The sequence below is a fragment of the Heptranchias perlo genome, chromosome 15 (assembly GCF_035084215.1).
Source record: "Heptranchias perlo isolate sHepPer1 chromosome 15, sHepPer1.hap1, whole genome shotgun sequence".
Lineage (NCBI taxonomy): Eukaryota > Metazoa > Chordata > Chondrichthyes > Hexanchiformes > Hexanchidae > Heptranchias > Heptranchias perlo.
Window position 1 is genome coordinate 7,293,234 of NC_090339.1, and position 121,896 is coordinate 7,415,129.

The 121,896-nt window shown below is 45.3% G+C and overlaps 1 protein-coding gene and 1 long non-coding RNA gene across 2 annotated transcripts; one reads left to right on the forward strand and one right to left on the reverse strand.

Moving 5' to 3' along the window:
- Window positions 1-8,301: 8,301 nt before the first annotated feature.
- LOC137333188 (sodium- and chloride-dependent neutral and basic amino acid transporter B(0+)-like) lies at window positions 8,302-81,891 on the reverse strand. Its single transcript, XM_067997371.1, has 18 exons — window positions 81,667-81,891; window positions 81,231-81,432; window positions 79,570-79,661; window positions 77,313-77,615; window positions 76,823-76,980; window positions 69,452-69,593; window positions 67,259-67,385; window positions 61,153-61,291; window positions 60,196-60,328; window positions 59,369-59,509; window positions 46,117-46,270; window positions 27,037-27,162; window positions 20,106-20,224; window positions 18,545-18,644; window positions 17,619-17,727; window positions 17,347-17,511; window positions 14,701-14,707; window positions 8,302-8,439 (listed from the first exon to the last, which is right to left on the reverse strand). Exons 1-18 carry the CDS (start codon window positions 81,736-81,738, stop codon window positions 8,302-8,304), a joined length of 2,427 nt encoding a protein of 808 aa, XP_067853472.1. The 5' UTR covers window positions 81,739-81,891.
- Window positions 81,892-98,126: 16,235 nt separating this feature from the next.
- LOC137332677 (uncharacterized) lies at window positions 98,127-121,353 on the forward strand. Its single transcript, XR_010965711.1, has 4 exons — window positions 98,127-98,339; window positions 103,380-103,474; window positions 120,874-121,052; window positions 121,232-121,353. It is a non-coding gene; the product is annotated as an uncharacterized lncRNA (long non-coding RNA).
- Window positions 121,354-121,896: the final 543 nt, after the last annotated feature.

Consider the following 121,896-nt stretch of genomic DNA (forward strand, 5'->3'; position numbering starts at 1 on the left):
TTTTATTTATATTTAATTTCTGATCAACTCACATCACATATTATATTGCCACAACTACTGCCACGTCTTTGCGAATCTTGTCTGGTTTGTGCAATAATGCCCTTTCCTGAGGATCACAATGAAGACCCACAACTGATGACACCCATTGTGTCACTGCAGAGTGGGTGTCGGTGTATTTGCAGGGCTCTTTTGTGCAGACGACTGAGAGACGTCGCCGATGTCCCCGGTGACACCCTGGAAGGATGCGGAGGAGAAGTTGTTGAGGGCAGTGGTGACTTTGACAGCGACAGGTAAGAAGATGGTGCTTGGGCCAGTCAGGAGCAGCTCGGCATGAAGGAGGCTGCAGATGTCCACGACTACATGTCGAGTGACTCTGAGCCTCCGTGTGCACTGCTGCTCAGAGAGGTCCAGGAAGCTGAGCCTCGGTCTGTGGACCCTGTGACGAGGGTGGTGCCCTCTGCGACACATCTCTCTCTGCGTCTGCCCTCCCTCCTGCTGTGCAGGTGGATGTGTCACAGCACTCTGTTGTGGAGCTCCACGTGTCAGAGGTAGACGGCGTGGCCGGTGACGCTGGTGATGCTGTTCGCCCTCCGAGGAGGTCATGACTGCAGCTACGGCGGCCCCCATCCGGAAGATGTACATCTGAGGGGGTCCACAAGATAGGTACATGTGTCTGGACACAGGGGTAAGTGTGCAAGTTGGTGAATTTTGTTGTTAGGAGGAGGGTGGTGGAGGCCAAACTTTGTCCAAAGTGACAGAGTGGCCTCCTGCAATGAGTGAGGGTCTCCCCCCCCCCCAACCTGTCAAATGGACCTTTGCAGCTGCCACAGGCTGATGGCTGCAACACGTCCATTTGAACTAGGAGTGTTTCCCCCAGTATGGGAAACAGTCCCAGTTGTTTGTAAAATCCCAACCCTCCGAAAATATCATGTTAATCAGGTCTGTAAACAACCTGAAATACCAAAATAAATACCTTAAGTGGCACCCTGCCGGCTTTAATTGCCAGCGGGAGTCCCACATGCGGGGGCTGCGCGCGCATATCAGCGCGTCAGTGGGAAACCCGGAAGTGGGCGGGTTGGAGCCGGGCTCCCGACCCGCCCTGGGAATCCCCGATTTTCGTAGCCCCCCCCGCCGGGAACGCACCCGATCGCAGGTGCTAAAATAGAGCCCATTGTTTCTCTACATTGCAGCTGGTTGTGAATTCCTGGCTTTACCACAAGTTCAGAAAACCAGGAGGAAATAATTGGCTCTCTTTTTGTCTTTAAATGTTATATTTATCTCAATTGTTTAGCCAATATTATAAAAATGTGACTTCTGAAGTAAGATTGACTGAAAACTTATAGATATATTTATATAAAAAATTATAAGCTTGACAATTTGCATTAAACTCGTTGGGAATAAAGTATAACTGAATCCATGTGAAAGAATTTATTTCAAATGAATAGTTTCTAATCTAAGCTCCTGTTCCTTGTTCCATTTTAAGGTGTGGGGATCACTATGGTCATTGTGATTACAATTGGCAACATTTCCTACTCCTGCATCCTCGCCTACAGCCTGTATTACCTGTTTGCTTCCTTCCAATCCCCCCTGCCGTGGACAGACTGCTTCAGTTGGTGGGGTGCAGATGAAACATGCAGCAGGACTCCCAAAGGTAGTGTGATAATTTCTATCTGGTAAATTATAGACACCGACTATTCATTTTTCATTCTGTTGGTCTGAATGAGTGAGCAAAATAAACAATACTTTCAGTGGCCGTTGATCGTGTTGATCTGCCATGGAGTTGCTTGTTGGCAAAATTAAAAACAGAAACACTGTAGCTCTTTCTTCCTGTAACTATCTCTCTGCTGGCAATATAATCTCTAATTCTTTCTCTTTTGCTCTCAGTCTTTCTGTTTTTCTTCCATTATTTTTATCTGCTTGGGTTAAATTCAGGAGCACCGATTTTTTGAGCTCCCCCTCCCCTCCGGCCCCCATCTCCTTCAGTGTTAACACCAGCGCACAAATATTAGGCCTTGGACCTGATCATCATGAAGCCGGCCCACAGGATAAGTGCTTACGCTGTGCGTCTGTGATCATCGTGAGCCTGAAGTGTGCAGTGGGTGTTGAGTGGCCTGGAGGAAGGGATCAAAGTTCATTGGGGTCTGGGTCTGGGTCCGGGAGGAAGTTCAGAGGTCGGGTCCAGGGCCTGGATGTCGGAGATCGGAGACCTTGGGACCAGGAGCAGCAGCAATTGTGGGAATAAGTACATTTTTTTATATACGCCATGTTTAGAATTGGTTTTCTCTGAGGCAGCCTCAGGGCAAACCAAGGACCTGAAGCAGGTGTTAGGCCCTTTATTTGCATATATAGTTGGCCTAACGGTCGCCTCCTGTTGGTCCTCACCCAATATGGTGGAAGGCGCACTTCCGGTCAGAAGTGTGCACATGCTTCCTGCCCACCATTTTGGGGCCTTTGGGGGCCTTGCAGCCAATACACAGCCCAATTTAATCCCCAGCAAGTTTTTATCTCCATGTTTCTACATTTGTGTCTCACATATTTCCTCTTGTCTGTGTTTGTCCAGGAATCTTTTCTCATTCTTTCTTTACTACAAGGCCTGATGTGATGCTTTCCCCTTTCTGAAGCCTGGAGGGAGGTTTAATGGAGGCAATGGACATGTGCAGTGATCAGAAGGGCTTCCTGTTCACTTCCTGGATCCATGACTGAAAGTGGACTGGGACTGGGCTCATGATTGGAGGGAGCAGGGAGGCAGGGGATTGGCCCCAGAGTGATAGTTGGGCTGGGAGCTTAATGATTGGTTCCTGTTTACTGTGTGTGCAATAATTTATTAATAATCACATGGTTGGCACAGACCAATCAGATCTGTAGGATACAATGTGGGAAAATCTGTAGGATACAATGTGGGAAAATTCTTTATTTTTTTGCCTGATTTGTTTGTGCTCCACAGTGCTGAATATTTGTAAACTCCAAACTTGTCCTGTGAGGCATGTTTCCTTCAAGTGCTAATTCCTGCTGTTATCAGTGCCGCCTGGGAAAGCCTGATGTGGAGTATGAGGGGGAGAGTTTGTGTACCCAGAATCCAGGATGTGCAGAGGCCTGATGGGTCAGGCTGTTTGCAGGCACCTGGATGGCTCTTCAGCACCCAATGGTCCACCTTCCAAATTTAATGAACTCCCCAGCCCTGTGGAATAGGGTGTTAGTCACCTGTCGAATGCTGTCCCTCACTGCCCCTTGACTGATCGGGTACAGGTCTCCCATGGATGCCTGGAAGGATCCAGACCCGTAAATGTTGAGGGCTGTGGTCAGCTTCACTTCCACTGTGAGGGCTCTAGAGCACATGGACCGAGGCTTCAAGTCATCTCGAAGGATGGCCGACGGCCTCCTTGGTGAAGCACCGACATCTCCTGGAATGTCAGTTGAGCCCTGTCTCCTCTCTGAGTGCGGTATCGGCGAATGTGATGCAGTCTCCTCCTGTGTCTGGTTCTCTCCCTCCTCGTCATCCAATATAACAGAAAGCAGGGGTGTAGCCATAAAATGAGCCGCCTCTTAATTTACTCAAGAATAGACTGAAAAATGGCTTCCTGCAGCAACAGGACATGATGATGACTTCAATTCTCTTCCTGGTTTGCTGATCTGTGCTTGCTTCAGGTGTTTGATGGACAGACATAAAAGATCGAGAAGCCTTGGGCGTATTGTACCTTTGCGAGTATCTCACTTATACACAAAATTCCGTGATCTTTTAAGCCACATAATTTGTACGTTCCCAGATTACACGTCTCTCTGTGGCCGAATGTGGAGAAACTCCAGGCCAAGAAGTGTAAAGTTAGATCTGTGAAACAGTTAACACTGTAACCCATGCTGCACATGGATGGGAAAAAAGGTAGGCAGTAGGGTCGCGTGTTACAGTGGGGATCATATGTTACATCATCACTCCTCAGGATTGCGAGGGTGTTTCTCCCCCACCGAGTCACTGTCAGTCCCCAGGATTAGGATATTGGGCTCGATATTAGGAGGGCGGCGCGGGGGCGATTGGGCGCGTGGGTAACGTGCCCAGTGAAATCAGTCTGTCCCGCGCGATCACAGCCTAATTGGATCCACTTACCTGGTCTTCCGGATTCCCCGCTGCTCATCGGGCGGACTGCGCGGTGCGCAGTAAGGTCTGTCAGCTGGAGGAGCTCTATTTAAAGGGGCAGTCCTCCACTGACTGATGCTGCTAGAAACAGGAAAAATTACAGCATGGAGCAGCCCAGGGGGAAGGCTGCTCCCAGGTTAATGATGCCTCACTCCAGGTATCATTGGATGGGGTGAGGAGGAGGGGGAGGACAGAGATCTTCCCTCCAGCGGGCGGGAGGAAGAGGCCTGCCTCTGCCGCCAAGAAGGCCTGGCTCGAGGTGGCAGAGGAGGTCACCTGCAACAACAACATATCGCCCACCTGCATACTGTGCAGGAGGCGCTGCAATGACCTCAGTAGGTCAGCCAAAGTGAGAACACTTACTCATTCCCCTACACTCCGTCTGCCACATCACCGCCCCCACCCCACACCTCCTTCTGCACTGCCAACACTACTCTGTCACATCACCCCTCACACCCACTCAAAGCTCATCCTCATCTTACCTGCACTTACTCACCTTGCCAGTACTCATCCCGCCACTACCACTCAACCCAATCTTCATACAATCTCATGGCTCCATCACATACTCACCCTCTCATGCATCCCTTTCACGGTCAGCCTCACTCAACCTGCCACTACCTGTGCTGCAGCCACAGGGCATGCATCACATATGTGCAGTAGGCAGCATAAGGCAAACGTGTTGTGAGCATGAAGGGGATGCACAATGGTGTTTGAGGGTTTGTCATGGTTTTTACTTATATTTAATTTCTGATCAACTCACATCACATATTATATTGGCACCACTACTGCCACGTCTTTGCGAATCTTGTCTGGTTTGTGCAATAATGCCCTTTCCTGAGGATCACAATGAAGACCCACAACTGATGACACCCATTGTGTCACTGCAGAGTGGGTGTCGGTGTATTTGCAGGGCTCTTTTGTGCAGACGACTGAGAGACGTCGCCGATGTCCCCGGTGACACCCTGAAAGGATGCGGAGGAGAAGTTGTTGAGGGCAGTGGTGACTTTGAGAGCTACAGGTAAGAAGATTGTGCTCGGGCCAGCCAGGAGCAGCTCAGCATCAAGGAGGCTGCAGATGTCCACGACAGTGTGCACTGCTGCTCAGAGAGGTCCAGGAAGCTGAGCCTCGGTCTGTGGACCCTGTGGCGAGGTTAGTGGAGAGGGTAGTGCCCTCTGCGACGCATCTCTCTCTGCCTTTGCCCTCCCTCCTGCAGTGCAGGTGGATGTGTCACAGCATTGTGTTGTGGAGCTCCACGTGTCAGAGGTGGACGGCGTGGCCGGTGACGCTGGTGATGCTGTTCGCCCTCCGAGGAGGTCATGACTGCAGCTACGGCGGCCCCCATCCGGAAGATGTACATCTGAGGGGGTCTGCAAGGTAGGTACATGTCTCTGGACCCCGGGGTAAGTGTGCAAGTTGGTGAATTTGATTGTTAGGAGGAGGGTGGTGGAGGCCAATCTTTGTCCAAAGAGACAGAGTGGCCTCCTGCAATGGGTGGGGATCTCCCCCCACCGCCGCCCCCCCCCACCACCTGTCAAATGGACCTTTGCAGCTGCCACAGGCTGATGGCTGCAACACGTCCATTTCAACTGGGAGTGTTTCCCCCAGTATCGGAAACAGTCCCAGTTGTTTGTAAAATCCCACCCCTCCTGAAATATCTCCTTAATCAGGTCTGATAACGACCTGAAATACCAGAATAAATACTGTTAAGTGGCACCCCGCCGGCTTTAATTGCCTGCGGGAGTCCCACATGCGGAGGCTGCGCACGCACGTCGGCGCGTCTGTGGGGAACCCGGAAGTGGTTCCCCGATTTTCGGAGCCCCCCCCCACCAGGAATGCACCCGATTGCAGGTGCTAATATCGAGCCCATTGTGTCTTCCTAACTGATTCACTGCACTCCCCAGGATGTTGCTTCTTGTCAGGTTATTGGAACCTGTCAAAACCTTTTTAATATTAAATTGTTTGGTCTCTTATGTTTCCAGCCATTCCATGACTGAGTCCTGAGTCCCGAGTCCCCAAAGTTCCAACAATCTGGGTTGGATTCTTCTCCGTGATTCTGCCACAATCAGGCGGGATAGTGGCACAGAATAAGGGAAACTCAGACGGTGAGGCCTCAAAACCCCAACCTCAATTTCCCTCCCCCAGTCCTGCAGGGACCACAGCCGGCTGCCCCTTCCCCTTCCACCATGTGGAAATGATGCTGGAGCACAGGGCCTGAATCCCAGGCTCATTTTCCTCCACTCTGCCCCAGGTACCACTGCTTCTGAGGACTGCCGTCTGAAGATGATTGTAGACCTGGGGTAGCAGCAGTAAAGGCCCTGAGGTTATACAGTGGAAGCAAAAGGTCCAGGAAAGGTTACTCTCTCTCCAGTTCAGGCCCAGCACTTACCTGCTGAAGGCCTCGGACTCATCCAGGGCCTTCAGTGGGATCTTTGTTGCATTCTTCAGAGATCTTTGACTCGTCTCAAAGGTGCTCTCAACCCTGCTGGTGCTGCAGCAGTTTCCCTGCTCATCAGAATTCTCCTCTTCACACTGGTGGGCTCCCACTTGGTGGTGGGAATCCCACCAGGTCCTGCTGTGCGTGGAAAATCACCCCCAACTCACGGAAATAATCCAGGGCAGATTCAGAGGGGGAGATCCTGTCCCACCAGAACTACACCTCAAAGAGGAGAATGTACCCCTGTGTTATCTTTACCTGGATCTATAGGAAAGGTTTTGGTAACATCCCCAGGTAACCAACACCAAACCCTATTATGTAATGGTTAGTCACCAGACTATCTTAAGTTGCCATAAATTTCCTTTCAGTCTTCGAAAGTAAGTAAAGGTTCAAAGTGAACTTTGCTTAAAGTATAAAACATGAAGCAACCTTATTAATTAAACAATGAAGAAGTGACTAATCCAACAGTGATTTAATACAGTGATAATTTTATGGAAAGACCAGCACTTAAACTCATCATAATAGTGAAACAACAAATAAATCCCAACTCCAAGAACTCTTGTACTTGACTCAAGGTCTGTACAGGATTCCTCTCGTCTACCTCTAATTCGAAAGTATCATAAATTCAATCACCTGAAATCTTTTAAGGCAACTGCCAAACCCGAGAGAATTCTTTTCATCTGGGAGGAATTTTAACTTTTCCCCAATCATCGGGAAAAGAGCAAGGGAGCAGTGAAATGGAGAGGTTCCATTTCCTGCACTATTCCCACTAGTTCCCCATTTTAGCGCCATTGGTTTTACCTGTGGATGATGCTCCCACTCCCGGGTATGTGGGATTTTAACCGGCTTCTGAGTGAGGTACCTGCCGTGGTTGTTTGGAGAGCCTATTGGGAATTTGGGCCCACGCTCGATATGATTTTTCCTGGGGAACACAGGCCTTTATTCCTGTTATGTGTTTCAGGCCGTCAAAGCTCTGCATAGGGGAGGAATTTGTAAAGTTAACAATCTGGTCTTTGAAATAGTTGTTAGAAACCCAACTGTTTCTGTACAACACCCAAACTCCTCGACTTTAAAAGGATTGGCCCTGAAAATCAGCAGGAGGGCAGTGCACACCCCAGCATAAGTATCATCATATGCCCAACTGGGACCTCTAACGTTGAACCCACCAATGCCAAGGCAGGCACCCATGCCCCTGGGGCACATCTAGGGCACCTGGCATAGGCATCAGGTTGGAAAGCCTGGCGGAGGTGGTGAAGATGATTGCACGTTGCTCCCTGGAAACAACCAAATGGGCCCCCAGCAGCTCCCTTACAGGGGTCTGTATTGAAAGTTTATATTTTTAAAATTCTGCTCTTCTATGGGGTCCAGGCCTCCGTCCTGCCCGAGGCCCCAGGTGGGCCAAACTAAAGCTGTTTGTCAGTGAACATACCACTGCCAAACATACGCTGGGTCCCACTGAAGGCCCAAGATGCAGCAACATTGATGCTCAGAGTCCTCGCTGCCAATCCCACCCCCTCCTATGTTGCTGGCCGTGTTTGGGACAGGTGGAGGCTATGCTCCCGACAGGCCACAGGGGAGACATCAATAAAAGGCCGGGAGCCGGCGTATCTGGGTCTTGGGGTACTTGCTGGATGTTCTGGAGAACTCCCACTGAAGGTAAGGTGGGAATACACCAGAAAGGCTGTGGATTTTCAGGGTCATTGTTTATAAATTGTACAGGAAGTTTTTCCTTAAACTTTCACATCTCAGTTGTAGTAAGAAGTTGCACACGCTTAGGGGCTTCTGTAGAATCAGGCCTGTTTCTGTATCTTTCCCCTCTGTGTTGTTCCAAGTATGGACCCCAATCAGGAGCTGATGTGCACGCAGTAGAAATTTTCTGTGAAAAGAAAATTTAAATATTTAATCATTTCTGCTTGATTTTTACCCACCATTAACATCCAACAAGAAAAAAACCCTGATCAGATTATCGTGCAGTTTGTTCCAACAAAGAGTTGAACTTGTGGAGGGAGTTTCAGGTGGTCCAAATATTTAAGAAGGAGAAGATATTACACTCAGGGTATTAGACTGTTAGTTTAATGACAGTTGTAAGGAAAATACTGGAAGGCGTTATAAGGGATGTGAGTTATGATCACCTGGAGAGATTGAAAATTAATGGAGAATCCCAGAATTACTTTCGGAAATAGTTGATTTGAGAAAGTATTTCTTTTCACAGAGAGTCAGTGTCCTCAAAACAGATCAGTGACGTGTGCAGAGAATGTGGATTCCCTGCAGTCCACCAAAAGTTCCAGAGAGAGGAGGATATTTCCCGTTCAAGGCGGTGGGTTGTCGGACAGCTGACAATAGTAGGATTTATGGGTCATTGCAATCTCATAGAGCTTTTCTTCACCGTCTAATGGGGTCAGAGAGGAATTACACAGTGTTTTACGGTTTGCCTCAAGTTTTTTCCCCTGTATTTATTGCCTCCACAGGAGATTGTGGGACTGAGGGTGGGGGAGGCGGAGGAGATTGCATGACTGAGGGGTGGGTGAGGGGGAGGAGATTGTGGGACTGAGGGTGGGGGAGGGGGAGGAAATTGCGTGACTGAGGGGTGGGGGAGGGGGAGGAGATTGTGGGACTGAGGGTGGGGGAGGGGGAGGAAATTGCGTGAGTGAACGTGGGGGAGGGGGAGGAGATTGTGTGACTGAGGGTGGGGGAGGGGGAGGGGATTGTGTGACTGAGGGTGGGGGAGGGGGAGGAAATTGCATGACTAAGAGTGGGGGAGGGCGAGGGGATTGTGTGACTAAGAGTGGGGGAGGGGGAGGAGATTGTGTGACTGAGGGTGGGGGAGGGGGAGGTGTGACTGAGGGTGGGGGAGGGGAGGAGATTGTGGGACTAAGGGTGGGGAGGGGGAGGAGATTGTGTGACTAAGAGTGGAGGAGGGGGAGGAGATTGTGTGACTGAGGGTCGGGGAGGGGGAGGAGATTGTGTGACTGAGGGTGGGGGAGGGCGAGGGGATTGTGTGACTAAGAGTGGGGGAGGGGGAGGAGATTGTGTGACTAAGGGGTGGGGGAGGGGGAGGAGATTGTGGGACTGAGGGTGGGGGAGGGGGAGGAGATTGTGTGACTGAGGGTGGGGGAGGGGGAGGTGTGACTGAGGGTGGGGGAGGGGAGGAGATTGTGGGACTAAGGGTGGGGAGGGGGAGGAGATTGTGTGACTGAGGGTCGGGGAGGGGGAGGAGATTGTGTGACTGAGGGTGGGGGAGGGCGAGGGGATTGTGTGACTAAGAGTGGGGGAGGGGGAGGAGATTGTGGGACTGAGGGTGGGGGAGGGGAGGAGATTGTGGGACTGAGGGTGGGGGAGGGGGAGGAGATTGTGTAACTAAGAGTGGGGGAGGGGGAGGAGATTGTGGGACTGAGGGTGGGGGAGGGGGAGGAGATTGTGGGACTGAGGGTGGGGGAGGGGGAGGAGATTGTGTGAATGAGGGTGGAGAGGGGAAGGAGATTGTGGGACTGAGGGTGGGGGAGGGGGAGGAGATTGTGGGACTGAGGGTGGGGGAGGGGGAGGAGATTGTGTGACTAAGAGTGGGGGAGGGGGAGGAGATTGTGGGACTGAGGGTGGGGGAGGGGGAGGAGATTGTGTAACTAAGAGTGGGGGAGGGGAAGGAGATGGTGTGACGGAGGGTGGTTAGGGGTCTGGGTCAATGGTGTACGTGGCTGCACCGTGCCTGGATGTTGTGGGCTTGATGGACCAGATGGTCTTTCCTATCCTTTCCCTATTGAAGGTTGTAAGTATGAAACCTCATCGAAAGGCACAATGGTGCACTCACTGAGCTCACTTTGTGTGGTTGTAATATTTCTGGCTAAATTGTACAATTGGAACAAGTATTAATGTTTCGACTATTAATGTTACAATCACCAGCTCTTCAGCATTCGGCACAGACTGTCATTTCCTGAAGGTAGGAATCAATATTTTATCACTGCATCCTTCGAACAGTCATTACTTGTGTGTCTGTCTATCTCGCTGTGCTACTCTAGTTGTCTTCATCCATTCACACACAGAAATTTATGAAATCTTTAGCGAGATTATTCCAAGTCATTCCTCCAAACCTATCCGAACCACCCAATGAATATCAGGATAAATGACCATGATTTTAACATGACAGCGGGAGTTATGTCATTTAAATGATGGTAGATTGGGAACAGTTGCTGTACAAAGGGACCTGGGTGTCCTTGTACACCAGTCAATGAAAGCAAACATGCAGGTGCAGCAAACAGTTCGGAAGCAAATGGTATGTTGGCCTTCATTGCAGGAGGATTTGAGTACAGGAGCAAGGATGTCTTACTGCAGTTATACAGGACCTTGGTGAGACCACACCTGGAGTATTGTTGCAGTTCTGGTCTCCTTACCTAAGAAAGGATATACTTGCCACATAGGGAGTGCAGCGAAGGTTCACCAGACTGATTCCTGGGATGGCAGGACTGTCGTATGAGGAGAGATTGGGTCAACTTGGCCTGTATTCACTCGAGTGCAGAAGAATGAGAGGGAATCTGATTGAAACATAAAATTCTGACAGGGCTAGACAGACTGGATGCAGGGAGGATGTTTCCCCTGGCTGGGGGGGTCCAGAACGAGGGGTCACAGACTCAGGATACGGGGTAGGATATTTAGAACTGAGATGAGGAGAAATTTCTTCACTCAGAGGGTGGTGAACCTGTGAAATTCTCTACCACAGAAGGCTGTGGAGGCCAATCACTGAATATATTTAAGTAGGAGCTAGATAGATTTCCAGACACAAAAGGCATCAAGGGGTATGGGGAGAGCGCGGAAATCTGTAATTGAAATAGATGATCAACCATGATCATATTGAATGTTGGAGCAGACTCGAAGGGCCGAATGGCCTACGCCTGCTCCTATTTTCGATGTAGGTCAGCGGGTGGGTAGATTTGCGAGCGGCGAACCCGGAAGCAAAGTGAACACGTTTAAATTTGCGATTGTATTTCAATTGCAGTCAATTATCTTTGCTTCAGGGTTTTGCGTCTCCAAGCTGTGCAACGGGCCTACTGCACACACGAATGACGTGTTTTAGGTCCACTATTTAAAGGGTCAGTCCAGTCTAAGAATGGATTTTGAAGGAGAAATGGACTCCAGGAGAGCAAAGGCAGTGTCTGGATTTACTGATTCCTCCCTGGATGTACTACTGGCTGCGGTGAGAAGCAGGAGGATGGTAATTTATCCCAGTGATTGGAGGAAGAAGCCCGGTTCTGTCACTGAGTAGACGTGGCTGGAGGTGGCAGAAGAGGTGAGCAGCAGGAGTACGGTGCCCAGGTCTTGGGTTCAGTGCCGGAAGCGGTTTAATGAGCTAACTAGGTCAGGGAAAGTGATATATTTGCTGATTCACCCACATCCTGTGAAATGACTCCTCCCCCCACCCCACCTCCACTGTGTCTTGGCAAGTCTCCGCCATCACATCACTCCTCACACCCACTTAAGTTTCAGCATGAACTATCCTTCACTTTCTATGCACTTCCTCCCCTCCCCATTTGTGAACCCACCACTCCCACTCACCCCAATCCTGATGCAATGTGAAGAATCTGTCTGATATTCACCCTCTGATGAATCTGTTTCATTGTCAGCCTCACCCAAAGCAATGCATCCATCGGGTGAACACATCACCTTCATTCACTCACAGGTCTGAACTGTCTCCCCTCGTAGGAGAAGAAAGTGCAAAATGCAAGGGAGAGGAGCTGAACTGGAGGTGGCCCACCACAAATAGTCCAGCTGACAGATGCACAGGAGGAGGCCACGGACATCAGTCGGACGGTTGCAGGCCGATCCATTGGAGATGGAGAGTCTGGCAACCTGCAGATGGCTGGTGACAGAACGTGAACATCCTTCACACACACACGATGAATTGATTTTATCAATGAATGAACTGCCCCAGACCGCAGTATGGTCAGTGGAAAGATTGTCACTTTTCCGATGAATAATTAAGATCAGCTTCTGTTGTCTTCCAGGGCCTTCACATCTTCAAAAGGAAGGAGCCGCGATGGAAGAAAGTAATTCCTCAGAGGATCTCATTCCGACTGAGGGCGCACCGTCACATGACACACAGCCACGCACCAGCGCAGATACAGGAACTTCAGTGGGCCATGTTAGACATTTAGTTGGGTTGTCATCTGGTGAATCACCACTCACAAGTGAGCACGAGCAGACAGTGGTGGCAGGGGCAGCTGTGGAGAGTCCGTGTCGGGGGGTGCCCTCCTCTCCAAGCTCTACTCAGCTGGACACAGATGCTGAACCTCATTGTTGAGATTGAGAATGATCAACGTACAGCTCCACCGTTGCGAGGTACTGGAAAATGTGCGACACACACACTCTACAATAGCGGAGAGGATGGAGGAGTCCCACTCGATCGCTAGTGGATTGGTGGCACAAGTAAGTGCGGGAATGGAGAGAGTGGCAGCCTAATCGAGCTTCAAGCACGGCTCTCAGATAAGTCCATTCAGGCCGTGACAACAGCCTTGTGGACTCTGGATGCCAACATGTCTGCCGCCTTAAACAGGCAGACATATACGTCGGCCATGGCCTTAAACATGACACATCTGCTGGCCAGCAGGGTAGTGGGAGTGATGTTGCGCTGGTCCGGGAGAGGGTTGATGGCAATAGGTGACATGGAAGTGGAATCTTCACTCAAAACGCTCCCACCTCTCACCTGTTGCCCCCCCCACGCCCCCACCCCCGTCAACCAGTGCCCAATATGCTGCCTTCTCTCCTGATGGTCGAGTCTGCCCCTGCACAGGTGCAGGTGGAGCAGTCTTTGTCGGGGCCCTCACAGGCTCTAAAACCCAGAGGTTGTAGTCTGAGAGCATCTCATCAGTCAGGGCAGGGATCTGAGCAACCTGCCACTACCTCTGCTGAAGCCACAGGGGATGCACCACGCAGAAGCGATAGGAAGAGGAAGGCTACGGTTTTGTAATCACCAAGGGTTTGCACAAGGGTGTCTGACTAAATGTCATGTTTTTCATTGATATTTGTTTCTTGTTAAATGCGCGTTGTTCTAATTCTCACCATCACTGCCACGTCTTGCCCATTCTCGTGACTTGGCCCTTTCGTGTGCCTCATCATGAATAACATGAACTCCAAGACTTTATGCCACCCATTGGGCACGTGTGCAATGGGTGTATGCTTGGTTGAAGGACTGTTTTGTGCAAAGGTTGGGGTGGGGGTGGGGGAGGGTGAGGGGGGATCAATGGTTGTTCCAAGCGGCCTGAGTATTTCAAAGTCTTCAGTTTGCAGATCTAATTATGAGAACCTGTTGGAGACGAGGGAATCCTGGAATCACGGGCAGCAATGTGCGCTGCTGCTCTGGCGAAGGTTTCCCATCTTAATATTCCTCATCATCCTTATCATCTTCTTCTTCAATATTGCCAGCCAATGAGGATGTTTCTTGAGCACGTTCAACATCTTCCACCTGTAACCCCCTCTGTCGAGCGATGTTGTTCAGGACGTAGCGCACGACTATTATTCTGCACACCCTCACTGATGAGTGCTGAAGGGCTCCCCCAGATCGATCCAGGCACCTGAAGGACATCTCCAATATCCCTGTGACTTTTTCAATGACAGACCTGGTGGTGATGTGACTGGCTTCCGTGTGGAAGAGGTCGGTGATGTTGGACTCGCGCAAAATAAAGGAATCATGGCAGCTGCCAGGGAATCTGGCATACACCTTCAGAAACCTCCTCCAGAGTTCGCACACCAGCTGAGCATTGGTGGAGTGATATCCCTTTCGGTTTATGAACAGTCCTGACTTGTGTGGAGGTCCTCGGATTGCTACGTGTGTGCAATCAATTGCGTCCTGCACCCGTGGGAAGCCAGCCAAAGGGTTGAAACCCACTGTCCTCTCAGTCCGGCTGATATTGACGTGGGGGATGTTGATATAGTTGGGTGCCCTGGCAAACAAGCCATCTGTTACCTGTCATATACACTTATGTGCAGACGACAAACAAACCCTGGAGATGTCACTGGTGGCGCCCTGGAAGGATCCGGAGGCGAAGAAATTGAGAGCAGTGGTGACTTTAACTGCGACGGGCAATGCGTGCCCACCAGGTCCAGTCGGGAGCAACTATTCCTGAAGGAGCCTGCAGATGTCTGCAACTACCTGCTGACTCAATCTGAGACTTCGTAGGCACTGCTCCTCAGTGAGGTCCAGGAAGCTCAACCTCTCCTATAGAGCCCCTCACGTGGGTAGTGCCTCCTACGCCCTACGCCCCTCCATTCATCCTCTCTGCTCTTCTCCAGATCCTTGTTGTGTACCTCTGTCTTGTACAACACAGCACGACATGCCTGCCACGGATGGTGATGTGCCTCCTCCTAAGATGTACTGTGGATTAGATCCATTGCACTCCCCCCACCCCCATCCTGATCTTGTCAGTTTGAGCGGCTCCAAAATGGAGGTAAATTTGTCTAAACACAAAGAATTCTTAGCCAAAGGTCTGTCTGGGAGAACTGAGTTCGAGCTGCTTTGCCTGACCTTTTACTGAGATGTGTCAATCACTGGTTTAAAGGGCCAAATGAGCTTGGGCTGCAACTCGCCTCTGTTTCTATGGCACGTTTCAGAAGCCACAGGAGACACATTCAGAAGTTAAATCCGTTTCTGTTGCAAAATCCACTAAAAGTAAACTACCTCAAGCATTTCAACAACCAAAATGGCCCTTTAACTATCGGCCTGCTGACTTTAAGTGGCGATGGGACTTATGGGTTTCTGTTGTGCGCGCACATCCAAATTCGCCAGGGTTAAACCTGGAAGTGGGTGTGTTGGAGCGGGATGCCATGGGGTAAATTTTAACCCCCAAGAAACGGTGGGTTGGGGGTGGGTGGGCAGTGAAAATGCTAAGATTTCGGAGCGAGACTGCATCCCAGCTCCAACAAGCCCACTTCCAGGTTTGACCCAGATGTGTTTGGATGGCATTGCTGACACCCAGAAATCCCACCAGCACATAAAGCTGGCGGGCTGATATTTAAAGGGCCAATTTAGGCATATAAACCACTTAAGGAGATTAACTTTTTGTGTATGGAGTTATACAAACCACTTTAACTTCTGAACGAGTCTCATGTGGCCTCTGAAACACATTGTGGAAACAGAGGTGAGTTAGAGCCGGCCCTCATCTGGACCTTTAAACCAGCGAACGACACATTTCAATAAAAGGTGGGATTTTGCGGCAGAGCAGTCAGACTTAAGGGCTGGCTGCTTAGAGACAAAGGATACTCCCTGCAGACGTGGCTCATGGCACCTCTGAGAAACCCAACCAACGAGGTACAGCAGCAGTACAATGACAGTCATATCACCACCAGGCCCATCATTGAACACGTCATAGGAATGCTGAAGATGAGCTTCAGGTGCCTGTGTCGATCAGGGGGAGCCCTTCAGTACTTACCAGTGAGGGTATACTGAATAATAGTTATGTGTTGTGTCCTGCACAACATCGTTCACCAGAGAGGTTTACAGGTGGAGGAGTTCGATTGAGCTCATGAAACATCTTCATCGGCCAGCAACATTGAAGAAGACGATGAGGAAGAGGAAGAAGAGGAGGAAGATGGACAACCCATCGCCAGTGCGGCGGTGCACATGGCTGCTCGTCATGCCAGGGATTCACACATATCTATCAGGTCCTCATAATGAGATCTGCAAACTGAAGACACTGAACTACTCAGACCGCCTGGAACAACCACCAGCAACAACCCTGCCCCCGTCCCTATTTGCACAGAACAGTCCTTCAACCACAGATACACTGATTGTAAATGCGCCCAATGGGTGGCATCAAATCTTGGCGTTCATGATGAAGCACATGAAAGGACACTTTCACAAAAGGGACTCAAGAATGGGCAAGACGTGGCAGTGGTGGTGACAATTAGAACATTTAATCTGCATTTAACGAAAACCAAATATAAATGAAAAACATGACATTTAGTCAGACACCCTCGTGCCTACCGTTGGTGATTACAAAACCTCTTCCCAGCACCTCTACATGGTGCATTCCCTGTGGCTTCAGCAGAGATAGGGGCAGGTTGCTCAAATCCCTGCCATGACTGCTGAGATGCTCTCGGCCTACGACCTCTGGGTTTTGGAGCCTTTGAGGGCTCTGCCAAAGACTGCAACTGTACATGGGCAGATTTGGCTATCAGGAGAGGAGGCAGCATTGCGGGCATTGGCTGAGCTGGGGATAACGGGTGAGGCATAGGAGCGCTTTGAGTGGCGTCCCCACCTCCACTTCCACTTTTGCCATCATCCCTCTTCTGGGCCAGGGCCACATCACTCCTACCACTCTGCTGGGCAGCAGCTTGGAGCAGATCTATGATGTGTTCCATGGCCAAGGCTAAAGTACCTGTCTGCCTGTTTAAGGCGGCCGACATGCTGGCATCCAGAGTCCGCACGGCCGTTGTCATTGCCTGAGTGGACTCATTTGAGAGCCATGCTTGAAGCTCAGTGGAGGCTGCCATTCTCTCCATCGCAGACATTCCCACACTTACCTGTGCCACCAATCCACTGATGCTGGAGTTGGACTCCTCCATCTCTCCGCTATTGTGGAGAGTGTGTGTGGCTCATTTTCCATTACCTCACAAAAGTGCAGCTGTTCGTCTATCATTATCATTCTGAACAATGGCTTCCAGGGTTCAGCATCTGTGTCCAACTGCTGCTGCTGCTGACGATGATCTTCCACTGAAGGTACGGTGAGAGATTGGGAGACTTTCAGAAATTCTGTTGCTTCCTCTTTAAGTGATATCCAGGTGTGTCCTTTCCTGGCACAAGGTGGAGCCCTCAGTTTGGGCAATTCTCACAATGGCGACAATGGGGATCCACATAATACAGAAGATTATCATACACCAGCCAAGCGCTGTTGCCCAGATAGGGTACTCAACAGGTCCATATGTTGGTGTGGCAAATGTTGCTAAGGACCAGATTAAGATTACCCATATGAAATGATTGCACAAAACAAGTTCAGAAAAAGAATGAGATAGACTATCTACAGCTTGATTATTTTCAGTTTAAATCACTAAAAGATGTAACATCTCCTTACTGCCAGCAAGCACGGAGAGATGAAAAACCAACACACTCTCCACCACAGCCAGAAGAGACAACTCCTTTCCCCAATCATCATCTCAATGTCCTTGATGAATCTGTTGATCCCTGTGAACAACAAGAAAGCAGGATTCACAATCACTTGGTTTGTCTTGCCTTTGGGGCAGCTTGTCTGCTGTGGAAGTTCACCTCATACTGGGTGTCACTAATGAACAGGTTTAATCAGATAAGGGATCACTCAGGATTACAAACAGGATGAGTAAATTGTCTCCTGTCATCAACCAGATTCCCCATGAAGGTAAAATATTTGTACAAAATCCTGGAGAACAGGTTCTCACTCTTGGAAAGGCTCCTGTATCAAATCTGTGCTGAGATGGACAGGCCCCCTTCTATCAGAATGGGGGAGGGCGGACTACCAAAGGAGTCCTCTGTCCTGAGTTGAAGAATAGCAAGTGGATCCCAGGAGATCAGAAGAAACATCACAAACTCACTGAAGCAGAACCTGTCCTGTTTTTCCATCTGCCTTGATAGTTGGGAGAAACTGGTAACTGATTGTGTCAAGTGGCAAACAGCTGTTCAACTCGGAGTGAAGATGTTTGGACAACATCCCCATCAGCAATTAGCAGGAAAATGGCTGCAGCAAAATTTACCCCAACAACAACCAGCTGTAACCCAGCAAGAACAAGGGGATCACGGGTGAATGATGCAGAAAGCACTGCCTGTCTCATATTGGCCTCTGGAACTAAATGGGAAATGATCTTTGACAACTAAGGGGAGCAGTTGAATTCCCATCATCATTGAAGATGAAGGACTATCAACATCACATCACCCTATTCATTTTTTAAAATTTCTTCTGAAGATCCACACAAGTACCTTTTAAATTAATTATTTCATTTTGTTTCAGTGCTTTCCCTGTTGTACTTACCATAGATCCAGCTTAGACCGATGAGTTCCAGCAAAGCTGCTGCAATGAGGCCCCATCCATTACAGAAATGATCAATTAAATTTATCCAGTAAATCCCAGCCTAAAATTAAAGGGAAAATTGGAAAATATGATGCATGAGAAAAGCACAACACTCGAATATTCAAAATAAGAGATTACTGGGACATGAAAAATGAATGTTTTGCTCAACGAGAAACCAGTCAATCCTAACTTGATTATGTTGTCATATTCCTATCCCTCTACTCTGTCATAGCTACAGTTAAAAACACCTCACAAATCATCAGAAACTCCCTGGTAGCTTGTAAATTCTGGAATATTTACATAACCAGTAACTGATCCATCTCTGGCATCTTACCCAGCATTTTGGAATTGGCCCAGATGAATTTCATTGTATAGTTACCATGGTTACGTGGGTAAATGCAGCAGCCACTTTAAAAGATCACAACATAATTATAGATAAGGAAGGCCATTCGGCCCATCTGAATTTATCCATCCAGCGAGATGCTAACATTCCATTGCGGTATCTGATTGATTCTTTAATGATATCAGGGTTTCCTGCAACCACTGCTGTATCTGGGTGTTTATTCCACATGCAGTTCACACTTTGGGGTAGATTGTGACTTTGTGCAATATTGTAAAACGGGTGATAGTAAATCAGCTAAAAACAAATCAGTTAGAACTGCCCAAGTTACTTGTCCGTCCTGGATCTGCCGAGAGCGGACAAGTTTGTATTTTAACCTGCTCTCCTGAACACGTGGCAAGGACACCCGCCCAAAGCCGGTGGGGTCCTTTTTAACAAATGTATGTTGGGTCCCGATAACGCCATTGGCCTGCGCAGGAAATGGTAGCAAGTTTCCCACCAAGCCAATCCAGCGCGGGAGTGGATCAGGGCCAGAAGAGGTCCGAAAAGGACATTTCAATTTAATTATTTCTTTGTGAAGCGAGGACAATCAGGAGTACACTTTCTGGCCCCACAAGGAAATCTTAGGCCTCCCCTGCAGCGGTCTCACCTCATCAATCATTGGGACCCCACGAGACAGCCCGGCAGCCGACCCCGTGCACTTAACTTTACGGCAGGTTGAATCCTTGCCGCCTGCATTTGTGCAGCGTTCTGCAGACTTACTGCCTAGAACAGGTGGAAGGACGGCCTGTGGTGTTTAAAGGAGGTTCATGAGTTAAAAGACCCCGAGGTGCTTTACGCTGCAACGGGTGAATTTTGATCGGTCATCAAAACTCACCCGCCAAAAAATGGTCCCCAGCTAAAATCAGGGCCAAGATTTCAAACAATATCCTGTGATTGAAAACAAACACAACTTAAATCTGATTCACTGGGTGATAACGAAGATGAGTTTCATCTCTTTAACCAGTCTCTGTATTTAGTATCAGCAGATGGGGAAGGGTCAGTCAGTCCCGCACCATCACTGCACAATGTTAAATAAACAAGCTCCTTCTTTATTGCTTATTCCTGTGAAATTCCTGACTTCACAGGGATACAACCAGCACAACATGTGGAAATGTAGCAAACTATTCAAGGGCAGCATACCTGTGTTACAGATACAAGGCCGAGGAAACAAAATAACAAGCAAATGCCAATTGTCAGATGAAGGCGTTTTGATCGTAGAAACTTCGGAAACTGGTCCAGCAGGGTTGTTACAACTGTTTCTGATGAAAAAAAAAGTTAAATGTGAGATCAGTAATTAATTAATAATTTACACAGTCCCAGAGAAACCCACCAGTGGAGATACCAAAGATGAAAGGAGCAGCTGAGAACAACTTCCTCTATGCTTGGCCTACAGTGCCCGTTTTTCAGTCACTAAATGGTCTCCTAAGCCTCCAATATGGCGGGCAGAAAGCGTCAACTCATCACGAGCCGGAAGTGTGCCACCTCCCTTAATGGTAATGGCCAAAAAAAAAATCAGTATTCAGAGTCAACGCCTGAAACAGGTGTTAGACCCTTTGCATATGCGAATAAAGGGCTATAACACCTGTTTCAGGCCCCCACTGCAAGATTAGCTTGCCCTGAAGCAGCCGACACCGTTCCTTGTAGGCCACAACCACCAAGGTCAGTGTTTAAAATATACTTCCCTGTATGCGGAGACGGGAGGAACAGGAGTGTTTCTTCCAACGCCAGATTTAAAGAATGCAGGCAACAAATGCTCCAGTTACCAATTCCACTCCCTCCCTCCAGCTACAGATCCCCCCTCCCACCCACCCCGGCCACTGTTGCCCCTCTTCCTCACTCAGCGTTGCAGCAGCCTGATCATCAAACACACTTCGCCAGCCAAGCTGCCTCTTACACTCTGCAGCTTACCCGCTTCATGGAAATGAGACACGAGGCCCAATATCGAGGATATAACCCTGCATCCACCGCACACCCAATGGCCCAAATTTCTATGGACTTGAGGCCACTCTCTGATGTGGTCAGACTGTCAGCACTTTACAAGATTATCAGCAGAATATCACCACAAGGCTTGCTCGAACTAAAAGAAAAAAAAGAAAGTACTTGCATTTATTTAGCACCTTTCACAACCTCTGGATGTCCCAAAGCACTTTCAGCCAATTAAGTACTTTTTGAAGTGAAGTCACTGTTGTAATGTAGGGGGACGTGGCAGCCAATTTGCACACAGCAAGTTCCCACAGAGAGCAACGAGATAAAGGACCAGATAATCTGTCTCAGTGATGTTGGTTTAAGCCATGTTTGCACCAGGATCATAGGAATTTGGTGATCTGAACCTGGTTGGTAACTTCATAGAACCATAGAAAAGATACAGCACAGAAGGGGGCCATTCGGCCCAACGTGTCTGCGTCGGCTCAAAGATCAACCAGGTGCACATTCTAATCCCACCTTCCAGCACCTGATCCGTAGCCCTGCAGCTTACAGCACTTTAGGTGCAGGTCCAGGTACTTTTTAAAAGAGTTGAGGGTCCCTGCCTCTACCACCAATTCGGGCAGCGAATTCCATACACCCACCACCCTCTGGGTAAAAAAGTTTTTCCTCATGTCCCCTCTAATCCTTCTGCCAATCAACTTAAATCTATGTCCTCTTGTTCTTGAACTCTCCGCTTGGGGAAACAGGTACTTCCTACTCTATCTCGGCCCCTCATATTTTTGTACACCTCAATCAAGTCTCCCCTCAGCCTCCTCTGCTCCAAGAAAAACAACCCCAGCCGATCCAATCTCTCCTCGTAGCTGCAATTTTCAAGCCCTGGCAACATTCTTGTAAATCTTCTCTGCACTCTCTCCAGACCAATTTCGTCCTTCCTGTAATGTGGTGATCAGAACTGCCCACAATACTCCAGCTGTGGCCTTACCAGCGTTTTATACAGTTCCGCCATTACATCCCTGCTTTTGTATTCTATACCTCGGCTAATAACGGAGAGCATTCTGTATGCCTTCTTTACAACTTTATCTACCTGTACTGCCACCTTCAGTGAACTGTGCACATGCACTCCAAGGTCTCTCACTTCCTCTCCCCCTCTCAATATATTCCCATTTACTGCGTATTCCCTTTTACTGTTTGCCCTGCCGAAGTGCATTACCTCACACCTTTCCGGGTTGAACTCCATTTGCCACTTTTCCGCCCACTCCACCAACCCATTGATATTTTCTTGGAGTCTACAGCTATTCCTCTTCACTGTCAACTACACGGCCAATTTTTTTGCAATCTACAAATTTGCCAATCATGCCCCCGACATTCAAGTCCAAATCATTAATATATAGCACAAACAGCAAGGGACCCAACACTGAGCCCTGTGGCACACCACTGGAAATGGATTTCCATTCGCAAAGACATCCATCGACTTTTACTCTTTGTTTCCTGTTACTGAGCCGATTTGGATCCAATTCGCCATATTTCCCGGTCTCCCATGGGCTTTTACCTTTCTGACCGGTCTGCCATGTGGGACCTTGTCAAATGCCTTACTAAAATCCATGTACGCAACATCCACTGCACTACCCTCATCAATCCTCCTTGTCACTTCCTCAAAGAATTCAATCAGATTTGTGAGGCATGACCTTCCCTGAACAAATCCATGCTGACTATCCATGATTAAACCATGTCTTTCCAAGTGACAGTTTATCCTATCTCTCAGTATTGATTCTAATAGTTTGCCCACCACCGAGGTAAGACTGATTGGCCTATAATTGTTCGGCCTTTCCGTCGTACCCTTTTTAAACAACGGTACGACATTTGCAGTCTTCCAGTCCTCCGGTACCTCCCCTGTATCTAGTGAGGATTGGAAAATGATCCTCAGAGCATCCGTTATTTCCTCCCTGGTTTCCTTCAATAGCCTCGGAAACAATCCATCCGGCCCTGGTGACTTATCAACTTTCAAGGATTCCAGTCCCTCCAGTACTTCCTCTCTCATGTTTAACTGATCCAATATTTCACACCTCTCCTCTTTAACCAGTACGTCCGGATCATCCCTTTCCTTTGTGAATACGGAGACAAAATATTCATTTAAAACCCTACCCACATCCTCTGCTTTTACACACAAGTTACCCTTATCATCCCTGATAGGTCCCACCTTTCCTTAGCTATCCTCTTGTTCTTAATGTACTGATTAAACATCTTTGGGTTTTCTTTAATCTTACTTGGTAATATTTTTTCATGCCCTCTCTTTGCTTTCCTTATTTCTTTTTTTACGTCATCCCTGTACTTTCTATACTCCTCTAGGCTTTCTGCAGTATGTAGTTTTCTGTGACAGTCATAAGCTTTCTTATTCTGCTTTATCTTGCCCTGCATACTTCGAGACAACCAGGGGGCTCTAAATTTGGCAGTGCCACCTTTTTCTTTGAGGGGACATGTCTGCATTGTACCCATAGAATTTCAATTTTTAGTGCCTCCCACTGGCTTGCCACTGATTTCTCCTTGAGTAGTTGTGTCCAGTCCACTTCTGCCGAATCACCTCTTACTTCTGTAAAATTTGCCTTCCCCCAATTTAAAATATTTACTCCTGATTTAACTCTGTCCTTTTCCATAATAATGCTAAAACTAACTGAATTGTGGTCACTATCCTGAATATGGTCACTCACTGTCACTTCACCCACTTGCCCATCTTCATTTCCCAGGACTAAATCTAGAATTGCAATCTAGAACTTCAGAGCTCCCTTTCTTAGGCCGTGCCTTGAAGTCATTTGCAGCGAGCTCCTCCGAGAGGTTGCTGTTGCTGTACCATTGTGGAGAGAAGGCCAAAAGCTCAAGGGTATCCTCAGTGTAGGACATTGCAGCCTTCTATCCAAGGCACCAGTGTCAATGAGACTATTGGAGGTTTTCAGTATGCTGATGGTCTTTTCTATGAGCTGTAATAAGGAGGATGAGGAGGGGAATGGAAAGGACAATCTTGTCTCCATGCCCAGCAAGAGGTTTCAGGGAGAGTCAATGTTCCAATCAATGATCCCATAGAGGGGCATTGCCCCACAGTAGTGAATGGGAGGCTAAGACTGTCTTCTCTCTTGGGGAGTTAAAGCTATTGCAGGTCCGTCCATGGGTGGCCTCTGTACAGAGGAAGCTGAAGATGTTCTATCAGTCTTGGAATGGGGAGCTGGAAAGGAATGGACAACATCCATCCAGATGAATTGGGGCCGTACACTTACCTTTATTGTGCTCATTGTCCCAAGCATTGAGATGGGAATTTCTGATCTTTGAAACCATTTACATTTGTAGAACGAAGTCACAATCAAACCAGGATTCATTACCAAAACCAGAATGAATACAATGCTTCCAGCCATTCACTAAATGTCTTTGCTGCAGCAGCAGCCACTGCTCCCTCTGGTGTGGATTTCACACAATCCATAGTCAGGCACCTTGAGAGTGATGTAGTTAAGTCCAAAGCTAGGGTCCTAAATTTAAACAAAGCCAATTACATAGGTATGAGGGGTAAGTTGGCTAAGGTAGATCGGAAATTCGATTACAAGTTATGACGGTAGATAAGCAATGGCGAACATTTGAAGAAATAATTCAGAATTCTCAACCAATATACATTCCCTTGAGGAATAAAACTCCAGGAAAAATGATCCAACCGTAGCTAACTACAGAAGTTAAGGATAGTATTAGATTAAAAGAAGAAGCTTACAATGTTGCCAAAAAGAATAGTAATCCTGAGGATTGGGAGAGTTTCAGAAATCAGCAAAGGATGACCAAGAAATTGATGAAGAGGAAGAAAATTTAAAATGAGAGTAAACTAGCAAGAAATATAAAAGCAGATTGTAAGAGCTTCTACAAGTATGTAAAAAGGAAGAGATTAGCAAAAGTAAACATGTGTCCCTTAGAGGCAGAGACAGGGGAAATTATAATGGGGAATAAGGAAATGACAGAGATGTTAAACAAATATTTTGTATCTGTCTTCATAGTAGAAGACACGAAAAACATACCAGAAATAGTGGGAAACCAAGGGTCCAATGAGAGTGAGGAACTTAAAGTAATTAATATTAGTAAAGAAAAAGTACAGGTGAAATTAATGGGACTAAAAGCCGACAAATCCCCTGGACCTGATGGCCTATATCCTTGGGTTTTAAAAGAGATGGCTGCCGAGATAGTGGATGCATTGGTTTTGATCGTTCAGAATTCCCGAGATTCTAGAATGGTCCCTGCAGATTGGAAGGTAGCAAAAGTAAACCTGCTATTCAAGAAAGGAGGGAAAGAGAAAACAGGGAAATACAGGCCCGTTAGCCTGACATCAGAGTAGGTGAAATGCTAGAATCTATTATTAAGGAAGTGGTAACAGGGCACTTAGAAAATCATAGTATGATTAGGCAGAGTCAACATGGTTTTATGAAAGGATGAAAAGATGAAAAATCTATTAGAGTTTTTTGATGGTGTAACTGGCAGGGTAGATAAGGGGGAACCAGTGGATGTAGTATATTTGGATTTTAAAAAGCATTCAATAAGGTGCCACACAAGAGGTGGTTACACAAGATTAGGGCTCATGGGATTGGGGGTAATATATTAGAATGGAATGAGGATTGATTAACGGACAGAAAACAGAGTGTAGGAATAAACAGGTCATTCTCAGGTTGGCAGGTTGTAACGAGTGGGGTGCCACAAGGATCAGTGCTTGGGTCTCAGCTATTTACAATCTATATTAATGACTTAGAAGAAGGGATTTAGTGTAATGTATCCAAATTTGCTGACGTCACAAAGCTAGGTGGGAAATTAAGCTGTGAGGACACAAACAGTCTGCAAAGGGATATAGACAGGTTAAGTGAGTGGGCAAGAAGATGGCAAATGCAGTACAACATGGGGAAATGTAATTATCCACTTTGGTAGGAAGAATAGAAAAGCAAAATATTTTATAAAAGGTGAGAGACTAAGTAATGTTGGTATTCAGAGGGATTTGGGTGTCCTTGTACACGAATCACAGAAAGTTAACATGCAGGTACAGCAAGCAATTAGGAAAGCAAATGCGATATCAGCCTTTATTGCAAGGGGGTTGGAGTATAAGAGTAAGGAGGTCTTGCTACAATTACATAGGGCTCTGGTGAGACCACATCTGGAGTACTGTGTACAGTTTTGGTCTCCTTAACTAAGAGGTGGTGCAACAAAGGTTCACTAGATTGATTCCTGGGATGTAAGAGTTGTCCTGTGAGGAGAGATTGACTAAAATGGGCCGATATCCTCTGGAGTTTAGAAGAATGAGAGGTGATCTCATTGAAATATATAAAATTCAATTCACAGAGGGCTTGACAGGGTAGATGCTGAGAGGCTGTTTCTCCTGGCTGGAGAGTCTAGAACTAGGGGGCATAGTCTCAAGATAAGAAGTCGGCCATTTAGGACCGAGATCAGGAAAAATGTCTTCACCCAGTCGATTGTGCATCTTTGGAATTCTCTACCCCAGAAGGTTGTGGATGCTCAGTTGTTGAGCATATTCAAGATTGAGATCAATAGTTTTTTGGACAATAATCAAGTGAAGTGGGATAGGGCAGGAAAGTGGAGTTAAGGTAGAAGATCAGCCATGACCTTATTGAATGGTGGAGCAGGCTCGAGGGGTCGTATGGCCTACTCCTGCTTCTATTTTGTATGTTCTTATATCCCTATATCCTTATGTCCTTACGGTAATGAATCTCAGGGATCGAAGCCTCCCACTCTGGGTCGCTCCCCTCCCAATCGCTTTCCCTTTAACGAGTTACCTGAGGGCCACTGCTGACGATGCAACGGCCCTAAATTCAAAGTGTGTTCGCCTTTGAACAGCCTCAGGACGCCCAGCAGGTGACCGCGGCTCATCGTTATCATTTAAATGAGGCCCAATATCTGGTGTATCTCGGGCCTTCCCGTTCAGGCACAGGGATCATTCCTGACACAGGTTCATGCTCCATTAAGACAGCGAGCAGAAGATTAACACACAAACACATTGAGCATTCATTCACTCACATCACCAATGGTAATTGCTCACCACATATTATAAACCCGAAACTTTATCTAACTTCCTTTTATAAAGTGGAAAGAAATAATTTAAATGAAGCAATGTCATGCTTACCTGCAGTTGCAAACAGACTGTCAAGTCCCAGAGTGACCAGCATGAAGAAAAATAAAATGGACCATAAAGGTGCCCACGGCAACTGTGCAAGAGCCTCTGGGTAGGCAATGAAAGCCAAACCGAAACCTAAACAGTGGATAAAATTGATACGGTGCAATTAATGGTGCTTAAAATAGACAGAGTGTAAACTGTTGTTATTTATTAAAAACTCATCAATTAATTTAGAATCCAGATTGTCAAAATGTATCACATCTTGCTCAGTACTTGTTTATTCGGTCTGAGATTTTGGGCTCAATTTTACGGGCAAATTGCGGGTGTGTTGGGGACGGGGTGGCTCCGAAAATCGGGGAAATCCCGTTCGAGTTCGGAGCTCGGCTCCAACCCGCAGACTTTCATGTTCCCCATTGATGCACCTGTGTGCTCATGCCTCCCGATTGCGGAAGTCCCACTGGCAATTAAAGCCAGCGGGATAGGAACATAGGAACAGGAGTAGGCCATTCAGCCCCTCGTGCCTGCTCCGCCATTTGATAAGATCATGGCTGATCTTTGATCTAACTCCATATACCCGCCTTTGGCCCATATCCCTTAATACCTTTGATTGCCAAAAAACTATCTATCTCAGATTTAAATTTGGCAATTGAGCCAGTATCAATTGCCGTTTGCGGAAGAGAATTCCAAACTTCTACCACTCTTTGTGTGAAGAAATGTTTTCTACTCTCGCTCCTGAAAAGTCTGGCTCTAATTTTTAGACTGTGCCCCCTACTCCTAGAATCCCCAACCAGCGGAAATAGTTTCTCTCTATCCACCCTATCTGTTCCCCTTAATATCTTATAAACTTCGATCTGATCACCCCTTAACCTTCAAAACTCCAGAGGATACAAGCCCAATTTGTGTAATCTCTCCTCGTAACTTAACCCTTGAAGTCCGGGTATCATTCTAGTAAACCTACGCTGCACTCCCTCCAAGGCCAATATGTCCTTCCGAAGGTGCGGTGCCCAGAACTGCTCACAGTACTCCAGGTGCGGTCTAACCAGGGTTTTGTATAGCTGCAGCATGACTTCTGCCTCCTTTGTACTCTAGTCCTCTAGATATAAAGGCCAGCATTCCGTTAGCCTTATTGATTATTTTCTGCACCTGTTCATGACACTTCAATGATCTATGTACCTGAACCCCTAAGTCCCTTTGGACATCCACTGTTTTTAACTTTTTTACCATTTAGAAAGTACCCTGTTCTATCCTTTTTTGATCCAAAGTGGATGACCTCACATTTGTCTACATTGAATTCCATTTGCCACAGTTTTGCCCATCCACCTAATCTATCAATATCGCTTTGTAATTTTATGTTTTCATCTACACTGCTTACAATGCCACCAATCTTGGTGTCATCGGCAAACTTAGATATGAGACTTTCAATGCCTTCATCTAAGTCTTAAATAAATCTTTTGAATAATTGAGGCCCCAAGACAGATCCCTGCTGGACTCCACTAGTCACATCCTGTCAATGTGAGTACCTACCCATTATCCCTACTCTCTGTCGCCTTTCGCTCAGCCAACTTCCTAACCAAGTCCATACTTTTCCCTCAATTCCATGGGCTTCTATCTTAGCTCACAGTCTCTTATGTGGGACCTTATCAAATGCCTTCTGGAAGTCCATATAAATAACATCCATTGACATTCCCCTATCCACTACTTTAGTCACCTCTTCAAAAAATTCAATCAGGTTTGTCAGGCACGACCTACCTTTCACAAATCCATGCTGGCTTTCTCTGATTAACTGAAAATTCTCGAGGTGTTCAGTCACCCTATCCTTAATTATAGACTCCAGCATTTTCCCCACAACAGATGTTAGGCTAACTGGTCTATAATTCCCTGATTTCCCTCTCTCTCCTTTCTTAAAAAGTCGAGTGATATGTGCAATTTTCCAATCTAGAGGGACAGTTCCTGAATCTAGAGAACTTTGAAAGATTATAGTTCGGGCATCTGCAATGTGCTCACCTACTTCCTTTAAAACCCTGGGATGGAAACCATCTGGTCCTGGGGATTTGTCACTCTTTAGTGCTATTATTTTCTTCATTACTGTTGCTTTAATTATGTGGGATGATACTTTACACAGTTGTTCAGGTACATTAAATACTTGAGGTACTAAATTTTCTCCAGATTTTGGCAGGGGTGCGATTGTAAAGCATCGTCAGCGTGTTTCCTGTGCTGTGGGAAACACTCCATGTTGCACCAGATGTGTTTCAGCCAGCAGCCAGAGGGAGATTCAAATGCTTAATTGACAGCTGGGGATAAAAGGTCACTTATTGCAGCAGGACACACAGTTATTTCAGGCAAAGTCTTGGCTGCAAGATCTTTGTGTTTGGACTGAAAATTCTCACCAACCACTCAAAATTCTGCTGTTCAAACATATTTAACTATTTTGCGGACCATCTCAAACTCACACCGTCAGGATGGGGGGCACCTTGGCTGCATTCACCATTACATCTGAGGACGAGCATCATCACCAGCCTCACCAGGGATGGCATCCACCTCCGCCACGTGAAGCTCCCCAACACAGTGCTGTGCCACAGGCACCTGCACAAGAGCCCGGAGGGCAACAACAGAGAGAGCGACATCACAGGAGGCACTACCCTCTCCACAGGATCTGCAGAGCAAGGCTCAGCTTCCTGGACCTCTCTGAGGAGCAGTGCATACAGAGGCTCAGAGTCAGTCACCAGGTGGTCGCAGACATCTGCAGCCTCCTTCATGCCGAGCTGCTCCCAGCTGGGCCGAGCAGCGTCTCCTTACCTGTCACTGTCAAAGTCACCACTGCCCTCAACTTCTTCACCTCCAGATCATTCCAGGGTGTCACCGGGGACATCGCTGGGGTCCCTCAATCATCTGCCCACAAGTGCATAAGGCAGGTCACCGACGGCTTGTTTCGCAGGGCCTCGCACTACGTCAATTTCTCCATGAACAACCTCAGCCAGACGGAGAGGGCAGTGGGATTCCACGCTGTGGCTGGCTTCCCAATGGAACAGGGTGTAATCGATTGCACCCATATAGCAATACGAGCACCTCCACACAAGCCAGCACTATTCATCAACAGGAAGGTGTATCACTCCATCAACACTCAGCTCGTTTGTGACCACCGCAATAGATTCCTTCACGTGTGCACCAGATTCCCTGGCAGCTGCCACGATTCCTTCATTCTCAGAGAATCCAACATCCCATGCCTCTTCCACGTATCAAAAACCTTTAAGGGCTGATTCCTTGGGGACAAGGGATACCCCCATGGCTCATGACACCTCTGAGGAACCCAGTCACCGAGCAACAGCATCGATACAACAACAGCCACATTGGCACCAGGTGTTCAGTTGAGCATGCTATAGGGCTGCTCAAGATGCGCTTTAGGTGCCTTGATCGTTCTGGGGGAGCGCTTCAATACGCACCAGACAGAGTGGGATGCATTATAGTCGTTTGTTTGGCCTGGACAACATGGTACAACAGAGAGGGGTGCTGCTTGAGGAGGCCCCATCCACATCTGCCACCCACATTGAGGAGGAGGAGGAGGAGGAGGAGGAGCAACCCATGGGCAGAGCAGTGGCTCACTTGGCTGCTTGTGAGGCCAGGGAGTCACTGATATGTGAACGGTTCTCCTAACATCAGACACTGTGAAGAGTCCATTCCTCACACCACCGGATAGAGCAGCGCCCACACCAGCACCCCCACCCCCCACCCCTCCCTGGACAAAACAGGCCTGTAACCACACCTAAATCTATTGCAGAGTGACCCAAGTACATCAAGTGTCGCCGCTCATGGTGAACCTCATGAAAGGGCCCTATTACAGAAGCCAGTCAAGAATGGCCAAGACATGGCAGTAGTGGTGACAATAATAATATTTAATGAGAGTTTAACAAAAAGCAAATATAAATCAACAAACATGACCAACCATCAAACACCCTTGTGCATCCCCTTCGTGTTTATAAAACCTATGCCTTTCTCTTCCGACTACTTCTGCGTGGTGCATCCCCTGTAGCTGCAGCAGAGGTAGTGGCAGGTTGCTCTTCTTCATGCCCTGACCTATTAGATGCTTTGGGCCTACACCTTCTGGGTTTTGGTGCCCATGAGGGCCCCTCCAAAGACTGCTCTACCTACACCTGTACAGGGGCAGACTCGGCCACCTGGAGAGGAGGCAGCTTTGCGGGTACTGGTTGAGAGGAGGGCAACGGATGAGACATGGGAGCGCTTTCAGTGGCGTCCCCAAATCCATGTCCCCATTCGTCATCATCCCTCCCCTGGGCCAGGCCCACACCACTCTTACCACTCTGCTGGACAACATATTGGAGGACATGTGTGAAGCCTTGTAAGGCCAGTGCTAGTGTATCTGCCTGCCTGTTAAAGGCGGCAGAAAGTTGTTCACTGTGAGTCCAAATAGCCGTTGTCAGGGTCTGAATGGATTCATTTGTGAGCCGTGCTTAAAGCTCAATGGAGGCTCGCCTTCTCTCCATCGCAGACATTCCCGCACTTACCCGTGATCAGAGATGCCTCATGTCCCTGCGACAGTATCTCAGGGATTTGTTCACGTCCCTGTGACACTATCGCAGAGATTCCCTCCCATACCTGTGCCACCATTCCACTCGTGCAGGATTTGGACTCCTTCATCCTCTGCACTATTGTGGAGAGTGCGCGTGGCACCTGTTCCAGCACCTCGCAAATGCCCCTCGATCATTCTCCTTTTAAAGGATGGTCCCCAGTGTTCAGCATCTGTGTCCAGCTGAGCAGAGCCTGGAGAGGAGTGCTTCCACCGACGCGGACTCTCCACAGCTGCCCCTGCCACCAGTGTCTGCTCGTGCTCACAACTGTGTGGTAACTCACCAGGTGCCAACCCAACTAACTGAGGACTAGGACCCACCGAGGTGTGAGTATCTGCGCTGGTGGATGGCTCGCTCAGATGTGATGGTGCCCCCTCAGATGCCGGCAGGTCCTCTGAGGAATCGCCCTCTGCCGCCACAGCGGTCGCTGAAGGCCCTGTAAGAGAACAGAAGGCAATACTAAGCATGATCACAGATGTGTCATGTTGCGATGAGCATACTGAGGTGCTGAAGAGGGCAAGGCATGTTAACATCAATTCATATTGTGTGTGCTGAATGCTAAAGTTCTGTCAGCAGACGTTTTTCGGGTGCCAGTCTTGGCGTCCCCAACGGACAGGCACTCGAGGGTTCTGCTGAGCTCCAGCGCCTCCTGTTCCGTGTCTGTGAGGAGGACGATTTATTGCAGCCCCCCTCCGCTCCTCGCCCTCTCCCGTGCATTCTGGGCTCTCTTCTAAAAGGTGAGAAAGTACTGACGCATGAGTGAGTGACGGTGACGTGGCCAACCGATGAATGCATTGGCTTGCGTGTGGCTGACCACGAAAGAGACCCATCAGAGAGTGAGTATGAGACAGAGCCATGACATTGGATGAGGATTGGGTTGAATGGTAGTGGTCGGGTGATTAATGGGGAGATGAGGAATTGCTGAGGAAGTGTAGGTAAGTTGAGGATGAGTCTTAAGTGAGTGTGGGGAGTGATGTGATAGAGTAGTGTGGGCAGTGCAGAATGAGTTGGAGGGTGGGAGCGGTGATGTGGAAGACAGAATGCAGGAGAATCAGTAAGTGTACTCACTTTTGCTGACCTAGTTAGGTCATTGAAGCACTTCTTGCACTGGACCCAGGTGCGGGAGATGTTGCTGCCGCTGGTGACCTCCTCTGCCACCATGAGCAAGGCCTTCTTGGTGGCAGAGGCAGGACACTTCCTCCCAACCTCCAGGTAGAACACATCACTCCTCCTCCTCACCCCATCCAGTAGCACCTGGAGTGAGGCATCGCTGAATCTTGGAGCAGACTTTCCCCTGTGCTGCTCCATTATGGTGTGTGGGTGTTTGCTCCAGGAGCAGCCATTGTAGGACTGCCCCTTTAAATGGAGCTCCTCCAGCTGACAGCCTGTGATGCGAGTGCGCAGTCCGCCCGCTGCGCAGCTTTCAGACGGCAAACCCGGAAGACACATTAAGTTGCTCCAATTGACTCGCGATCACTTGGAAAACAGACATTTTTTTTGGCCAGTTTACCCACGCGCCCATATGAAACACAATCCTTTTCCAAAACACAGGTAGGCAAGGGTGGACCAGCCATATGGAGACCCGATAGATTTCCCCAGTTCCCCTTATTATGTATTTATAATATAAAACACTGACTATATTATATATTTATAATATAAAACAATGACTGTATTATGTATTTATAATATAAAACACTGACTATATATTAGTATTTATAATGTAAATCACAGACTCTATATCATGTATTTATAATGTAAATCACTGACTATATTATGTATTTATAATATAAAACACTGACTATATTATATATTTATAATATAAATCACAGACTATATTATGCATTTATAAGATAAATCACTGACTACATTATGTATTTATAATATAAAACAATGACTATATTATGTATTTATAAGATAAATCACTGACTATATTATGTATTTATAATATAAAACAATCAATATATTATGTATTTATAATATAAATCACAGACTATATTATGCATTTATAAGATAAATCACTGACTACATTATGTATTTATAATATAAAACAATGACTATATTATGTATTTATAAGATGAATTACTGACTATATTATGTATTTCTAATATAAAACACTGACTATATTATGTATTTATAATGTAAATTACAGACTCTATATCATGTATTTAAAATATCAATCACTAACTCTATATTATGCCTTTCAGATGAGACGTTAATCCGAGGACCCTTCTGTCCTCTCGGGTTGATGTAAAAGATCCCATGGCACTTTTTCGAAGAAGAGCAGGATTGTTCCCCCGGTGTCCTGCCAATATTTATCCCTTAATTAACATTATCACATTGCTGTTTGTGGGATCTTGCTGTGTGCAAATTGGCTGCTGCGCTTCCTACATTACAACAGTGACTACAATACAAAAATACTTCATTGGCTGTAAAGCACTTTGGGACATCCTAAGGTCATGAAAGCTGTGATATAAATGCAAGTCTTTCTTTCTTTCTCTATATTATGTACTTATAATAGAAATCACTAATTCTGGATGCTAATAACCTCCCCACAACAGATGTTAGGCTAACAATTCTATAATTTCCTGGTTTCTGCCTCTTACCGTTCTTGAATAATGGAGTTACATTTGCATTTTTCCAATCTAAAGGGATAATTCCTCAATCGAGACCGCTTTGAAAGATTGAGAGCATAAGAACCTAAGAAATAGGAGCAGGAGTAGGCCATATGGCCCCTTGAGCCTGCTCCACCATTCAGTAAGATCATGGCTGATCTTTGAACATACATAACTCCACTTTCCCGCCTGCTCCCCTTGATATCCTTAGAGTCCAAATATCTATCAGTCTCAGTCTTGAATATACTCAACGAATCAGCATCCACAGCATGCTAGGGTAGAGAATTCCAAATTTTCACGACCCTCTGAGTGAAGAAATTCCTCTTCATCTCTGTCCTAAATGTCCGACCCCTTATCATGAGACCATGTCGCCGAGTTCTAGATTCTCCAGCCAGGGGAAACATCCGCTCAGCATCTACCCTGTCAAGCCCTCTTAGAATCTCCTATGTTTCAATGAGATCGCCTCTCATTCTTCTAAACTCCAGAGAGTACAGGCCCATTTAGCTCAATTTTTCCTCATAGGACAACCCTCTCATCCCAGGAATCAACTAGTGAACCTATGTTACACTGCCTCTAAGGCAAGTATATCCTTCCTTAAGTAAGGAGACCAAAACTGTACACAGTACTCCAGGTGTGGTCTCACCAAAGCCCTGTGGAATTGCAGCAAGACTTCCTTACTCTTGTACTCCAATCCCCTTGCAATTAAGGCCAACATACCATTTGCCTTTCTAATTGCTTGCTGGACATGCATGTTAACTTTCTGCATTTCGTGTACAAGGACACCCAAATCACTCTGAACACTAACATTTAAAAGTTTCTCAACATTTAAAAAATATTCTGTTTTTCTATTCTTCATATCAAAGTGAATAACCTCACATCTCATAGAAAATAGGAGCAGGAGAAGGCCATTCGGCCCTTCGAGCCTGCTCCGACATTCAATATGATCATGGCTGATCCTTTATCTCAATACCATATTCCTGCTCTCTCCCATACCCCTTCTATGCTTTTTGTGTCTAGAAATCTATCTAGCTCCATCTTAAATATGATGGAGTGACTTGGCCTTCTGTGGTGGAGAATTTCACAGGTTCACCATCCTCTGAGTGAAGAAATTTATCCTCATCTCAGTCCTGGGTGTCCTTGTATACCAGTCGCTGAAAGCAAAGATGCAGATGCAGCATGCAGTTAGGAAGGCAAATGGTATGTTGGCCTTCATTGCAAGAGGATTTGAGTACAGAAGCAAGGATGTCTTACTGCAGTTATGCAGGGCCTTGGTGAGACCACACCCGGAGTATTGTGTGCCGTTTTGGTCGCCTTACCTAAGAAAGGATATACTTGCCATAGAGGGAGTGCAGAGAAGGTTCACCAGACTGTTTCCTGGGATGGCAGGACTGTCGTATGAGGAGAGATTGGGTCGACTCAGCCTGTATTCACTCGAGTTTAGAAGAATGAGTGGGGATCTCATTGAAACATATAAAATTCTGACAGGGCTAGACAGACTGGATGCAGGGAGGAAGTTTCCCCTGTTTGGGGGGTCCAGAACGAGGGGCCACAGTCTCAGGATACGGGATAGGACATTTAGGACTGAGATGAGGAGAAATTTCTTCACTCAGAGGGTGGTGAACCTGTGAAATTCTCTACCACAGAAGGCTGTGGAGGCCAAGTCACTGAATATATTTACGACGGAGCTAGATAGATTTCTAGACACAAAAAGCATCAAGGGGTATAGGGAGTGAGCAGGAATATGGTATTGAGATAGAGGATCAGCCATGATCATATTGAATGGCGGAGCAGGCTCGAAGGGCCGAATGGCGTACTCCTGCTCCTATTTTTTATGTTTCTATGTTACTACGTCCTTAATAATAGATTGTAGCATTTTCCCCACGACTGATATCAGGCTAACTGGCCTATAGTTCACTGTTTTCTCTCTCCCTCCTTTCTTGAATAATGGGGTTACATTTGCTACCTTCCTTTTTGTCTAAAGCATCTGAAATTTCCTCACCTACTTCCTTTAAAATTCTGGGATGGAAACCATTAGGTTCTAGAGATTTGTCAGTCTTTATTGGCATTATTTTTTCTAATATTGTTTTCATGCTTACTTTATCTTTAGTGAGCTCCAGTCCTTGATTCATTATTAATTTCCCGAGAATGTGATGTATATGATTCTCTTCTTCCACTGCGAAGACTGACACAAAGTAATTATTCAACAAATCTGCAAATTCCTTATTTTCATTTACAATATTACCCACATCTGTTTTTAAAGGGCCCACATTACCCTTTTTCTTCCAAAATAATTGTAAAAACTTTTTGTGTAAATCTTGATATCCCTCACAAGTTTCTTTTCGTATTCCCTTCCTGCAGCTCTCACTATCTTTTTTATCTTCCTTTAATGTTCTTTATATCTCTCCCCTTCCCCTGGATCTACACAATTCTTTGCACTTTTATATGATCGTTCCTTGAGTTTTATGTTGTCTCTCACTTCTTCTGTTGATCATGGCTGCTTTATTTGGTAAGTAGAGCTCTTGTCCCTTAGGGGAATGAACTGGTCCTGTATTAAGCTGAATTTTTTTTTTCAACACCTCCCACTGTTCATCTGTAGTTTCAGCAATTAACAGTTTTGACCAGTTTGCTGTCGTTGGTCTCTGCCTCTCCCCGTTAATGTCAGCCTCACCAAAATCTAGAATCTTAGTAACTGTCTTACGTTTCTCCTTTTCAAACTTAACACTGAATTTAATCATATTATGATCACAATTAGATAAATGTTCCCTTACTGTTAGATTATTAACTAAGTCTGGCTCATTACTCATCACTAAATCTAGTATGGCCTAACTTCTTGTTGGTTCTAGAATATATTGCTCTAGAAATCTATCTTGAATGCACTCAAGAAATTCGCCACCTTTCTGACTTGAGCTACTCTGCTCTTCCATATCAATATGAAAATTAAAGTCTCCCATTTAAACAACTCAGCTTTTGCTACAAGCCTCTGTAATCTCTGAATTATTACATTCTGCCACTTCATTGCTGCTTTAAAGAGGCCTGTAGAAAACTCCCATTACAGTTTTGTAAGTCCTCTCTTATTCCTCAATTCTAACCATAATCAATCTGGCATCCATGTGAATGATTCTTTACATCTGGTCATGGACAATCTGAACATTCAGCTAGTGGTGCCCTATCGATAAGAAAGTTCAGGGGATTAAGTTTCGGAGCTTGCAATGCTACATTCATGTCACCTATTACACCCTGGACATTGGGAAGCCCAGCAATCTGATAAAACTGAATGGCCCTGAAACATGTATCAGTTACCTGCCTAAAGCTTGCCCAGACAGCACCCTGACTGATATTCCACAGGTCCCTCTCACATCTGCTTGAAATGTTCCTCAGGCATAAAAGTTGAGCCCAGTTGTCACTTTGACAGGCAGTCAGAGCTGCCCAGGCAGATAACCTTGGCTGCAAGTCTTCCTGTAATAGTTGGCACAGCTCCCTCCTGCCTCTTGGTGAAGCACATTCTTTTCACCCAGAGCTCCTCACTGATGTCTTCATAGGATCTGTGTGGCCTGTAATTTCTTTGGGAGGGGGTTTATATCTTGTATGGCACTGTCTTCTCAAACTCTGCCTCACTCTCCTTTCTTCCATCCTGTGCTGGATAGAGGGAATCCCCAGTGGGATTCCCACACTGTATACTCTGAACCTCTTACTGTGGGTGAATACAAGGGTGGTCTCAAAGGCCCTGAATCCAAGTATAAAGCAAAAAAAAAATCTCTCTTGACTTTTTCTTCAGCCAACAAGCTCCAAATAAAACTCTTCTGCGAGTCTCAACGAATACAGACAACAGATTCACCTCTTATATTTTTTTCTAAGTTACCCTTGGTGCAATGGGACCTCAGTCATGTGATCTGAGGACTCCAATGATGTTCCTCCACATTATAATATATGGCAATGAGCTCCCAGCAGCAGGGAGGACACATCTGGATCACAATGGGAGTTACATCACTGCCATTAGAGGATAGAAGACCAGGAGAAACGACTCCTGTAGGGGTTGGTGGTGTGTGTCAGCTTCACCTCTGACTTCTGAGTGGTCCGAATCGCTCCCACTCCCTGGGTTCTAAACCTTGGACTTATTTGGGGGTTGTGACAAAGTGCAGCAGACAACTGGTTTTGATGCAAGAAACTTTGACCTTTATTCAAGAGAGAAAACACAACACAACAATCTTAACACTCTAATAAAATGGGGAACACTTTGGTACACACGAGGAAAATTACAGTAGAAAGATACCTCACCCCTCCCAATGCCACTAACTAGCTAAGTTGGACTCTAAAGGGCCAGAGATAATGCTCACCAAATGAATCTTTGACAGTAATTCACCCAGAGGTAAGTCAGAAATAGATTGTAGAGTGGAAACTTTGCGGATCTTCGGTTTTCTCCTGAGTTGGTTTTCTTTGGTCGCGGTGGCCCAATATTACCCGGTTGGTTGGTGGCAATATTTGGTTGGTTGTTTCGTAAGGCCCTTGTTGCCGCGAGGTGTCTGATGGTCACTGGGGCTGTTTCTCTGGTTTCTTCTTGTGTGTCGGCCTGCTTCGCCTTGTTGTTCGCTGCAAGCTGCTCTTCCTTCCAGACACAGGCAAAACAAGCCAAGCAGCCAGCAAGGACCAGAGAGAGAGAGAGGTTTTGAGTTTCCACTTCTATATCCCTCTCTTAACAATGGTCTTCGTCACTTAAAAAAAAAACTTCATGTCTTTTTAAACAGTTCTTACAAAGTCCTTAAGAATCTTTGATGGTTTTTTGATGGTCCCTCATCATGTTGCAATTGCTTCTCCCGATGGGTCATTGTTAATTCCGATTTTTTTGAGCTTGTCACACAAGGCTTCCTTTTGTATCCAATGTCCTAGGTGTTGATGGGTTTTGCTTTAAAACAAAGGCATGGCCCCACCAAATCTGGAGCAGTTGCCTCTTTCAATGGCAGTGTCAACCCCCTGCTGTCGGTTTAGCATTAAAACAGAGACATGTCTGAAGCAGTAATTCTCCCACATTCCATGTGTGTGTTGTGGATTCGTCTGGTGACCTCTCACCTATCCTTCCATCTTAGGATTTCAGTCAATGGCCAAAGTTTTCCATACCCAGGGAAAAGGTGAATTTCTTTAGGGTTTTTCTCCGAGTTTTGGGGGATCTGTGAATTTTGAGAATCTTACACTCTCAACCCTGGATCTACCTCACTGATACTCCATTATCACTGGATTGATTTTGTTGCACATTGTGGGGTGGGTGGAGTGCTCTGGGTGTTGAGTTTTCAGACCCTCTCTCACCCTTGCCCCATGAATGATACAGTCAGTTCTGTGTGATGTTCACGTGCGAGGCAAGAATCCACAGATTCATTTGGTGAGAGCGTCATTTGGAAGCAGAGTGTAATGGGGGAGAATATGGATGGGAGGGAAATACCTGAGCAGTGTTTGCCTGTCAGACACGGACTGCAGCAGCACCACCCAGTGTCCAGGGTATCTGAATATCCAGGCTGGATATATAGACTGTGTTTTGATGTAACATAACCTGGTTATCATTCTAATTACCTATCACAGCACCATCTATAGGCATAATTGGTACTGCACACTATGATATCACCGAATCCCACACCATCAACATCCTGGGAGTCACCATTGATAAGAAACTTAAATAGACCAGCTACATAAATACAGTGGCTACAAGAGCAGGTCAGAGGCTGGGTATTCTGCGATGAGTGACTCACCTCCGAACTCCCCAAAGCCTTTCCACCATCTACAAGGCACAAGTCAGGAGTGTGATGGAATACTCTCCACTTGCCTGGATGAGTGCAGCTCCAACAACACTCGAGAAGCTCGACACCAACATGGACAAAGCAGCCCGCTTGATTGGCACCCATCTACTACCTTAAACATTCAGTCCCTCCACCATTGGTGCACCATGGCTGCAGTGTGTACCATCCACAGGATGCACTGCAGCAACTCGCCAAGGCTTCTTCAACACTTCCCAAATCTGCGACCTCTACGACCTGGAAGGACAAGGGCAGCAGGCACACGGGAACACGACCACCTGCACGTTCCCCTCAAAATCACGCACCATCCCGACTTGGAAATATATCGCCATACATTCATTGTCCCTGGGTCAAAATCCTGGAACTCCCTTCCTAACAGAACTGTCGGAATAACTTCACCACACGGACTGCAGCGGTTCAAGAAGGCGGCTCACCACCACCTTCTCCAGGGCAATTAGGGATGGGCAATAAATGCTGGCCTTGCCAGCGACGCCCACATCCCATGAATGAATAAAGAAAAAATAACTCACCTGGCATTTTTAATATTTAACTCGTGGATCTCCCATTTCATTGTTCACCCGAGTATCTTCTCTGTATCTATTTGTGTCTATGATCCTCATGTTGCTTTTTTAAAATATATTTCTCTGCCCTTCCGTCATCTTCTGCTTCAGACCAGCAATAGCAGCTGGATTTAGCACTTTACAAACCCTGCAGCTCCAGGCCAGCTGGTAATTGTTCAACTCACTTGGAGTCAACACATAATATACTGCCAGTGAATTGCATAATGTACATATAGAATCATAGAATCATAGAAAGGTTGCAGCATGGAAGGAGGCCATCGGCCCATCGAGTCCGAGCTGGCTCTATGCAAGAGCAACTCAGCTAGTCTCACTCCCCCGCCCTATTCCCGTAGCCCTGCAAATTTTTTCCTTTCCAGTACTTATCCAGTTCCCTTTTGAAGACCATGATTGAATCTGCGTCCACCACCCCCTCGGGCAGTGCATTCCAAATCCTAACAACTCGTTGTGTAAAGAAGTTTATCCTCATGTCACCTTTGGTTCTTTTGCCAATCACCTTAAATCTATGTCCTCTGGTTCTTGACCATTCTTGTAGATGAAAACATAAAATTACAAAGTGATATTGATAGAATAGGTGAATGGGCAAAACTGTGGCAAATGGAATTCAATGTAGACAAATATCAGGTCATCCACTTTGGATCGAAAAAGGATAATTGTAAACAATTTTACAACACTAAGTTATAGTCCAAAGATTTTATTTGAAATTTACTAGCTTTCGGAGGCTTCCTCCTTCCTCAGGTAAATGTCAGGAACTCCTCGAAGCCTACACATTTATAAATCACAGAACAATACATGGTGATTACAGAAGTCTTTGCAACTGCCCGTTGCCAAGGCAACCACAGTGTTCAGACAGAGAGGTGTTAATTACAGAGCCCCCGAATATACAGTCAACAAAAAAAAACAAACAGAAAAAAAACAGAGAGAGGCAGAAACATCCAGAAGGCAGAGAAAGCCAGCAAATGACCCGTTATATTAAAAACAGATAGCTTTTGTTCGCTGGTGGGGTTACGTGTAGCGTGACATGAACCCAAGATCCCGGTTGAGGCCGTCCTCATGGGTGCGGAACTTGGCTATCAATTTCTGCTCGACGATTTTGTGTTGTCGTGTGTCTCGAAGGCCGCCTTGGAGTACGCTTACCCGAAGGTCGGTGGTTGAATGTCCCTGACTGCTGAAGTGTTCCCCGACTGGGAGGGAACCCTCCTGTCTGGCAATTGTTGCGCGGTGTCCGTTCATCCGTTGTCACAGGGGAGGGCGGTTACAGATTATTGTGAAGTTTCCAGATGCTCCGCTGAATTCTTCAATGAGGAAAAGGCTACTCTGATGCTGCTGCATATGGAGCCAATGGACTCGACCATGAGCCCTGCCATCTGCTGCACATTCTGGGAGATCGGCCTCAGTGCCTGCACAGAGGTGTGATGCTCATCCAATAAACTTCTTTTCAGAACAGGGCCCACTGATCTGAGTCAGTTGGCTCCTCAATCAAGGGCAGTTGGAACCTCAGCCTGTTCTCAGAAGCAGCTGAGTGCTCTCCAACTCCTTACTCCTCCCGTTCCCTCATTCTCTGTGACTCTCAGGGTGCTGGTTCCTCATTCACTCAATCTTTCTCCTTCTAGGTCAGTGGAGCTCTGAGCTGGTGAGTGTTAAAGAGAAAGTGAGTGTCACAGGGGGTGAAAGAGAGGGGCTGTGCCCAGAAGTGGAAGGACCAGAGTCATTATCATCATCAAATACTCCTCCTCTTCCTTCTCATCTGCTTCCTATGCTGTAATTGATCTGTGAAAGAGAAGGACAGGAGGTATACATGGGTGTGCAGCACCCAGAGAGAGGAATGAGGTTGTGACAGTAATCTTCTGGAGACTTCTGGCTGTCTGTTAGACTGTGCTCCTGCATCAGGTGTTGACACTGATTTATACACACTCACCGACAGCTGGTGAAAGTAATATTCAAAAGGAATAAACCATCAGTTCTACACATCTGGCAAATCTCATTCATTTTATATAGAATTACATCGAATTTACAGCACAGAAACAGGCCATTCGGCCCAATGTGTCCATGCCGGTGCTTATGCTCCGCATGAGTCTCCTCCCACCTTACTTCATCTAACTCTATCAGCAAATCCTTCCATTCCTTTCTCCCTCTTGTACTGATCTAGCTTCCCCTTAAATGCTTCCCCTTAAATACCATCTATTTAATGTCACGAAGAAAACATTTCTTTAAAAGGGTTTGTGATCAGTGTCAGTCTTTCTCGAAATATAAATCTCACTCCCAGATATTCCCTGAGTTTGTGGGTTTTACTCTGGAAGAGACAGGTGAAATAATGGGCTCGATTTTAAAAGGGCGGCGGTGAGTGTGCGCGGTCAATGGGCGCGCGGCAAACCCGACTAATTAAAACTTACCTTTTGGTGGCCCTTAACCTTGTTTCCGGGTTTGCCGTCCGAAAGCTGCGTAGTGGGCGGTCTGCGCACCCACATGACACGATCTCAGAGGCAGTGTCTCGATTTAAAGGGCCATTGCTCTAATGGATTTTGCTGGAGCAAAGAGCAAGAAGACCCAATGGAGCAGCACAGGGGCAAGGCTGCTCCAAGATTGAACAATGCCTCACTTCAGCTGCTACTGGCCAGGGTGAGGAGGAGGAGGGAACTATTTTACCCGGCCGACAGGAGGACATGCCCTGCCTCTGCCTGGCTCGAGGTGGCAGAGGAGGTCACCAGCAGCAACAACATCTCCCGCACCTGGATCCAGTGCAGGAAGCGTTTTAATGACCTAACTAGGTCAGCAAAAGTGAGTACACTTACTGATTCTCCTACATTCTGTGGTGCACTTAACCCACCCCCCGCCAACTCATTCTGCACTGCCAAGACTACTCCATCACATCACTCCTCACACCCACTAAAGGCTCATCCTCAATTTACCTGCACTTCCTGAGCACTTCCTCACCTCCCCATTTGTGACCCCACTACTGGGATTGTGAGGGGGAAATATTGGGAACGTGAGGGGTAAAATACTGGGAATGTGAGGTGGAAGATACTGGGAATGTGAGGTGGAAGATACTGGGAATGTGAGGGGAAGCACTGAGATTGTGAGGGAGAAATACTGGGAATGTGAGGGGAATATGGGGAATGTGAGGGGGAAATGGGGAATGTGAGGGGAAAAGCATATGGGATCCTGGGCTTTATAAATAGAGGCATAGAGTACAAAAGTAAGGAAGTCATGATGAACCTTTATAAAGCACTGGTTTGACCACAACTGGAGGTGACGAAGGAGATAATCTCCGAAAGCTTGTGATTTTAAAATAACATTGTTGGACTATAACGTGGTGTTGTAAGATTCCTTACATATGAAGGGTCTAGACAGAGTAGATAGAAAGAAACTGTTCCCGTTGGTGGAAGGAAGGGTCAAGAACCAGAGGATGTAGATTTAAAGTGATTGGCAAAAGAGCCAAAGGTGACATGAGGAAAAACTTTTTCACACAGCGAGTGGTTAGGATCTGAAATGCACTGCCCGAGGGAGTGATGGAGGCAGATTCAATCATGGCCTTCAAAAGGGAACTGGATAAGTACTTGAAAGGAATAAATTTGCAGGGCCGGGGAGTGGGACTAGCTTGATTGCTCGTGCATAGAGCCAGCATAGACTCAATGGGCCGAATGGCCTCCTTCCGTGCTGTAACATTTCTATGATTCTATTTTTCTACCACTCACCCCAAACCTGATCCAATGTGATGTCTCTGTCTAATACTCACTCTCTGATGCACCTCTTTCACTGTCAGCCTCACCCAAAGCAATGCATTCATCGGCTGAACACTTCACAATCACTCACTCACATACACCTCTGTACTTTCTCCTCTTCTAGGAGAAGACAGCTCAGAATGTATGTAAGAGGCTGAGGCCTGGAGGGGGGCCACAATAAAATAGTGCTCCTCACAGATGTGGAGGAGGAGGCCCTGGAGATCAGCCACACCCTCGAGTGCCTGTCCGTCGGGGATGCCGAGACAGGCAACTCACAAATGCCTGGTGACACAACTTTAACATTCATCACACACAACATGAATTGATGTTAACAATGATTGGCATGTCAAACACCTCAGTATGCTCATCGCAACATGACACATCTGTGATGATGCTTAATATTGCCTTCTGTTCTCCTCCAGGCCATTCAACGACCGCAGTGACGGCAGAGGGCGATTCCTCAGAAGAGCTCCCGGCCTCTGAGGATGCACCGTCACATTTTAGCGAGCCATCCACCAGCGCAGATGCTCACACCTCGGTGGGTCCTAGTAGTCAGTTAGTTGGATTGGCACCTGGTGAGTCAGAACACACAAGTGAACATGAGCAGACACTGGTGGCAGGGGCAGCTGTGGAGAGTCTGTGTCGGTGGGAGCATTCCACTCCAGGCTCTGCTCAGCTGGAGGAGTCCAACTCCTGCAATAGTGGAACAGTGGCACAGGTACATGAGCGAGCCATTTTGATGGTGTCAGTTTGAGGGGGTCTAAAAAGTTGTTAAATGTGTGCAAACAGAACAATTCTGAGTGTATACCAAGAATTTTCAGTCTAAACACAAAGATCTCTCAGAAAACATTTTGTCTGAGAGAACTGAGTGCCCGACTGCAATAACTTTCCTTTTATCTTTCAAATAGGCATTTAAATGTCCAAATGGTTGCCGGCTGAAATGACTCCTTCCCCATGGCATGTTTCACACAGCAGGGGAAAGAAGCTGAGGCAGCATTGAAATCGTTTGCCAGCATAATTAATTACATTTATGAACATTTCAAGTTCTTTAAGTACTTCAATTGTTGGTTTAAATATCGTCCCGCCGGCTTTAATTGCCGGCAGGACTTCTGGGTTTGGGAACAGCCCGCACACCCAGATGACTCTTGGTCATGCGCGTTTTCAAGTGTGTCGGAGCCGGGATTCCTGCCCACTCCAGAAGATCCTGATTTTATTTGCACCCCCCCCCCGCACCCCCCGGACCTCTGTTTTAAAATTGAGTCCAATTTCTTTATTCATCCCGTTCTCCAGCTAATCTTGGTGATGATCTTTAAGTGTAGTGTTTCTGGTACTGGACTAGGAACCTACAGCTCACCAGTTCAAATCCCATCAAGACAAACTGTGAAATTGAAATCAATAAATCTGGGACCTGTGGGCTGGAGCAAAAAATGACAATAAGAGCTGGTGGAGTGTTGTAAAAACCAAACTGGTTCACTAATGTCCTCAGCTGAAAAGGTCACTGCCACCCCGACCTGGTCTGACCTACACATGACTCCAGTCTCACACCATGTGGTCATCTCTTAATGCCCTCAGAGCAACTAGGAATGGGCAATAAATATCACCCACATCCCAAGAAAAAAGATTTTATAAATAGCCAACAGTTTAAAGCTTTGAGATTCATTATTTCTTATATCAAGAACGTTCAACCCTGTATTATTTACCGAGTACAATAAAGGGTTCCCTGATTCATTGAATTTAATATTCTTTATAAATCAATGAATTGTTCCCTTTATTTCTGCTTTCTCTCCCCTGTATTTTGGATTTCACTACAGTACCTCCTCCATTTCTGTAAGCCAGGTAAGGGAATCGCCAGACATTGCCCAGACCCACAGCACAGCCGATCACTGAGAGCAAGTAGTCAGTCTTTGAGGACGAGTTGCCTCGCTCCACATTCTCGTCCCTTTCACTCACATGTTCATTGGTGGCAGCCTGGGGGAAAGAGAGGAAATGGCCCACTCAGAAGTTAGACTTTGTCACACTAGAACTCAAGTAAAAAGTACAGTTTTCACCCACTGCAGAAACACTGTGTTGTTCTCCATTTAACAACAACTGGTTGGTAGTTTGGAAACACCCTGAACCCCACAGAGAGCCTCTGAAAATCATAACAACCAAAATCCTCAAATCAACACCTCTCAGGGATTCACGTGAGATTACTGTTATGTTTTGATAAAATACTCACCGTGTCCTTTGGAGGGTGTGTTTGGTGATCATTCTGTGTGAACCCAGAAAAAGTCAATTCTCTCTTGTCCATTTTTGGACAATGATGAACGATTCTTCCACTTGATCAGGAGTTGGATGTGAACCTTGAGAAGGGCACTTTTGTCCAAAAGTCTTCAAACTTTGTACTCTGATTAAGGATGATTCAGCTCCACACCAGGCAATTACTCTTCCACAGTTAGAACCCAGCCCCTTACGCTGTCTAAAACTTGTCCAGCTCTGTTTACTCAGGGTCTGGTGATACTCAAGGTCCCAGAGCATTTCTGCTATTAATTACTCAATTTCCACACTAAACGCTCCTATTGCAGGTTACTTGCATTAGTTTCAGTGGACTCAACACCGAAGTCCTGGGATTCTGCTTCTGCAGGTTCGACAATATCGGCATTTTTAAAGGGGACAGCACCAAGAGCCAATCAGGAGCTCAGGTAAAATGGGACAGTCTGTTCTAATGCTGGAAACTTAAAGGGAACCCACTGGCACCTGAGCTCATTTTACATTTTTAAATTACAATTTGAATGTTTGGCTTCACTCCAGTTATTCTGAGAATATGGATAAATTTTAACAGAGAGCCGGGACGAGGGTGGGTGGGGGGGGGAGGGGGGATTTTCTGATGGGAAACCCGGAAATACAGGTTTCCCGGACGTCCTTACGATTTTGACATAAGGATGTCTTTCATTTTTTTTCTGTAGGTTTCCCGCAGAACAGCCAGCCAGATTGACATGCTGGCTGTCAGTCGGATTGGAGAGCAGCCAGGGAGTGGATGCCAGCAGATACGTCTTAGATGGTGGGGGGGGGGGGGGTTGGTCATGGCGGGGGGTTTTTCAGTTTAAGGATCATTGGAGGATCAGGGGTCATCGGGGGTGATGGTTATCAGAGGCCTCAGTCATCAGGGGGATTCAGGGGTCATCAGGAGGAGATCAGGGTCATCGGGAGGGCTCGGGGTCATCAGGGGGGCTGGTCATCAGGGGCATCGGTCATTAGGGGGATCAGGGTTGGGGGTCATCAGGAAGTTGTCAGTCAATGGGAGGAGTCACCAAGGTCGGCGGTCATTGGTGGGCTCATTATTTTTTTTCTAATGGCAGCAACTTAAAGCAATCTGTTGGACTGTCTGAGTTATTTTTACACTATTAAATTATATTTTTTTGTTTCTCTCCAATTACACTATCTGCTTCAGGTGGTCTCACATCCAACGCAAAATGACAGACTGACATCAGTTCAGTTGCACCTGTGGGGTTTATGTTATGTCACAGATACAGAGGATATGCAGTGTAGCTACACTATTAGCGCTAAAGGGGTCTTGGAACCAACCGTCCTTAACATTATTAGCTAGAAATTACTGTTGGTAATATTAACGGACAGACGATTAACAAGTTCATATAAAGTTCCTCTATCTGCTCCAATAGTGGAGGTGTTAACCCTTTAAAATTTATAGGTTAATGTCTCCATTAAAAACCAGAAATCGTAAACTGATCTGAATACGTTAAATGTTCATTTGCCAATATCACTGACAGTAAGCGGTAACTTAATGTGTGATTAATTGCGTGTTCAATAAAGAGATTTAATTGGGTATAACAGAAGTCAGAATTATTGTAATAATTCTCTTCTTTCTGATGTTTACTTGTTCAAATGGCATTTTTAAAAATTTCCCTCCCACCCTCAAAATAGATCAAAGAAACAAGAGGACTGAAGATATAACGTAAATAATTTTAAACTTAAAACGTGATTTATTATATTTGGGTTAATATGACATCAATAGACATTCCTGTGGTTTGAGAAGCTTTATTATATAAGCGTTTTTGTCAGCATCACAGGTGTAAACTTACAAACTCCTTCTGCCCAGGAGAGTAGGAATTTTTCTGAATCGGTTCCAAAATAAAATTTCTCACCATTTGACAGGTTTTTAGTCGCCCGATCAATAAGGGATTATGTTTCTTGTCTCTTCACAAGAGGACACAGAGTTTGATAAATATGTTTGTGGTGCTGACCGGTGTGAAGAACAGTCCAATTTCCAGGACACGGAGTAGAATCTAACTTCACTTTATGGGTGTAAACCAGGAGCAACAAGGGCCAATTTCTGGGATCAATGACCCTCAACCAAAGGAGGCCCGAAAGACACTCGACCCAATATTGGGTTGGATGATTCAGGCAAGTGTGTCTCTTGATGTATCATTCAGAAGTTGGGTTGAGAGAAAAAGCTGATGAGTCTGTGGAAACAAAATATTTTGTAAATTGATTCGTTCATTGTCGTCACCGATTTATATAATTTTAGCTAAAGATCGAACAGAATGAGGTCCCCTTTCACGATCGGGGGACTATAGTGTCTGAGTATTACATGTCGATCGGGGGGATACTGGGGTTGGGGAGGCCCAAGGATTCCATGGGAACCCTGGGGGAAGCATTCCTGCTTTTGCTCCTACTGGCGAACAAAGAGTTCAAAGAGATGCAGATTCACCCCATCCTCCAAACATGAAAAGGGAATCCCCAGATCTCTCCCCAGCCCAGTGTGCAAAGGGAATCCCCAGATCTCTCCCTGATCCCAATACAAAAAAGGATTCCCCAGGCCTCTCCCCGATCCCAACACAAAAAGGGATTCCCCAGGCCTCTCCCCAGCCCAGTGTGCAAAGGTAATACCCAGGCCGCTCCTCATTCCAACACAAAAGGGGAATCCCCAAGCCTCTAGTCACTGCATTTATTAATGATTTAGATGATGGGATAGAGAACCACATATCCAAGTTTGCCGATGACACAAAGATAGGCAGCATTGTAAGCAGTGTAGATGGAATCATAAAATTATAGAGAAATATTAATCGATTAAGTGAATGGGCAAAACTGTGGCAAATGGATTTCAATGCAGGCAAGCGTGGACTAAAAAAGGATAGATCAGAGTACTTTCTAAATGGTGAAAAGCACAAAACAGTGGAGGTCCAAAGAGACTTGGAGGTCCATGTACATAGATCATTAAAATGTCATGGATAGGTACCAAAAATAATCAAAAAGAATAATGGAATGCTGGCCTTTATATCTAGAGGACTAGAATAAAAGGGGGAAGAAGTTATGCTACAGCTATACAAAACCCTGGTTAGACCACCCTGGAGCACTGTGTTCAGTTCTGGGCACCTCACCTTAGGAAGGATATATTGGTCTTGGAGGGAGTGCAGCGTAGATTTACTAGAATGATACCTGGACCCCAAGGGTTAAATTACCAGGAGAGATAACACAAATTGGGTTGTATTCCTTGGAATTTAGAAGATTAAGAAGTGATTTGATTGAAGTTTTCAAGATATTAAAGAGGAGATCGTTCGGGTACAGTCCAGGTACATTCCTACGAGGGGGAAAGGTAGGGAAACCAAAGCCAGAGCTCCCTGGATGATGAAAGAGTGAGCAAGATTAAGCAGAAAATGGGGCGTATGACAGATATCACGTTGATAATACAAGTGAGAACCAGGCTGAATATGAAAAGTGCAGAGGAGAAGTGAAAAAGGAAATAAGAGTGGTAAAGAGAGAGTATGGGAATAGACTGGTGGCAAACATAAAAGGGATTCCAAAATCTTCCACAGGCATATAACTAGTAAACAGGAAGTAAGAGGAGGGGTGGGGCTGATTATGGACCAAAAAGGAGATCTATGCACGGAGGCAGAAGGCACAACTGAGGTACTAAATGAGTACTTTGCATCTGTCTTTACCAAGGATGAAGATGCTGCCAAAATCACAGTAAAAGAGGAGGTAGTTGAGATACTGGATGGGTTAAAAATTGATAAAGAGTTACTGGAAAGGCTGGCTGCACTTAAAATAGATAAGTCACCCAGTCCGTATGGGATGCATCCTAGGTTGCTGAGGGAAGTAAGGATAGAAATCGCAGAGGTGCTGGCCATAATCTTCCAATCATCTTTAGATACAGGGGTAGTGCCAGAGGACCGGAGAATTTCAAAAGTTACACTTTTGTTTAAAAAAGGGTGTAAGGATAAACCCGGCAACCACAGGCCAGTCATTTTAATCTCGGTGGTGGGGAAGCTTTTAGAAATGATAATCAGGGACAAAATTAATAGTCACTTGGACAAGTGTGGATTAATAAAGAAAAGTCAGCACGGACTTGTTAAGGGCAAATCGTGTTTAATTAAAGGTGGCGGCTCAACACCACCTTCTCAAGGGCAATTAGGGATGGGCAATAAATGCTGGCTTTGCCAGCGACGCCCACATCCCATGAACGAATAAAAAAAAAACTTGATTGAGTTTTTTGATGAGATAACAGAGAGGGTTGATGAGGGCAATGAGGTTGATGTTATGTATATGGACTTTCAAAAGGCGCTTGATAAAGTGCCACATAAAAGGCTTGTCAGCAAATTTTTTTTTAATTCGTTCATGGGATGTGGGCGTCGCTGGCAAAGCCAGCATTTATTGCCCATCCCTAATTGCCCTTGAGAAGGTGGTGGTGAGCCGCCTTCTTGAACCGCTGCAGTCCGTGTGGTGACGGTTTTCCCACTGTGCTGTTAGGAAGGGAGTTCCAGGATTTTGACCCAGCGACGATGAAGGAACGGCAATATATTTCCAAGTCGGGATGGTGTGTGACTTGGAGGGGAATGTGGAGGTGGTGTTGTTCCCATGTGCCTGCTGGTCTTCTCCTTCCAGGTGGTAGAGGTCGCGGGTTTGGGAGGAGCTGTCGAAGAAGCCTTGGCGAGTTGCTGCAGTGCATCCTGTGGATGGTACACACTGCAGCCACAGTGCACCAGTGGTGAAGGGAGTGAATGTTTAGGGTGGTGGATGGGGTGCCAATCAAGTGGGCTGCTTTGTCCTGGATGGTGTCGAGCTTCTTGAGTATTTTTGGAGCTGCACTCATCCAAGCAAGTGGAGAGTATTCCATCACACTCCTGACTTGTGCCTTGTAGATGGTGGAAAGGCTTTGGGGAGTCAGGAGGTGAGTCACTCGCCGCAGAATACCCAGTCTCTGACCTGCTCTCATAGCCACAGTATTTATATGGCTGGTCCAGTTAAGTTTCTGGTCAATGGTGACCCCCAGGATGTTGATGGTGAGGGATTCGGCGATGGTAATGCTGTTGAATGTCAAGGGGAGGTGGTTAGACCCTCTCTTGTTTGAGATGGTCATTGCCTGGCACTTGTCTGGCGCGAATGTTACTTGCCACTTATCAGCCCAAGCCTGGATGTTGTCCAGGTTTTGCTGCATGCGGGCTCGGACTGCTTCATTATTTGAGGGGTTGCAAATGGAACTGAACACTGTGCAATCATCAGCGAACATCCCCATTTCTGACCTTATGATGGAGGGAAGGTCATTGATGAAGCAGCTGAAGATGGTTGGGCCTAGGACACTGCCTTGAGGAACTCCTGCAGCAATGCCCTGGGGCTGAGATGATTGGCCTCCAACAACCACTACCATCTTCCTTTGTGCTAGGTATGACTCCAGCCACTGGAGAGTTTTCCCCCTGATTCCCATTGACTTCAATTTTACTAGGGTTCTTTGGTGCCACACTCGGTCAAATGCTGCCTTAATGTCAAGGGCAGTCACTCTCACCTCACCTCTGGAATTCAGCTCTTTTGTCCATTTTTGGACCAAGGCTGTAATGAGGTCTGGAGCCGAGTGGTCCTGGCGGAACCCAAACTGAGCATCAGTGAGCAGGTTATTGGTGAGTAAGTGCCACTTGATAGCACTGTCGACGACACCTTCCATCACTTTGCTGATGATTGAGAGTAGACTGATGGGGCGGTAATTGGCCGGATTGAATTTGTCCTGCTTTTTGTGGACAGGACATACCTGTACAATTTTCCACATTGTCGGGTAGAGGCCAGTGTTGTAGCTGTACTGGAACAGCTTGGCTAGAGGCGCAGCTAGTTCTGGAGCCCATGGAATAAAAGGGCAGTGGCAGCATGGATACGAAATAGGCTAAGTGTCAGGAAACATAGGGTATTGGTGAATGGTTGATTTTTGAAATGGAGGAAGGTATACAGTGGTGTTCTCCAGGCGTCGGTACTAGGACCATTGATTTTTTTGATATATATTAATGACTTGGACTTGGGTGTACAGGGACAATTTCAAAATTTGCAGATGACATAAAACTTGGAAGTGTAGTAAACAGTGAGGAGGATAGTAATGGACTTCAAGAGGCCACAGACAGGCTGGTGGAATGGGCGGACACATGGCAGATGAAATTTAACGCAGAGAAGTGCGAAGTGATACATTTTGGCAGGACGAATGAGGAGAGGCAATATAAACTAAATGGTACAATTCTAAAGCAGGTGCAGAAACAGAGAGACCTGGGGGTATATGTGCACAAATCTTTGAAGGTGGCAGGACAGGTTGAGAAAGCGATTTAAAAAATCATACAGGATCCTGGGCTTTATAAATGGAGGCATAGAATACGAAAACAAGGAAGTTATGTTGAATCTTTATAAATCACTGATTCGGCCACCCAGAATTGTGTAAAATTCTGGGCACCGCACTTTAGGAAGGATGTGAAGGCCTTACAGGTGGTGCAGAAAAGATTTATTGGAATGGTTCCAGCGATGAGGGACTTCAGTTACGTGGATAGGCTGGAGAAGCTGGGATTGTTCTCCTTAGAGCAGAGAAGTTTGAGAGGAGATTTCTTGAAGTGTTCAAAATCATGAAGGATTTAGATAAAGTAAATAAAGAGAAACTGTTCCCATTGCAGAAGGGTTGAGAACCAGAGGACACAGATTTAAGGTGATTGGCAAAAGAACCAAAGGCAACATGAGGAAAAACTTTTTTACGTAGCGAGTATTTATGATCTGGAATCACTGCCTGAAAGGATGGTGGAAGCAGATTCAATCATGGCTTTCAAGAGGGAACTGGATAAATACTTGAAGGGAAAAAATTTGTAGGGATACAGGGAAAGAGCGGGAGAATGGGACTAGCTGGATTGCTCTTGCAAAGAGCCTGCGCGTCTCGATGGGCTGAATGGCCTCCTTCTATGCTGTAACCATTCTATGATTCTATGATTAAGGGGGGAACTTATAGGGTGGACAAAGAGAAACTATTTCCGCTGGTTGGGGAGTCTAGGACTAGGGGACCTGGCCTAAAAATTAGAGCCAGGACTTTCAGGAGTGAAGTTAGGAAACACTTTTACACACAAAGTGTAGTAGAAGTTTGGAACTCTCTTCCACAAATGGCAGTTGATGCTAGCTCAATTGTTAATTTTAAATCTGAGATTGATAGATTTTTGTTAACCAAAAGTATTAAGGGATACTTAGGGGCTAAGGTGGATATATGGAGTTAGGTCACAGATCAACCATGCTCTCATTGAATGGCAGAACAGGCTCAAACGGGGTTAAATGGCCTACTTCTGTTCCTGTGTTCCTCTGCCTATACCAAGCAGAAAAGCAAATCCCCAGACCTCTCCCTATCCCAATGCAAAAAGGGAATCCCCAGGTGTCTCCCTGATCCCATCTGGAAAGAGGAAAAGGTAGTCCTCTCCCCCATGCCAACACAAAAAGGGTTTCCCCTGGCTACTCCCATTACAATGCAAAAAGGGATTCCCCAGGACTCTCCCCATCCCAATGCAAGAAGGGAATCCTCAGGCCTCTCCCCACCCCAACGTGAAAAGGGATTCCCTAGGCCTCTGCCTATCCCAATGTGAAAAGGAAATCCACAGACCTCTCCCCTTTTCATCACAAAAAGGGAATCCCCATGCCTCGCACTGATCCCAACACAAAAAGGGAATCCCCAGGTCTCTCCCCATCCCCACGCGAAAAAGGATTTCCCAGGCCTCTCTCTATACCAACCAGAAAAGCGAATCCCCAAGACTCTCCATCCCAATGTGAAAAGGGAAACCCAAGGCCTCACCCCATCTAAAATGTGCAAAGGAAATCATCAGTCCACTCCCCATCCCAACACGTGGAAAGGGAAACCACAGTCTTCTTCCCATCTCAAAGTAAAAAAGGGAATCCCCGGGCCTGTCATCACAAAGTGAAAAAGGGAATCCCCAGGCCTCTGCCCTGCTCCCAACATGGAAACAGAATTCCCAGGCAACATTCCAAAAGTGAAAAGGGAATCCCCAGGCCACCCCATCCCAAAGTTAAAAGGGAGTCCCCAGACCTCTCGCCATCCCATCGCGAAAAGGGAACACCCAGACCTCTCATCCCAACTCAAAAAAGAAATTCCCAAGTCACTCCCTATCCCAACGTGAACAGGGTTCTCCCTGATCCCAATGGGAAAAGGTAAAAGCCAATCCTCTCCCCATCCCAACGTGAGAAGGGAATCCTTAGGTCTCTTCCCACCCCAATGCAAAAAGGGAATTCCCAGGCCACTCCTTATGCACCAAAAGTGAAAATGGATTCCCCAGATCTCTCGCCATCCCATCGTGAAAAGGGATCCGCCAGGTCTCTCCTCATCCCAATGCAAAAATGGAATCCCCAGGTCTTTCCCCGTTCCCAAGGGAAAAGCCAGTCCTCTCCCTATCACATTGCGAGAAGGGAATCCAAAGGCCTCTCCTCAACCAAACGCAAAAAGGAGAACCCCAATTCCCTCCCCATTCCAATGCAAAAAGGGAATCGCCAGCCCTCAACGCATCCCAATGTGGATAGGTAACCCTGAGGCCTCCCCATCCCAACTCGAAAAAGGAATCCCCAGACTTCTCCCTATCCCAATGTGAAAAGGAATCCCCATGCCTCGCGTTGATCCCAGCACGAGAAGGGAATCCCCAGGCTGCTCCTCATCCCACTGGAAAATGTAATTCCCAGCCCTCTCCCCATGCTCCAAAAGTGAAAAGGGAAAATTCCCGGGCCTCTCCCCATGCCAATGCAAAAATGGAATCCATAGGTCCCCCCCCCACCCCCATCCCAACAGAAAAAAGGAAAAGCTTGTCCCCTCCCCATTCCATCGCAAAAAGGAATAACTCAGGCCTCTGCCCATCCCAACCTGAAAACGGCATTCCCAGGACTCTCTCCATGCTCCAAAATTGAAAAGGGAATCCCCAGACTTCTCCTCATCCCAACACGAAAAGTGAAACACCAAGTCTCTCCCCATTCCAATCTGAAAAGGGAATCACCAAGCATCTCACTATCCCAACACGAAAATGGATTTCCCAGGCCTCTCCCTATCCCAATGAGAAATGCGAATCCCCAGGATTCTCCCCATCCCAATGTGAAAAAGGAATCCTCAGGACTCTCCCCACACCGACGTGAAAAGGGATTGCCCAGGCATCTCCCTGATCCCAACGTGAAAAAGGAAACTCCAGACCTCACTCCATCTGAAATGTGCAAAGGGAATCCCCAGGCCTCACCCCTTCCCAAAGTGAAAATGGAATTTCCATGCCTCTGCCAAATCCCAACATGAAAAGGGTATCCCCTGGCCTCTCCCCATCCCAACACGAATAGGGAATCTTCAGGCCTCGCCCCATTCCCAACAGGGAAACAGAATTCCTAAGCCACACTCTATGCTCCAAAAGTGAAAAGGGAATCCCCAGGCCTCTCGCCTTCCCATCGCGAAAAAGGAATCCCCAGACCTTTCATCTTAACTCAAAAAAGAAATCCCCAAATCACTCCCTATCCCAACGAGAACAGGGAATCCCCAGGTCTCTCCCCATCCTGACATGAAAGGAATTCCCCAGGCCTCTCCCTGATCCTAACCGAGAAAGGGAAAAGCCAGTCATCTCCCCATCCCAATGTGAGAAGGGAATGCTGAGGTCTCTTCCCACCCCAGTGCAAAAAGAGAATTCCCAGGCCACTCCTATGCACCAAAAGTGAAAATGGATTTCCCAGATCTCTCACCATCCCATCGTGAAAAGGGAATCCCTATGTCTCTCTCCGATCCCAATGGGAAAAGGGAAAAGCCAGTCCTTTCCCCATCCCATTGAGCCAAGGGAATCCAAAGGCCTCTCCTCATCCCAACATGAAAAGGGAAACCCCAGGCCTCTCCCCATCCCAACTCAAAAAAGGTAATCACCAGGCTTCTCCCTATCCCAACGCGAAAAGGAATCCCCAGGCTGCTTCCTATCCTAATGGAAAATGTAATTCCCAGGCCTCTCCCCATGCTCCAAGGGTGAAAAGAGAATCCTCAGAACTCTCCCCATCCCAATGCGAAAATGGAATCCCGAGGTCCCCTCCATCCCCCACCCTGCCCCGATCCTAACGGGAAAAGGGAAAAGCTAGTCCCCTCCCCATTTCATCACGAAAAGGGACAAATCAGGCCTCTGCCCATCCCAACCCAAAAACGGCATTCCCAGGACTCTCTCCATGCTCCAAAATTAAAAAGGGAACCCCAAGGCATCACCCCTTCCCAACACGACAAGGGATTTCGCAAGCCTCACCCCAATCCCAATGCAATAAGGGAATCCCCAGGCCTCTCCTCATCCCAACATGAAAAGTGAAACCCCAGGCCTCTCCCCTTTCCTATGAAAAGGGAATCGCCAAGCCTTTCACTATCCCAACACGAAAAGGGATTTCCCAAGCATCATCCCGATCCCAATGCAAAAAGGGAATCTCCAGGCGACTCCCCAATCCATTGTGAAATGCGAATCCCCAGGCCTCTTTCTATTCCAATGCGAAAAGGAAATCTCCAGGCTCGACCCCATCCTCCAATTGTGAAAAGTGAATCCCCAGGTCTCTCCTCAATCCCAGCCCAATAAGGGAATTACCAGGCATCTTCCTGATGCCAACGTGAAAAGTGAATCCACAGGCCTGTCCCCGTCCTCCAAACGTGAAAAGGGAATCCCCAGGCTTCTCCCCATCCCAATGCGACAAGCAAATCCTCAGGTCTCTTCCCATCTCAACGTGAAAAGGGAATCCCCAGGCCTCTCACAATCCCAATGCGACAAGCAAATCCTCAGGTCTCTTCCCATCTCAAAGTGAAAAGGGAATCCCCAGGCCTCTCCTCATCCCAATGCAATAAGGGTTAGTCCCACGGCTCAATGGTGAACTGACTGAATGAAGCTCCCTCTGGCAAATAGTGTCTCCCTTAAATAGTAGAGCCATCATTTTGCCTCCCTGTCTACTACTTGCTCCCAAATTCCCTCCAGGAGCTTCAATGCTTCCCACTGTCAGCCATGTTTTCTAGTGATTGATTTGATTCTTTACTTGCAGCATGTACTCAGTCACCCAGTGGCTCCATTCTTTTATTGAAAGCAGCAACAAAGAAAAGCTTTTCACCACAAAATAAAGGCCCATATCTAAAGGGCAACAAAATCCCACTAAATTAAAAATCAGATCTCAATATCAATAAATACCATGTCATAGCTTTTAGTGTCCACTGTATAGCCACAATGTGACCCACACACATAGCGGTAGATTTTGAATGTGCGATAGTGCAAAACGGATGTAAATGATTTCAATGGAAATTAAAAATCGGGAGAGGTGTAAAACGGGCTGCCGATTCGCTATCAACTCTTTCACACTATTGCACAAAGTTAAAATCTGCTCCATAGGTTGAAAAGATAGTTCACCTGAAAATGTTATTAATGAACTTGTTCAAAGGTTTCAAAAAGAAACAGGCATCAAGAAGAAATTTCATCGCATCCCATTCAATGTCACCCCATCCCATCCAGTTCCATCTGATCTCTTCTCTTCCCATTACAACTCTTCTGTCAACATCAAGATGTCAAAAGTCATGAACTAATTCATTAGAATTCATCACAAGGGGCTCAATTTTAAAACGGAGCCAGGAAAGGGGCGGGGGGTCAATTTGAGGTCGGGAAAGCCATTAGTACGGGTTTCCCGGACGTCCTTACGATTTCGACGTAAGGACGTCTTTTTTTTTGGTTTCCCGTCCGGCTGACTAGCTGATTGACAGATTGGTCTCAGTTGGACGGAGGCCAGCCAGGGAGAGGATGTCTTCAGGTAAGTCTTTGTTTGCATGGATGGGGGGAGGCACGGGGGCGGGGGGCAGGGGTGGGTAAATGGCATAGATGGGCAAGGGCCATGGGTGGGCAAGGGGTATAGGTGGGCATAGGGGTTGTGAGTCATTGGGATGGGATCGGGGTTCAGTCGGGGGGGGGGGATCAGGGGTCATTGCAGGGATCCGCGATTGTTGATGGGAACGATTGGGGTCAGAGGATCAGGGTCGGAGGATCGAGGTCGGGGGTCAGATCGGGGTTGGAGGATTGGGGTCAGGGATTCGGGGTCGGGGGATCGGGGTCAGAGGGGGAGAAATGGGGTCAGGAATCAGGATCGGGGGATCGGGGTTGGGGTCAGAGGATCGGGGTTGGGGGGATCAGGGTCGGGGGTCCGCAATCGGGGGTCGGGTTCCGTGATCGGGGGGCGCGGTGTCCGCGATCAGGGGAGTGGGGTCGGTGCAGGTAGGCTTGTTGGGCCTGGGGGAAGCACTCCTGCTGCTCCATGCCCACAAACTGTGCCTTTCTAGACAATTACCTGTTAGTCTCGGGCCTTCTCGCCTCCTTTCACGAGGCGTAAAACAGAAGGCCCGGGAATCCCGGCCTCCCCCGGGTTGAAATAGGGAATTAGTGATAAATGGAGGCCTGAAGCCTCCTTGAAAGGTTTTAAGGCCTGACCCACCTCCTGGGAGCGGGTTGGCCGCCCTAACCCTCGACCCGCCCCGGTGAAAACTGGAAATGGGGGGGTTGGAGGCGGGTTGGGAGTGGTTCTGAAATGGTGGCAATTTTCAATGCCCCCCTGCCCCCAACCCACCTGTTCTTTACTTTTAAAATCGAACCCAAGGTCTCAGCCAAAACTTTGTCTTGTTTACAGAAGCAAAATGCAACATGAGAAACTAATGTTCCCACATTTGAACAATTACCCAAAAGCAACAGTCAGATTTTAAATTGAATATGCCAAGCACACAAAAAAACAATTAAAGTGAAACTTGACTGAAAAATACATCGATGTGTTTACCTCAGCATCAGCCAATTTTGAGAAGTCTGACTGGCTTCCAATATAATATTCAATTCCTTTATAGGCTCCCTCCAGGGTAACACCTCGGATCAGAAGTATGGTCAGAACCGCATAAGGGAATGTCGCAGTGAAATAAACCACCTGACCATGGAGAGTAGCTTGTTAGATTTTCCTGTATTGCTGGTACAACATTTACAGTATTGAATCCAATTGAATGGCAAATTAATAGGATTGTAAGCAAAGTAGAGAAATGAAGCAGAAGACAATTGGAGGAGTAATAACTACAATTCAGAGCTGCATATTGTAAATGAATTTAAATGATACAAGATTATTCTAATTTATATCTTATATTCAGGTAAGTAACACATTTAAACAGGAGAATAGATCAGAGCGATGAATATATTTAACTCCTCACATTTACTCCTCAGGTTTCTTTCTCATTATCAAGACAAATCTCATTTCACTCAAATAAAACCATGACCCGAATCTGCTCAATCACTTAACCAGCCCTGCCCAGCATTCCAGAGTAATTGGAGATTCACCCAAAGTCCTGTAGCAGCAACTGAAACCCTTAGAATGAGGGGAACATTTCAGGGTTTGGGGAATTGCTGCTGTTCTTTCACTCAGGAGAAAGATCTTCAGATCTCACTCAGGCCTGCAGTGCTCATGAATTCTGGATCTCACACTCCCCAGAGAGTGACTGTTAACATCACCTGTGAGATAAACCAGCCCACTTCACAAATGATTTATCAATTCTAGTTTTATTCTTGCATAAATCTGTATTTTGTCACCAGAGTTTTAATTCTATTCATCATCAATCGTTTTACCTTTCCTGAAGATTTGATTCCTTTAGATAGCGCTGTCCCAACTATCAGCCAGGCCAGAAGCAGACAGAGGGCTAAATACCAGACTATCTCCCCAGTCTCATCCATTGAACTTGTTCGGCGTAAAACCACTTTACTAAATAAAATGACAACAGAAAACATCTTATGGAAGGATACAGTTCATTACAGACAGTCACTATTAGATACAATGCACAAGAGTATTTAGTCAAATATAAATGGATTTGAACAATATCCAATTTAAACAGAATCAGTTCAGCTTTTAGAAGTGAACTGTTAGCAAGAATTGAGTTTAAATTTGATGTCCTTTTGATTTTTCACTTTATTATTATTGATGTTTTAAAATATAAAGCTTTGTTTAAACAGTGAAGAGATTCCCTGGAGAGCTGATTTGAAGGAGTTCCTGACCGTGCTTCATTGACTGCCTTACAAAGCACTGTTAAAACTGCCTGGGTTAGTCACTGTATCTCCCAATAAATTCATCTCCTTCATATTGTTAAACATGGTACCTGCTCCCAGCCAGTTTCCCCCAATTCAGTTACCAGGTCTGTGGTTTAAACACAATACTGTATTCAATTAAAAACACGGAGAGAAAGGGATATCAGTCACAGATAATTTGAACCATTTCATTTTTAGGAGCTCTAGTGGTGAATCTCTTCCTTGAATGACAAGAAAATAAAAAATGCTCAATAAAGGTTTCACTGCACAAATAATGTTAAAGTAAACCTGCAGTGTTAGAAACCAGGGTGCTGTTAACTAATGAAAGAGCCCCTGTTGTGATGTTATTTTGCAACAGACCTATGATGTAAATATTACCTCTATCTAAATTAAACAGCTTTTCAATCATTAAACAGGACATTCACTCAACTAACCTTCCCAAGAGGAAGCTACTGGTACAGCTGTGCAGGTTATAGGTGCAGCTATCTGTAGTAATTTACTTACTCCCAGTATTGCTCACTTGGACCCTGGTGAGGAACGTAGATTTCTGATCCATTTGTGCAAGTTTCATTGTTTTCCTGCAGCCATGTTGTATTAACTATTTCAAAATATCCGTCATCCAGAGTGAGATTGCAGAGTGGATCTAGAAAATGTGGAATGTGTTTCGAAATACATTTTATTGGGAACGATGCTGTCATTTCTAGTCATATAATGAGGGCCACTGTTTTACTCTGACTGAATCAGTCCAATTCCTTTTATCACGTGGGTGAGGCTGCAGATGGGTCAGAACACAGAGGTACAGTCTGTACACTCCACTCACAGCACAGTTCAGCTCTGTTGGTCACTCTGCTTGTAATGGTAGATTTTATTTGACAGATTCTGTAATGCTACTGATCACAAGACCAGGTTAAGGCATTAAAGCATAAACAGTTCCTTCAATGATTCATGATTATCACAGATGGCCATCAGAGACACATTGTGGTGGCAGAGTTTCCAGTGGGTCTCCTGGTTGTTCGCTAGTACTTCAGCGGAAGATCGGCGGAAACCCCACAGAAATGACGTGACCCTAATGTAACATGTGACCCCTATCGTAACATGTGACCACTATTGCAACTCATGACCCCCATTGCAACACATGACCCGCATTGTAACTCATGACTCCCATTGTAACACATGACCCGTATTATAACACATAACCCATTGTAACTCATGATCCCCATTCTAACACATAACCCACATTGAGTACGGTAGCATAGTGGTTATGTTACTGGGCTAATAATCCAGAGGCCGAGACTAATAATTCGGAGTTATGAGTTCAAATCCCGCCACGGCAGCTGGGGAATTTAAATTCAATTAATTAAATAAAATCTGGAATTAAAAACACCAGTACCAGTAATGGTGGCCATGAAACTACCGGATTATCGTAAAAACCCATCTGGTTCACTGATGCCCTTCAGGGAAGGAAAGTTGCCGTCCTTACCTGGTCTGGCCTATATGTGACTCCAGGCCCACAGCAATGTGGCTGATTCTGAAATGGCCTAGCAAGCCACTCAGTTGGACAATCTCACTAAAAAAAAGTCATAATAAGAATAAAACCGGACGGACCACTAGGCACCGGACACGACAAAGGCAAACCAAGCCTAGTCAACCCTGTGAAGTCCTCCTCACAAACATCTGGGGACTTGTGCCAAAATTGGGAGAGCTGTCTCACAGATTAGTCAAGCAACAGCCTGACATAACCATACTCACAGCCAAAGTCCTGGACTCATCCATCACCATCCCTGGGTATGTCCTGTCCCACTGGCAGGACAGACCCACCAGAGGTGGCGGTACAGTGATATACAGTCGGGAGGGAATGGCCCTGGGCGTCCTCAATATTGACTCCGGACCCCATGAAATCTCATGGCATCAGGTCAAACATGGGCAAGGAAACCTCCTGCTGATTACCATACCACTGCCCTCCCTCAGCTGATGAATCAGTCCTCCTCCATGTTGAGCACCATTTGGAGGAAGCACTGAAGGTAGCAAGGGCACAGAATGTACTCTGGGTGGTGGATTTCAATGGCCATCACCAAGAGTAGCTCGGTAGCACCACTACTGGCCGAGTCCTGAAGGACATAGCTGCCAGACTGGGCCTGCGGCAGGTGGTGAGCGAACCAATACGAGGGAAAAACCTACTTGACCTCGTCCTCACCAATCTACCTGTCACAGATGCATCAGTCGATGACAGTATTGGTAGGAGTGACCACCGCACAGTCCTCGTGGAGATGAAGTCCCGTCTTCGCACTGAGGACACCAACGTGTTGTGTGGCACTGTTCACCGTGCTAAATGGGATAGATTCAGAACAGATCTAGCAGCTCAAAACTGGGCATCCATGAGGCGCTGAGGGCCATCAGCAGCAGCAGATTTGTATTCCAGCACAATCTGTAACCTCATGGCCCGGCATATTCCTCACTCTACCATTACCAACAAGCCAGGGGATCAACCCTGGTTCAATGAGGAGTGTAGAAGAGCATGTCAGGAGCAGCACCAGGCGTACCTAAAAATGAGGTGCCAACCTGGTGAAGCTACAACTCAGGACTACATGCATGCTAAACAGCGGAAGCAATATGCTATAGACAGAGCGAAGCGATTCCACAACCAACGGATCTGATCAAAGCTCTGCAGTCCTGCCACATCCAGTCGTGAATGGTGGTGGACAATTAAACAACTAACGGGAGGAGGAGGCTCTGTAAATATCCCCATTCTCAATGATGGCGGAGTTCAGCACGTGAGTGCAAAAGACAAGTCTGAAGCGTTTGCAACCATCTTCAGCCAGAAGTGCCGAGTGGATGATCCATCTTGGCCTCCTCCCGATATCACAGAAGCCAGTCTTCAGCCACTTCGATTCACTCGACGTGATATCAAGAAATGGCTGAGTGCACTGGATACAGCAAAGGCTATGGGCCCCGACAACATCCCGGCTGTAGTGCTGAAGGCTTGTGCTCAAGAACTAACTGTTCCGGTACAGCTCCAACACTGGCATCTACCTGACAATGTGGAACATTGCCCAGGTATGTCCTGTCCACAAAAAGCAGGACAAATCCAATCCGGCCAATTACTGCCCCATCAGTCCACTCTCAATCATCAGCAAAGTGATGCTTAGTTTGGGTTCCGCCAGGACCACACGGCTCCAGACCTCATTGCAGCCTTGGTCCAAACATGGACAAAAGAGCTGAATTCCAGAGGTGAGGGGAGAGTGAACTGCCCTTGACATCAAGGCAACATTTGACCAAGCGTGGCACCAAGGAGCCCTAGTAAAAGTGAAGTCAATAGGAATCAGGGGGAAATCTCTCCAGTGGCTGGAGTCATACTTAGCACAAAGGAAGGTGGTAAGGGTTGTTGGAGGCCAATCATCTCAGCCCCAGCACATTGCTGCAGGAGTTCCTCAGGGCAGTGTCCTGGGCCCAACCACCTTCAGCTGCTTCATCAATGAACTTCCCTCCATCATAAGGTCAGAAATGGGGATGTTTGCTGATGATTGCACAGTGTTCAGTTCCATTCGCAACCCCTCCGATAATGAAGCAGTCCGTGCCCGCGTGCAGCAAGACCTGGACAACATCCAGGCTTGGGCTCATAAGTGGCAAGTAACATTTGCGCCAGACCAATGCCAGGCAATGACCTTCTCCAACAAGAGTCTCACCACCTCCCCTTGACATTCAATTGCATTACCATCGCCGAAACCCCCACCATCAACATCCTGAGGGTCACCATTCACCAGAAACTTAACTGGACCAGCCATATAAATACTGTGGCTACAAGAGCAGGTCAGAGCTGGGTATTCTGCGGCGAGTAACTCACCTCCTGACTCCCCAAAACCTTTCCACCATCTACAAGGCACAAGTCAGGAGTGTGATGGAATACTCTCCATTTGCCTGGATGAGTGCAGCTCCAACAACACTCAAGAAGCTCGACACCATCCAGGACAAAGCAGCCTGTTTGATTGACACCCCATCCACCAGCCTAAACATTCACTCCCTTCACCACCGGCACACTGTGGCTGCAATGTGCACCATCCACAGGATGCACTGCAGCAACTCGCCAAGGCTTCTTCAACAGCACCTCCAAACCTGCGACCTCTACCACCTGGAAGGACAAGGGCAGCAGGCACATGGGAACAACACCACCTGCACGTTCCCCTCCAAGTCACACACCATCCCGACTTGGAAATATATCACCGTTCCTTCATCGTCGCTGGGTCAAAATCCTGGAACTCCCTTCCTAACAGCACTGTGGGAGAACCTTCACCACACAGACTGCAGTGGTTCAAGAAGGCGGCTCACCACCACCTTCTCATGGGCAATTAGGGATGGGCAATAAATGCTGTCCTTGCCAGCGACGCCCACATCCCATGAACGATTAAAAAAAAACATCACCCGCATTGTAACACATGACCCCAATGTAACACATAACCCCATTTTAACACCTGACCCCCCATTGTAACACATGACCCACATTGTAACCCATGACCCCATTGTAACACGTGGTCCCAATGTAACACATGACCCGCTGGTAGCACAGGACCCTTTGGTATCACATGACTCCATGGTAACACATGACCACATGGTAACCCATGACCCTACAGCCTCCCTTTTTTCAAATCTATGTGCAGCATGGGTTACAGTGTTAACTGTTTCACAGATCTAACTTTACACTTCTTGGCTTGGACTTTCTCCATATTTGGGCCTAGAGAGATATGGGACTCGATTTTAAAAGGGTAAAACAGGTGGGTTGGGGTTTGGGGGGCAATCAAAATCGCTGTTTTTGGGAGCAGGCAGACATCCCAGCAGGAACCTGCATATTTGTGAACGAGACTCAGGCAAGTCTGTGTGCGTGCATACAGCAGTCACTGGGAAGTCCCGCCCCACTTAAATCCGGCGGGCCGATAATTAAAGAGGCAAATGTACCTCATTGAGGTACTTAAGGTAGTTTATTTGATAGTTAAAAAGATTTTAACGTTACCTGGGCGGCTTTCCCAAAGCTTCTGATTCACGCCCTGTGAAACCAGGCCAGATCATTGAAAAATAAACTAACTAAATTGAATAAAATTACATTTCCCATTAAACATAAATTAAATAAATGTACCTTAGAAACGATGTTGCCTGGACCCCTCTCCCCATTCTGATCCCGATGTCCGATGTCTCCCATCTGATCCCGATGTCCGATATCTCGCGTCTGATCCCGATGTCTGATGTCTGCCCTCTGATCCCGATGTCCGATATCTGCCCTCTGATCCCGATGTCCGATGTCCGCCCTCTGATCCTGATGTCCGCCCTCTGATCCCGATGTCTGCCCTCTGATCCCGATATCCGATATCTGCCCTCTGATCCCGATATCTGATGTCTGCCCTCTGATCCCGATGTCCGATGTCTGCCGTCTGATCCCGATGTCCGATGTTTGCCGTCTGATCCCGATGTCCGATGTCTCCCGTCTGATCCCGTGTCCGATATCTCCCATCTGATCCCGATGTCCGATATCTGCCCTCTGATCCCGATGTCCGCCCTCTGATCCCGATGTCCAATATCTACCCTCTGAGCCTGATGTCCAATGTCTGCCCTCTGATCCCAATGTCCGTCCTCTGATCCCGATGTCCGATATCTGCCCTCTGATCCCGATGTCCGATATCTGCCCTCTGATCCCGATGTCCGATATCTGCCCTCTGATCCCGATGTCCGATATCTGCCCTCTGATCCCGATGTCCGATATCTGCCCTCTGATCCCGATGTCCGATATCTGCCCTCTGATCCCGATGTCCGATATCTGCCCTCTGATCCCGATGTCCAAAGTCTGCCCTCTGATCCCGATGTCCAAAGTCTGCCCTCTGATCCCGATGTCCAAAGTCTGCCCTCTGATCCCGATGTCCAAAGTCTGCCCTCTGATCCCAATGTCCAAAGTCTGCCCTCTGATCCCGATGTCCAAAGTCTGCCCTCTGATCCCGATGTCCAAAGTCTGCCCTCTGATCCCGATGTCCAAAGTCTGCCCTCTGATCCCAATGTCCGATGTCTCCACTCTAATCTTTGTTCCCCCCGCTCCGTCAATCAGGCTGGCTGCCGGGAGCAAAACCCGAAAGAGGCTTTTATTGGCTTCATTAGGGTTGTGACAGATCACAATCCACCTACCTCCCTTCCAGGTTTGGCACCCGGAAATCACCCCCCCCCCCCGGACTCTTCCCGCTGGCATATTAAAATTGTGCCCATGTAATCTGGGCACTAACAAATTACGTGGCTTAAAAGATCACAGAATTTTGTGTGTCACTGAGTTATGCCCAAAAATACAATATGTCCAAGACTCCTCGATCTTTTACGTCTGTCCATCAAACCCTGAGTCCGAACGAATTTCCGCCCACAAACCTGGCCACGCCCCCAGCTCTCAAATGTGAGCGCCCTCCAATTGTTTGGGGGACTCTTAACATTGCATCGAGATTCTCAGGTGCACAGGCACCTGTGGTCACCAGAAGCAAGCACAGATCAGCAGACCAGGGAGAGAATTGAAGCCATCATCATGTCCTGTTGCTGCAGGAAGCCATTATACAGTTTATTCTTGAGTAAATTAAGAGACGGCTCATTTTACGGCTGCACCCCTGCATTTTGTTGTATGGGATGAAGAAGAGGGAGAAAACCAGAGACAGGAGGCCCGATGAGTGAAGCACTACAGGAGGATGCTGTATCACATTTGCCTCAGACTTCATCTGAGTCATCTGAGGGTATTTGAGAAGAGTTTAGTCTCTGGAGATTTTGATTCACCAAGAAAGCCCTGAATAACCTCTGCCAACCTCTGGACTCTCAATTTTTATACCACAAGCTCCTTCCAGGCTGAAAAAGGGACTCTGTGTGACATTAGCTGAGATACAGTCCAGGCCTGTATTCACCAGGTGATGGATTCTCTCTTTAGGAAAGCTGGAGACTTCATATATTTAGTTGAGATACCAAGGCAGCAGCCTGAGAGGGCAATAAAATCTCTTAAAACTAAGGAGCTCATTAACTGCACTCATGGACCAAGAGGCTCTTTGGAATGATGTGGCCCTCATCTCATGGACAGCTGAGACCTGGGAAAGACCAGTTCATGGCTGTATCCACGTTGCACTTGCCTGGAGAGCTTGACCTTGCCTCCCTCATTCAACTTAAGTCAGCCTCTGAAGGACTTGTTGGGTGGGCTACTATATGATGTTCTCCTGAGAGAGAACAATGCCATGTCAGTGGATTCCTGCCATGCTAGTCGTAATAAAGGCTGATGTAATGGTTCCCACAAGATCCTGAAAACCATGAGAAAGGATTTCTTGTAATCTAACCCCAAGTGTATATAAACAGGAAGACAGTAATGTGGAAATGCATTAAGAGATACCTGACCATATTAACTCTCTCTAATACACTTAACTCACGAATGTAGAAATGCATGATGGATATTTGACCATATTAACTGACCAGCTAATTCAATTTAAACCTCACATAATAGTTTCTCACGAAAACACATAGAAGCACAATTGTGTAATTACGTTTAAGCCTTGGTATGTTGATAATTAAGTGAGCTGAGCAGGTGCTTAGTACCGTCTGGCCCCCCTAGCAGATAAGGGTATTGCTGACTACAAAAAATATAATGAGAATACAGTTTCTTGAATGGCCATGTGGCCTTGAGACTGACTTCAGCCCTACTGATAACCAGGACAGAAATGTGGGGAGGATGAGCATGCTCAGGACTACGTGCCAAAGTAATAAAGGGCTATGGGCGTTCGGGGGGGGGGCAGGCTCACTACTTGATTGACCAACTACCTGAACCAATAAAGAATGTACGTGTACGCCCATATTCTGTAACCAGGTGGGCGTTGTTATTGAACTGTATAAACGTGAGCTGTTTCTTGAACTCAGCGAAGACGTAGCCTCAACCATTGTTTGAGGCACTTTTCCACTTGTACAAGTTTCTTAATAAATTCTCGCTTGTCTGAATTAAGTGTTTGGGTGTTAATGCATTGTATAGAATAAGTAATATTAAGTTTAAGTTTTCGACAGTTCTCTCTCAATCTATTGCCCAAGGCCTGAAGGGCTATAGTTTGTGCTTCTAATGAGGAGGCACCTACAGGTCCTGGGCCGCTCCTGTTGGGAGGGGAGGACGGTTACAGATTATTGTGAAGTTTCCACATGCTCCACTAAATTCTTCAATGAGGAAAACGCTCCTCTGATGCTGCTGCATATGGAGCCAATGGACTCGACCATGAGCCCTACCATCTGCTGCACATCCTGTGAGATCGGCCTCAGCACCTGCACAAAGGTGTGATGCTCGTCCAATATATTTCTCTTCAGAACAGGGCCCACTGATCTGAGTCAGTTGGCTCCTAAATCAAGGGTAGTCAAAACTGCAACCTGTTCTCAGAAACAGCTGAGTCCTCTCCAACTCCTTACTCCTCCCATTCCCTCATTCTCTGTAACTCTACAGGTGTTAGTGACTCTTCATGTATTTCTGCCTCCAAAGCTGCTCGAGTCAACTACCCAGGAATGTCCATGGCCTGGCATTTTTGGATTGCAAAGTCTTGAAGGCTACAACTGTGTGGGACACATGAGCTGCAGCATATTGCCGAGCTCCTCCTGACCTATCAATGCAGCAAAAGCAACCCTTCTAAGACCCCTATTGTCCACTCAATGACTACACTGGTGGAGGCATGTATCTCATTGGAGTGATCCTCTGCTGCTGAGCTTGCAACTCTTGGTGGGAGGGGGGTCATTATCCAAGGCAGCGGGGATAGGCCTCGTCACCCACAAGCCACCAGTTTACCCATCCGTCTTCCTTGAAGAACTCAATGAGGGCTGAAAGAATGAAAGCATCATGGTAACTGCCAGCAAATAGCGTGTTGATGTGAAGAATTCTTTGCACGTTATCACACACGATCTGGACACTGAATGAGTGGTGGCCCTTTCTGTTCAGGAAGTTGGGAGGCATTGATCATGGGAGCTCACAAAGCAACGTGGGCTGCACCTTCGGGAAGCAAGTCACCCATAAAACGGGACGGCCCCTACTCACTCTGCCTCGCTGTGATGCCAAACTGAATGAATTCACCAGTGTGTCACATATGTCAGTTACCTGGTGAATAAATGCCTGGACAGCAGCCTGTCTGACATTGCACAGGATCCCCATGGCTGCCTGAAATGACTCATCGGCTTCCAACTTCACTACGGTCATGACCTTCACAGCCATAGACAAAGCAATGGAGTCAATGACTATGGCCACAGGTCTTCATGTATTAGCTGGGACTGCTCCCCTATTGCCTCTTTGGTGAAGTGCACTCTTTTAACACAGAGCTTCTCACTATGGTCTTGTCTGCAGATTGTTTCAGAGGAGCCATGATATCTTGAAGGACATATGCTGCTCAAATGCTGCTCACTTTCCTTTCCGTCATTCCCTCCTGCTCTTCCTGTTCCTCCTCCATTATAATGGCAAACAAAGGACTGCCCATTGGGAATCCCATAGCTGGTCACTGTGGGAGGGGCAAAAATATCCTGAGGGTTTCACAGTCTGACAAGCAGTCTGAGGCAGGTCCGTTGTAGTCTAAGGGCAAAGCAAAAAGTCTCATTCCAAATACTCTTTCCCAGCTCCCATAATCCGTAGTGAAAGTTTTGGCAGAATTCAGGCTCAGAAGTTCCTCTGTTCCACCAGTCTCAGCTGACCATGACCACAGGCTCATGTTTAAAGCTCATTACAAGTTATCCCTGGGTCATTACAAGTGTAACCTCTGGACGTTCCACACACCATAGCCCTCATTTACATTTATTTAAATAACTCTGTGGGGACCCTATGTATTCTTCCTACTAAAATGCATCACCTCACACTTATCTATATTGAAATTCATTTGCCAATTACATGCCCATTCTGCAAGTTTATTAATGTCCTCTTGCATTTTGACACATTCTTCCTTTATATAAATTACCCCAATTTGGTGACTCCCTCAAATTTTGAAATTGTACTTTTGATTACCGAATCCAAATCATTAATATTAATTGTGTACAACAGTGGTCCTGGCACCGATCCCTGTGCAACACCACTTCCCATCTTCTGCTACTCTGAGTAGCTATCCTTAACTCCCACTCTCTGTTTTCTGTTTTGTAGTCAGCTTGCTATCCATTCTGCTACCTGTCCCCTGACTCCACGCGCTCTGACCTTAGTCATGAGTCTACAATGCGGTACCTTATCGAAGGCCTTTTGAAAATCCAAATATATTACATCTACTACATTACTCTTGTCAACTCTTTCTGTTACTTCTTCAAAGAATTCAACTGGATGCAGGGAGGATGTTTCCCCTGGCTGCGGTGTCCAGAATGAGGGGTCACAGTCTCAGGATACGGGGTAGGATATTTAGGACTGAGATGAGGAAAGACTTCTTCACTCAGAGGGTGGTGAACCTGTGGCATTTTCTACCACAGAAGGCTGTGGAGGCCAAGTCACTGAATATATTTAAGAAGGAGCTAGATAGATTTCTAGATACAAAAGGCATCAAGGGTTATGGGGAGAGAGCGGGAATATGGTGTTGAGATAAAGGATCAGCCATGATCATATTGAATGGCGGAGCAGGCTCGAAGGGCCGAATGGCCTACTCCTGCTCCTATTTTCTATGTTTCTATGTAATAAGGTTGGTGAAGCATGACTTTCCCTTCTGAAATCCATGCTGATGACTTTTTATTATAATTTCATTTTCTAGATGTTTTTCTATTACATCTTTGAGTAAAGATTCCATTATCTTTCCTACCACTAATGTTAAGCTAACTGGTCTATAGTTCCCTCGACTTGTTCTGTCTCACTTTTTAAATATAGGAATCACATTATTTGTCTGCCAGTCCTCTGGCACTATTCCCTTTTCTAGTGAATTATTAAATAAATGTAATAGTGCCTCTGCTATCTCCTCCCTAACTTCTTCTAACATTCGCAGGTGCAATTCATCCAGACCAGGGGTTTATCCTCCCTTAGCTTAATTAGTTTACCAGTTATCTCCCCTCTTTCTATCTTAAATGTTTCCCCATATATCTCTGTAAAAACAAAGCACAGGCATTAATTATCCTTTGTTGAAATTTGTTTCGAGGTTTGTCTGTGTACCTCTCTACCAAATCTCTATCTATTTATCTATTTATCTACCTATCTATCTCTTTATCTCTTCATCAACCCATCTATCTGACTAGAAACCTTTTCTCTCCCATTTGTCCCTACATAGAATAATCAACTTATCTTCGGTCTCTCCAATTTCATTGTCCATATCAGCCCAAGTCAATGATTCCTATAAGGTTTTATGATGTGAATGTACATTAATATCTGGGAGATGTTCAGCTCTTAGCTGCAATTCAGAAAATTCAGTAAATGAATCAAGTTACTAGGGAAATTCCCACCCTGTAAAATTCACACTCTAACTGAATCAAAATACTTTCCGTCTCTTTAATGAGTGACATTGAGGACATCGCTGCAGGATTTTCTCAGGGGAGCATCCAAGGTCCAAGGTCCAAGCAAAAGGGTAACTAGGGAGAGAGTAGGGCCTCTTAAGGATCAACAAGGTCATCTAAGTGCAGAACCACAAGAGATGGGTGAGATCCTGAATGAATATTTCACATCGGTATTTACGGTTGAGAAAGGCATGGATGTTAGGGAACTTGGGGAAATAAATAGTGATGTCTTGAGGAGTGTACATATTACAGAGAGGGAGGTGCTGGAAGTCTTAACGCGCATCAAGGTAGATAAATCTCCGGGACCTGATGAAATGTATCCCAGGACGTTATGGGAGGTTAGGGAGGAAATTGCGGGTCCCCTAGCAGAGATATTTGAATCATCCACCGCTACAGGTGAGGTGCCTGAAGATTGGAGGGTAGCAAATGTTGTGCCTTTGTTTAAGAAGGGCGGCAGGGAAAAGCCTGGGAACTACAGACCAGTGAGCCTGACATCTGTAGTGGGTAAGTTGTTAGAGGGTATTCTGAGGGACAGAATCTACAGGCATTTGGAGAGGCAGGGACTAATTAGGAACAGTCAGCATGGTTTTGTGAGAGGAAAATCATGTCTCACGAATTTGATTGAGTTTTTTGAAGGGGTAACCAAGAAGATAGATGAGGGCTGTGCAGTAGACGTGGTCTACATGGACTTCAGCAAAGCATTTGACAAGGTACCGCATGGTAGGTTGTTACATAAGGTTAAATCTCATGGGATCCAAGGTGAGGTAGCCAATTGGATACAAAATTGGCTTGACGACAGAAGACAGAGGGTGGTTGTCGAGGGTTGTTTTTCAAACTGGATGCCTGTGTCCAGCGGTGTGCCTCAGGGATCGGTGCTGGGTCCGCTGTTATTTGTTATTTATATTAATGATTTGGATGAGAATTTAGGAGGCATGGTTAGTAAGTTTGCAGATGACACCAAGATTGGTGGCATTGTGGACAGTGAAGAAGGTTATCTAGGATTGCAACGGGATCTTGATAAATTGGGCCAGTGGGCCGATGAATGGCAGATGGAGTTTAATTTAGATAAATGTGAGGTGATGCATTTTGGTAGATCGAATCGGGCCAGGACCTACTCTGTTAATGGTAGGGCGTTGGGGAGAGTTATAGAACAAAGAGATCTAGGAGTACAGATTCATAGCTCCTTGAAAGTGGAGTCACAGGTGGATAGGGTGGTGAAGAAGGCATTCAGCATGCTTGGTTTCATTGGTCAGAACATTGAATGCAGGAGTTGGGATGTCTTGTTGAAGTTGTACAAGGCATTGGTGAGGCCACACTTGGAGTACTGTGTACAGTTCTGGTCACCCTATTATAGAAAGGATATTATTAAACTAGAAAGAGTGCAGAAAAGATTTACTAGGATGCTACCGGGACTTGATGGTTTGACTTACAGGGAGAGGTTAGACAGACTGGGACTTTATTCCCTGGAGAGTAGGAGGTTAAGGGGTGATCTTATAGAAGTCTATAAAATAATGAGGGGCATAGATAAGGTCGATAGTCAAAATCTTTTCCCAAAGGTAGGGGAGTCTATAACGAGGGGGCACAGATTTAAGGTGAGAGGGGAGAGATACAAAAGGATCCAGAGGGGCAATTTTTTCACTCAAAGGGTGGTGAGTGTCTGGAACGAGCTGCCAGAGGCAGTAGTAGAGGCGGGTACAATTTTGTCTTTTAAAAAGCATTTGGACAGTTACATGGGGAAGATGGGTATCGAGGGATATGGGCCAAGTGCAGGCAATTGGGACTAGCTTAGTGGTATAAACTGGGCGACATGGACATGTTGGGCCGAAGGGCCTGTTTCCATGTTGTAACTTCTATGATTCTATGATTCTATGATTCTATCTTCAGCTGCTTCATCAATAACCTTCCCTCCATCATAAGGACAGAAGTGGGGCTGTTCGCTGATGATTGCACAGTGATCAGCTCCATTCATAACTTGTCAGATGAAGAAGACCATGTCCACATGCAGCAAGACCTGGACAACATCTAGGCTTGGGCTGATAAGTGGCAAGTAATAGTCACAACACATAATTGCCAGGCAATGACCATCTCCAACAAGAGAGACCATAATTACCTCTCCGTGACATTCAATGGCATTACCATCACTGAGATCCCCGACCATCAACATCCTGGGAATCACCATTGACCAGAAACTGAACTGGACCAGCCACATAAATGCTGTGGTTACAACAGCAGGTCAGAGGCTGGGCATTCTGTGCCGATTGGCTCACCTCCTGACTCCCTAAAGTCTTTCCATCACCTACAAGTCATAAGTCAGGAGTGTGATGGAATACTCTCTACTTGCCTGGATGGGTGCAGCAGCAACAACATTCAAGAAGCTCAACACTCTCCAGGACAAAGAAGTCCACTTTATTGGCACCCCATCCATTAGCTTAAACACTCCCTCCACAACTGGCATACCATGGCTGCCGTGTACATTATCTACAGGATGCACTGCAGTAAGTCCCAAGGCTTCTTTGGCAGCACGTCCCAAACCTCCACCACCTCGAAGGGCAAGTGTGGCAAGTGCATGGGAACACCATCACCTCCAAGTTCCCCTCCAAGTCACATGGCATCCCGACTTGGGCAGATATCATTATTCATTCATTGTCATTGGGTCAAAATCCTGCAACTCCCTACTTAACAGCATTGTGGGAGAACCTTCACTACTGCAGTGGATCAAGAAGAAGGCTCACCACCACCTTCTCAAGGTTAACGACCGATGAGCAATAAATGCTGGCCTTGCCAACGATGCCCACAGCCTGAGAATTGTTTTTAAAAGGATATCCAAAAGTAATAAATCATCTGTTCTACACACCTGGCAAGGCTAATTTAATTTGGTTTTAAAGTACTATGTGGGTTATATTGGACAACTGCCGAAAACGGGTGCAGGGATCGCAGTGCGCAATTAACCCGCGCCCATTCATAGCGATGCAGGCAGCACGTAACATTTGGGAGTGGCAGCAGGGAGTGGCTAGCACTACTTAAAGGCAGTCTGCACCACTTAACGTGAAGGTGCACTGCGGTTGCAGGAAGTGGTGGAAGTCATTTGTGAAGTGAATCTGTGCTGCAATATAGTGAAGAGTGGCCGGTCTGCGAGAGAGCATGCACCAAGGTTCTCGGATGATGCACTAGAGGCCTTGATGGATGAGATGGACTGAAGGAGGGGCATCCTACATCCTCAGAGGGGCAGGAAGCTCTCCAGACATATGCGTAAGAGGCAGTGGGAGGCTGTGGTGGGTGAGGTCTTTGCCGAGAGCATAGCACCAAGACCTTTTTTATAATTCCTTCATGGGATTTGGGCGTCGCTGGCAAGGCCAGCGTTTATTGCCCATCCCTAATTGCCCTTGAGCAGTTGGTGGTGAACCGCCTTCTTGAACTGCTGCAGTCCGTGTCGTCATGGATGCAGTGCAGGAAGAAGTTCAATGATTTGACACGAGTGGTCAAGGTGAGTGCAAGTTGCAAGCCGCAAACCCACAACTCACAGGTCACACACTGGCAGCTTTCAACCACAAGAACCACGACACCCAAACATCTTACAGGAAACTCACTGACACACTTTCCTCTTTCTTGCAGGAGAAATTGGCATGTAACGGGAGGCAGCAAGAAAGAACTGGAGGAGGACAGGCGTGCCTACACATCCTCACCCCCATGGAGGAGACAGTGATGGCAATCATTAGAACGGCCTTCGCTGTGGCCATTGGTGGCACTGGAGGGATCGATGATGAGGGTGTCTGCATACTGAATCCTCCTTCTTGTTTCCCACTTCTCCCTCATCCCATAATCTTTCCTGACTCACCTGCTGCAGATGGTGTGAGCATGCACGTCTTATTTTCTCCTCTCCCCTCACCACAACCCAACTCGTGTCCCTTTGTCATTTCAGATACCCAAGAATGGAATCTTCCCAGTCAGAGGAGGCAGAGGCAGACGACAGTGATGATGAAGACACACTGTTGCTCAATCTTACACTCGCAATCACCAGCTCAGATACTGACACTGCGCGTAGTTTAGAGGCTAGGATAGAGGAGGGATTTGCACGTGGTGTGACACCAGGCACAAGTGCGCAGGAGTCAGGGCGGGGAGGAATGGATACCGTAGGTGCCAGTTCGCTGGAGGGCAAGGTCACACACTAGTTCTTCTGGCAAGGAGTCAGATGATGACTTCGACGGGCCAGGCTACAGAAGAAGGCTGATGGGCTATGCAACCAAATGCTCAGTGCATTGGAAAGCCTGCCAGAAAGCCTGCACACAATGTCAAGGGGGTTGGAGGAGTCCAGCTCCAACTTGGCACAGGGCTTTGCGCAGAGCTTGGAGCCCATCCTTTCCCACATGGAACAGGTGGTCACCTCCATCAGCACATCTGTGGAACCCACCATGATGCAGCATCTGATGACCGATGTCACTGCTTCCATCACAGCACAAACATCTACTGCATTTGGAGCTCAGATTACTGCTATCGTGGCTCTGGGTTCCACTGTTGAAATGGGCTTCTAGGGTGTCACAGCACTCCAGCAATCTATTCACTGGCAGATCACCAGGATTGCTGAGGCGCCGCCCCGGGACAGTGACAGTGGCGCCATGGAATACGAACTTGCTGTCCTCTCTCAGGACAACAGCATTCCTGCTCCCACTCCTGCCACTCTGCCACTGCCCTTGCTGTTGCTTGTCAGCCAGCCAGCCAAGACTACTGCAGCCCAGGCCGAGACGGTGCAGTCTGAAGCCGAGCTCTCTCAGTCCAGAGCTGCTCGAGTTCGTCCTCCACGGCTATCTGCAGTCTCCTCAATTTAAGGTCACCAGCCTTCCACCACCCATGCTCCAGCCACTGAGGAAGCACCTCGTAGGAGCACTAGGAAAGGTAAAGGCACACAAGCACAGGTCCTAAGAGAATGCACATGGGTGAATAATATCAGTTTGTTTGCATAATTGCATTGTTAATTTATAAATGTGGCTCTGAATTTGCATTTGTTGTTGGTTTTTATTTCTGCGATGGGCTGAAGGAGGAAGCAATGTGTAATCATAAGAAGGATGATTTGAAGGTCATGTGAGAGAGGAGAGGTAAAGAGTGTTGGATTGTTGGTGAATGGGGAGGTGCCGTTGAGGTTACTGGTATTGCTCATTAGTAATCTGATCATGTAGAGCCCTGGCCGAAAGGGCCTGTCTACCTTATAGCCTCCCTGCCTTTTCTTCCACTTCTTTCTCCTCCTCCTCCACTTCCTCTTCCTCCTCCTTCTCCTCCTCTTCTTCCTCATCCTCTGCCTGTTCCTCAAGTTCTCGCCTGATAGGCATTGGCAAGGGCCAGGTTGTGCAGCATGCAGCATACAACGACAAATCTTGATACCCACTCAGCTGAGTACTGCAGGGCTCCTCGAGTGCTCCATGCAGCGGAAGCGTTGCTTGAGGATGCGCATAGTGTGCTCTGCGATGTTCCATGTGGCAGCACGGCTTCCATTGTAGGGCTGCTATGCACGTGTGCGTGGGTTCCTAACCGAAGTCATAAGCCATGTCATGAGGGGATAACCCTTGTTGCCGAGTAGTCAGTCTTTGACTTGCCTTGCTGGTTGAAATATATGTGGCACAGAGGACTGCCGCAGGATGAAGGAATGGTGACTGCCGCCAGGATAGCGGGCATTGACCTGCATGATGCGCTGCGTGTGGTCACACACCAGCTACACATCGAGGGAGTGGAATCCCTTTCTGTTCATGAATATGGCTGAGTTCAGATGTGGAGGACACAAGGCAACATGCATGCAGTCAATGGCACCCTGCACCATGGGGAAGCCAACAATGTGAGCCATACCCACGGGCTCACTCCAGCTGCTTGTCTCTGGCAAGAGGGAATGAGATCATAGAATCATAGAATCATAGAATTGAAGAATGGTTACAGCACAAAAGGAGGCCATTCGACCCGTGGAGGCCGTGCTGGCTCTCTGCAAGAGCAATTCAGCTAGTCCCACTCCCCTGCCCTATACCCGTAGCCCTGCAAATTTTTTCCTGCAAGTATTTATCCAACTCCCTTTTGAAAGCCACGATTGAATCCGCCCCCACCATCCTTTCAGGCAGTATATTCCAGATCATAACCACTCATTGCATAAAAAAGTTTTTCCTCATGTCGCCTTTGGTTCTTTTGCCAGTGATCTTAAATCTTTGTCCTCTGGTTCTTGACCCTTCTGCCAATGGGAACAGTTTCTCTCTATCTACTATATCTGGACCCCTCATGATTTTGAACACCTCTATCAAATCTCCTCTCAAGCTTTTCTGCTCTAAGGAGAACAACCCCAGCTTCTCCAGTCTATCCACGTAACTAAAGTCCCTCATCCATGTAACCATTCTAGTAAATCTTTTCTGCACCCTCTCTAAGGCCTTCACATCCTTCCTAAAGTGTGGTGCCCAGAAGTGGACACAATACTCCAGTTGTGGCCGAGCCAGTGTTTTATAAATGTTTAACATAACTTCCTTGCTTTTGTACTCTTTGCCTCAATCCCATGCCTCAATCCCAAAGCCCTGAATCCCATATGCTTTTTTAACTGCTTTCTCAACCTGCCCTGCCACCTTCAACGATTTATGCACATATATCACCAGGTCTCTTTGTTCCTGCACCCACTTTAGAATTGTACTCTTTAGTTTATATTGCCTCACTTCACATTTCTCTGCTTTAAATTTCATCTGCCACGTGTCCGCCCATTCCACCAGCCTGTCTATGCCCTCTTGAAGTCTATCACTATTCACCTCACTGTTCACTATACTTCCAAGTTTTGAGTTGTATGCAAATTTTGAAATTGTGCCCCGTACACACAAGTCCAAGTTATTAATATATATCAAGAAAAGCAGTGGTCCTGGTACCAACAACTAGTACCAAGTACCTCGTACCGTGATGAATCTGTTTCTGAGTGCGTACAGAGCCTCAGTGACCTCCCTTATACATTAGTGCACTGCAAACTGCGAGATGTTGCTTATATCGCCAGCAACAACCTGAAAGGAGCCAGAGCTGTAAAAATTAAGCGCCACGGTTACCTTGACAGCCACAGGCAATGTTGTCCTTGCCCCATTCTGAGGCTGCAGTTGTGGTTGCAGCAGTTGACAAATTTCAGTCACGGCCTTTTTAGTGAACTGCAGCTGTCTGATGCACTGGCCGTCGCTGAAGTTATGGTAAGGGAATTGACCCCTGAATGCCCTCCTTGGATATGGCCTCCTGCTGAGTGCCCTGCTCCTCCTCCTCCCACTTCCAGCAGCTTGTCCTGCTCTGCGTGGCCTCTCTTCATTCTCCCATTCCTATTCAATTCGCAGAGGAAGTCCTACCAGGCCACCCATGTCTGGAAATAACTTTTCTCAGCACTATATTTTAAATGCCACTAACATTACTGCAACACTAGCCAGACCGCTCTCTATAGAATATTGAAACTTTATCCAAGTATAGGAAACTTCCAAAAACACGTACAATTGCACCAGCAGCCAGAAGAAATAATCCAGCAACTAACTTGTAATTCCTGCATGATCCTTTTAAATTGCGCTGGTTTAAGTCCTGTTCAGCTGTGTGAGATTAAGACAGTGCGTTGGCTGGAGCATGGAGTTCCAAAATGTCTTTGGCTGCTTGAAATCAGCATTGCACACTGATCCACGTCATAATCTCCCTACTTTACATGCTGCCGGCGGTCGTTAGGTGGGTGTGCGCAAACCTCTTTACCAAGATGGCATCCTGCACACTTCACGTTGGACGTGTGCCCCTGCATCTCGGATGCCATTTTTGGGGCTTAGGTGTCCGCGCATCGCCTACAAAATGGGTGCTGCAAGGTCCAATTTCACCCCGTTTGATCTCTTAACTAGAAACATATTTCTTTTGTGATCAGTGTCAGTCTTTCTGGAAATACAAATCTCACTCCCAGATATTCCCTGAACTCGTGGGTTTTACTCTGGGAAGGACTGGTGGAATAATGTCTTTATTCATTTCCTGTTTTCTAGCTAATCATGGTGATGTTCTTTAAGTGCATTGGTTCTGGTACTGGGCTAAGAATACAGATCGGAACATAGCAACAGGAGTAGGCCATTGCCCCATCAGACCCATGAGCCTGTTCTGCCATTTAACTAGATCATGGCTGATCTGCACCTCATCTCCATTTACCCGCCTTTGATCGATATCCCTTGATACTCTCACAGAATAAAAAGCTGTCTGCCTCAGTCTTGTAAAATTCACTTGACCCAGCATCAACAGCCTTTTGTGGGAGGGAGTTTCCAATATCGTGCGTGTGAAAAAGTGCTTCCTGATTTCACTCCTGCGTGGCCCACCACTAATGTTAAGATTCTGCTCCCTTGTTCTGGATTCCCCCGCCAGAGGACATAGTTTTTCTGTATCTACTCTATTGAATCCCTTTATCATTTTAAGTACCTCGATTAGATCACCTTCCAATGTTCTAAACTCAAGGGAATACAATGCAGGTTTATGCAACCTACCTTCATAATTTAATCCTTTAAGCTCTGATATCATTCTGGTGAATCTGCGTTGTACCCCCTCCAAGACCAATATATCCTTCCTGAGATGCAATGCCCAGAACTGTTCAGATGGGGTCTGACCAAGGCTCTGTATAACTAAAGCATCACTTCCTCCCCTTTGTATTCCAGCTCTCCTGAGATAAAGACCAACATTCCATTAGCCTTTTTTGAACCGTTCATGAGTTCAAATCCCATCAAGGCAAATTGTGAAACTGAAATCAATAAATCTGGGAACCTTTGGGCCAGAACAAGAAATGACAATAAGAGCCGGTGGAGTGTTGTAAAAACCCAACTGGTTCACTAATGTCCTCAGCTGAAAAGGTCACTGCCACCCCGACCTGGTCTGACCTACACATGACTCCAGTCCCACACCATGTGGTCATCTTTTAATGCCCTCAGAGCAACTAGGGATGGACAATAAATATCACTTTGTCAACATCAACCACATCCCAAGAAAAAAGATTTTATAAATAGCCAACAGTTTAAAGCAGTGAGATTCATTTAATTGCTCCTTATATCAGCAATGTTCAATCCTGTATTATTTACTGAGTACAATAAAGGGTTCCCTGGTTCATTGAATTTAATATTCTTTATAAATCAATGAATTGTTGCCTTTATTTCTGCTTTCTCTCCCCTGTATTTTGGATTTCACTACAGTACCTCCTCCATTTCTGTAAGCCAGGTAAGGGAATCGCCAGACATTGCCCAGACCCACAGCACAGCCGATCACTGAGAGCAAGTAGTCAGCCTTCGAAGACCAGTTGCTTCGCTCCATATTCTCATCACTTTCATCCTCATGATCATTGGTGGCAGCCTGGGGGAAAGAGAGGAAATGGCCCACTCAGAAGTTAGACTTTGTCAGATAAGAACTCGCGTAAAAAGTACAGTTTTCACCCACTACTGAAACACTGTGTTGTTCTCCATTTAGCAGAAACCGGCTGGTAGTTTGGGAACACCCTGAACCCCACAACAACCAAATCACAACAACCAAAATCCCTAAATTATCAGCACCTGCAGTTTTACTGTAATGTTTTGATAAAATACTCACCGTGTCCTCTGGAGGGTGTGTTTGGTGGTCATTCTGTGAGAACCCAGATAAAGTCAATTCTCTCAGGTCCATTTTTGGACAATGATGAACGATTCTTCTGTTTACTAAGGGATTGAGTCTCCAGCTTGTGGACTGTTTGTCCAACAGTCTTCTAACTTTGTACTGCTCCTGGACTCTGGTGAAAGATTCAGCTCCTAACACAAGTCCCAGAGCAGTACAAAGTGCAGCTGTTCATTACATGTGATTTAAAATGAGTGTAACTCTGTTTACACAGGTTATGGTTACATTTAAGGTCCCAGAATACTTCTGCTGTCAATTGGCAAATCAGCTGGACTAAACAATTCTATTGCAGGTTATTGTATTAGTTTCAGAACACTCTGTATCAAAGTCCTGATATTCTGCTTCTACAGGTTTCACAACATCTGCATTTATGAAGGTTACAGCACCAAGTGCACCTGCACCAATCAGGATCTCAGGCAATGCAAAACTCTGAACATGTTTGTTTAAACATTTTTCATTTTTTTCCAACGACAGCAGCTATTGGACTGAGTTATTTTTACACTTTTAATTTAAAATTTGCATATTTGGTTTCTCTCCAGTTACACTGAGACTATCTGCTCCAGGTGGTCTCACACTCGATGCAAAATGACAGACTGATGTCAGTTCAGTTGCACCTGTGGGGTTTATGTTGTCTCACAGACACACAGGATGTGCAGTGTAGCTGCACTATTAGCACTAAAGGGGTCTTGGAACCAACTGTCCTCAACACTATCAGCTAGAAATTACTGTTGGTAATATTAACGGACAGATGATTAACAAGTTCATATTGAGGTTCCTCTATCTGCTCTATTAGCAGAGGTGTTTATTATTATTGGATGGAAAATCTTGCAGGTCACAGATCAGGGACACTGACCTTCACACTTGAATTCCTTCTATCAATTCCAGTCATGTGAAGCTCTAAATTATAAAATTCAACCCTCTGGTCATCCAAGAACCCTCAAAGTTGAAGGTTTTCTTGCTCCGTGATGCAGGTACATGAATTATATAAATTCATGTATAACTGATACATCTCAATGTGTGTGCAGATTGAACACACCTTGTACTTTTGGAGTTGTTGCAATAATACAGAGCTTTTATGCCCTGAGAATTATCAGTTCTTTTTGAGAAAAGAAGAACGAAGAACATACTATGAATGGCTCAAATACCTCCCTCCTACACAGTGACATTGTGATTTGTGCTTTGCCAACATAATCTTTGCTACATCAGAATTTAAAAACTTACAATCCTCCATCATATCATCTAACTGTATCTTCAATGAGCCTAAAGATTTTATCTCCACTGCCCTCCCCAGAAACCCATTCCAAGTGTTGATCACCCATTGCATGAATTCAAAGCATGAAGGTGGCGCAGAGAAGGACAATTTAGCTCTGATGTCTTGAAGTCAGTGCTGAATTGCCCTTCCATCAGTTTTAACTATATCCCCTCGCCCTACTTGGCTTACCTTCAAGTAGTGATGTGGACATCTCTCACAAAACCATTTAATACCTGTGTCTACTTCTATAAGATCGCCACTCAGACCCAGTTTTCCAGTCTTTCCTCGTAACTCAATCCTTTGATGCCAGACACTGGACTCAAGGAGATACCTCAGCAGGGCACAGTCCAATTTTAATATAAAATCCTCTGATGTACTGATCCAGCAATATACATTCAGGTATTGAAAATAAAAACAAGGAAGTGATGTTGAATTTGAACAAGACATTGTTTAAGCTACAGATGGAGCATTGTGTGCAGTTCTGAGCACTCCAATATTAGGCCATGGAGAGAGGACAGTGAAGATTCACTAGAATCAGAAATATGAGGTCATAGTTATGGAGAAGGGTTCAAAAAATTGGGGCTTTTTATTGAAACAGAGAAGGCTTAGGGGAGGGGTTATTAATCAACATTTTGAAAATTCTGAAAGGTTTTGAGAAGGTAAATAATGAAAGATTGTTTCTACTGTTTGGCTAATTGATAAGAGGGTGCAAAAACAGAATTATCATTAGAAGAATGAATGGGAAATTTAGAAGAAATTTTCACACAGTAACTTATTAGAACATGAAATGCTTCACAACAAGTTGCTATTGAGGCAGAGACTATAATAATATAATTTAAAATGGAACTCGATAAATATTTGATCATTAAGAATGTACAAGAGAAAAGGACTGATAAATGGAATGAGAGTAGATAGCTCCAGTCGAAGGGTTAGCAACAGCAAGGTGCAATGGGCCAAATGGCCTCCTACTATGCTGTAATTTTAGTGACTCCGCATTAAGTTCTAAATCTATAATCGACCCCATTCTCTTTCTGATTCACCTTTAGCTATTTCTATGCCATACACAGAGTACTTATAACACAAGTTTTCCTTCCAGTTTGTAGTATTTAATACCTGTCTGTATTGAGGTCTACAAGGTACTGATTTGTCCATTTACAGGCATGATCTTAATCCTTTTGTAGGTTCTTGGCTGCTTTCTTCAAGTTGATTACTCCTCTCAATTTAGTATCATCTATGAACTTGACTAGTTTAAATTGGGTTTCTGTATTCAAGTCGTTCCTGGAGGTTAGGATCATTGGATTTAAAAAGCATTTGGACAGTTACATAGGTAAGATGGGTATAGAGGGATATGGGCCAAGTACTGGCAATTGGGACTAGCTTAGTGGTATAAACTGGGCGACATGGACATGTTGGGCCGAAGGGCCAGTTTCCATGTTGTAAACTTCTATGATTCTATGATTCTATCCCAGTACTGTTCCCTGGGACACTCATCAAGTCCAATACATGCTGACATTCTTTCTCATCAGGGTTATTTTAACACCAGCGATAACTAGTTTAAAGTAAATGGATTAGCACCAGTGATAAAACAACACTGATCAGAACATTTAGGTAACAATCTCTGATGGTAAGTCCCCAACTGTCTGTCTGAAATGAAGACCTGGAAGGGTCAAAATTTCCTCCAGCTTCATATCAGCAAAACTGCAGCCATTCTCTTTGGTTCCTGCCAGCACCTATATTCCTTTGACCTTCACTACATCAACCTCCCTGGTAGACAACTCAGGCCAAGTCAGGAGATGTGGAGCCTCCTCCCTCTGCTCGACCTCACACTGATATTCTTTCCTCACATCCACACTGTTATCAAATGTGTTTTCTTCACACCTCTGCCCCTACCTTCTCCCATCACCAAAACCCGAGCTCAACTTGCACTTCAACTTCTTTAATGTTCTCCTAGCCAGCCTCTTCTCTCCACTTTCAGAATCTGTGTATTCATTCAAACTGCTGCACTCCCATAATCTCTGTCCTTTCCGAGCTCCATTGACTCCATTGTATCAACTTCAACATCCTCATTCTCGTCACTTTCAAATCCCTCCACGGGATCACCCAACTCTACCTTCGCATTCTCCTCCAGCAATATATCCCTGCACTCAGCCTCCTTTCCTTTGACATTGGTTTACTCTTTTCTCCCCACTCCCTCCATCCCACCATTGGTAAGTAGTCTTTCAACCACTAAGCCCGTCCTCTGGAACTCCCTCCTTGGATCCCTCATCTCACCACTTCCAAATCTCATCAAGACCCTTCTTTTCATCACTATCTTCACCCCCCCCACCCAGATTCGCTGTTTTCCCTTTCCCTCCTGCTCAGTGTCCACTGTTTTTCCTCCTCAATATATGTGAGGAGCTATCTTCCTTCACATGAGGAACACGATAGAAATGATTGTTATTATTGAAAATACTAGTTAATATTACAATAATATTACAAGCTGCAAGAGTTTTACGGCTGGTGTTTTATTGATAGTCATAATGGTGACAGACTTTATGCTACTGGCCACTCCGATGCACCTAATAATAATTCCACATTCCTTTCCTCCCTTAGTCTCTGTATTGAGTGATTCCTCATCCTTGGAGTTTTAATCTACATCTCAACTCACCTTGCTCCCTCTTCTCTGATTTCACTGCCCTCCTATATACCCTTAAACCTGTCCCTCCATATAAACAATCCTGCCCATATTCACAGTGACACCCTCAACCTTGCCATCTCATTTGGCCTCCCTACTCCCAAGGTCTCAATCACAGACAAGGCCAACTCTGATAAATTCCTTGTATCCCCCATTACGCACATCCCCTACCTCCTTCCAACCCCACTTCCTTCTGCATCCAGCCCTGGAAAAAGCTCTCCCATAAGTCACTTACAATTGCACTTTCAAACTCCCAACTGTTTAGCCTTTGGTCTTCCATTCACCATGATACTACTGTCGATCTGCTCATCTATTCCCTCACATCCACCTTGGATGCTTTTGTCCCCAGTAAAACCTTTACTCTCTTCCATCCTGGTTATTCCCCCTGGTATGCCCGCCATCATTTCACCCTCAAGTTCAAATGGCATAGACTTGAGCATTTCTGTCCCACAACTGGCTCAGTCGATCACCATCAAAATCTGTCTGGACCACATTGAGCACAATCAGACTTCATTCTCCTCAGCTAGAATCAGCCACTACTCCAGGATCTTCTTAGAGAGCAAACATAACCCCCGGCTTTTTTTCTCCATTAACAATCTCTTTAAATCTCACTCCAATTTCTTCACCACCAACTCTGTCCCTTCACCTCCAACATCAAGGGAGAGGAGCTCATGGACTTCTATGTCGCTACAATTGAGAGCATCCATTCTGCCACCTCTATTCCTTGCCACCCCCTTCCCCTTGCTCACCAAGCCATACCTTCCCATATGCTTTCCCCTGTCTTTCTCGCTTATCTCCCCTCATGCCCACTCCAAGTTCATCTTATCCATGAGACCCACCTTCTGCTCCCTTAATCCCATTCCCACTAAACTGCTCATGACCCAACTTCCCTTCCTGGCTCCCATGCTAGCTGACATTGTAAATAGTTCCAGAAAATCCTGGAAATACTCAGCAAGTAGGCAACATCTGTGGAGAAAGAAATAGAGTTAACATTTCAGGTCGATGTCCTTTCATCAGAACTGGAAGGAGTTGAAGATTTAACAATTTTAAGCAAGTACAGAGACAAGGAAAGAGGGGGAGGAAGGGGAGGGGAGGAAAGAACAAAAGGGAAAGGTCTCTGATAGGGTGGAGGGCAGAGTGATTAAACGACAAAAGGGATGATGGTGCAAGGCAAGGAGGGCGGTAATGGGACAAGTAAAGAAATAAAGATGGGTCTAGAGGAGCTGTAAATTGCAACAGCAGAACCATTACCAGCACTTGCTGTCTGAAAAAATGGGAGCAGTGGTTATTGAAATTAATGTTGAGTCCGGAAGATTATAAAGTGCCTAAACAAAAGATAAGGTGCTGTTCCTTGAACTTCCATTCAGCTTCATTGGAACAGTGTAAGAGGCCAAGAACAGAGAGGTCAGAGTGGGAGTGGGACGGGGAATTAAAATGGAAAGCGACTGGCAGGTCAGGGTCACACATGTGGACTGAGCGGAGGTGTTCAGCAAAGCGATCACCCAATCTGCCTTTGGTCTCCCCAGTGAAGAGGAGACTGCATTGTGTGCAGCGAATACAGTATATTAAATTGAACGAAGTACAAATAAATCGGTGTTTCACCTGGAAGGAGTGTTTGGGGCCCTGGACGGTGGGAAGGGAGGAGGTGAAGGGGCAGGTGTTGCATCTTCTGTGCTCGCAAGGGAAGGTGCTGTGGGGAGGAGAGCAAGTGTCGGGGGTGATGGAAGAGTGGACCAGGGTGTCGCGGAGGGAACGTCCCTTTGGAATGCTGAAAGGGAAGGGGAGGGGAAGATATGTTTGGTGGTGGCATCGTGCTGGAGGTGGCAGAAATGGAGGCGGATGATACATTGAATGTGGAGGCTGGGCAGTGAAATCAGAGAAGAGGGAGCAAGGTGAGTTGAGATGTAGATTAAAACTCCAAGGATGAGGAATCACTCAATACAGAGACTAAGTGCCTCTATATCCTTTTTATAATATGGAGACCAGAACTGTTCACAATACTCCAAATGTGATCTAACTAAGGTTCTATACAAGTTTAATATAACTTAAATTTACCTATCCAACTGTAACCAGAGAACCTCCAGAAATGGCTTCTCTTCCTTTCCCCACATTATTGCCTCTGGAGTACCACAAGGATCTGTCCTTTGCCTCCTCATCTACATGCTATGCATTGGCAACATCATCCAAAAAAATGGGGTCAGCGTCCACGTGTGTGTGGTCTTTTGTCCAATTGTGCCTTTGGGAAGCATCTTTGGACATTTTTCCACTTTAAAAGCACTATATAAGTGCAATTTATTGTTGTTCTATGTACTTAGTAACTATGTTAAAATTCATACAAGCCCACTGCTGCCCAGCACTTAACAGGAGGTGTCAATACATATTCTCCCCTGGCACTGGGCAACAACAACTGGGAACTCACTTTTGTGCCATGGTTGGGTTTCCAATGGTATCAAAGGCACCATTGGACTGGACACAAGTCAAAGTATACGATACATTTAACTGTCTAAATAGGGAAGACTATCATTCCATCCATATGCAAGTGTTACTTGTAATCAGACATGGGGCTGCCTTCACTCACAATTACTTTATTGTTGCTCGAATTAAAAGATTTGAGAAGATGAGAAGGTTTCAGGATTGGTTTGTGTGTAGAAGTGTGTGAGGCCTGAAGACACAGTCATTTTTTCTTTCCCAATGGGGTCATTGACTGAGGTTTCAGATTTGGTGGCTCCGTGGATCCAAGGTTAAAACCATCGATGACACTTCTCCCCGTAGTATGTCAAATGTCAAGAGAATGGTTCTTGTAACCTACAAACATCCGAGATCTCTGCACTCCTCAAATTCTGGCCTCTTTCGCATCCCTGATTTACTTCGCTCCACCATTGGCAGTTGTGCCTTCAGCTGCCTAGGCCCTATGCTCTGGAATTTCCTCCCTAAATCTGTCTGCATTTCTATCTTTCTCTCCTCCTTGGAGATGTTCCTTAAAACCTATCTCTTTGACCAAGCTTTTGGACACCTGTCGTATTATCTTCTTATGTAGTTCAGTGTCAAATTTTGTTTGATAACATTTTTGTGAAGTCCCTTGGGACATTTTACTACTTTGAAGGCGCTATATAAATGCAAGTTGTTGTTGTTTCAGATAAGATGTTAAAAAGAGATTCTCAGGTGGATGTAAAAAATCCCAGGGCATTATTCAAAGAAGAGCAGGGGAGTTCTCCCAGTGTCCTGGCCAATATTTATCCTTCAACCTAGACCACCAAAAGGTAAAATAAATTGTCTGGTCATTATTCCATTGCTGTTTATGGGATTTTGGGGTGTCTCAATTGGCTGCTGTATTTCCATACGTTACAACAGTGACTACAATTCAAAAAGTACATCATTGGCTGTGAAGATGTTTGGGACATCCTGTGGTGATGAAAGGTACTATAGAAATGTAAGTTCTTTCTTTATTATATATAAAAGGTTTTAATGCACACCTGTCACTTATGATGTCACAGTTTGTCACACATACAAATTGCTGTGTCACAATCTTTTTGGAAACAAAAGTAGGAAAAAAGGTAAAGAAAGACAGTCATTTGCTGTTGGTTTTTCTGACTTTTAATTGACCTTCCCAGCTTTAAAATGAAGTTTTACAAATGAAACACGACAGAAAATCTTCCCTAAAGTTTTAACAATATTTAATGATTAACAGGAAGTTGCACATTTTTAAATCTCTGTTTAAGGTTCAGCTGATTTTTGTATATTTCCCCTCTGTGCAGGTTAATGTCGACCTCAGTCTGGTGTTGATGTGCAAGCTGCAGAAATTCTCTATCACAAGAAAGCTGAGATGCTCAATAGTTTGTGTTTGATGTTTCTGGACTATAGATGTTCTGTTGACTGCCCACATCCACCTCCCTGTTCCAGCCCCAGCCCTGCACTCTTACTTTGCTGTTATTGTTTTATTGGGGCTGCTCAGGGCCAAGGCCAGGGATGCAGCTGGGCTTAGAGTCTGGGGAGCAGGACACAGACCCCAGACCCCAGGAAGCTCAGGGCTTAAAGTCCAGGGAGAGACTGAGTTCAAGAGATTGAGAGAAAGAGAGAGAGAGAGAGATGGGTGCGAGAAACAGACTGGGATCAAAGGGAGAGGAAGAGAGAGGGAGATGAGAGAGTGGGAAAGAGTTTTTCTCTTTAATGCAAGCTGAGTTTTTTTAAAAAAACACCAGATGGATTTTGAAGCTAAATCGCTCACATATATTTTGTTGATGGTTAGAAAGGGACAAAGCTAATGATTCACACATGGGAGACAGAGTCTCTCATTTGCAATATCTAGAAAACAAGAAGCAGAGTAGAGAGGGAGAAAGTTAGTGAGGAAGATACAAATAGAGAGTTTGTTTCTTTCCTCATTCAAATTTGATTATTTTATCAATGGATGGAGGGTTATGGGGTTCTTTGGTGCAGAGCATGGATATTACAACCAGAGTCAGCCAGTCAAGATATTCAAGGTTCCGATCATGTAGACCCAAACCCTCCTCTGTCCATGTCTACCCCAATGACAACTTCAGCAAGAACTATGAATCTACCAGGAAGAAAAACATTTTATATAATTCAAATAATTGAGAAAAAAGGCGTTGCTCCCTCACTAAGTCACTCTCACTCCCCAGGATTGGGAGGGTGTTTCTCCCTCACTGAGTTACTGTCACTCCTCAGATGCTCGCTGACTAATTCACAATCACTGGAATGGGATCACAAGGATTGGGAGGGTACACCGAACATGTTGATCACATTGCAACCCCACAGGATTAGAGGGTGTATTGCTATATTGAACTGAGCATCGAGCATAAGTGATGTTGAAGGGGATCACAGTTATTGTTCACCCACACAGGCAGTCTGTTTCTATATAACACCCATATTCCTTGACTTTAAAATGATTGGCCCTGGAAATAAGTAGGGGGGCAGTGCCCATCCCAACATAGGTGACAGCCTATGCCCAACTTGGACCTCTGACACTGACCCACCAATGCCAAGGGCAGGCACCCACTCAACTAGAGGCACAGCTGGGGTGCCTGGCACCAGGCTGGAAAGCCTGGAGGAGGTGACCAAGCTGGGGTACAGGGTGACAATTTGTTGGTAAAGTGCTCCCTAAATTACCTGAAATATGCCTTCAAGATTCACAGGGAAAATGCCTTGTAAACTGCCTGAAATGTGTTCTTAAAATGGAGTTTAGTTTAAAGTGGTCATACAAAATGGAACATTAGCTGGATTGAATGCTGGGAAATGCCAGCTAATTAAAGCCATAAGATTTCTGATTAATACAAGGTTTTCAACTAATTAAACCTTAAAGGCCTCTAAACTAAAATCCATAAAGGCTTGTACAGATAAACAAGACATTCCAAGCTATAGTGTTAGAAACCCATTTAGAATTGGCACAAATTCAGGAAAGAGGGGTCCAACACAAATATGAGAGATCTTCAAAAGTAGACGATGGAGAGGGAAGGTGGATTGTAAAACAGAGACACGCAGTCTCAAGATATTCAGGCTTCACTAACAAGATTTTCCAGAAAACTTACTGACTGTTAGGAATGACTGACAGCAAAAGGGGTGAAACCTTCTAACTCACACGCATCACTCAGATAGGTCAACTGAATGTAAGAAGCTGCTCTTTCAAATTAAGATATAAAAAAGGAAGCTTTGCACCCCTCCAATCTGTAACAGTAACAATAGTATTAGAAGCACTCTCTCTTTGTCTTTCTTAGATTCTCTTCATTAGATGTAGTTTCTGTTTATAGTTGGAAGAAGAATCTCTTTGTCCTTTTCTCTAGTAATCTTTACCGAGCAGGGATAAAATGGGATCCTTACGAGTACATGGTATCTTCAGGACAGAATTGCAGAGGTTGCCTACGTAATGTAGAATGGTGATGCCAGTCAGGTACAGGCAGAGATAATTGTGTCACTTAACTGTACAAGTGTCTGAGTTCAGAAAAAGTGAGAGCTAAGCCAGTGTGAAGGTGGGCTCAGCCAGAACAGAGGATCCAAGGGGAACAGATAACCTCTCCGCCAAAGGGACTCACTGACTCAATGCTCGAGAAGATAATGCCTGCGTCCCAGAGAAGGAAGAAGATCGACTCAACCAGGTTGCTCATAAGGACGAGGTCATATAAGCTCTGGAAACATTTCTAATCATCAGTCTCTTGACATTAATTTATCCAATTGACCAGCTATTTAATGCTGTTAACTTGTCAGCTATCTAGGGATTTAACCCTAGGGTAACCTCACCAATTTATAATAGTCTCAGACACCAATCTCAACCATAACTTAATAGTCAGCGATTCCGTCAGTGCTAAATTACAGTGACACCTGAATTATCTTCACAACATTTCCTACTCATTTTGTTAAGTATCTCTGTCCATTAATGATTTGCTATTCAAACAGCTGGATGACTCTGAGTACATCTACATACATCTATTAATTGCCCGTATACTCAATGTTCAACTTTAAGTTGTCATTTTGTGAGTTACTGCATGATTTATTGTCTGACTTCTTCTTTGATGATTTGGTGAGAAAGAGTTAATTCATTCACTCAGTAACTTGTGAGTATCCTAATTGAGGGTTGGTAAGGTGAACTCAGATTCAATCCGGACTTGGTGGTGTAAGCCAGTTCAATGAGCCGATTCACCCCAGACCTAAAACTGGGCGATAAAACCCCAGACAGTTCCTTAGTGAAGAGTCAAAGTGACGGGGTTAAGGATTCATCTGCATCCTTGCAATATATTTGTCGACATACCGAAACCAAGTGTCCATACATTTTTTGGAGCATCGCAGTCAAGTTTTGAATCTCCCAAGATTATTGGGGGCAATATTAGGCTGGGATTAACCTTAAAAACGTATAATTTAATTTGATGCTTTGTAAACCAACTAAGGGTAAATGAGTGAATAGAACTGATGCTGGAAAATCATTGGTTGAAATATAGTTTTCAGCCTGTGTTGAACTTTGATTAATTAGATGTGATCATTATGCCTGATGAATTGTTGCAGGTGGAGATGTTTTCTCCTGAAATTTTAAAGGAGTTGCATGCTGCTGTTAAAAACAATACTTGGGAGAAGTCTGAAAGTGGACAGACTGAACAAGCAAAATTAGCCATTAGATCTTCCCTTGTTGCTTTAATATACTTCCTTACTCAATAGTTAAACATATAGGTTTAAACTAATTTGGCAGGGGGTGGGCACCAGGATGTAGCATTGGAAAGGAGAAACAAGGTGCACAAAGGATTGGGAGAGAAAGATAGCACTGGAATAAGAAATAGTACGGTATTAGGTGGGATCAGACTAAGAGAGAGTACAAGAAAGTCTAAGATTGGTTTGCAGTGCATAGGTGTAAACACACAAAGTGTGGTAAATAAGGTTGGAGAGCTGCAGACACAATTAGCCACATGGGAATATGATGCTGTGGCGATAACGGAGACCTGGCTCAAAAAATGGCAGGATTGGGTACTAAATATTCCTGGATACAAGGTGTTCAAGAAGGATAAGGAAGGAAAGAAAGGGGGGGGGCCTTGATTAAAGAGGATATTGCAGTACTGGAGATAAAGGATGTCCTGGAGGGGTCAAGGACAGAATCTATTTGGTTAGAGTTGAGAAACAATAGAGGTGCCATTAAACAACTGGGTGTATTCTATAGGCCACCAACTAGTGGGAAGGATATAGAGGAGCAAATTTGCAGAGAAATTACACAGAGGTGCAAAAGCCATAGAGTGTTGATGATGGGGGACTTCAACTACCCTAATATGGATTGGGGTAATAATAATATAAGGGGCAAAGAGGGGGAGAAATTTTTGAAATGTGTTCAGGAGAACTTTCTTGACCAGTACGTTTCCAGCCCAACAAGGAAGGAGGCATTGCTGGACTTGGTGGGCCAATTGGAGCAAGTGTCAGTGGGGGAGGATTTAGGGAACAGTGATCATAGTATCATAAGGTTTAGAATAGCTATGGAAAAGGCACAGACCACTCTAAATTAAAAATACTCAATTGGAGGAGAGCCAATTTCAGTGGGATGAGAACAGATCTGGCCTGGGTAAATTGGAATCAAAGATTGGCAGGCAAAACTGTAATTGAACAATGGGCGGCCTTTAAGGAGGAGATGGTTCGGGTATAGTCTAGGTACATTCCCACGAGGGAGAAAGGTAGGGCAACTAAAGCTAGAGCTCCCTGGATGACAAAAGAGATAGAGAGTAAGATGAAGCAGAAAAAAGGGGCGTATGACAGATGTCAGGTTGATAACACAAGTGAGAACCAGGCTGAATATAAAAAGTTCAGAGGGGAAGTGAAAAAGGAAGAGTATGAGAATAGACTGGTGGCCAACATAAAAGGGAATCCAAAAGTCTTCTAGAGGCATGTAAACAGTAATAAGTAACCAGTAGTAAGAGGAGGGGTGGAACCGATTAGGGACCAAAAAGATCTACTCATGGAGACGGAGGGCATGACTGAAGTACCAAATGAGTATTTTGCATCTGTCTTTACCAAGAAAGAAGATGCTGCCAGAGTCTCAGTAAAGGAAGATATAGTTGAGATATGGGATGGGCTAAAAATTGATAAAGAGGAGGTACTAGAAAGGCTAGCTGTACTTAAAGTAGATAAATCACCAAGTTCGGATGGGATGCATCCTAGGTTGCTGAGGGAAGTAAGGGTGGAAATTGCGGAGGCACTGGCCATAATCTTCCAAACATCCTTAGATACGGGGGTGGTGCCAGAGGTCTGGAGAATTGACCCTTGCTCATAAAAGGATGCAAGGATAAACCCAGCAACTACAGGCCAGGTTAACCTCGGTGGTGGGAAAACTTTTAGAATCGATAATCTGGGATAGAATTAGCAGTCAATTGGACAAGTGTGGATTGATTAGGGAAAGCCAGCACGGATTTGTTAAAGGCAAATCGTGTTTAACTAACATGATAGAGTTTTTTGATGAGGTAACAGAGAGGGTTGATGAGGGCAGATTTGGCAGCAGTATTCAAAATCATGAAAGGTCTAGGCAGAGTAGATAGAGAGAAACTGTTCCCGTTGGAAAAACCTTTTTACACATTGAGTGATTATGATCTGGAATGCATTGTCAGAAGGGGTAGTGGAGGTAGATTCAATCATGACCTTCAAAAGGGAACTGGATAAGTACTTGAAAGGAATAAATTTGCAGGGCTACGGGGATAAGGCGGGGGAGTGGGACTAGCTGGATTGGTCTTGCATATAGTAGGCATGAAATCGATAGGCCAAATGGCCTCCTTCCGTGCTGTAACCTTTCAATGATTCTATGATACTAACTGAGGGTCAGCAGGGAGCAGCTGTTCCGCAAAACCAACAAGGGCGTCCCCAAGGCTAGGATGAAGCAGGCCTGGATGGAGGTGGTTGAAAAGATCAGCGCCACCAGCATCACCCCCAGAATCTGGGTTCAATGCAGAAACAGGTTCAATGACCTCACAAGAGTAGCAAGGGAGAGTACAGCTCTTCACCTCTCCACCACTCTTAACAGCATCTCACCAAATTCCAAGTACTGGAGAAATTAATGCGGCCAAAAGCCGACAAAACCTCTGCACCTTGATGGCCTACATCCTAGGGTTCTAAAAGAGGTGACGGCAGAGATAGTGGATGCATTGGTTGTGATCATCCAAAATTCCCTCGATTCTAGAACAGTCCCAAAGGATTGGAGGGTGGCAAATGTAACCCCGCTATTTGAGAAAGGAGGGAGAGAGAAAATAGGGAACTACAGGCCAGTTAGCCTGGCATCAGTCGTCGGGAAAATGCCGGAATCTATTATTAAGGACATGTCAACAGGGCACTTAGAAAATCATAATATAATTAGGCAGTTTTATGAAAGGGAAATCGTGTTTGACAAATCTATTAGAGTTTTTTGAGGATGTAATTAGCAGGGTAGATAAAGGGGAGCCAGTGGATGTGGTATGTTTGGATTTTCAAATTTTCGATAAGGTACCGCACAAAAGGTTGTTACACAAGATAAGGCCTCATGTGGTTGGGGGTAATATATTAGCATGGATAGAGGATTGTTTAACCGACAGAAAAGAGTAGGGATAAACGGGTCATTTTCAGGTTGGCAGGCTGTAACTAGTGGGGTGCCACAATGATCAGTGCTTGGCCCTCAGCTATTTACAATATATATCAATGACTTAGATGAAGGGACCGAGTGTAACGTATCCAAGTTAGCTGACGATACAAAGCTAGGTGGGAAAGTAAGCTGTGAGAAGGACACAGAGTCTGCAAAGGGATATAGACAGGTTAAGTGAGTGGGCAAGAAGGTAGCAGATGGAGTATAACGTGGGTAAATGTGAGCTCATTCATTTTGGTAAGAAGAATAGAAAAACAGAATATTTTTTAAATGGTGAGAAACTATTACATTTTGGTGTTCAGAGGGATTTGGGTGTCTTTGTACATGAAACACAGAAACTTAACATGCAGGAACAGCAAGCAATAAGGAAGGCAAATGGTATGTTGGCCTTTATTGCAAGGGGATTGGAATACAAGAGTAAAGTAGTCTTGCTGCAATTGTACAGGGCTTTGGTGAGATCACACGTGGAGTACTGTATACAGTTTTGGCCTCCTTATGTAAGGAATGGTGTACGTGCCTTAGAGGTGGTGCAACAAAGGTTTATTAGATTGATTCCTGGGATGAGAGAGTTGTCCTATGAGGAGATGTTGAGTAAAATGGGCCTATACTCTGGAGTTTAGAAGAATGAGAGGTGATCTCATTGAAACATATAAGATTCTGAGAGGGCTTGACAGGGTAGATGTTGAGAGGTTGTTTCCTTTGGCAGGAGAGTCTAGAACGAGGGGACATGGACTCAGGATAAGGATCGGCCATTTTGGACTGAGATGAGGAGAAATTTCTTCACTCAAAGGGTTGTGAATGTTTCGAATTCTCTACTCCAGAGGGCTGTGGATGCTGAGTCATTGAGTATATTCAAGGCCCCAATCGATAGATTTTTGGACTCTAAGGGAATCAAGGGATATGGGGATCGAGCGGGAAAGTGGAGTTGAGGTCAAAGATCAACCACGATCTTATTGAATGATGTAGCAGGCTCGAGAGGCCGTATGGTCTACTCCTGCTCCTATTTCTTATGTTCTTATGATTTTATGTTCAAATGACAATATTTTCAGTCACTCCCATCCCCAAAATACTCAGCAGGAGTAAAAATTGAAGAAACAATGTTATTTTAATCGCAAAAATTAAGTATTACATATTGGATGAATACCATATTACTAGATAGTCCTGTGCTTTGAGTAACTTTACAATGTACCATTGTTTTAATAAATGTTACGGTGTCTGAACTGTAAACTTGCAAGACCAGTCTGTCCAGAGAAACAGGAATTTCCCTGAATCTGCTCCAGAATAACATTTCTTATCATGTTTTTAATTGGGCAATCAACAAGAGGTTATGTTGCCTCCCTCTTCACAAGAGGCCACATAGTTTGATAAATATGTTTGTGAGATGTTTATTTGTGTGGTGCTGACTGGTATGAAGAATGGCCCAAATTTCATGAATTTTTCCTTCATATACATAAGCCACTGATAACTATTGAAAAATACAGACCATAATACACAGAATTTCATAAGGTGGAATTGAAACATTCACAGTTGCCTTTAACCTTCACATGGGAAAGATACTCTGAATCTAATAATGATCCTAGAATATTTGTCAGTTTTACTCAGTGCTCATTACTTGCTACAGATTGTTTTCCAGTCATGGTTTCACCCACTGAGTAAGTTTTATGATTCAGGTCTTCCATTGCAGACCTTGCTGAGACTGGAACACATTCGGGTGCAGAGTTCAGCGTCCGAATCATATTCCGTTTATTAAAATTATTGGATGGAAAATCGTGCTGTTCACAGATCAGGGACACTGACCTTTACACTTGAATTCCCGATACCCACTTCAGTCATGTGAAGTTCGGAGCTGTAAGCACTAAATTATAAAATTCAACCTCCTTAGTCTTCAAAGAACTATCAAAGTTATCTTGCTCAACTATGCATTTCCACACTTATATAAAATGAATGTCTCATATATCCCAGTGTGTGTGGAGTTGAACACACCTTGTACATTTGGAAATATTTCAACAGTTGAACACACCTTGAACATTTGGAAATATTTCAACAGTTGAACACACCTTGTACATTTGGAAATATTTCAACAATGCTGAACTTTTGCAGCCTTGAGAATTATGATTCTATTTTGGGAAATGATTATTAAGAACAAACCATGAAATGTTCAAGCACCTCGCTCATACACTGTAACATCGCCTTTTCTGTATTGCCAACATAATCTCTGCCATAAACTGTAGTAAAAATATTCAAGATAACTGTAACTTTCACTGTCAGACGTACCGCAATGGGATTTAAAAGAATTCTTCTCAGAATGTGGGCGTCGTTGGCAAGGCCTCGTTTATTGCCTATAACTAGTTGCTCTGAAAGGTGGTTAAGAGCCTTCTTTTGAACGACTGCAGACCTTGTGGTGATGGTGCTCCCATAATGGTGTTGGGGAGGGAATCCTAGGTTATTTACAGAGTGCAACGGAGCACAGAGCGAACAGCTGAGAGTTTGAGCGGCGGCGGACCTGAGCGGCAGAAGACTGAGAGTGGGGAATAAAAGCAGCAGCAGACCTGCAACAAGAAAAAACTACTGTGCGACGTCACAAGTGAGGCAGGAGAGTCCGAGAGGTGAGCACAGTATAAAAGGAGAGACCGAGAGCGGGAGGAGAGTCTAAGAGGTGAACGCAGGGTAAATCTAAGGCAAGTCATGGCAGCACAGCTCACACCCGTGATATGCTCCTCCTGCACTATGTGGGAAGTCATGGACACTACCAGTGTCCCTGGCGACCATGTGTGCAGGAAGTGTGTCCAGCTGCAGCTACTGGCCAACCGCATTTCAGAGCTGGAGCTGCAGGTGGATTCACTGTGGAGCATCCGTGATGCTGAGACTATTGTGGATAGCACGTTCAGTGAGGTGGTCACACCTCAGGTAAAGATTATGCAGGCAGAAAGGAAATGAGTGACCGCCAGACAGAGTAAAAGGACTAGGCAGGTAGGGCAGGAGTCCCCTGGGGCCATCTCCCTCTCAAACAGATATACCGCTTTGGATACTGTTGGGGGAGATGGCTTATCAGGGGAAAGCAGCAAGAGCCAAGTTAGTGGCACCACGGGTGGCTCAGCTGCACAGGAGGAGAGGAAGAAGAATGGCAGGGCTATCGTGATAAGGGATTCAATTGCAAGTGGAACAGATAGGCGTTTCTGTGGCCGCAAACGTGACTCGAGGATGGTATGTTGCCTCCCTGGTAGTCGGCTCAAGGATGTTGCGGAGCGGCTGCAGGATATTCTGGAGGGGGAGGGTGAACAGTCAGTAGTCGTGGTCCATATCGGTACCAATGACATAGGTTCAAAAAAAGGGATGAGGTCCTGCAAGGTGAATTTAAGGAGTTAGGAAATAAATTAAAAAGCAGGACTTCAAAGGTAGTGATCTCAGGATTACTACCAGTGCCACGTGCTAGTGAGTATAGGAATAGGAAAATAGACCGGATGAATGCGTGGCTGCAGGGATGGTGTAGGAGGGAGGGATTTAGATTCCTGGGACATTGGGACCGGTTCTGGGGAAGGTGGGATCTGTACAAGCGTGACGGGTTACACCCGAGCAGGACCGGGACCAATGTCCTCGTGGGGGTGTTTGCTAGTGCTGTTGGGGAAGGTTTAAACTAGAGTGGCAGGGGGATGGGAACCTGAGAGGGGAGGCAGAAGGGAGTAAAGTTGAGAGCAGCAAGAGAGGGGAAGACCCAGGGGAAATTTACAATACAAATAGTACAAACAGTTGTTCAAGAACAAGTGAAAGGGAAAAGCGCAGAGCAGCAGAAAGTGTACTTTAGACACTAAAGTGAAAACTAGAAGGTGTAAGGCAATTAACCCAGCATCAATGCTAAAGGTCAGGCTAGGGTGTGTGGCCCAACTAAGAGCTCTATATACAAATGCACGGAGTATAAGGAATAAATTAAATGAACTACAGGTTCAAATTCAAATTGGAGGGTATGACATGATAGCTATCACTGAGACATGGCTGCAGGATGGTCAGGATTGGGAACTAAATATACCGGGTTATAAGGTCTACAGGAGAGACAGGGAAAATGGAAGAGGGGGAGGAGTATCCTTAATGATTAGGAGGATATAACGAGAGGTAAGCAGCCAACAGAGACATTATGGGTTGAATTGAGAAATAGGAAAGGATCTAAGACTATAGTGGGAATTGTATATAGGACCCCTAGCAGCAGCTCTGAAGTGCTAGATTGTATAAATGCAGAGAATAGACAAGTGTGTAAGAAAGGCACAGTGGTCTTAATGGGGGACTTTAACCTTCACATAGATTAGGAAAAGCAGACTAGCAACTGTCAGAAAGGTAATGAATTTCTTGAGTGTGTTCAGGATAGTTTTCTACAGCAGTATGTCCAAGTGGCAACAAGGGGGCAAGCCATACTAGATTTAGTAATGAGTAATGAATCAGATTTTGTTAACGGCTTAACTGTATGCGAACATCTAACCAATGGCGATCATAACATGATCGAGTTCAATGTAGTGTTTGAAAGGGAAAAAAGTGAGTCAGCTGCTAAGATTCTAGACTTGGGTAAAGCCGACTTCAATGGGATGAGACAGAGATTGTCCACAGTAAACTGGGCAAATCTGTTAATGGGTAAAACGACTGATGATCAGTGGGAAATGTTTAAAGAAACATTTAACGTGATACAGAATTGGTTTATACCCCTGAGGGGCAAGAACTCTACTTGCCAAAAAAAACAGCCATGGACAACTAAAGAGGTAAGGAACAGTATAAGACATAAGGAGAGGGTACACAAAAAGGCAAAAAATCGCACAGATCTTGGCGAATGGGAAAGATACAAAGAATCACAAAGGGTCACAAAACAGATAGTAAGAGCTACAAAAAGAGAATATGAAAAGAAACTTGAAAGGGATATCAAAACCAATACGAAGAACTTTTATAGTTGCATTAGGAAAAAGAGGGTGGTCAGGAGCAGTGTTGGCCCCTTAAAAACTGAAAGTGGGGATATTGTCATTGACAATGGGGAAATGGCAGACATGTTGAACGATTACATTGCGTCAGTATTTACAGTCGAAAAAGAGGATAGCATGCCGGAAATCCCAAGAAAACTTATATTGAATCGGGGACAGGGACTCGATAAAATTAATATAAGTAAAGCAACAGTAATGAAGAAAATAATAGCACTAAAGAGTGACAAATCCCCAGGACCAGATGGTTTCCATCCCAGGGTTTTAAAGGAAGTAGGTGAGCACATTGCAGATGCCCTAACGATAATCTTCAAAGTTCTCTAGATTCATGAACTGTCCCTCTGGATTGGAAAATTGCACGTCACTCCACTTTTTAAGAAAGGAGAGAGAGGGAAACCAGGGAATTATAGACCAGTTAGCCTAACATCTGTTGTGGGGAAAATGCTGGAGTCTATAATTAAGGATAGGGTGAATGAACACCTCGAGAATTTTCAGTTAATCAGAGAGAGCCAGCATGGATTTGTGAAAGGTAGGTTGTGCCTGACAAACCTGATTGAATTTTTTTGAAGAAGTGACTAAAGTAGTGGACAGGGGAATGTCAATGGATATTATTTATATGGACTTCCAGAAGGCATTTGATAAGGTCCCACATAAGAGACTGTGAGCTAAGATAGAAGCCCATGGAATCGAGGGAAAAGTACGGACTTGGTTAGGAAGTTGGCTGAGCGAAAGGCGACAGAGAGTAGGGATAATGGGAAGGTACTCACATTGGCAGGATGTGACTAGTGGAGTCCCGCAGGGATCTGTCTTGGAGCCTCAATTATTCACAATATTTATTAACGATTTAGATGAAGGCAGAGAAAGTCTCATATCTAAGTTTGCCGATGACACCAAGATTGGTGGCATTGTAAGCAGTGTAGATGAAAACATAAAATTACAAAGGGATATTGATAGATTAGGTGAATGGGCAAAACTGTGGCAAATGGAATTCAATGTAGACAAATATGAGGTCATCCACTTTGGATCAAAAAAGGATAGAACAGGGTACTTTCTAAATGGTAAAAAGTTAAAAACAGTGGATGTCCAAAGGGACCTAAGGGTTCAGGTACATAGATCATTGAATTGTCATGAACAGGTGCAGAAAATAATCAATAAGGCTAATGGAATGCTGGCCTTTGTATCTAGAGGACTAGAGTACAAGGGGGCAGAAGTTATGCTGCAGCTATACAAAACCCTGGTTAGACCGCACCTGGAGTACTGTGAGCAGTTCTGGACACCGCACCTTCGGAATGACATATTGGCTTTGGAGGGAGTGCAGCGTAGGTTTACTAGAATGATACCCTGACTTCAAGGGTTAAGTTACGAGGAGAGATTACACAAATTGGGGTTGTATTCTCCGGAGTTTCGAAGGTTATGGGGTGATCTGATCGAAGTTTATAAGATATTAAGGGAAACGGATAGGGTGGATAGAGAGAAACTATTTCCGCTGGTTGGGGATTCTCGGAGTAGGGGGCACAGTCTAAAAATTAGAGCCAGACCTTTCAGGAGTGAGATTAGAAAACATTTCTACACACAAAGGGTTGTAGAAGTTTGGAACTCTCTTCCGCAAACGGCAATTGATACTAGCTCAATTGCTGAATTTAAATCTGAGATAGATAACTTTTTGGCAACCAAAGGTATTAAGGGATATGGGCCAAAGGCAGGTATATGGAGTTAGATCACAGATCAGCCATGATCTCATCAAATGGCAGAGCAGGCACGAGGGGCTGAATGGCCTACTCCTGTTCCTATGTTCCGATGTTCCTATGGTTGAGGGATAAATATTGGCCAGGATACTGGGGAGTACTCCCCTGCTCTTCTTCAATATAATGCTACAGGATCTTTCACAGTCACCTGAGTGGGCAGACTTGCCCTCGATTTAACGTCTAATCCAAAAGACGACACTTCCCTCACTATTACACTGGAGTGTCAGCCGAGATTTTAGGCTCGAGTCTCTGGCGTGGGACTATGAAACCACAACCTTCTGACTCAGAGGCAAGAGTGCTACCAACTGTTCTACATCTAACACAAGCTCTTCCTCTAGCTGTTACTTTAATATAGTTGTTAATCCATTTAAAACAAATAGATTGATGTTACATTAAGACAGCGAGCAGAGAATTGCCTCAAAAAAACATTACGCATTCATCCACTAACATCACCAACAGTAATTTCTCACCTTATACTATAAATCTAAAACTCTATGGCCTAGAGATTTGTTGACATCACACCTACTTTAAAGGCGTAAAACGGGTGCTTAAGTGTCCAGTACTGCAGGCAGCGTGTGAGTGTTCATTCAGCGCAGGAAGTGCGCTGCCCTCCATATTGGTAAAGGTTTCGTATAGGTATTCAGGGACAGTGTCTGAAACAGGCATAGCTTCTTCACGTGCAGATAGGAGACCAAACGCATGGTTGAGGTCCCCTTTACAAAATTTTTTAGTGACTGACCCAAAATGTGCCATGCATGCAGCGGTCAGTATTCTCAGGCTGACCAATTTCCATGGTCCTGTCACCGGCCTCGTTAGGCGCATGCAGCATGCTCAGCACCAGGATCGTGCTCCGATTCAGGCGTAATCCAATTTCTAGGCTAATATAACTTCCTTTTTGTAAAAGTGATAAGAGATTGGTTAATTTAAATATTGTCACTTCTACCTACAGCTGCAAACTGAGTGTTGAGTCCCAGAGTGACGAACATGAAGAAAAATAAAATTGACCATAAAAGGTGCCCATGGAAACTGTGTAACGGCCTCTGGGTAAGCAATGAAAACCAAACCAAAACCTAAACAGTGGATAAAATTGATACGGTGCAATTAATGGTGCTTAAAAGAGAGATACTGTAACCTTAAGTTATTAATTTAAAACCCATCAATTAATTTAGAATCCAGATTACCAAAATGTATCACATCTTGCTCAGTACTTGTGTATTCGGCCTGAGATTTTATGAATTTTTTTCCATCAGGGTGAGTGGTGTCAGTGCTGGGGAATGGGGCAGTTTCCATTTAAGGCCCCCAGTTTTTAATCACAGTTATCTGCAGAGTAAAGATCCCTTTACTTTGCCCCAACAATGTGCCTCAGCCCCAACCTGAGAAGAGGTTGCATCAGTGCAACATTTTCCCATTCCCCATACCAGCCTGGGGCCTCTCCAAGTGATGTTGCCAATTCAGAGCCAGTTCTGTGCTGTTGGACCATGTTCACTTTGTGTTTTCACTCTTACATTCTTGTTCTTACACTGCACCCAAACTCTGCTGTGCAAACATATTTACCTACTTTGCAGACCCCCTCGAACCCACACCGTCAGGATGGGGGGGCGCCATGGCTGCATTCATCACTACATCCGAGGACGAGCAACATCACCAGCCTCACCAGGCATGGCGTCCACCACCGCCAAGTGGAGCTCCACAACACCGTGCTGCACCACAGGCACCTGCACAAGAACACAGAGGGCAATAATAGAGGTCGCAGGAGGCACTACCCTCACAACAGGGTCTACAGACAGAGTTCAGCTTCCTGGACCTCTCTGAGGAGTAGTGCATACGGAGGCTCAGGGTCAATCACCAGATAGTCGCCTTCATGCCGAGCTGCTCCCGGCTGGGCCGAGCATCGTCTCTTTACCTGTCACTGTCGAAATCACCACTGCCCTCAACTTCTTCGCCTCCGAATCATTCCGGGGAGCCACCAGGGACATCGCCGGGGTTTCTCAGTCATCTGCACACAAGTGCATAAAGCAGGTCACCGACGGCTTCTTTCGCATGGCCTTGCACTATGTCAACTTCCCCATGGATGACCTCAGCCAGAAGGAGAGGGCAGTGGGATTCCACACTGTGGCTGGCTTCCCACGGGTGCAGGGTGTAATCGATTGCTTCCATATAGCAATACGAGCTCCTCCACACGAGCCCCAGGACTGTTCATCAACAGGAAGGGCTATCACTCCATCAACACTCAGCTCGTTCATGTGTGCGCCAGATACCTTGGCAGCTGCCACGATTCCTTCATCCTCTGGGAGTCAAACATCCCGCCCCTCTTCCACGCACCAAACACCCGTAAGGGCTGGCTCCTCGGGGACGAGGGATACCCCCTGCATGTGTGGCTCATGACAACTCTGAGGAACCCCACCATCGAACAACAGCGTCGATATAACGACAGCCACATCACTACCAGGTCTACAATTAAGCATGCTATAGGGCTGCTCAAGATGCGCTTCAGGTGCCTTGATCGTTCTGGGGGAGCGCTTCAATACGCACCAGACAGAGCGGGACGCATTATAGTTGTATGTTGTGTCCTGCACAACATGGCACAACAGAGAGGGGTGCCGCTTGAGGAGGCCCCATCCACATCTGCCACCCACATTGAGGAGGAGGAGGAGGAGAAGGTGGAGGAGGAGGAGAAGGAGGTGGAGCAGGAGCAACACATCGGCAGAACAGTGGCTCACCTGGCTGCTCATGAGGCCAGGGAGTCACTGATATGTGAATGGTTCTCCTAACATCAGACTATGTGAAGAGTCCAGACCTTACCACCTGCATAGAGCAGCGGCTACACCAGCAACCCCCCAACCCTGCAAAAAACAGTCCTGCAATTACATATACGCCCACTGTAGAGTGACCCAATGGATGGCATCAAGTGTGGGCGTTCATGGTGAACCTCATGAAAGGGCCTTATTACAGAAGCCAGTCAAGCATGGCCAAGACGTGGCAGTAGTTGTGACAATAATAATATTTCATGTGCGTTTAACAAAAAGCAAATATAAATAAAAAACATGACCAACCGTCAAACACCCTTGCGCATCCTCTTTGTGCTTACAAAAACCTTCGCCTTTCGCTTCCGACTACTTCGACATGGTACATCCCCCGTGGCTGCAGCAGAGATAATGGCAGGTTGCTCTGACCGATTAGATGCTTTGGACCTATGCCCTCTGGGTTTCGGTGCCCGTGAGGGCCTCTCCAAAGACTGCACTCGGCCATCTGGAGAGGAGGCAGCATTGAGGGTACTGGTTGAGAGGGGGGCAATGGGTGAGATGTGGGGACGCCTAGAGTGGCTTCCATGTCCCCTTTCGCCATCATCCCTCTCCTGGGCCAGGCCCACACCACTCCTACCACTCTGCTGGATGACAGTTTGGAAGACATGTGTGAAGCCTTGTAAGGCCGGTGCTAGTGTATCTGCCTGCCTGTTTAAGGCGGCAGAATGTTGTTCACCCTGAGTCCGAATGGCTGTTGTCAGGGCCTGAATGGACTCATTTGTGAGCCGTGCTAGTCTTCCCTCCATTGCAGACATTCCCACACTTACCCACGACACTATCTCAGAGATGCCCTCTCGTCCTTGTGACAGTATCTCAGAGATTCCCTCCCTTACCTGTGCCACCATTCCACTCATGCAGGAGTTGGACTCCTCCATCCTCTGCGCGATTGTGGAGAGTGCGCATGGCACCTGTTCCAACACCTCGCAAATGTGTTGTTGCCCCTCGATCATTCTCCTTTTAAAGGATGGCCCCCAAGGTTCAGTATCTGAGTCCAGCTGGGCAGAGCCTGGAGAGAAGTGCTCCCACCGACACGGACTCTCCACAGCTGCCCCTACCACCAGTGGCTGCTCGTGCTCACGTGTATGGTAACGCACCATGTGCGACCCCAATTAACTGCGGTCTGGGACCCACCGAGGTGTGCGTATCTTGCTGGTGGATGGCTCGCTCAGATGTGACTGTGCACCCTCAGAGGTTGGCAGGTCCTCTGAGGAATCGCCCTCCACCATCACAGCGGTCGCTGAAGGCCTTGTAAGAGAACAGAAGGCAATATAAGCATGATCACAGATGCTGAGGTGCTGAAGGTGGCATGTTAAGATCAATTCACATTGTGTGTGCTGAATGTTAAAGTTGTGACACCAGACGTTTGTTGGGTGCCAGTCTCGGCGACCCGAATGAAGGTGCGGCTCAGCTCCAGCGCCTCCTGCTCCGGGTCTGTGAGGATGACCATCTGTTGCAGGCCCCCTCCGGTCCTCACCCTCTCCCGTGCATTCTGGGCTCTCTTCTCCTATAAGGGGAGAAAGTACAGACACGAGTGAGTGATGGTGACGTGGCCAACCACTGAATGCATAGGTTTGGGTGCGGCTGACTGTGAAAAAGATGCATCAGAGGGTGAGTATGAGACAGAGCCATGACATTGCATGAGGATTGGGTTGAGTGGTAGTGGCGGGGTGAGTAATGGAGAGGTGAGGAAGTGCGGGTAAGTTGAGGATGAGCTCTGAGTGGTTGTGAGCAGTGATGTGATAGAGTAGTGTTGGCAGTGCAGAATGAGTTGGGGGGGTTGGGGCGGAATTGTGGAAGACGGAATGTAGGAGAATGAATAAGTGTACCTACTTTGGCTGACCTAGTTAGGTCATTGAAGTGCTTCCTGCACTGGATCCAGGTGTGGGAGATGTTGTTGCTGCTGGTGACCTCCTCTGCCACCTCGAGCCAGACCTTGGTGGCAGAGGCAGGCCACTTCCTCCCATCCGCTGGGTAAAACACATCCCTCCTCCTCCTCACCCCATCCAGTGGCACCTGAAGTGAGGCATCACTAAATCTAGGAGCAGCCTTTCCATTGGGCTGCTCCATTGTGCTGTTTGAGTTTTTGCTCCAGGAGCAGCCATTAGAGGACTGCCCCTTTAAATGGAGCCTGTGATGCGAGTATGCAGTCTGCCCGCTGCGCAGCTTTCCGACTGCAAACCCGGAAACCATGTTAAGTGGCTCCAATTTACCCGTGATCATGTGGGGGCGGGACAGATTTTATTGCGCGGGTTCCCCACGTGCCCAATTGCCCCCCTGCTGCCATCCAGCCTCCCCGCTAATATTCAGGCCCAGGTGTCAGGTACATGACTTTAAATGGGCTAAATGTGATAAAATGAGAGAGCAGCTGAAGCAAATACATTGGGGGAGGTTGTTCAACTCTTGCATAGAGCTGGAGCGGACTTGATGTGCCGAATGGCCTCCTTCCGTGCTGTAACCTTTCCATGATTCTATGATTCTAACAACACTTCAGTCGGAGACAAGTGGAACACCTTCAATCGTATAATGCGGATCATTCACTATAAATATATTTCCAAAACCAACCAGGTCAAACTAAGCAAATGAGACCCTTAATTCAATTAAAAACAAACTAAAATGAGATGAAGAAAAGAGATGTGGTTGCTAAGAAACCGACATTGGTGGGGCCGTGCAAGGCCGATTGGGGGGCTGTACTCAGATAAGAAAGGCCATGTATTCCTCAAAGGAACAAACAGTTTGTAAACAGAGATGAGGGTTGAGGTCATTAGCTATGTTATGTAAAACAGCTTATCCTGAGTTGCTAACGTGGCATCAGCACAGTGGGATGAGTTAAGACCATAAGCTAAGACCAGAGATGCTTATGTGCTTATGTACAGAACAATGCAGCCAAATAGTATAAAGATAGGGCATGCTCCTTGCCGAAAGTTAGAGCTCTTGGGATGATTGGAAGTCCAGCCGCAGGCAGCCGACGGAGGTCGGGTCTGAGTCCGTGGGAAATCAAATTGTTTTACTTGCTTGTCATTTAATGTAATCTGAAGACAGTTGTATACTGTTGTGAATCAATCTATTCAAGCTTGTTGTGTAATAATCACTCCGGCCAGAATCATGCTGAAGTTATTGTTGAAGGATTAACAATCCTTTTGTAATGACAGTATCAGGAAAAATCCGCTAACAAATGGTGTCCATGGGTGGGCCCGAGAACTAAAGGTTTAAAAATAACTAGTGTTTAGAGGGTGACCGAGTAATTCCGGTGAGAGAGGGAGAGACGGAAAGAGAGATACAGAGCGAGAAAGAGTGATACAGAGACACAAAGAGAGAGTGAGACCAAGAGATTAGAGAGAGAGAAAGAGAGAGGGGGAGAGACACAGACAGAGTCAGAGACAGAGACAGAAAGAGATCAGAGACAGAGAGAGGGAGAGACAGAGAGAGAAAGGGGAAAAAAAAACATGGCCAGTGCACTGGACGATTTATGTTCTAAGCAAAAAAGAGGGAAGTAAACTGTGCAGGAGGATGATGAGTTAAAATAAGTCCTTTCACAGCAGACAGAGGCTGTGAAGGAATTATGTCAAAATCAGTAGAAAGTTACAAGCTAACAGCCTGTTTTAGTGCTTTCTTTTTGCAATGTTTGCTTTGTGTTCTCTTGTGTTTAGCTGTGAAGGCTAACGTGTCCTTCAATTAAAGTGGAAGAAATTAAACTTGATCTCCTGTCTCTATGACAACAATCTCAAAATGTTGGACTAACTAAAAATAGGATGAACAAACTAAAATATTATCTTCCCTGACACAAAAAGTTATTTTTAAATTTACATGAAAGCTGCACTGACGTATGCTGCGTGAATTATTTATATTTCTGCAAAGAAGTTAACCCCTTCCAAGGATGTCGACATCTTTTTATTCATCAAGCAACAACCTTTACATTTATTTAAAATAAGTTTCTTAATGTAAGAGGATATTTCCCCACAGGACAGAAGAAAATATTGGACATAATTTTTGTGCTCCTTTTGCTGACTATTCCTCCTGGAGTAAGGTAATTAGATGAATTCATAGAAACATGCGTGGAGTCCTCTCTGGTCCCGGGATAAAGGGTGACAGAAGAAAATTAATGAATTGTTTGTTGTTTTAACCCCTTGGGCTCTCAAGAAGAGCCACAATGGATTTTCTGTGTTTCTTTTGAAACAGAGGACCATAGTTTTCGGGACCACATGTGTGTTGATGGTGCAGGATTACCTAGAGTAGTTCTTTGACATAAAAATGGCTTCACAAAGTTATGGAGCAACCTTTGCTGGAAAAGTGATGGTGCAGGAAACAATCCAGCGGTGTTAAGAATTTAAGACATTATCTGCAGACATCAGTAGATGTCAAATGTCACAGCATAGTGATGTTTTTTGACTAAGATTTCAGCCTAATCAAAAATTCAAAATTTCCTCTTTTGAAAATGTTTTGATTTGATTTGCTTTAATCCATTTATTTTCCGTGACAGAGGGCTTAAAGGTGGGTGGGCGGGAGGGGGCGGTGGGATATATCCAAAAGTTATTACAAGCACTAAGTCTCTCGTGTAAAACTACAAAGTCTGGACATAATTTGTTTCTGAAATTGGAATTGATAAGATGAATTGATATGAGTTACTATTCAAGCACTCGAGAAGGGAAAATTTACCTGCAGTTTAAGGGGATAATCAAATTATATTTTAAAATAAAAGAAGTCCAGTCTAAATGGTTCCTATCCAATACTGTGTATCAAGGAAGAAAGTATTTTGGGGGGGAAATAAAATTGTACATTGACAAGTCCTGTCAGTCCAACAATACTGATCTCTGGAATTGGGATATTGGACCAGACTGTAAATATTGTATTGCACTGTAAAGTTGCTCCAGGGCTCATGAATGGTAATATAATGGGAACTGTAAAATTGGATGTGAGGAAGTGATTGAGGATATAAGATAGAAATGGGAAAATTACACTACCAAATGGGAATTTTTCTAAAGTCATTGCCCTGAGTGATTATGGAAATAAATCACCTGGGCATGATTTAGCAAAAGATATCAATCTGGCATAAATGTAAAATCTAGTGAAAGTCAGGGAAGTGTAGTTGCGAATAGTTAATAGATAGCTTTTCCTTTGGGATATTTGTGTCCTTGCCTATACTGAACAGTGAGAAAACTGCATTTGATAGCCTGGCCACTATCCGAGACATCGGGAGGGGGAGATAAGCAAAGGCTTCCAGACACCCACCGATCTTTTGATAAGATAACCTGAAAGTCCAGTGGACATGAAAGATACAAATGTATGTTGCCATCAATTAGAAACGATGACCAGGATGAAGAACATGATTAAAAGGCTTATGGCTGGTCAGCTATTAGAACCACTCTTCAAACAGAGCAATTGCTCTTACAGGATTGAATATTACTGGACATATAAAATGTGCCATGGAAAACACATTCGGAAATACCATGAGGAGAAAGAAACTGGCCAGCAGAAAGTTAATATTACCTGTGATATGTTGCGTATAAGGCAACTAGTACATGGAAATGCATGATGAAGATGCACTGAAGAACGAATCTCAGATATGCTCAGTTACTTGACAACAGCATGACATGAAATGGTTAATGTGGCTCAGGAGAGTGACATTTAAGCAAGGCACTGATACATGCTCCATAGAGAAACTGACTAATTAATGAAACAATCAGGAAACATTGGTGCCTATGAGAGGGATTGAAATTAAAGCAAAGAGGGACATAGTAATTTGGATTTCCAAAATTCAGGATTAGGTTCCTTTCAGTTGACAATGAAATTGGGCTAGGGAGAAATAATGTTTAGCAAAAAAATCCACAAGATGGATATGAGTAAAAGGAGAGCTGGAGAATCTTTTAAGTCCATTATTTTTTGCAATGTGCATATGTTATGTGTGCTTATGTAAAGCTAATGTTGATCAAATGTAAACTCAAGATGATCTTAGGCAGCCAAAAAAAAGGAATAAAGTAAAAATTGAACCAGAGTGCTTTCACTCAGGTTCAAGAGGAGGGAATGTAAGAATATGGTTTAAAACTAAGCACAGTCAAATATCCCATCTCGCATAGCTCGCATAAAGCTCTCAAGCAAGAGGGGCGGATGTTAAAGGAGGGGGGGGGGGGCGAAGTCGTGTCTTGGTATGTGTAAACAAATACAGTTTGTAAAAGACAGAGAATGCTGAAACTTCAGAACTATAAACACCCAAAGGTCAAGAGATAGCCCATTTCTAGATGCTATAACGTCAGAAGGTGGTTAACATCAAAACAAGAGATGTGGCTGCTAAGGAACCGACATTGGTGGGGCCGTGCGAGGCTGAATAGGAGGGCTATACTCAGATAAGAAAGGCCATGCATTCCTTAAAGGAACAAACAACTTGTATACAGAGATGAGGGTTGAAGTCATTAGCTACGTTACGTAAAACAGCTTATCTTCAGTTGCTAACGTGGCATCAGCATGGTGGGAGGACTTACAACCATGAGATAAGGCCAGAGATGCTGACATACAGAACAATGTAGCCGAATAGTATAAAAATAGGGCATGGTCCCTCCCAAAGGTTAGAGCTTTCGGGATGGGGGAAGTCCAGCCACAGGCAGCCTACGGAGGTCGAGTCTAATCAACTTGAGTCCGTAGGAAATCAGGCTGTGTTACTTGCTTGTCATCTAATGTAATCTGAAGACAGTTGCATTATAACTATAATATTGTTGTGAGTCAATCTATTAAAGCTTGCTGTTTAATAACCACCCGGGCCAGAATCAAGCAGAAGTTATTGTTGAAGGATTAGCGACTCTTTTGTAATGACAGTAACAGGAGAAATCCGCTAACAAGGGCTGAGGCAGAAATAAAAATAAAAGTGAAAATAGCCTGAAGATAAGAAAAAGGGATGACAGTGAAGTCTAGATCATCAATGGTGTTAAACATAACATAAACACTTCAGGTTCAGAAAAATTGTAGGAAATAATAACAAAATAACTGATAAAAATAGAACAGGATAAATAAAAAAACAAGGAGTGTGATAAATTAAAATATGTGAGCAAAACAGCATCAGGGCAAAAAGGACAGGGTAGGGTCTGTTGGCCAAATAAGAGCTCTATACACAAATGCACGTAACATAAGGAACAAAATAAGTGAATTAGAAGTGCAAATTCAGCTTAAATGGTACAACGTATTGGTCATTACTAAGAAGATTACAAGCTGGACATGACTGGGAGATAAATATAGCAGGCTATGAGGTCTTTAGAAAGGACAGGGAAATTGGAAAAGGAGGAGTGGCAATATTGATAAAGAACACTATTACAGCATTAGAAAGAGGGAAGATCAGTAAGGGTGAGCAGGCGGTAGAAACACTCTGGGTAGAATTGGAAATAGTAAACAGAAAAGGATGCAAGGCTTTGGTGGGAGTTGTCTACTGACCTCCTGATAGCAGTGATAGAGTAGCAGGATGCATAAACATGGAGATCAGAGAAGCTTGTTGCAAAAACAGAGTGGTAATAATGGGGGACTTTAATTTTGGGAGACTGGGAGAAGCAAAACAGCTCAAGTTCCAAGGGCAGCGAATTTCTTGAGTGTATTCGAGGCAGATTTCTGGAACAATATGTTCTCAAACCAACAAGAGAACAGACCATTCTGGATGTAGTGATAAGTAATGAGCCTGGAGTAATCAATAATCTAACAGCAGAAATTGACAGAAATTGACCACATTAGACTGGGCAGAACTATTAATGGATAAAACTACGGATGAACAGTGAGAGGTATTCAAGTAGGTATTTGGTAGAGTACTAGACTTGTACATACCCCTAAAGGGCAAGAGCTCCACATGTGTAATTAAACAATCTTGGTCAACAAGGGAAGTGAGAGATAGTATAAAAATAAAAGGGCTTATATGAAGGCAAAGAACAGTAGAGATCCTGCAGACTAGAAGAGATATAAAGAACAGCAAAGGCACATAAGAAAGTAGTAAGGGCTGTAAAAAGGGAATACGAGAAAAAACTTGCAAGGGATATCAAGGACAACGCTAAAGGTTTTTACAAGTATATTAAAAAAGGGTGGCTTAGAGTAATATTGGTCCCAATAAAGACAATGCAGTTGATATTGTAATTGAAAATCAGAAAGTGGTAGACTTGCTAAATACATACTATGCATCTGTCTTCACAGTAGATGATGACGATAAAATACCAGAGATATGAGGAAAAGTAAAAATAAATCAAGGGGAAGAATTTACTAGATTTAACATAAGTTTAAAAATAGTAGTGGAGAAAATATTGAGACGAAAGATAAATTAATCTCCAGGACTTGATTGTTACCATACCAGGGTATTAAAAGAAGTAGGTGACTAAATTGTAGATGCTCTAGTTATGATGTTCCAAAACTTTCACAATTCAGAAATTGTCCCCTTGGATTGGAAAATTGTAAGTGTCACTCCACTATTTAAGAAGGGTAAGAAAGATAAGCTGGGAAATTATAGGCCTATTGGTCTAACGTCTGTTGTGGGGAAATTACGAGAATCTATTAGGGGCAGAGTGATTGAGCAGTTGGACAAATATGAGCTGTTCAGAGAGAGCCAGCATGGATTTGTAAAAGTCAATTCACGTCTAACGAACCTAACTGAATTTTTTGAGGAGGTAACTAACATAGTAGATAAGGGAATGTCTACAGACGTTATTTATATGGACTTCCAGAAGGCATTTGATAAGGTTCCACAAAAGAGACTGTTAACAAAAGTGAGAGCACATGGAACTGGAGGTAATCTATTGACATGGGTAGGCAATTGGTTAGGAGGTAGGAGATAATGGGTATGTACTCAAATTGGCAGGATATGATTAGTGGTGTCCACCAGGGATCTGTACTGGGGCCTTAGCTTTTCACTATATATATATAAATGACTTAGATGAAGGAATAGGGAGTAATATATCCAAGTTTGCTGACGACATCAAGTTAGGTGGCACAGTAAATAGTGGAGCTGGGAGCGGAAAGTTGCAAAGGAACAGTGACAGGTGTGAGTGGGCAAAACTGTGGCAGATGGAGTTCAATGTGGAAAAGTGTGAAGTCAACCACTTTGGACCTAAGAAAGATAGATCAGAGTATTTTCTAAATGGTGAGAAGCTAGGAGGTAGGAGACAGCGTGTGGGGACAATGGGTCAACTACTTTGGATCTAAGAAAGATAGATCAGAGTAATTTCTAAATGGCGAAAAGTTAGGAACTGAGGAAGAGCAGAGAGACTTAGGGGTCCAAGTATAGAAATCACTAAAAGTTGGAGGACAGGTACAAAAATAATTAAATGGCTAATGGAATCATAGTATCATAGTAGGTACAGCACAGGAGGCCATTCGGCCCATCGTGCCTATGTCAGCTCTTGGAAAGAGCTACCATTTAGTCCCATTCCCCTGCTCTTTTCCCAGAACCCATTTTTTTTCCTTTCAAGTATTTATCCAATTCCCTTTTGAAAGTTACTATTGAATCTGCTTCCACAACACTTTCAGACAGTGCATTCCAGATCATTACAACTTGCTGCGTAAAAAAACATTTCCTCATGTCGCCTTTGGCTCTTTTGCCAAACACCTTAAATCCACGTCCTCTGGTTACTGACCCTTCTGCCACAGGAAACAGTTTCTCCTTATTTACTCTGTCAAAACCATTCATGATTTTGAACATCTCTATCAAGTCTCCCCTTAACCTTATCTGTCCTGAGGAGAACAGCCCCAGCTTCTGCAGTCTCTCCACATAACTGAAGTCCCTCATCCCTGGCACCATTCTAGTAAATCTCTTCTGCACCCTCTCTAGAGCTTTGACATCCTTTCTGAAGTGTGGTGCCCAGAATTGAACATAATATTCCAGTTGAGGCCTAACCAGTGTTTTATAAAGGTTTAGTATAACTTCCTTGCTTTTGTGCTCTATAGAAACATAGAAAAAACGAGCAGGAGTAGGCCATTCAGTCCTTCGAGCCTGCTCCGCCATTCAATATGATCATGGCTGATCCTCTATTTCAATACCATATTCCCGCTCTCTCCCCATATCCCACGATGCCTTTTGTGTCTCGAAATCTATCTATCTCCTTCTTAAATATATGCAGTGACTTGGCCTCCACAGCCTTCTGTGGTAGAGAATTCCACAGGTTCACCACCCTCTGAGTGAAGAAATTTCTCCTCATCTCAGTCCTAAATGTCCTACCCCGTATCCTGAGAGTGTGACCTCTCGTTCTGGACCCCCCAGCCAGGGGAAATATCCTCCCTGCATCAAGTCTGTCTAGCCCTGTCAGAATTTTATATGTTTCAATCAGATCCTTTCTCAATCTAAACGCGAGTGAATACAGGCCGAGTCGGCCCAATCTCTCCTCATACGACAGTCCTGCCATACCAGGAACCTTCGCTGCACTCCCTCTATGGCAAGTATATCCTTTTTTAGGTAAGGAGACCAAAACTGCACACAATACTCTAGGTGTGGTCTCACCAAGGCCCTGTATAACTGCAGTAAGACATCCTTGTCCTGTACTCAAATTCTCTTGCCAACATACCATTTGCCTTCTTAACTGCTTGCTGTATTTGCATATTTGCTTTCAGTGACTGGTGTACAAAGATACCCAGGTCCCTCTGTACATCAACATTTAAATAATACTCTTTCTGTTTTTCCTTCCGAAGTGGATAACTTCACATTTATCCACATTATACTGCATCTGCCATGTATTTGCCCACTCACTCAACTTGTCTAAATCACCTTGAAGCCTCTTTGCATCCTTCTCACAACTCACAATCCCACCTAGTTTTGTGTTGTCAGCAAACTTGGAAATATTACATTTGGTTCCCTCATCCAAATCATTTATATATATTGTGAATAGCTGGGGCCCAAGCACTGATCCCTACAGTACCGCACTAGTCACTGCCTGCCACCCTGAAAAAGACCCATTTATTCCTACTCTGTTTCCTGTCTGTTAACCAATTTTCAAACCATGCCACTATATTACCACCAATCCCATGTGCTTTAATTTTGCAAACGAACCTCTTATGTGGGACTTTATCAAAGGCCTTCTGAAAATCCAAATAAACCACATCCACTGGTGCTCCCTTATCTATTCTACCAGTTACATCCTCAAAAACTCCAGTAGGTTTGCCAAACATGATTTCCCTTTCATAAATCCATGTTGACTTTGTCTAATCCCGTTGATATTTTCTAAATGTCCTGTTATCACATCCTTTATAATAGACTCTAGCATTTTCCCTACTACTGATGTTAGGCTAACCAGTCTGTAATTCCCTGTTTTCTCTCTCCCTCCTATTTTAAATAGTGGGGTTACATTTGCCACCCTCCAATCTGCATGACCTATTCCATAATCTTTAGAATTTTAGAAGATGACAACTAATGCATCCACTGTTTCCATGGCTACCTCTTTTAGTATTCTGGGATGAAGATTATCAGACCTTGGGGATTTATCGGCTTTCAGTCCCATTAATTTCTCCAGCAATATTTTTGAACTAATACTAATTTCCTTTAATTCCTGCTTCTCACTAGTCCCTTGGTTCCCTAGCATTTCTGGGAAGTTATTTGTGTCCTCCTCCTTGAAGACAGAACCAAAGTATTTATTTAATTGCTCTGCCATTTCCCTGTTCCCCATTATAAATTCTCCCGTTTCTGACTGTAAGGGACCTACATTTGTCTTCACTAATCTTTTTCTTTTTACATACTTGTAGAAGCTTTTACAGTCCACTTTTATGTTCCTTGCAAGTTTACTCTCATACTCTATTTTTCACCTCTTAATCAATCTCTTGGTCCTTTTTTGCTGAATTCTAAACTGCTCCCAATCCTCAGGCTTGCTACTTTTTCTGGCAACTTAATATGACTCCTCTTTGGATCTAATACTATCCTTAATTTCTTTTGTTAGCCATGGTTGGGACGCTTTTCCTTTTGTGTTTTTGCGCCAGAAAGGAATGTATAATTGTTGCAATTCATGCATTTGTTCCTTAAATGTTAGCCATTGCCTATCCACCGTCATGCCTTTCAATGGCACTTCCCAATCTGTCATAGCCAACTCACTCCTCATACTTTCGTAGTTTGCTTTGTTTAGATTTAGGACCCTAGTTTTGGATTGGACTGCTTCACTTTCCATCTTAATGAAGAATTCTCTCATGTTATGGTCACTCTTCCCTAAAGGACCCCGCACAACAAGATTATTAATTAACCCCTTCTCATTGCACAATATCCAATCTAGGATAGCCTGTTCCCTGGTTGGCGCCTCAACGTACTGGTCTAAAAATCCATCTCGTACACACTCCAGGAATTCATCTTCCACAGTATTATTGCTAATTTGGTTTGGCCATTCTATATGCAGATTAAAGTCACCCATGATTACTGTTGTACCCTTGTTATATGCATCTCTAATTTCCTGTTTGATCCCATTCCCTACATTACCAATACTGTTTGGAGGCCTATAGACAACTCCCACCAGTGTTTTCTGCCCCTTAATGCTTCTTAACTCCACCCAGACTGATTCTACATCTTGATTTTCTGAGCCAATATCCTTTCTCACTATTGCTCTGATTTCATCCTTTACTAACAACACCACCCTACCTCCTTTTCCTTTTTGCTTGTCCTTCCTAAATATCGAATACCCTTTGATATTCAGCTCCCAGCCTTGGTCACCCTGCAGCCATATCTCTGTAATTGCTATTCTATCATATCTGTTTACATCTATTCACGCTATGCCTCTATTAATAAAGCCCAGGATCTCGTATGTTTTTCTAACAGCCTTCTCAACTTGTTCTGCCACCTCCAAAGATTTGTGGATGTGCACCCCCAGGTTCCTCTGTTCCTGCACCCCCTTTAAAATTGTACTATTTAGTTTATATTGCCTTTCCTCATTCTTCCTACCAAAATGCATCACTTCACACTTCGCTGCTTTAAATTTTATCTGTCATGTGTCTACCCATTTCACCGGTCTGTCTAAGTCCTCCTGAAATCTGTTATTATCCTCCACATTGTTTACTACATTCCCGAGTTTCGTGTCATTTGCAAACTTTGAAATTATACCCCCATACCCAAGTCCACATCATTAATATATATCAAAAAGAGCAGTGGTTCTGATACTTACCCCTGGGGAACACCACTGTATACTTCCTTCCAGTCTGAAAAACAACCGTTCACCACTACTCTCTGCTTTCTGTCCCCTAGCCAATTTTGTATCTATGCTGCCACTGTCCCTTTTATCCCATGGACTTCATATTTGTTAACAAGTCTATTCTGTGGTACTTTATCAAATTCCTTTTGAAAGTCCTTATACACAACATCAACCACACTACCCTCATCAACCCTTTCCGTTACTTCAGCAAGGAACTCAATCAAATTAGTCAAACATGATTTTCCTTTAACAATTCTGTGCTGACTTTCATTTATTCGCCCATACTTTTCCGAGTGCCAATTAATGTTTTCCCGGATTATTGTCTCTAAAAGTTTCCCCACCACCAACGTTAGGCTGACTGGCCTGTAATTGTTGGGTTTATCCCTCACCCCTTTTTTGAACAGGAGTGTAACATTTGCAATCCTCCAGTCCTCCGGCACCATCCCTATAACTAATGTTGGCCTTTATCTCAAAGTGGCTGGAATAATAAGAAGTGGAAGTTATGTTACAGTTATATAAAGCTCTGGTAAGACCCCATTTAGGGTACTGCATGCAGTTCTGGGAATGACGCTTGAGGAATGATATATTAGCCTTGGAGTAGTTGCAGCGCAGATTCACCAGAATGATACCCGGGCTAAAAGGGTTAAATTATGAGGATAGGTTGGATAGAGTAGGCTTGAATTCCCTTGAATATAGAAGATTAAGGGGTGATCTAATTGAGTTGTTTAAGATGATTAAAAGAGTTGATAGGGTAAATAGAGAGAAACTATTTCTTCTGGTGGGAGAGTCCAGAACAAGGGCACATAATCTTAAAATTATAGCTGGGCCAATCAGGAGTGAAATCAGGAAGCACTTTTTCACACAAAGGGTAGTGAAAATCTGGAACTCTCTCCCCCAAAAGCTCTTGAGGCTGGGGGTCAATTGATAATTTTGCAGCTGATATTGATAGATTTTTGTTGGGCAAGGATATTAAACGTTACGGAACTATTGCGGGTAGATGGAGTTAAGATACAGATCAGCCATGATTTAATTGAATGGCAGAACAGGCTCAAGGGGCTGAATGGCCTACTCCTGTTCCTTTACCCCAATGATATTTTAGAGCTGATGTCAGGAAATTTGTCATCTCACAAAGAGTGATCAACATGTGGAATAAATATCCAGAGAGCGAAGTGGAGGCAAAAACTCTGGAATCATTTACGAAACAACTAGATGCTGCAATGGAGGGATGTTAGCATCTTCCTTAATGGGACATTCTTGTAGCTGCTATCCTGGTACTCATCAGTCTAAGGTGGACCTATGGTAAGTACAATAGGGAAAGCACTGAAACAAAATGGAATAATTACATTTAAAAAGTATTTGTGTGGGTCCTCATGTCTCTTCAGAAGAAGCAAGACAAATGAATAGGGTGATGTGATGTTGATAGTCCTTCATCTTCAATGATGACTGGGGATTCAAGTGCTCCCATTAGTTGTCAAAGATCTTTCCCCATTTGGTTCCAGAGGCCAATATGAGACAGGCAGTGCCTTCTGCATCCTTCACCCGTGAAGCCCCCTTGTTCTTGCTGGGTTACAGCTGGTTGATGTTGGGGTAAATTTTGCTGCAGGCATTTTCCTGCTAATTGCTGATGGGGATGTTGAAACATCTTCATCTCGAACTGATTAGCTGTTTGCCACTTAAAAAAATGACGGACAGGAAAAGACCAACTGGTCCATCTAGCCTGTTCATACAGTTGTGATGCCTCATGCATCATGATACAAACAATCCCTACCCACCCAAAGCCACGTCATATCCTGGGAGAGGTGAAAACCAGTTTAAAAACCCAGGGCCAATTATAAGAAAAAATCTGGAAAATTCCCCTCGCCCTTTTAAGTGAACAAACCTATTCCAGGAAATTACACTGACCCTGATGTATATTGTGGGGTACCTACCATTTGTAAAAGTTGATCTCCGCCCCAACCAGAAACAGGTGCAGCTCTCTCTTGAACGAATCGGCGTTCACCGCACCACACAGCTCTGCTATTCTCTGGGAAAAGAGGAACCGCTAAACATTCAACTCAGTTCTACCCTTACATAACTTGTAAATGTGACTCCTGGACCTCCCCAACCTATCTAGTTAAAATAATTGGTCCATGTAAAATCAGGGCCCTTCATTATTTTATAAACCTTGATCAAATCACCCCAGAGTCCACGCTTCTTTAAAGTGTGCAGACCCAGCTCTTTGAGCCTATCTGGATAGTCGATGTGTTTTAAACTGAGAATAAATCTTGTGGCCCTCCTCTGCACCCTTTTCAAAGCCTTAATATCTCCCATGTGAGGCGGTCAAAACTGAACACAGTATTCTAACTGAGGTCTAATCAAGGACTTGTCCAAGGACAAAATGGTAGGCTTTGTTTTGTAGTGAATTATCCTGTGGATACAACCTAGAACGCTGTTTGCTTTAGTCCGTTGCCAGTTTCGTCCAACTATCAAGGCAGATGGAACAACAAGACAGGTTCTGCTTCAGTGTGTTCATGATGTTTCTTCTGATCTCCAGGCATCCATTTGCTATTCTTCAGCTCAGGACAGAGGACTCACTTTGGTAATCCATCCTCCTCCATTCTGATAACAAGAGGCCTATCCATCTCAGCACAGATCTGATTCATGAGCCTTTCCTAGAATGAGCACCTGTTCTTCAGGATTCTGTACGAGCATTTTACCGTCACGGGCAATCAGGTTGGTAACAGGGGACAATTTACTCATCCTGTTTGAAATCCTGAGTGATCCCTTCTCTGATTTAGCCTGTTCATTAGTGACACCCAGTATGAGATGAACTTCTACAGCAAACAAACTTCCCTACTGACAGGACAGGACAAACCAAGTGATTGTGCATCCTGCTTTCTTCTTGTTCACAGGAGTAATCAGATTCATGGAGGACATTGAGATGATGATTGAGGAAAGGAGTTATCTCTTCTGGCTGTGGTGAAGAGTATGTTGGTTTTTTTATCTCCCTGTACTTTGTGAGTAAGGAGATGTTTTTGTGGTTTAAACTGAAAATAATCAAGCTGCAGATAGTCATCTCATTCTGTTTCTGATCTTGTTTTATGCAATCAATTCATACAGACAATCTTAATCTGGTCCTTAGCAACATTTGCCCCACCAACATATAGATCTGTTGAATACCTTGTCTGGGCAACAGTACTTGGCTGATGTATGATAATCTTCTGTATTATGTGGATCCGCATTGTCGCCATTGTGAAAATTGCCCAAACTGAGAACTCCACCTTGTGCCAGGTAAGGAAACACATTGATAGCTTTTAAAGATTAAGAGGTAGAAATTCAGTGAAGTTCTTTCAATCTCACAACGTAACATTGGCAGAGGATGATCAGGCACCCTGAAGAAATGGTGTCATTGATCACATTTAAGCATTTACACTGTTTCACCAACGCTTCTTCTGATCTCCCACCGAGAAGATCCATGGAATTCTAGGTATTAAGTGAACTTTATGCTCAGTGAGGTATCAGTGTAACGGACACCTTTTCTATTGTAGACCCAAAAACCTATTGTTAACCCATTTAT

Bases quoted from the DNA above. Each gene is read 5' to 3' on its own strand.
- LOC137333188 (XM_067997371.1), bottom strand. From the start codon at position 81,738: ATGGACCTGAGAGAATTGACTTTATCTGGGTTCTCACAGAATGACCAC. The intron at 79,662-81,230 runs GCAACAATTCAT...AATCTCACACAG, and splicing joins GAGAGAAAGCAGAAATAAAG to CTGAACAGGACTTAAACCAG. The intron at 69,594-76,822 runs GTAGTCTTGGCT...CTTCCTGAACAG, and splicing joins CCGTCTCGGCCTGGGCTGCA to AAAGGGCCACCACTCATTCA.